The following is a 125,495-nucleotide window of genomic DNA, read 5'->3' on the forward strand; positions in this document are numbered from 1 at the left end:
AATGCCAGAAATTACAAAGCACACGGTCAATATGTGTCTTGTTTTTAATAATGTAGCTATGGTAATAACGGCTTTTTAACTTTCATACTTTAACAAAGCAGCGTGCCTTGTGTTTTCGGAGAATCCACTCCTTTACATGTGGACAGTGTTTCCCTACCGTGTATCAGGAGCACATGCTTTGTTTTACATCACTATCAGATCCAAGTAGCACTTCCTCCCTTGGTTTTTTATTGCAAAACTTACATTTTCCTATTCACAAGGACCATACATATGTATTCAGGGTTTTATTTCCTAGAAACATACCTCATGTATGCAATGATTTTCGGCTCTAAAATTTTGCATGTCAGGTTGTTCTTGAATGGACCATCAAGAAACAGTTTTTAAAATGGTCCCTGCTCAACAGCTGCATTAGCACACAACAAAATAACACATTAAAAACAAAGGCAAAGAAGTGTTTACTGTAGTGGATTATCTGTCTCAAGCACATTTCAGGTTCTGCAGACTGGTTTTCATAGCATACTGAAATGACTGGAAACCGATAACAAGCATATCAATGTACTGCACAAACAAACGTAAGCAAATTGTAGTCAGAAGTCTAAAACACGCAAAAGCAGCTACAATCCTTTAATTGCATCCATGTTCGTAAAGCTTTGAAGAACTTTTAGCTCTTCATTTGGGATTGGGTTGGCTTGAGATGGCTTACAGGCTGGCCCATTTAGTCTTGTGGGCTGTCACCTCTAACTGGAGTGCTATTGATCTGATGAGGTGTACGGACTCGCCTCAGTGCTCTCCACAGATTGGCACGCTCGTCTCGGCCGGCCAACCATGTCACCGCTGGGCCTGTGCTGCCAGAGAAAGGAGGGATGGGGCAGGAGAGCATGTGTCTTCTCCTCATGTTATGTGCATGTCAGTCCAGACCTTTGCTTCTTGGTTTCTCCGTTTCTTTTCTGGTGCTGTCTGTGGTTCCCTGTCGTCCAATTTTGCTTGTCCCAACGATGCATGACGGAGACAAGACAGCTGATCCTCTGTCTCTTCTCTTTAACAGGCTTTACCCTGCATATTGTATGTCAATAAAAAAAATTCTAACTCAATTTATCATCTTTTTCCCTTTCAGCTTTCAAACGAGGTCATAGATGGATCATTAAATGTTTTATTGTTTAGATTTCTTCAAGTCAATGTACATTTTTCTACCACAATTTCACCAGATATTAATTGTTAACGTTTAATATATATTGAATATGATGTCTGAACAAGCTCTGCTGTCTTATCAGGCAGGTTATTGATCTCACACTTTTCCTAAACAAACAGCTAGTCAGATTTTGGTCGATCTGAATTACATCAGATGATCAAAGGTCAAAGTCATTGTGTACAGTATTGAATTGTACCTCTGTTTGATGCATAATGAGCGAGCTAATGAAGCAGCATGGTCTGAGTGTTAGTGTTAGTGCTGGCCTGTTTGAAGGCTGATAATTTATTCTGCATTATTTATAAACATATAGACATTTATAGACATTTTTAATCTTATTGCTCAGATTAATCAGAGTTTGTCGCAGGTATGTTCACATCACTATTAACAATAATCAGCAGCTAAGGCCCTTTCTCTGGATTATGGTGATAGTTTGTCTAGATTCAGAATTTTGGCACTTTACTTTTAATAGTAATTTTAAGGCTTATGAGTATTTTGGAAGTTGTCCATCTGTAAAGAAAAAACTGAATATGCTTCACAGGACTTATAGCATTAAGGTTAAAAGTTTTGTTCAGTCAGATTTTACTTAAATTTGAAAACAATAACCTCAGTTGTTGTCTAACCTTGCTCACTTTTCTGTTTTTTCTATTGTGCTTTCTCTCTGTGTATGTTTGTGCACGTTCATGTTCAGAAGCTGATGGTATGAGCGGCGGGGAAGATTCCTTCAACGTCAACGACCCAGACGAGGGTTTCTCCTCCGGGGCGTCTAACAGCAGCCAGCCCAGCGGCACCAAGGCGGGCGGCGGCGTGGGGCAGAGGGGTGGCAGCCTGAACAGCAGCAGCAGCAGCATCAAGAAAGCCATCACGGCTCGGCTGTCTCGGGACAAGGAGAGAGAGCGGGAGAGGGAACGGGAGAGGGAGCGAGAGAGGGAGGCGGAAAAACAGGCAGATTTGTCAGCGGATCACCAGGCTGTTGTGAGGAGGCATCACCAGAGGCAGCAGTCGCCTCCAGCCAGCATCAACTTGGATGCCATCCAGCTGAGCCCCATAAAGAAGCACCTGAGCTTCCCTGCGGGGCCCATGCTGGTGCGGACGGGCAGCACCTCCTCCAGCAAGTCCTTTGACTGCATGAATTTCAACCTGAACGGAGGCGACGACGAGCAAGAGGAGGCGGCGGGGGGCTCTGACAAGGAAGGAGGGCTTCCAGCAGGCAGCTCCCATCGCCACTCCACCATTAGCCTGAAGGAGGAGCACCTCATTAGGCCAGAGGACGCCCAGGACCTCCTGTCTCCTGGAGCTCCTCTCACCAAGCAGTCTCGCTCACCCAGCTTCAACATGCAGATCATATCACAGGTCTAATGTGCAGTATAGGGCATGGTAGACACACACACACACACACACACACACACACACACACAATACCTGTTCATAACATACATCCTCGTGCAGTTTTTCTCTGCAACTCTTTACAACCCTACTATGACAACTTCTGTCTACTTATCTGTGTGTGTGTGTGTGTGTGTGTGTGTGTGTGTGTGTGTGTGTGTGTGTGTGTGTGCGCGCGCGCAGGAACACATCTTCAGATCTCAAGAGTTGTGTCTCCACCCTTTTAACATCCATTAAACTTATAATCATGACCTGCAGTCGTTGCTGGTGGGTTTTAACATTACTGAAAATGCAACAAGAGAAAAGTAGTAAATGACGACTGCCCGCTGCTGTGACTACAGTCAAGTGTAAAAGAGTCCAGCACGTCACTGCATCCTCCCAAGTCTGACCAAGCTGAGCATTCCACACAGAAACTCTCCTCAAAAGAGGAAACGTTGAGAGAACACTTGTAAGGATGCCACGCTAGCTGTAGGGGATATGTGATGTTTCCGATATTTTTTGAGTTCCTGACTGAATCAGTCAAAAATGAATCAGCAATAACACTTAGAGTCGCTCATGTGGAGAAGAGTAGGGATTATTGCTCTTTCTCTTCATTCCTTCCCTTTCATTCCCGGGCTCACGTGCAATCATTCTTGCTGATTATCTTCCTTGTTAATTGCTTTTTTGTAAATTAGGCATAAATGGTTTTATGAATAAAATTTCTTTAATTTTTTTTATCACAATCCAAAGAAGGTAGCATCAAGTCAAACCCAAGTGAATATCTAGTTTTCAGCCCATGACCTTCATTTTATTCTGTAATTATAATATTCTGATTTGATCTGTAAAATCAGACTTTTAAGATTGTTGTAAAAACCAAACTGGAATGTGGTTATGGTTTGTCTTGCCCCAAGCTTTTAAATGGACAAATCTGAAGAAATCACTACTGTGTAGCTACAAGAGGAATTCATCTTGTGACTTGATTTAAAATCTGAAGCTTGTGGAAGAACTTGATTAAAAGGTTAAATGTAGACAGTGCAGGTTTGGGTCTGCAGCTAAAGGCAATGACTGTATTTTGTATTGGATTGTTATTATGGTTCAAACCATTCAATGGGTCCTTCCATCTGAAAGCACTTGTTGGTGTGTTTGTCAGTCTGTGTTGAGGCTGTGGCTTGTGTGTGCTGTCATTTCTGAGTCAGTGAATTACTTCCCTCTGGGGGCTTGTACTAGTCACTGCGCATCAGCATTCACCATGACGATTGTCGCGTGTTTTGTGCTCTGATTGGATGCTCATGAAACATTTTGTTCTACCTCATTGTGTTCACCTGCCACTCAGACACCTGTCTCCCAATCAGACGCAAATTCCCCCATTAGGTTTGAAACTGGAGCACTTGACCAGTTGGGGGATTAGATAGTGTGGACCAAAGTGGTTTCACACTGCAACTGTAATGACACGGTGTGTGTTCATGTGAGGAGTTGTGACTGAATATCTCGGCCTTGCATTTCAGTTCAGTCACATCATGCACAAAACCTAGCTGCAAAACAAGAACACGACTGTCTTCAGGTTTTCGTATTTTCTTTCGTATATCAAACAACCACATTGGGATTAACCTGATTTATTTAAATTATCCAGAAATGTCCAGCTTATCTTTTTTTTTTTTTAAAAGGATTTTTGAAGTGCAATTTTTTTTATCCTCATGTGCATGGAGTTGGATCTTGTCTGCTGTTAAATGCCTGCATCTGCGCACAGTGCTAGCTAGCCTTCTGTAGTGCTCCCTGCCCAGGCTGAGTGATTTGAACATGGCATGCTTGTCTGCATGTTTAGTGCCCTGCGAAGCAATGCTGTTTCAGATGTGTGAAACAGCCAGCGAGCCAAACCCAAGTCTCGTCCTTGTCTTTGCCAGATGTGCCAATACACATCCTCTACTTAAGGAATTTCTTTTTTTGCTTGGGTGTCTTAAGTTAAAATGCCTATTTTTTCTGTTAACTGCTCTTATTTTAAAGTTAAGGGACAAAAAAAAAGGGATGTTTGGACGTATGGCTCAACGTGCCCTTTGATGCAGCTTCACCTTTTCTGCCATGAATTTTCTTTTCACTCATCACACTTGTGTGTGTGACGCACTGTACTCTCACAATCATTACTAAGCTTTGCTGTTCACATGTAAAAGCAGTATATTAAGCGTCTGTGTACTGTAGATGTCAGCTGTTGTATTGCATTTTCCATGTCTTGCTCACGTGCTTGTTTAAAACGAGGATGAATGATTATATATACCAGATGTATATAAAAGTCAGTTCAGTCTGCAGTGAAAATCCCACACGCTCATGCTCCCACTGTGCTGGAAACCTTCACAGCTGCTGCTCCTGGTCCTGAGTGAGTCCTGTGTGCGCTTTAGCCTTAAACATTTCAGGCCAAAAAGCCTCGATCGTCGGCTCTTTGGCCCCATGTGCTCCTCCTCCTCCTCCTGCTGGACTGTGGAAGAAGAAGAGAGGCGTGCAGCTACAGTTCACACTCTCACCTGGTCTGTCTGCTGTCATCCTTGTGCTGTGTGGCTCACAACGAGCAGTGTTCCCATTTGCTGTATTTTGCTGTGAGTTGAGTGGCACCTTTTTTGCTGTTTTTCAAACTGGTGACGCGTTCATGTCATTAATACGAGTGCCCCTGACCAAGGTTACCAGCAGCCATGTTGGAACTGTATGTTGACTTAGGATAGACGAATATCCCTCAGTGTCTGGTGTTATTTGCATGTGATCAGGGCAGGAAATGAACACCAGCCGGTGAATGTTGATAAAACCTGACTGTGGCTGGAAATTTTATGTGCCATCTATAAATAATAGTACAAGAAGCAGAATAATAAGCCCAGAAATCCACATATAAAGGTCCATTTCAAAAAGTCTCATCTAGGTGGTTAAAAAATGTCTGGTTAAATTTGTATTTGGTCAGCCACTGCTGCTGGTGGACAAAGTTCATTTCCTGTCCTGCATGTGATAACTGTGGGCTTTGTTTTCATGCAGTATAATGCACTTTAATCCATCCACCTCTCTCCTCAAGATAGTTATTGAAATTATATATATAGATGTGCAAATGTGTATACACTCAATGCAGGGTTTTAGTCTCTTTAAAGTAGTACTTCTATGTGATGTCACATCCAACACAATGCTATTTTTGTTAAAGTCTAAGGGTACAGCTATTTATTTATTTTTTTCTTTTCAAAACCAAAAAAAGTTACGAGGTCTGGAAGGTCTCAGGAGTTTATCAAAAAGCCGCATTTTAAAAATGGCAGCACCAAAATTTCTGTTCTTGAAGTCAGAATTTATTCTATGCAACATTTCTTCCCCTTTTTTTTGTTTTTGGTGTACCGGCTTTCATTGATCCTTGTTGGGTGGGATGGGGCAGATGCATTTAAGCTGATTTTTAAGGTGCAAGTCTCAACACTGTCCCCATTCAGCGATTCTGTTTATACACCCGGTTGTGGTGCTACAGAGCGAAGGACCTCTCTTCATGTGGGTGAAATAAGAGGACCATCTATTTATCATCTGCCTGCCCTCACCGAGAGAAAGCCACACCTGGACTTTTGGTGCATGTCAAGCCCTTCTGTCAGTTTGCTGCTCTGTGGCTCAAGACGTCAGTTGGTATATGATAGATTATCTAATGAATCTAATCTAGATGCTTCGAGGGAAGCTGCTGGACGATGTGATAACACTGTACTATTGATGTTGTATAAATGGTGAGAAAGACTTATTTTAAATCTTGTAAATAAAAAAATGTACAAAGGTGAAAGCAAGATAAATATAAAAAACTGTCTGATATGTAGAGAAATTAATCTGTATATTGTTGAATAAATATTGTGCCGTAAGGGATATTTACTCTTGTCTGCTTTGTATGAAAATGGTTCAATATGATCTAGAACTGCTCTCAGTCAACATATATCCACAGTACAGTATAGTTTTACCAAACTACTATTTTATTACTGTATGTGACTAATCCATGGTGGCATATTTGTTTAAAGAAAATTACAAGGGTGGATAGAGTCACTCTACTTGAAAACAACACAAACAGCAGCGCCAAAGTTTTCTCAATTTTTCTAACTTTATATTTCTATACAATTTGAAAAATGCAACCTTATAGCAGCTGACGATGCAATAAATGTTGATTGACATGATACAGTTACTGAACACTTACTGGCATCATTCATTAGGGGTGTGTTTTTAAAATGTTTGTTATGGTTGGAGCCAGTTAGAGCTGAATGATAAAAATTTACATTTTTTAAGCACAACTGCTAAACATTGTCTGGTTCCAGCTTCTCAGATGTGAGGATTTGCTTCTTTGTCTAATGAGATGATTAACTGAATATCTTTAGATTTTTGATCAGACAAAACAATTAATTTGTAGACGTCACCTTGGGTTTCCAGGATATTATGATGGGCATTTTTTTATTATTTTTTGGACATTTCATAGACCAAACAATTCATCAGGAGAATAATCCACAGATTCATTGATAATGAAAATAATAGTTAATTGCAACCCTAGCAATAATATTGGGATGTGATAATAGAATAAGAAGCATGAAATTACACACCACAGAATTCATATTTGATCAGTTAAATGTTACACCAAAGGTTTTGTAATTATGCTTCTGTAAACTGGGCTTATGTTTTGATCAAACATTATTTCGATTTACCAAGATTTGTCACTCAGACATTTATTTCTTCTTGACAACGTGTTACTATTTGCCACACTCCAGTTCAATACCACAAGTTATTGCAATGAGATGTAAAATCTGAGAAAAGTAGACTGAAATACTTAATTGCAGAAATACCTATACAGCTGGTTCTAAGCTTGTGATCAGTGGTGATGTGCTGACATCTAGTGGTGGTAATTAAGAACAACAGTCAACATTCAGCAGGTAAATAAATCACTTGAACCTGAAAATGACGTAATGCTTCCCAGTAAAAAGAAATATTCATATCCCATATTTGTCTGCAGTGATTCACTACTTTATCTGCGGTCTGCTGAATGCTGGTTACTTCCACAAAAAAGTCATTAATTTGAATTATTTACATGATTAGATTTGAATTTCCTTTCCATTATGTCAGTTGATTGGTGTATTTTGCTACACACTGATTTGAGCTCAAACCCCTGAAAGGTGAACTTTGCCCTCACACACATCCCATTAACAAACTCTGCTGCAGCTCACTTCCTACTGTACACCTCTGACCCCTTTAACTACACATACTCCAGCTTTTACAGCAGGCAGTTAACTTAATAGAGGCAATCATCATCAATGAAGACCTATGCACTTGTTTTGCTCAAAAGTAACTACATAGATTTACCAAGAAGCCGCATTACCAAGATATTCTTTTGTAGTAGAGAAATCATGTTGAAGAGGACGCAGCTTTTTTACTTTTAAAGCCACGTCATGAACTCCATAGATGCATAAGTAAAAATTTAAACCATTGTTTTACACCTGAAAGGCTGCCAGTGAATAAAAACCATGCTTACAGGTGTTGCAGATTTCTCTAAAATTACATCCTCAGAATGGTTGACAAAACAATTTTATCACAAGGTTCATGTAGCAGTTGATTTTTTAATCTCAATTCCTAATCCAGCATGGACGAGATGCAAGTGCTCAGAAAATTGGAAATTTGAACATCTAACAATTACATGGCAATTTGACAAACTCCATCTCCTGATGAAGATCGCGTGATACGATTGAAAGCGCAAGATCAGCTACTAAATGGACATTATGGTGAGATTGTTTTGTTTTTTTGGTTTCTAAGGTCAAGAATGAACTCAGAAAAAATCGAACAAGTAGTGTTAACACACTATAAAAATATTTCATTGCAACTTATATCCTGCATTTAAAATTTTAGTTATGGAGACTGGCCCCGCCATCAGCGTTATGTTGTTATGTTCTTGGATCATTATTGTTGATACGTTCATATGTCTGTGGTCCTTTAATGTTGTCAAGTTGGAGCTAATTTTAACTACTTCTTCTACTGTCTGGTACTTCCATAATAACCTGGGTGTCCTTCTGGACTCTACCCACCTCATTCCAGTCACACATCCAATCCACCAATCACCAAGTCTGCTTTCTACCCCCTCAAAAACATCTCTAGACTCTGGCCACCACTCACAGACTCTGTGGCAGAGACCTTCATCCATGCCTTCATCTTCACCTCTTGTCTGGATTATTGCAATGGAGTCCTGTCTGGGGTACCCAGCAAACCCCTGGACAGGCTCCAGTATGTGCAGAACTCAGCAGCCAAGGTTCTCACCTGCCTCCATATGTGTAAAGCGTCTTTGGGTCCCCTGAAAGGCGCTATAAAAATCCAAGCTATTATTATTATTATTATTATTAAACTCAAAAAATTGTGAAGTATGTATTTGCTACTGAGAGCCAATCAGATCTCCATTCAGTAACAAGATCCCTAGTTGAATACTCTGGAGGTGTCACCTGGCAACAGGTGCTGTAACGCCTGGTGAAGGACATGAAACATAGCACTTCCACATGCCTGAAAGTGTATGTTTTTCATGCTAGACACCAGGAACGACTTCATGTTGTTGCTGTCGTTTATCCAATTGAAAGGAGGATCTGAAAGTAGCAAGATGGGTAATGTTAACTTTGACAAATCATACTTTAAATGTTGATTTTTTTCTTAATGTTTGCAAAATGAGTGAGCTTTCTTCTCTTCCACCTGGGCTCTGAAAACACTGACTGAAATGCATAAAAGTACATGTATGAAACACTCTCAAACCGGTGAATTAAACTGGTGTGTCCTTCTATGTGTTAAGCTCACATTTTTAAATATATATCACAATCCTTTGGTTTGGTGATCATGTGAGCCCTGACATGTGAGTTTCAAGGTTAATATTGTTTTGAGAGGGTGGAGCCATTTAACAGTGCAACATAAAAAGGTAATTACAGCCTCTCTGTCCAGTTGCGATCATGAAGGATTTATTACCATGACTGAATCAACAGGTTAGTGTGGATTTTAAATATGTGGTATTGTAGGTATAGTATTTTATAAAAAATCCATTTGTTGGAGTTGAGAGTTTCTTGCTATTCCAGAGGCCTCAGTGGAGGAACAGATCACATGTCAGCAAGATAAAGGCAATCAGAATAATAACAACCCAGGCTCTGCAGGCTCTTTTATAGATTAGGAGTCTGTAACTGACAACATGCACACTTTGCCTCTTGTCTCTTCAGACTTCCTCCACAAGAAGCACAGGGTTCTTCTTCCAAGAGGTTTTCAACTGATGTTAAACTTTTTTTTTTTACTTCCTCAGAAATGCTGCCTAAATTTGAGGGCAAGGTTCACCCCCAGCAAATGATCGAACAGCTGCAGCAGAACAATCTTCATCTAAATCAAGGGATTTCTTGTTTTAAAAAGGTGAGCGTTCGCCTGTCACATGTTTTTACTTGTGTTCAAACAACTGGCTTTGTTATTAATTGTACATAGGTGTTACATAGGTTGGCTACAAAAAATATTCTCCTTGCTGTAATATGAATGCACGAAAGCAAAAGACAAAATAAACTCAGTTCTATTATCAAGATATTTGTGGAGAATATGAAAGCTGGTGCATTGCATGATGTAATGTCATAAAACCATTTTGTGGGAAAGATATGACCTGCATTTCATTTTGCATTAAGAAATCTTCAAAAGCACATCACGTTTTTGATATTTTCAGTGGAAGAAGTATTCAAATCATGTGCTTAAGAAAAAGTAGTATTAACACACTATAAAAATATTTCATCACATGTAAAAGTCCTGCATTTAAAATTTTAAAATGTTAGAAGTATTATACTTATTACGGAGAACGCCCCCGTCAGTGTTATGTTATTATATTATTGGATCATTATCGTTGATACGTTCATATGTCTGTGGTCCTTCAATGTTGTAGTTGTCAAGGCGGAGCTAATTTTAACTACTTCTTATACTGTTTGGTACTTCCACAATAATGCATCATATTTTATAAACCGATCACATGTTTTGTATGTAAACTCTTAATCTGAAAAGTAACCATAGCAGTTAAATAAATATGGAGTAGAAGTATAAAGTACCATAAAATGGAAAAGACAAAATTCTACTTAAGCAAAGTACTTAAGTGAATGTACTTAATCACTTTCCACTGGATACTTTTGTTAATTTGTGAAAAACCTCAACTACATCCTTTTCTTACAAGTACAAGAAATTGTTTTGATTTTATGTGATAAATCATTTACCAACTACACTATGTATCTTTTTTTTTAAATGGTGGATTGTTCATATTCCTGTTTTGGAATTTATTTAGCATGTAAGTAATGCAATTATCTATTGATCCAGAACTGGCATCCAACTACTTTCTGTCCGATAGCTGGAAGCTTTAGTCGGGTTTCAGCAGTCTGCTCAGCTCTGACATCACTGATGCAGTGTTGAGTGCAAGCCAGCACCCACAGCACTGACTGCAGAGGCTCCGCTCTCCTGCCATGCTGTCAGCTCTCAGCCTGAGGCAGATCTGTGCACCGTAGCCCCCCCACCTTGCCTACAGGATGGGGGAAGCTCTGGCGATCAGCGCAGTCAGACCCTCTAAGCACCTTTATCTCTCCCCTTCTTTCCAGCGCTGCACCTTTGTTGCTTGGATCAGGGAGAGCATCCACAAGAGGGAATGTTGCTTCTTTGAAAAAGATGTCAGGTAGGTTAAGCTGCTCTGTACTGTGTTGGTTTGGTGATGAACTGACCTTGTAGTTGCTGATGCTGCACAATAATACAGAGATGCTGTAGCATCTGCCCTCTGTTGTGTTGATGTGAGAGGAGGCATCGCCCTCACAATAATTAAATCCATTAGTTGTTTCCAGTAGCTGTCTCTTTCCTCATACTGTCCACTGAGAAATTACATCTTCCCTATGTGTGATTTAACAGCCTTGTTTTATCTTGATATCTCTGTGGTACATGGAAACATCACAAGTATTAGCTTTTGTTTCTCCACTAGAGAGGATGTATGCAAGTGTGGATACTCAAAGACCGATCATGTGGATGAAGCCATCAAGCCAGAGAACTTCACAGGCGAGTCCTGGGACAGATACAAACATATCCGCGAAGTGCCCACTGATGCTTTTGGAGACGTCAGTTTTGGTGGTTTGGGACAGAAGACGGGCAAGGTGAAACCGCCCTTTCTCTCCGCTATAATAACATTACTTGAGTGCATGTAAATGTGTGCCTGCATGTCTTTATCCTCGCCTTTACGTCTGTTTTTGTATGTGTGTCCATTCTCAGTATGCACGAGTGTCCACAGACACCAGCTCTGAGATCCTGTACCAGTTACTTACTGAACAGTGGAAACTTTCCCCTCCCAACCTGCTGATCTCAGTGACCGGAGGAGCCAAGAACTTCTATCTGAAGGCTCGTCTCAAGAACATGTTCCACAGAGGTCTTATCAAAGTGGCCCAGACAACAGGTCAGAGATTTATGTGTGAGATGTCAAGGTGTACCAATGATTAGCCAGAGAGTCTGTGAATGTGTTTTTATGAGTACATATGTAGTTATGGAGTGTGGGCGTCTGCCATCTCTGCCACCTCCACTCTGTTTGCTTCACCTCAATTCAGATTCATGCAGTCAAAAGTTTTGTGGCATGCAGTCAAATACACTGTGTACTATATGCTTCAAAGGTCCATTCCTTAGGCCTGAGCCATTTAAAGTTCTCTGCTTCCTCATTTACTGCTTACTAATCTTACTAACTGTGTCCCATTTTATGCTGCATAACTGGATTAAAGTATGTAGTGTGTTCACATGTGTACTCAAAGACGCCAGCAAAGATGCCAGCTATCAAGCTACTCACAGCTAGAAAAAAATCTAAGTAATTGTAGTTGGTAGTAAGGCAGTGCCAGAAAGCTATCTCTTAGTTGAGTTTAATTGGCAGTAGCTTTCAGAAGTCACTGCCAGTTTCATTGACATATGACAGCAGTTCACTATAAAGATGAACATATTCTGTATGGTAGTACGCACTGTAAAGTATGTGGTCCATGTCTACATACTTTTGGCTGTTTTTCTTGGTTTTGGTTTGGCCTCATTAAGGGAACTCTTAACGCTACAACATACAAGGATATTTTAGACACTAGTGTGCTTTCAGATTTGTGCCAAATGTTTTCTGTTTTAAAATGGCAATGCTCCCATGCACACAACAAGGTTCATAATGCATTTTTTCTCAGTTTGTTGAAAAAGAACTTGACTGGCCTGCGCAGAGCCCTAACCTCAACCCCATCCAACACCATTGAAATTAATCAGAACGCTGATTGCGAGCTAGGCCTTATCACCCAACATAAATGGCTCAAGCTCACTAGTGCTCTTATGGCTAAATGGGAGCAAATCCCTGCAGCCAGCTTCCAAATCCTTGTGCAAAGCCTTCCCAAAAGAGTGAGGGCTGTTATAGCAGCATATTAAAGGAATAGTTCGATATTTTGGGAAATACGCTTATTCACTTTCCTGCCGATAGTTAGATGAGAAGATTTATACCACTCTCATATGTGTCCATTAAATATGATGCTACAGCAGGCCCCCAGTTAGCTTAGCTTAGCATAAAGACTGGAAGCAGGGGGAAACATCTAGCCTGGCAAAATCTGTCTACCAGCACCTCTAAAGCTCTCTGATTAACATGTCATATGTTATTTGTGTAATCAGTACAAAAATCGAAATGTATAAAAAACAGATTGAGGTTTTATCTGGGTTGTGTGTTGAACTATATATTGGTAAGGAGAAGTGACTTCCTGGAGTCTTCTCATCACTGTGAGGTTGCCAGGCAACCAGCGGAGACTCCAGATTTAAGAAAATCTGATTTCCGAAAATTTCTAACTATTCCTTTAATGCCCATGGTTTTTGAATGCCATGCTCAACTATCAGTATACTGTACATATACTATATGGCCAAAAGTATGTGGACATATAGTGTATGTACAGTATGTAGTATTGAATTGGGAAATATGCTGTGTTCTACACAGGTGCGTGGATCATCACCGGTGGTACGCACACAGGTGTGATGAAGCATGTAGGGCAGGCTGTGAGGGACTACACCCTGAGCAGCTCCATGCAGAACCAAGTCGTGGCTATTGGAGTAGCAACGTGGGGAGTAATTCATAACAGGGACACTTTGGTGCATTCAGAGGTACGATAAACACTTTACACATGTGGCTTGTCTCTTTCTTGTGGCAAGATTCGTCACCTGCATACAGTAGCATACGTCTTCTTCTGCCTTCATTTCTCTCCTCCTCCTCTTTGTCCGCAGGGTTGTTTCCCAGCCCATTATTTGATGGACATCAAGGGCCAGGGCCGACTCTCCTGCCTTGATAACAACCATACCCACTTCCTGCTGGTGGACGATGGGACTCAGGGACACTACGGTGTGGAGATTGAACTGCGTAGCCGTCTGGAGAAATGCATCTCCGGAAAGTGTCTTGGAAACAAAGGTTAAAAAGAGTTGATGCAGTGTCTAAAAAAGCAGCAAGCCTTTACAGATAACATCTCAAATCTGATTCTTTTTACCTGTCCTGCTTTTAATATTGATTGTTTGTTGTCTAACCTCCAGAGAATGGCGTGACCATCCCTGTGGTCTGTGTGGTTTTGGATGGAGGACCAGGCACTCTAAATGTGAGTCATCAGAATCAGTTTTCTGTCTCTCTCTCTCTCTGTGCCTCTGTCTTGTCTGACTGTCTTGTGTTTCTCCTCTCAGACCATCTATAATGCCATGCTGAATGGTACACCATGTGTGATCTTGGAGGGCTCTGGGAGAATAGCAGATGTGATCGCTCAGGTGGCAGGACTGCCAATGACCCAGGTCACTATCACCCTCATCCACCAGTTAATGAAAAAATTATTTGGCCAAGAGTATAAAAACTTTCCCGACATCAGCATCATAGAATGGACCAAGAAGGTATGTGAACATACTGACAACCTCAACAATTATAGACCGATTTCCAAGCTACCTTTTCTTTCTTGCAAACAAGACAAGTCAACAGCCATGCTAGCAGCTCTGTGCTTTACTTAGTCACAGCTGTGCTTTGAGCTTAATGCTCACATCAGCATGCTAACATGCTCACAATGACAATGTTAACATGCTGATGTTTAGCACATCCACATGTTTACAAAGGTAGAGTGTTTCCCTTTATCATAAATGTAAGTTTTTCAAGAGTAAAACAATAGACCATCACACCAGAGTTTTAGACTTGGTCTGTTAATGGATTTTCAAAACTTGGCTACGGTATGTCTTGCTTTAAATAAGCAAAAGATAGGCAAATATAATGTCAACTTCTATTTTATGCTGACGATACTCCCGATTTTACTGCCTTGACGAGATAGAGTGCTCGATGTCTAACAATTACCTGCAACTCAACGACTAGAAGTCAAAGGTCATATTATTTGGTCATCCCAGCTCCTTTCCGCTCATCTATAAAAAAAGTTAAACCTATGGCTAGAAATCTGGGAGCTACTCAGCTCTGATATCAAGAAGGTTGTACAGTCCTTCTTTCTCCACTTAAAAACATATCCAAAGATAGATCTTTTCTATCATCTGCTGACCTGGAGAAAGTTATTCATGCTGCTTTGACGTGAAACCCTGCACATTGTGTCTGTTTTCTGTGCCAGATTCAGGACATCATCAGGATGTCTCACTTGCTGACAGTATTCAGAGTAAGCGAGGACAATCACAATCAGGATGTGGATGTGGCTATTCTTCAAGCACTACTCAAAGGTAGGGATTTGGTTTTCACACTGATGCTGTATGATGACGGAAAGGTTGTGCCCAGTGACTGGACTATGGTATCAAATGTGCAGAGATTGAAAACCAACACAGATATTCTTGCAGATATTTTCACCTTAACGATTGCTTTTCTATACAGAGAGACATTGATAGCCACATTTAATTCCAATGCATCTTGTATTCTTCCTCATGCTGGTCTTAAGAAAAACTGATGAAACCCATTTAGTTCAACTTACAGCACATTGTTATAAAAGTATACTGAGCCAAAGTGCACCAAACAACAGTCATTAACAATGCAATTAAAATGCATTTCCAAGCAGTCGTCCTGCTTGCTTAGTGAGGACATCCACATCTTTTTTCGTCTGTGGCCACAAAGTTCATAGTAGCATCTTTGTTTTTGAGTAAAGCTTTGCTACTTGATCATGCAGTGTAACCCCAGGTTATGTCATGTTACAGAATGTAAAGTGCTGAAACAATTAGTTAATTTATCAGTTTGTTGATCGAGAGAAAATTAACAGACTTAGTTGCGTCAATATACAGTAAAAAGTGCCTTGATTGAGGAGCATGGGTGATCTGTTGTTTAGAGAGCCTGTCTTGAAAGGTTTCATCTCTCCAGCAGTCTGTTGACTCAATGTAAACAGAATGTGTTAAGAGTGTCACATAAATTGTCTCACTATAAATTCTCCACTCAGCTTCGAGGACCAGCGAGTCACTGGGAATCGAGTGCTGGAAGAGGCAGCTGGAGCTGGCTATAGCCTGGAACCGAGTGGACATAGCTGAGACTGAGATCTTCACTGAGGAGAGCCAGTGGAAGGTGTGTTTGCCTGATATGCAACATACAGTAACACCAACACCAGCAGCAATCTGTGTCAGATGCAGGATTGACAAACGTTGCAACCCATCTTGTCTTTATTAAGATAAGACTGGGGAAAACATGGAAAATTATCCTATGATTTCTCCTCCAAGAAAATAGAAAAACATTTGAGTGGTGAAAATTTCTACATGGAAATTTCATCCAATACCAGTATACAGGCTATATACAGGCTTTTAAAACATAAAACCTTGTATCATAAAACTTTTTATTATATGAGGGGCAGAGGACAATTCATAAAAGACTGTCTTTCTCTCCACACTGCTATCCAAGTCAGTTTACATCATTGTCTTATTGAGCAATCCTCCTAGAGAAGTGTGTTGCCCTGTGAAATTGTTGTTTCATTTTGACTTTAAAGAAACGCATTAATGTCAGCCAAAGGGTTGTTTAGCAATATGTCTAAATGAAAGAGCACCTGACATAAGATGCTCATTGCGCTCTTGTTCTACTGGCTTGTTCCCATGTAGTCCAGTGACCTCCACTGGGCCATGTTCTCAGCCCTGGTTGGCAACAAGCCTCAGTTTGTGAGTCTGCTGCTGGAGAATGGTGTGAGTCTGAAGGATTTCCTGCAGGACGTGGAAACTCTGTGCAAGCTCTACAAACAGATGCCCGGCTGCTTCTTTCTCCGCAAGCTGGCCAAGCGGGTCCATAGATCTTGCTGCAGCGGCAAGCGAGCATTCACCCGCAGGGTTCGAGTTCCCTCAGGGCAAGGCGAAATGATTACCATGACCCACGTATCTGATGAAGTGCGCCACCTGCTGGGCAGTTTCACCCAGCCTCTCTACCCTCCCTCCCCCACTACAAACCATTTCAACATGGCTATGGAGGATACATCTATATCAGTGAGTCTGTTTATCCATCATGTACTGTACGACTCAGGGTTGTGGCATTTAAGACGCTGAGTTCATGTCCTCTGTATTTATTCTGGGAACTGGGGATTTTATTACCCTGGGAGGATTTACATTTTATTATTTAAAAACTAACACAAGACTACTTGTAGGCCAACAAATAAATAAAGGGAGAAAGGATTCAGTATTTTCCCACCAGAATTGTGGACAGGGCGTTTCGACCTTCATGTTGGAAAATAAAATTTACAGGGACTATAATTGAACAGTTAGCTAAAAAAAAATAAATATAAACCATGCAATTAATGCAGCACATTCCTTCACTTTTCCTCTAGCTTTCTAAAAGTGAGGCAGGTTCCCCAGCTCCACTCAGGGAGGACAATGCTGAAGCACAGAGAGACCCAGGCAGAGACCTTTTCCTTTGGGCTGTCGTCCAGAATAATAAGGAGCTGGCTGAAATTGCATGGGAGCAGGTATACACTTACGTACACTTACATATAGACAAAGGTTGAAAATAGTCGTTTGTGTGTTGTGCTTATATGGCCTTGCATCTTTCTGTATCTGTATGTGCATAGTGTAGAGACTGCATGTCGGCTGCTCTGGCTGCCAGTAAGATCCTGAAGAAAATGGCAGAGGAAGGAAGTGATGCAGACGAGGCAGAGGAAATGCAAGAGCTCGCCAATCACTATGAGAAACACGCCATTGGTATAATACCACAGACATAATGAGTGGCTTTACTGGTATAAAATATAGGGATTTTACAAGGTTAGCATTTGTCTTCATTGTGTGTGTGTCCCAGGTGTGTTCAGTGAGTGCCACAACAGTGACGAAGGACGGGCTCAGAAGTTGTTAGTTCGTGCGTCACCGTTTTGGGGAAGGACGACGTGCCTGAGGCTGGCACTGGAGGCTGATGCTAAAAGCTTTGTAGCTCAGTCAGGTGTTCAGGTAGAGCAGACTTTCAGATTTATCTTTAGGGACTTTTCTTGAGACTGCCATCTGTTTGCACTGTAATGTAGAACATTCACTGCACGCCCACAAACTGTGTTGAATACAAAACTTTTTGGAGTAGAAGAAGTAGAATAACTGTGATCAGTGACTTTAACTTGATGAATAAGAATTTCATGTTGATGAGTATTTAATCTCAACAACATTAATTGCTGCAGGGTTCAGTATGACTGAAAATATGTCTGTCTTCAAGGTTCTTCTGACACAGATCTGGTGTGGTGAGCTTTCAGTGGTCAACCCTGTATGGAGAGTCCTGATCTGCATGGTCTTCTTCCCACTTATCTTCACTGGCTTTCTCGTTTTCAGGTTAGTCCTGTCAGTTGTAAAAAATAAAATAAAAATAAGTCACTCCCGGATTTAAAGGCCTTTCACAAGATAATAATAATAATAAAACTTTGTTTTTAGAGCACTTATCAAAAGTACAAAGTGCTTCACAGAGAGAGAAATAAAATACCACAGTGAATGATAAAATATAAAATAAATTTAATACATAAAATACATAAAAACAATAAAATAAACATACAGCTCAGATAAGATCAGGATATGCTTTCCGATAAAAATGCGTTTTGAGAAGAGACCTAAAAGAAGACACTGACTCAGACAACCAAATTTCTTCGGGCAAGTTTTTCAAGAGCCTCGGGGCCCTGGTGGCAAAAGCTCTGTCCCCCTTAGTTTTCATCCTGGACTCAGAAATAGACAGAAGACCCCTACCCAAAGATCTCAAACTACGTGAAGGTTCATAAAGGATTAAAAGGTCTAAAATATAGTCTGGAGCCAGGCCATGAAGAGCCTTAAAAATAATCAATAAGATCTTAAAATCAATCCTAAAACAAACAGGGAGCCAATGTAAAGAGGCTAAAACAGGTGTGATGTGGTCGTACTTCTTGGCCCTGGTTAATAGCCTAGCAGCTGAGTTTTGTACAGTCTGCAGTCATGTCAAGTTTTTTGATTAAGACAAGTGAACAGGCTGTTACAATAATCGAGGTGTGAGGAGAAAAAACAGGACACCAAGATTTCTTGCAACAGGCTTGATATGTTGTGACAGGTTACCACTAGATGGCAGTATTTGTTTAGTGATGTTTTGGGGCCCAATAACAAGGATTTCATATTTATTTGAGTTGAGCTGAAGAAAAACTATTGACATCCAGTTGTTTATGTCAGACAGGCAGTCCTGCAAAGAACTCTGCATACTAAGGTCAGTGGGCTTGACAGGGAGGTACAACTGTGTGTCATCTGGATAACAATGAAAAGAAATACCATGTCTGCGGATGACATCACCCAAGGGAAGCATATATAAGAAGAACAGTATTGGTCCCAGAATTGAACCTTGAGACACACCGTAGTTGATATGGGAAAGGGATGACATGTGGTTATTAATGGTGACACAGAATTTCCTATTGGACAAATATGATGATAACCAGTCTAGTGCAGTGCCTCAATCTATCTAAAAGAATGCCATGATCAAATGTGTCAAAGGCAGCACTTAAGTCCAACAGCACAAGAATTGAACACATGCCTGCGTCTGCATTCATTAAAAGGTCATAAGTGACTTTGAGATGGGCTATCTCAGTGCTGTGGTGCTGACAAAAGCCAGATTTTAACTTTTCAAAAGTATTATTGTTTTCCACAGCAGCAAGAAACTGCTTAGATACAAGTTTTTCGAGAATCTTCGAAATAAAAGGCAGTTTGGAGATTGGACGATAGTTGTCCAGGAGGGTAGGATCAAGCCTAGGTTATTTTAGGACTGGCTGGATACAAGCAGTTTTAAAGTAATCTGGGACGCAGCCAGTAGACAGTGAGCTGTTAAAAATAATTAGCAAATGGGGCGCAATACAATCCATAACTTCCAATAAAAACCTAGTAGGGATTTTGTCCAGAGGGCTGGAGGACACTCTCATAAGAGACATGATGTCTGTTAGCTCAGGCAGAGTAACAGCAGAAAAATTGCTCAAAGAATCCCTGAGCAGGTGATCCACATCTAAAAAGGCAGGGTTGGGGGTGATACCATATCTTATTAACTCCACCTTTCCAGCAAAGTGCAAAAGTTACTTTTCACAATCACAATTCACAAAGCATCACAATCAGCAGAGGCACAAGGAGAGGCTGGGTTAACTAACTGATCCACAATCTTAAATAGGAATCAGGGCTTGTGCTGATGGGAAGAAATAAGTGCAGAGAAATGGCATGTCACTGCGTTTAGCAATCTCTAATAACATTAGAGTTTTCATTATGCAAGATACTGTGTTGAGATTGGTACAGGAAAACCACACTGGACATAGAGTGATGAATAAATTAAGAGATGTGTCACATGAAAAAGAAATAACGGCAAAATTATTGAATGCAGCAAAGAGAAGTCATTACAAATGCCAAACACAGACAAAATTAACTTGTTAAATTGAACCTTCACATGTTAAATTGAACCAATGAAGTGGAACAGCAGTCAGAAATTGATACTGACAGGGAAAGGAGGCACTCCCCACAACTAAACTACCTCAATATGACCACATTGATTCAGCACATGTGTCTGCATGGTGTGACTTGGTCTGACAAAAATGGCAGCGCCGCCATTTGTACACCACTTGTTTCTAAAGCCAATGCACAAGGATGAGAACTTGGTATCAGAAGCACAAACCCTGGAACCCTGAGCATCGAAGAAAAGCAATACTCTGATAAAGCTGTCATTCACCATTTTCTCTTGAATTCAGATCCAAGATTACATTCGGAAAAAGAACATAATATGAAGTCTCTTTCCAACAGTTGTGAAAATGTAAGAGCAGCTATCTTATCGAAGTCAGTCTGGCCAATGATTGTTCTGCATGGTTATACAACAGCCAAGATATCTAAAAGCCTCATAGTGTTCCCATATTAACCTAAGATAAGAATGCCACCATGGATACTGAATACAATTTACAGTGGCTTTATGATAGTTGGATGAAGTCAAATGCTTTTTAAGACTTTATTCACAAGAATAATCATATTAGTGTCATAAAGGAGTCTCGGGACTGCATAGTCCATGTCCCCCGTCCTTCATCTTCCAAAAAAACTGGAGGCATTCCTTCTTGAGAAACAGTCTGGAAATTTTTACTTCACTTAGTTTAGGACTGTATATGACAGCATGTCAAGGAGTTCTGAAGCTGTTCTGCATTAGAGTCAACATACCTATTACCTCTGCTGAATAAAATGTAAGGTGTTTCTATGTACTGACAGTAATACAAGTAATAACATTAATTTTAGATTCATACATTTAATGTAATGTAGCAGTGGTTTGTGCCCCTCTGCCACAGAAAACACACATGTATTTGTATTTATTTGACACCACCTGGTGGCAGCAAGACATCTTTTACTGTTTTCTTTGCTAACCATAACTGATTCTTGTTCTTTGTCATTTATGACGCATTGTTAAAAGCAGTTTATAATGTGTAGGGTTTTATAAGTTAACATATCTGAATTTATTAACATATTTGTGCTGCTGCTTGTACTACATCTACAGTGATGTTCAAAAGTGTTATTGTTTCTTAATGAATTATAATTCTCCCTAGACGCGATGAAGTCATCCATAGAGAAACTGAGAAGAATGAGGAGATCCAGACTGTGGAGAAAGTGACAGGAAGTTCACTTCGAACAAATTCTCGTGGCCCGTAAGTAGACAGTTGCCTCTTAATACATTGCAAAAGGAATGACCCTATTTAATTCGGAGGTCACTGTTGTCAGTTAAGGGAAAGCAAAAAATAAGTGTCTCACGTGTCACTTCAGAAAAATAACTAGTTAAACATGAAAACATCAAGTTGTCTCTGACCCCAGTGACCTTTCTGTCCACACTGACTTCACCAGCCTGCAGCACCTGAAGCCTTTGGGTAGCTGGTCCAGACTGGTTTGCCTGTACAGCTCTCCGCAGGTCAAGTTTTACTGGAATATCGTGTCTTACTTCGCCTTCCTCTTCCTGTTTGCTGTGGTGCTGATGATCGACTTCCAGCCCACGCCCTCTGCCGGGGAGGTGCTGCTTTACATCTGGCTGCTCTCTCTGGTGTGTGAGGAGGTCAGACAGGTGAGAGAGCGCAGCTGGGACACACACATGTACAAATGTTGAAGGATAAATCAACATATACTGAGGTCTGAAGACTGACCCGTCAATGATGGTTCTCTCATCATAGCATAATAACGCCATAGTTTATTGACAGTCTCAAGCAAATTTGCAAACATATCTAATAAGCAGAGCAGCTTTGGAGATTAAAATGATTGTATTAGTTGAGTAAAACCTCAGTAGGTCAAGGAAAGATCCACTGGAGAACAAAATGGTGAACTTGAATAGACTTTTTTCAACATAGACAGCGGCCCTGTTTATCCTTACAGACTCATAGACTTTTAAAAGTGTTTCTGATCACTATGTGAGGCTTTAGGGTTGTCCTGGTGTGCTTGAGGACTCTCTCACAGACTTTTGGAGCGTCTTCTCTTCTGTGTTTGTAGGCATACAGCTAGCTAAACACACTTCCAGTAAATGTTGAATACCGATTGTTGGCCTTTGAAGTTTTTTCTAGAATAATTTGTAAAACTGAAAGTATCCAGTATTGGATGAAATACAACAAATTCAATGATAGTGATCACAAATCAGAAAAAAAAGATATACACTGTATTACACAGTAGTACAGTCACATAAAAACAGGATTCACAAAAGTTTATTAGTGACTAGTTAATTGTTCAATTAGTAATATTGTCCCTTATGCCAGGAAGTATCAAGAATTAGCTACATTACGTCCCCATACTAAGTACAACACACTAATTAATCTAATACACATATACATAGATTCCACAAGAGATAATGAAATTATTTTTCTTCTTCTTATTTCTATTGCAAAAAAGCAACAATAAGTGGCCATATCTTCTTCTTTTGTTTGTGACGTGAAGTTTAGCAGGCTGTTGAACCAGCTTACCTAGCTGATATCTAAGAATGGATAGACTGCCAGTTTTTCAAGGTATAGCAAAACTACTAGGCCTCATAATCGTAGCTTCCTCCTCTCTCACTCCTTATTTATTTCATTCACTGTACCAGGCTTCATGTTCAATGTTTCTTAGTTAGAACAACTTTGGTTATTGGGCTCCACCTGAGGTTTTACTCAACCAAGGTTATTCGCCTTATTCTAAGAAATATTTATATATTAACTGCCAATTTTAATTTGTTTTTTTGAATGTCAGCTGCTTCATGATCCTGATGGCTTTGGGTTTCGTAAAAAAGCCAAGAAGTACATCAACGACCTGTGGAATATTTTAGATGTACTGTCCACCCTCCTTTTTATTGTTGGCCTTGCATGTAGGTAAGTTTCCATGTTCCCAGACAATCACTTTGGGCCATGAAAGTGCTCTCCACCCTGTGGGTTATCTACAAATCGCCAAGTTTTTCTATTTCAGGCTGACAACTGAGCTGTTCTATGCGGGTAAAATCTTCCTCTGCATCGACTTTGTGGTCTTCTGCCTCCGTCTCATGGCCATCTTCACTATCAGTAGAACCCTGGGACCCAAAATCATCATAGTCAAGAGGATGGTGAGACGGCTACATACAAATATAATGAATGCTGAACTGATGTAATGCGTGAGCAACAGCAGAGCACAAAATGCTACGCTCCAAAAGACCTTTTATCTAATATAAAAAGAGGCTTCTGCCTCACTGGGCCTCCATCAGGTGTCTGCAGATGAGATGTGCCCTTTGTGTTAAATAAAAGGTGGTTTCAAACAAAGTGTTGCACCTGGTCTGTTTGTTACAACAGGGCAACCTTTTAAATACTGAAACATGTCATCATGGATGTGATGCACCACAGAGCGCTACAGGAAGTCATTCCTGCCTGTGGCCATCAAACTCTTTAACTCCTCCCTCTAAGTGTCAGTCTATATGACCCTAAGTCACTAAACTGGACATTGGACCATTACCAGCACTGCAATACTTGAAATAATTGTGCAATATTCTCTGTTTAATACTCCGGTGCAATATACTCTGTTTTCAGTTTAATTTATTGATATTTATTCATACTTCTATTACTGCTGTGCATTATCCACCATCTCATAATCATCTTAATAAGCTACACTTAACTTGGCAGTACATGCACTATTACTTACAACTTATATTATTACATTGTATTATTATACCGCACATACTTATCATCAACTGGTAAGTCCACTTTGTACATTACACTTACTTTAATTTTATACTTATATCCACTTTGTACTTAATTTATCTGACCTGTATTATAGTGTATTATATTTTTTGCTTAGTACTTCTATTCCTGTGTGCATTGACATGATAGTGAGTAGCTGTAACAAAAGAGTTTCCCCTCGGGGATCATCCAACTTTCTGAAAAGTCTCCACTGGTTGCAGTATTCAGATGTGTCCACATTTTTCAGTGTGGCTGATGTCTGTCGTTTGTCCTTCAGATGATGGATATGTTCTTCTTCATGTTCCTGCTGAGTATCTGGGTGGTGGCGTACGGTGTGGCCAAACAAGGCATCCTCATCCACAATGACAATCGGCTGGACTGGATTCTCCGCGGGGCAGTTTATGAGCCGTACCTCATCATATTTGGGAATTTCCCCACAAATATTGATAGTGAGTGGAGATGGAAAATAGTATTACTTTCTTTGTAGTTGAAACACTGTAGTTCTGTCAAGTGAAAAATTACGTAAAATAATATAGTTATTTATTTGTGTATATGTGAATCTAGTTTTGCTGATTTTTACACACATTTTTTTGTTTCAGTATTTCAGGGACACATTCTTCACCCTTTTGACATTTAAGAGGCTCAGACCTGGTTATTTAATTAAGTTATTACCATTAAGAAAACAATGTCTTTGCCCTCTGCAGATGCTGGATTTGACATAAACTCCTGCAGCATGACTGGCACCAATCCTCTGAAGCCCAAGTGTCCTGTGCTGAATGAAAACCAAACACCAGCCTTCCCCGAGTGGCTCACCATCATCATGCTTTGTGTTTACCTGCTCTTTGCCAACATACTGCTGCTCAACCTGCTCATAGCTATCTTCAAGTGAGTTCTTCTCAACGTCTTTGTGTCTTAATTCAGTCCTAATTTTAGTAGTGTGAGCTTTTCTCTGCAACGTGCTGTTCTTGCAAGTCCTGCAACTAGTTTCGATGATGATCGTAGAAAAGGTTTCAGTCGTAGTCATCTGGACACTGTTTTCAGAATCAAGACGTTTCAGCTCCCATCCGGAAGTCATTCTCAATTGTGAAAATGGTCTGAGAACTCAGAAATTTAAGTTAATCTGTGTTGCTTAGGCCCTGCCCTCAGGGAGGAGTCTTCCTGAGTGTCTTGTTTAGATGATGATGTTTTCACCACTTTATAATCAGTGTTCCCTTGTCATCCTATGTCTCTCTTTGTGTTCCTGCACAGCTATACGTTCCAGGAAGTTCAGGACAACACAGACAGAATATGGAAGTTTCAAAGATACGAGCTAATTAACGAGTACCACAGTCGCCCTGCTGCCCCTCCTCCTTTAATCATCTTCAGCCATCTTTACCTCTTCCTCAGGAACATGGTGCTGTGCAGGCCCCCCATCATATGCAAAGAGTTTAGTAAGTATTGAATGATTTATTTCTGCATATGCTGAAAGACTAGATATTTAGACTTCATGGTTATAAGCTGCAGACTTCCTCTCTGGTTTTAGCTGAAAAACCTTTACCTTTCATACAATGACATTCGTACTGATTTTAGATGACAGTAGTGCATTTATGAACCAGATTACTGTCTTCATAGTCAAGTCCTTGAAGAAAAAAATGTTGTATTCCCAGATCTACTTTGGCAAAACAAGCATTTTTTTTTCATTTGAGAGCTATGATTGTGTTTACAATGGGGTTACAATTTCGCCCCCCATATACATCCACCTGTTATCACAACAACTAAACCATCTCCATGATAGTGATGGGAATTACGGCTCTTTGAAGGGAGCCGGATCTTATAGCTCCATTCAGACCGGCTCATCGTTCTTCTTTCTTTTTTTTTTAGGGGCGGGGGTTACTAGGTTTATCAGTTGTTAATATCGTGTTACCTACGTATGGAATTTTGGTCGTTTATGAGGGGACGTAGTACCTCCCGACTCTGTTCAAAGATAGTCTTTCGGTTCTGATGTTATTCCGTCTTCATCTTTCTTTGTCCTTTCACCCTCTTCACAGTCGATGCTGTGACTGATTTTGGTATGATGGTTACAGACAGCTCAGTCTGTTTTTGGTGTTCATACCCCAGTCCAGTTTTCTTTAGGGTGCACCAGAGATTTTAACATATTGAAATGTCCCCTTTCTGGTTTAACTCAATCCCAATTTGTCTGTAACGGAAGTTGTTGTGACAATGTGCATATGCATATGTACAGTATTAGGTATGGTAATGAAAAAAAGCATGTGACACTGTGTTTCAGAGAACAAGCTTCTTCAGATAGAGGAAGAGGAGCTGTTGTCCTGGGAGGCCTTGATGAAGGACAGATACCTGCTGTCCACACAGCAGCAGCAGACCCAGAGCATGGAGCGACGCATCCTGGACACGGCCCAAAAGTAAAATCTCACAGGAATGTTTCCCAGAATAGCTGCGTAGAAATCCTCTAGGGTACTGCTCTCTATGTGAGACATCTCATCACACCTTACATATATTTTAGTTGTGAGCAGTTCAACCAAATTGTTTAATTTGAACTTTTTGAGACCTGTAGGGACACAACTATCCAGTATTTTACAACAAGAAAAAATTACAAAAGAAATTTGAAATGAACATCATTTTTTACTACTATGCGATTATGTTGTCGATCGTAGAGAAAAACCTACAGTGAATTACCACCCACCTCTGCAGTTTCCCTGAGCTCTATGGAGCTTTTGAGTGTCTTTCAGCTCACTGTTTTGGTTTTACCACCGGCAGCTTTAATATTTTGGTTCCCCTTGCACCGCAGTCTTCAGTGTCGTTTCCAGCCAGAGCAAAAATCAGTTAATGCAGGTTTAAAGGAATACTTTGATGTTTTGGGCAATACGCTTATTTGCTTTCTTGCCAAGAGTTAGATGAGAAGATTGATACCACTTTAGTGCCTGTTCGTTAAATATGAAGGTAGAGCTTGGAGATAGTTAACATAACATAAAGACTAAAACAGGGAGTTTGTTACTTTTGAACAGAGCCACGCTAGCTCTTTCCCCCTGCTTCCAGTCTTTGTGCTAAGCTAAGCTAAGCTAAGTGGCTGGAGGCTTTAGCTTAATATTTAACGGACCGACATGAAAGTGGTATCAATTTTCTCATCTCAAGATTTCACAAACTTTTAAAACTATTCCTTTAATGCAGCAACATAGTCTATGTTTTTAAGGTTTGATGAGGCCCTAATTCTACTTTGACTAAATATATAGAGTATATAACATTAAACAGTGTAGGAGTGATATTCAAATAAATACCAGACACCTATCGTGTTCTTGTTTGTCTCCTGAGGGTTGGCACCATAGCCGATCGGCTGGAGAGGGAAGAGGAGACGAGCTCTGCTGACACGATCAAAAGACTGGCTCGACTAGAGGAGCAGGTTGTGACCTGATTTTTGGTTATCACTAATGTTGCACCTGTGTCCGTAACATTTCACATTATGCTGTGGGAGCAAGGCACGATGCAGAAAAGAGATGACACACTTCTTGATGTACCCACGTGTGGTTGTTGAATTTTATTTCCAGATGTCTCCGGTGGAAAATCGGTCATCTTCAACGTTGTATAAGCAGTCATCAAAAGTATTTGACCCACTTTTATTTTGTCTCATCAGGTCGTCCAGTCAGCCAAAGCCCTGCAGTGGATTGTGGACAGTCTGAAATCTCAGGAATTTGCAGCAAAAGGAGCACCATCACTGTGTCAGCAACCAACTTCCTCATTCATTATTATTGTTAATTTACATCATTTTGCAAATATATTCCTATATTCATATACTCCTCTCGTTTGCATTCTTCCATGCAGCATTAACTTCAACAGACGAGTCCCACGACACTTTGAGAAATACGTCAGAGAAAGAGGATGTGTCCCACGTGAACGCTCGTCAATTTCACTACCCAAACAGCAAAGTCACACGCTTCCCAGTGCCTGAGGAGATGGTGCCATGGAAGGTATTTCGCATAAATGTCCACCACAAAATTACCAACTGCTGGTCCTCAGAACATCACTGCCAAAAAAAGATGTTTTGGGTTTATTGGATCCAGGTGGTTTTCATGTCCTCTTTTTTTCAGGTCAACTTCAGCTCATACATGCCGTCTTATTACGCATCTGAAGACGGTGGGGACCATGTGGATGGGTATGATTTTAAAGAGAAGACCATACATAAAATTTGGTTCCTATTAGGCATCGTGTATGTGGATATATTTGCAGCTAAGACAAGTCATTATCGGTGTTTTTGTCAAGATAACAAAATATTTTCCTATTTAAAACAAAGAATCATAAAACCATCTCAAATCAAATATAAAAATGTATGTGAAATATTTTTTAACTTAAATGAATAACTAACCTTTCTGACCTAACCCTGGGTCCACTCTCTGATTACAAGGCAGCCTTCTTATCTCTTACATTTAATTTATTCTTTCTTCTTGCAGATCAGAATCAGAAGCTTTAGATAATTACAGGTATGATACTAGATAAGATACACAAGGCATCAAATAGCACTTACATTAACCTTACAAGCATGTCTTGATGTCTGATGTTTATCTTATCTGTCATTAGAAACCCAAAAGGGAGGACGGGCATCACGGGACGAGGTGCACTAAGCCACCTTGGTCCAAATCTGAATGTAGACCTTGTGCTTACACGGTAGGTCATCTCATGTCCTTACGGTGCTTTTAAAAAGGTTGTTTGGATTGCATGGCATGATCTAAGACTTTTTAAAAAATGGATTTTTAGCTGGCAGGACAGCAAGAGATCTGTTTTGGAGTACCTGGCAGTTTGGGACGAGAGCCAAGGAAACATGGCTTTACCTGGGGTGAGTCTCGCTGTTTGATCACTTCAGGTGATTTTTACTTTTTTGAGCTGCTCAAATTAAAATGTACAGTCCTGTTGTGATTTTGAAACTTGCAGGGACCCGTCCAATCTGCTGACAACTTGCCAGTGACTCTTAAGAGAACCATGGGGAAGAAGCTGTATGAAAAATTAAATGCAAAAGTATCAAAGGGAACAAAGGTAGGTCTGTTCAACACTTTGGTTTGCCTTTGTAGCATAGAGCTTGAATGTTCCTGGAGGGGCAGTCTGGTTTACAGACAGCGGTCAGATGAATAATAATTACAAAAAGTACAGCAGTGAATAAAAAGTAATTTCAAAGAACTTCACTCAAGAACTTTGAGTGGGGCATTACCAGGAGCCCTTTATCTGATGACCTGAGAAGCCTTGTGGACCTGTATGGGAATCAAAAATAGCCCCAAGCTTTATGGAAACCAACTTTGAATTTGTAGCTGGGGAACCTAAACTCTTGCCAGTTTATTAGGAACACGTAGCTAAAAGTAATGCAGTGTAATATAACAGTCCTGCAATAAATTATACCTTCCTGAAGGTTATAATGTTTTAGAGAGGTGCTGATTCAACTTTATGGTCGTTATGGAGGCTGCAGTTTGTGCTGTTGTTGAACTGTATTGCATTATACAGAGAGGTGTTTCTATTAGTTAGCCTAACCTTATTGACATAAATGGGGTGGACAATGGCAAGAAGACCTCCAGACATCTGATCACACCAAAATCTTGAGGCTCTTATCAGCTTTAATTAGTCAGTGCCTTGCTCAAGGACAATTTACAGGACACACTGGCTGTTGTGACGGATCAAACCTGTAATCCACTGTTGTTGATTTGAATACTGTTTAAGAATGAAATGAATAATAATTCATGCTTTTCTTGACCCTGACATTGAGGAACCTTTTGATTCTGACCTGCAGTTGCTTTGTTACTGTGTTTTAGGTGTTTGAGGGTTATGTAGATGACTGCAGGAACACAGATAATGCCTGGGTGGAAACCACCGTCCTAAACATTCACCTGGAAAGGACGAGCCGGACGATGGAAGATATCAACAATATGGTGAGAACATTATTACTGTATTGTTTTAAAATACATAGAGCATACAGTATTTTACAATTACATGAAGAACTTGACTGATGGGCTATTTGTTTCCTGTGCATTTGGGTGATATTTGGGGATGAAAATCTACAGTGAATATATAATTGCTTATTATTGTTTTGTGATGATCTGCTTCTTAGGTGGTGAGCAGCCATGGCGCTCTACAGTGGCAGAAGGTGAGTGGCAATACCAGACTTGGCTCGAACCAAAGAGACTCTCTGCGGAAGGTCGCTGAGCTGCACAACAGGAAGTTCTGATGTTGACACTGCTGTAGCTGTAAACGTGCCTCCCTGTCCACAGGTTTTCTTCTGACTGTTCATATGGTCTTTTTTTAAGGCTCACATATTCTGCTGCACTGAAAGCACTTGTGAAAAAAGACAAGACACTATAAAGCCATAATGTATGCTGCTGTGGATTATTTTTCAGCTATTTGCACAAATGTCATAGGCCAGTAAACTAAGTGTTTCGCCTGCACACTGTGCTGTACACTTCATACATGTGTTAGCATTCATATGTGTTCACTGAAATAAAGTCCAAAGTAACTAATTTACTCAAATACGGTACAATTTTGAGGTAGCTGTACTTTACTGGAGTATTTCCATTTTATGCCACTTCATACTTCATCACTACATTTCAGAGGCAAATATTGTACTTTTTACTTCGCTACATTTATCTGACAGCACAGTTTGTAGTTACTTTTTTCATGCAAAACATACAAATGCAAATCATTATCAGTTATCAACAGAAATCATGAAATGTGACGTTCACAAAACATACAAAGGCAAATAATCATCTTACTGTATATAAAATGATGACACTTACAAGGTAATGCATCAATAATAACACAATAATGTGACTTACAGTATATAATAATATCATCTTCTGAAAGGGACCGTACTGCATAATAAGGATGTGATATATTTTGCTGATAATACTTTTGTACTTTTATTTGAATGCAGGAGTTACTTTATTGCTAGTGAAACTACTTTGAATTTATGGTAGGCCACTGCTGCTGTAATTGAAGTAAAGGTTCTTCTGAGTACTTCTTCCACCACTGAAATACTTTATCTGCTCAATTTTCCTGTATGTCAAGGTATCTGTGTATGTTGCAGTTTATTTCACATGTGACCTTTACATATTCAATCACTCATGGCCTTCATAATTATTAAAAAAGCTACCAAAATTGAATTATCTCGACTACTTTTGGTGTTGAATAGAAATGTGTTGTCTCGCATCATTATGCAGAGAAGTTAAACTGAAACTGAACTCTGGGATTTATCCCAACACAGTGAACTCGTGCATATACGTTTGTTGTCTGTTCAAATTTTCGACACTGTTTTTGTGCACCTGCCAGGCATGCAGCCAGTAGAGCAGCTTCTGAGGGCGCTCATTGCTTCAGCCAGAGGTAGCCAGACAGTGCAGTATGGGTTTCACACCCTCCTCATTCCGCTGTTGGTTTTTCCTTCTTCAGATGAATCAATTATTTATTCGCAAGAAAATCAGAAGTCATGCTCTTACTCTGAAAATATACAGAGCGGTGACTTTAATGTGTAGTCGAAAAGTGTCAATGTGAACTGATTGCAAAGTGCCTTTTGACTATTGACTCAAGAATGAAGCCATGTAACTGCAGTCTGTTCTAACATCCCTGAATTTATTGTTATATTTGTCCCGTAAGTCTGGGGGCGCAGCGCCATTGAAAACATACAGAAGCTATTTTTAACTACAGCGTCAGAGAGCAGAAAAACGAAGAGCTCTCACTCTGCTCGTATTTCACGATACCACAAACGGCGCCACAAAGCGCAGCTTAGAGTCTCTGTGAATCACTGCTGTGTTCTGTTGTTGTGGACCAAATGTTGTACAAATATTTTGTTAACATCCAGTGCTGTCAAATTATTATTAGGTTAGTTATGTACATCAACTAGATTTGCCAAGATTATATTTAATCAAATGTGAAAAAGCAAATTTGTACCAAGTAATGTTGTTTACTTGTGGAGAAACATCTATGCATTTTGTCCCAGAGACTGCACACTAATTAAAAAAACAAGTGATTGTTAAAAGCACATAAGAATACAAGATGAGACATATATATATACTGTAGCATGTCTATGGGCAGCATAAACAAAATCAAAAGAGAAACAATTTGATACAGCACCAGGAATCTCTCAATTCTCTATTATATACTAATACTATAAAGTATACACTATGTACTTGTATATTGCATTATTTTGGTAGTAAGAAATTAATGTATTTTACCATTTTTACTTGAAATGACAACATTAAACAGTGCCAGTGGACTCCACTCCCAGTTTTAAATCTGGAAACCTGACAAATAGCAAACAATAGTGATTTACTACTAATTACTGATTTAGATTTTTTATTTTTGTCTTTAGAGTTGTCCCTGGAGCTGTCACACCATCCATCCACAATTTTATTTTTTTCTGCTCTAGTCAACTTTTGTTTCTGTTGTGCTTTGTCGAATGGTTCATGCCACTGAACAATCAGTTTTAATGTGGCATGCTGGCATTTGAAGGAATTGTACATTTTGTCAATTTTCCACTGTGAACAGAACACACACACAATGTGGTCAGAAGCTTGCTCCTGCACAGTGACTAGAAAATAAGCATTGGTTTGGATATATGAATTGCAACTGCCTGTTATTACAATAAAGGCCAGTGGTAGTCTATGTTATGTATGCATTAGGGAAATCAAGCGGAGTCTAGTTTATTTACAGTAGATGTCACCCAAAATCACAAGTTTGTCTCAGAGGGTGAAACAACCACTATGACATATACACCCTTTATCCTTATATCCTAGATTTGCATAACTAAAAAACAAAACAAACAAATTACCAAGTCTTTTAGAGGGGCAGTGTGTCCATGCTTGCACATGGTGCATATTCCTGAATAAAGTTGTGTTTAATACCAAAACAACCTGAGATACAGAAAATATGAGGTAGGTAGTGTGAATCACGCAGAGACGTACTGACACACACGTACAGTCTGCTGTGTGCACTTAATGGGAACATCCCCAACATCAAAAGGTTAAAACAGCCATGATAAGGTGTTAAGAGACCGCCCAACCTGCAGTAAAGGCCAGTCATTCCTCATAGGTTAAGCTACTACAGCTCCCTTGAGTCTTAGACGCACGTGCACTTTCAAAGTCTCATGGGAGGTGTAGTTGAATGCCAACTAAGTAATCATTCTGGTCCCTTTTTAAACTGATGTGATGCTACAATTTTACTAGCATGTACACATACCTAATGGCAGTGGTGGAATAAGTATTGAGATCTTTTACTCAAGTAAAAATAGTAATAAACCACAGTATAAAATACTCCATTACAAGTAAAAGCCCTGCATTCAAGTACAAACACAGAAGTAGGCTATTAGCATCAAAATTTACTTTAAGTATCAAAAGTACAAGTACTCCTTACTCAGTGTTAAAGATATTCTATATAAATGATTAGAATATTATTATTGATGCATTTGTGTAAGCTGCATTTCAATGTTGTGGAGGTAGAGCTAATTTTAACTACTTAATGCACTTGTTGTTTAATTCATAAGAACACATCGTATTTTTTAAACTGATCATATGTTTTACATGTAAAGTCTTGACATGAACAGTAACTAGTAACTAAAGCTGTCAGATAAATGTAGGTAAGTTAAAAGTACAATATTTGCTTCTGAAATGTAGTGGAGTAGAAAATGTAAATGGAAAGAAAAGTACAAGTATCTCAAAGTTGTACTGAAGCACAGCACTTGAGTAAATGTACTTAGTACATTCCAGCACTGCCCAATGGACAGAAAAATTATTTCAGCTTGACATTTGATGAAACACACTAGCTACTAGCTTGGCGAGAGGGCGGCAGCTACTTCTGCACTACGCCACATTTTATTTTCTGAGCGGAAGCTGAGCGACTTTTTCAGCTGCTTATCGAGTAATCGCTTTAATAGACGATCTTTGATGACGTGACCGCTGGGTTACAGGTGTACGAGTGTCCGGAAGTGACGTGGGGCGCTCACAAGACTACACCATTGGATTGGACAATAAATAGATGGACCGAGAGGGTCAGCGGTCGGACATATCTGAGGGATTCAACGGAGCAAAGCGGTAATATTCTCAATTTTTATATGACTTTTATCGAAAAACGCAGCGTTATAGTGAAATTAAAACCTCCACATTTGACTATTTTGACGAGGAACGATTTTGTTTGATTGTGGGGTGAGGCTAAATGTGCTGACTGGGGCAGCTGTGGGAGCTGCGGTCTACATGCATTAACACGACGACGGTGGACTGTTACTGTTTATACAGTTTATAAATGAATGTTCAGCCACACATCAACACCTATTGCTCTCCGGTGTCAACAGAGACAGACTGCACCACTAGTTTGAATCACTAGGAGTCAAGCAGCAGATGAAAAGTGTTTTAAAGTGTGATAGCCTATAGAGGTATTAAAAAGAGTTATTTTCCTCCTTCATTATGTAACCAAGTGGACAGTTATGTTGAATACTGAACTCTTTCCTAGTATGCTTGAATCAGGAGAATGAGGAAATTATAGGCTGCTGTCTGCTGTTGCAGGAGAGGAGGCTAAATTATAGTGGGTGGTGAAGAAGTGTTTGTTTTTGAGTAAGATGTTCCTCAGAATGTACTTTTGTGTAGTATTTTTGACTACGTGGCTAAAACAAAAGAGTAAAAAAAAAGATCCTGCCTGTGACAGGTTGGCTCTGATTTAATATTTTTAGGTCTCCAGTAGACAATGTCTTTTTTTATTGAGGATAGTATGTGGTGTATAGACTCAGTTGCCAGTTTATGTTACACCTATCTTAAACCAATGCAGTCTAAAACGACAACATTGCAATAAATCATTAATGTTCAGTTTTCGTTTTAATAGTTTTAGATTATAGAAACTTCATGGTCATTTTTTAGGCTGTAGTTTGCTCATAATGAGATATGTTTCTAATTTTTTGTCATTATATCAATGAGGGGGGACTAAATTAGACACACCTCTCAGTATAATGCAATGCAATACCATTCAACTGCATTACACACCAGAAATTGGACAAAGTCATTGTTTACAAATTGCAAGGAAGTCTCAAGTCTTGCTTTAAGTCCTGAGTCAGATCCTAATCCAAGGCCTAAATCCCAGTCCTAAACAATGCACCCTTCAACAAATGTAATGCTATTAAACATTTTTAAATGGAGCAATAGTCTTGTAAAATAATGATAGTCGTGTAAAAATTGTAGTTATTACATTCAAATAAACTTATAACATTAAAAGCAAAATGATCAGGTGTGCCTTATGTTATTCCTGTGACAATTATTTGCAATTTCTGAGCCACATGCCGTCCAGTTTCTTTTTGTTGTTGTTGTTGTTGTTGTTGTACATCCGAGGGATCATCTTTTTTCTGTCTGCTGGTCTGCACTGACGAACGAACCTTTCCCTCCAATTCCCAACTCAGATGATTTGCTAAACACCTTTTTATAACTTGAATTTAATCTTAAAGTCAAGGAAAGAAAAAAGAAAAAAAGGCTGAAATCTAAGTGAAGTCACAAGTCGACGGGTGTTTTTGGATTTTGTTAAGTCGAGTCTAAAGTCACCTGATGTGTGACTCTAGTCCACACACCTGTCACAAACTGCAGCCTCCTAAATATCCAAACAGTTGAACACCTCTCCTTAACAGTTTCAACAAAAACTGAACATTATTACCTTCATGAAGGCAGGGTTTATTGCAGGACTGTTTTATTACACTGCATTAGTTTTAGCTAGGTGTACCTAATAAACTGGCGATGTATGATTGTATGTCCTCTGGCAGATGTAGGACTGGCAACATCTCACCCTGCATCGTCTCTGTGAGCAGTGTAGCAGCTCTCAGCTGCCAGCTGACACAAATCCGAGACGATCATTCATCCGTCTTTCATGAAGACTTGATGTCACAATGGTTTTATCGTTCGGCTGCTTGTCTTTTCTGTCCCACACACTTTTGACAGTCAGCGGTGGAAAGCGTTACATGTGTGAGCGATGGATGCTGTGTACTGTCACGGCAGCAGCATTGTTTTTCCACCCCTCATTGTGCTGAGTGGGACATTTCCAGTAAAGTGTCCACGTGTGTCACTAATGGCTTTGCATCTCTTGTAACTGCTGCCTGTCTGTGGTGCAGTTACAGGTCACTCATGGCACTAATCAACCAAATGTAGTCCCCCACTAACAGCGTGTTGAAGGCTACACCTCTCAGGTGTTCTTAACTATGGCACAAAGACACCCAACACCAGGTTTACAGCAAATGTGAGCAACTACAAATGTCGGCCAGATTTGCCTTTTTTTAAGCTTTAAAAAAAAAGTTAGATACCAAGAACTCTTTAAATAAAGAGAGTATTGACATTAAACCAAAGCTCTGCCACCAACAAAGAATGGGCAGATTGTTTTTCTTTTCAACAACCTACATTAGTGAAGGCGTGACTCTTAATATAAGCGGAAACAACAACATCCGTTTCATTTCCCGAGACATTACAAAGAGGTGAAGTCCTGGAATTTCCTCACCTACTGCATTTCATTAGCAGCAAATATAATATGACTATTGCTTAAAGCATGAGGCAGGGGATATTCTATGAAGAGCCAAAACAACTAATTCAGTCATTAGTTGATTGATAGAAAATTCATTGGTAACGATTTTGATAATTGATTAATCAAGAAAAAATGTCAAATATTGTCTGGTTCCAGCTTCTCAGTTGCTGCTTTTCTGTGTTTTGTATTAGTATATTATCTTTGGGTTTTTGACTGTTGGCCAGACCAAACAAAACATTTGAAGACATCACATTGGACTCTCACAACCTGTGATGGTCACAAGTTCTGAGAGTCCAAAATCACTTCTTCTTCTTTTTTTTTTTTTTTTTTTTTACATTTTATTGACTAAACGGTTAATCCATTAATAGAAACAAAATTTGATAGATTATTCGATATTGACAATAATTGTTAGTTGCAGCTTAAATCCGAGACTGAAAATAGTCCCAAGCAAATGCACTATTACTCCTGTCTAACGTTTTATAAAACCTACAGTGCCCAGTTGTTTACTCAGCCTTTTTTGTTTTTTAAATGAAACTATATATTTTTGTTGTGATGTGAGTTTATTCTTGACCTTGGAAAGTAGCAGACAAAACAATCTCATCACAAAGTCCATTTCTGTTCTGGAGCTTTCAATCAGTTCACTCAACCTTCATCTTAACACTAAGGACTTCTCTTCCATTTTATCTTAAAAACATCCTAAATTTTTTACCCAAATATTTACGCCTTCAGTAGAAATAATGGGCTTGGGCATGAGTGTCACCGACAGGATAGAGAAGTGTATTGAAAGATGTATTAACACATTTTTTTGTTGACAATAAGAAAATATAGAATACCTCTTGCCTTATCCTTTTTTTAAGTGGCTCAACGCTCAAATCCCCTCTTCTTGTAGAAGTGTGTCACCCTGGTGATGCTGTTGCATAGCAACATGGTGTTTTTCCAGGTGTCAAGAGTACCTGCACATCTGAGCTATCGAGTGCCACGTCGAGCAGAGCGTCAGCAGAGGAGGGGGGGGCATAGAGACAGGAAGCTGTATTTATGTAATTGACATGTGTAGCAACATCAGCTGTGTAGCCTTGCAGCTGGTCTGATCTCTCTAATCCCAGCCCCGGAGACTCGGCTTGTTTGTTTTGGGTCACATTTATATAGCGGTGGCTCCAGTCAGTGTCATGTCCCATCAGGCTTAATGAATAAGCTCCAGTGTATCTGAAAATTAAAGAAATAAAATCCCAAATCTGTAAATACACTGCAGACACACAGCAGCTGACAGAAAGAGGAGGTCATATTATACAGAGAAATATTAGCTTTTTCTGGGTGAATAAATGTTTAAAAAGGGAAGTTAAAGGGCAACGAGAATGCTGAGCTTTCAAGTTTCATCAGGACACCATCAAGCACATCATGTTTAATTAGGACTCACACAAAGGGCAACCATTTGCTGCTTACTGCCATTAGAAACTGAGTACAATTAGCTGATAATTAGCCACCATCAGTAATCAATACAAACTCACATTATTAGACTGTAAACCATTAATCAAACCAATAACTAACCACAGTCAACGTCGGACTAACACACTAACCCTAACCCTAGTGGTGACAAAACATTAAAAATATAGGCTACATACAGTATTAGCAGTTTGAATTAAACTAACGCTCCCTGCACGCTCTGGGGAAAACATTACCCATTACCCAACACAGCAAATCAAACTACAACAAATGGATCATGAAATAAAGCTGTTTGTCTCAGTGCATTATTAAGTGTCTCTCTCTCAGGTTTATTAAAAAAATTAAATAAATTGTGTTTCAGGTGTGTGTGGGTTACAATGATGAATGCCTAACAGCTGTTAAAAATAGACATTGCATAAGTTTATGTGCTGAATGTTCACATCGCGTGCAGCATGGCCATTGAAGGGCAGTTTAGTGGAAAAAGCCAAACAACAAACATTGGGCTAAAGGAGGGGCATAAACATGAATGTCTTCCTCTCCTCCCTCAGGCCCTCTCCTCCTTTCCTTCCTTCTGACTGACATTTCTGTAATGACACTGTCTGAGCTCCACAGGCCCCACCTCCATCCCATCCCAGCTTGTCACACCGAGAGCCCGCCTGGCACGCCTCACATCTGTATCAGACCACTAAATGCCAATAACGACAACTCAGCTTGATTAAGAAAGTAGGCATCTTCCATCTTCTGCTCTGTTGGCTCTCGTGGAGATAGAGTTGTCGTTTGCCAAAGGGTTTATTGGACAAAGGGTTTATGAGACACACTGGCAGGCGCTGTGCTGGTCAGCCTGTTTGAGGATTGGGATTCTGTTGAGAAGTGGGTTAAGCCCCACATTGCTTTATATTTGGGCAGGGGTATTACACTTGTGACTGTGAGGGGGATAGATTAACTCAGCATCGTTGAACCCTACGTGTGCCTGGGCTTTGCTGCTAATATTATGCTGGCTTTACTTCCTGTAGCAATGGTGGGTGAATTTTGGAGATCGGTCTGCGTCTGCTGGTTATGTGTTAGTTCACAGTAATATTTAGAAAAATTATACATTTATCTGCAACTTTAAAGTTTTAAATGTGGCCAAACACTGTGAAAAACCTTTACAGGAGACCCAGTTTACATGAGGAAGTTTTGATTAAAATGCAGTTAACATGGATTGTTTTCCATACAAACATCCTCAATGTTTTTTGTGTGCGTGCGTGCTTTGGTTTGTGTGCATGTATGCATGTACTGTATTCACGCCATTCAGTGCCGCTGCTAGCCATTTTGGTGCCCTAAGCATAATTCCTTTATTATTCGCCCGCGCGAACAACCGGAACGGACCATCCGGGGCGGGGGCACTAGACTACAGCAATTATTACATATCTTTCTTGTTCCCCCTTTTTTGTTACATATACATAGCTAAAATGTGCCTAATATTTCTATAGGCTAATGAAATAATACCGGCATTTAAAAAAAAAAATTTCATTAGGCTATTTTTGGTGCCCCCTCAGCACTTGGTGCCCTACGCACAGTGCGTGATGCGCGTGGTGGGAGCAGCGGCGCTGACGCCATTGCACATGGCTTTAAATGTACTTCTCTCTTGTGATGTGTCTGCTAGCTGAGCTTCTATAATTACCACAGCCTGCAGCGCCTCATGGAGAGCATATTAACACACACGAGTGGAAGAGCAAGAACCAGAGCACATGCACAAGTCATACAGGGTCTGTGTGTGCATGTGTGTGTGTGTGTGTGTGTGTGTGTGTGTGTGTGTGTAGTTGCTTGAATGTGTTTACAGTATCTCAGACCTGTGATGAGTGCATCTGTAGAATCATTTATGAATAGAAAGGATGCACTGTTACTCATAGATCATAGTATAATGCGTTCTTATACATCCATCCTGGATATCGCCACTGATTTTCCTGGTTATGATTTCCGATCGATTCCATATCGATTTGGTTAGGGACCAAACCAAATTGGTTAGGGACATTTCAGTAACAATACCGATGTTGCTTGGATATGAAAGAGATTCTCAGAGAACTAATGCTGTAAATTGTAAATACCTTCTAACCTGGTGCCTTATTAAAAGTATTAATGTTTACATTAAGAATTTACCCTTTAAATCACCTATAACAGAGCTGATATTTCCATTCAGATGCCCCAGTGTTTCCCCAACTGTTGTAAATAAATATATAGATATTGAGAAAAACAACTTGACATTTAAGGTTGAAATAATGTCCCTTAATCATATACAGTTCAAGTATTGTATTTCTAAATGTTGTGGTGTTATTTCCGTGTTTAAAAGATAGATTGTTTGACTGCTTGTTAGTCAGTCAAGTGAGCCTGGGAACCTGTATACCTGAATGGCAGATTGTACATCCCAGCCTCATACATAGAAAAAATATGGGTAAACACCACTTTCTGACCTGGTTGGGTTTTGTGGTTTGTTTGTTTTTTTTCTTCTCTTTTCAGCTATCTAGCTAATGTCAGTATGCTTGTCATAGAAACAAAACCCATGCACAGCGTTTTTCTCTCTAACCGCACAAGCACTTCACTCCAGTGGCCTGCTAGCGCTTCTCTGCCAGGAAAAAAAACGCTATAGCCTATGGACACAAAGATCAATCTCTCGATTGGATAATTCAAATGATTGATTTGAATTGGAAAATCGAATTGTATTAATTAATTAATTAATTAATTTGTTTTTAACCCAGCCCTAGTATCCATGAGTAATGCTTGTCTAATGTAATAGGGATAATTTCCCTAAATCAATGTGTGTGTGTGTATAGATGCATGTATGTGGTTTATTTAAAGTGGTCATATTATGCTTTTCCCCTTTCCTTTATTGTGTTATATATTTGTGCATGTAAAAAGCCCAAAGTCCACCCCAAAAGGAGTTACCCTCTCCCACAGAAAACACTGCTCCTGAACTGCCTGAAAGCAACTTGATTGTAGTCCAGCCTTTACTTTCGTAACTTATCTACATCACTATGTAACACGTTATAATGCACACCTAGCGGCTAGTGTGGCACGCCCTTAGACCAAGCTACTTAGAGTGGAGGCCGGAAGAGTTCAGTTTGTGGTATCGCCATGTCTAGGAGACGCTGTATTTGTCAGTGCAAGGAGAAATTTCTTTTGTATTGTCTTCCTAAAGACAATGACTTGAAGAGTCAAAGTTTTTTTTAACACTACTCCTTAGTTGTGGATTCTATTTAAAATAAACAAGGCAACCTTTACTGAGTGTTCAAGTGTGGAGTTGTAGATTGTAGCAAACCCAGCTAAAGTTGAAACGTTGTACCAGGTGTTAAAGCTAGTTTGCTAACATTCAAATGGTTTTGCTAATCCCCTGTAGGCCCATTTTTACCTGAAATTGTGTTGAAATATGGCGATGGGTTGTGTATTTCAAGATATGGAACAATGCTGTTGTGTGGATGTGGATTTATGAGTAACTTATACCAGCTGCTATGTTACGGTCGCAGTCAAATGTAGGCCTCTGCTAACTCTGTAGCCAACGTTATTGTGTTCAGATGGTTTTGCTCATCAGCTTTTTGCCCACAAGTATGTAAAACTGTATTTAAAAGATGCCGATTGCTTTTCAATCATAAGATGTAGAACAGTGTTTCAAGTGTGGAGGTGAATTTATGATTACAAGCTGTTATGTCGGTAATCCACTTACTAACTTGCTATTTGGCTTGGTTGATAACACCCCTGGTGTCTTTCTACTGGCTCTGAGCTGCCGACAATAGTTCGGCTGGATCCCAGCAGAAGATGAATAAAACCTGATGAATGAAAGTACATCTGCAACGGCTGTTTAAGTTGCTTTATTACGAGGAGGCCGTTGTCATAACCAACAGTGTATTTAGTCCCTAGTTACACAACCAGGGCTGTATTTGTCTTGCAAAAGGATATGTGCATGTGTGTCCATTTGTTTACATGCTATGGGTGTTCTGCTGATTTCACTGGGATAACAATGTTAGCATTGCAGATACTGGGTCTTTTGATGTGTCTTACTTTATGTCTAGTTACTGGTTGAACCGGCTTTGTTTTGGATTGTACTACCTTGCTTGTCAGGACCCGCCCTACTCTGCTTCTGATTGGCTAGAAGCCCTTACCTAGGTACTGCGCATGTGCAACTCCCAGCAAAGATCGAATGGAAGTGAGATGCCTCACTTGATAGATAAACCGGAGTGTTCAAGACACAGGGTGACAAGAGGTACTGCAGTAATGTGCAGTATGAGAAAAATAAATATATTTTTTCAAAAATATTTTTGAAAATTAAACCACGTAAACCTATTCTGGTACAACTCCAAAATAAAATGATGAACTGAAAATGGGCATAATATGACCACTTTAAAGTTATTTATCAAGCAAAATTGTCGGCCTTCCGAGCCTTCTCAAATCTGATCTTCTCTGTTTTATACACCTTTTTAAATTGAATATCTTTGGGATTTGACTGTTGATCCAACAGAACAAGTAATTTTAAGATGGCTATTTTCTGCATTTTTTTAACATCTTATAGACTAAACGATTAATCAATTAATTGAAATAATTGCTAGTTTAATGGATACTGAAAATAATTGTTAGTTGCACACAAACACAACAAACATTTTACCATTTTATTTCTTAAAAGTGGGTTGTTGGTGATTTGGTAATATATTGTTTTTAAACCATACAATTCATGAAGGCAAGTGTGCATTCTGTGAGACGTTTGGTTTAAGGTTGTAGCTGCACCCAGCAGCAAAAATAAGCAATTTTTAAATATTCCCAACCACTGAGTGAAAATCTACTGTAACAGAAATACAGCTCCAAAAAAATTATTTAATTTTACATTAGATTAGATTTAGATTTAAATTTTTCAGATAATCAAGCAGCTGTATACAGTGCATACTTTATGTACAGTGTGTGCTCTGCCCTGCAGTCAACTCTTGCCTCTGTACAGCTGTAACCTAACATATTCATCTAACCTCTCAACCCAGCGAGCAGCAGCTGCAGCACCATACACCCCCAGGTACATGGTTGTAATCTCAGGCAGACCACCACTGCCTGCCACCCGCTGCAGCCCCACACTCTTTCTTATATCCTCCATCCAGGGATGTGGAAGTAGGAGGTGTAGTGTATGTGAACATGACATCCCAGCGTGGGTTCTTTTCCTCCCACTTCTGTACTTCTCTTTAGTGAAATAATTAGAAGCTGGAGAGGCCTTCATGACATTTTGTGTTATCTAAGTCTGGCTCTGCACGCAATCCCACAAATCATGCTCAGGATTACCAGGTGCATACAGTTGGGAAGGAGGACAGCACAGCCAGGCTTTCAGTCTGCTGCTCCTCATCTGTTTGCTCCTGCAGTCTACGCTGCACTCCTGATGATAAAGAGGGAACCAGGATAGATGGATTGTTGTGGTGCGGGCAGAATCCTCCGGGAGTGTTGAACAGTCATTGTTATGTAATTTTCTCTCAGCGCGGATTGGTCAGGCTGTGGGTTGTTGGTGGGCTCAGCACGGTAATCTCACAAGCATTATCTGTCTCTCAGAATCAGTGGTTGTGTCCAGGACTCACTCATCCATGCCTACTTTTGTAAAAACCAACCAATCAGCCTGTTTCTATCATCCATCTTAGGCAAACAGGTTTGCTCTTATGCATGCGTAAGTCAACACACTCAGGACCAGTCTATTCTCATCTGACTTCCTCCCTCCAATTACTCCTTATCCAACGGCCGACCAGCTGGATCTGGGCTGCGTGATTTATAGGATTGCAGTTGGTACCAAAAAAGCATTTGGTTGTGTTGAAACAGTGCTAACTATACACTGTCACACCACCTAAAGATGTTTGTACAGTAAAAATATAAATGTACGTAAGTTTTGTAAGACATCTTGTAGGGAACACCAGCCCAGAGGAATAAATAAATAAGCAAAATAAAGCTCATTTATACTGCCCTACAGAGGGAGAGAGCAGTAACTACAGAAAAGATGAAGACCAAAAAAAAAGGACTTAAAGTTCTCCTCTGTCTATTTAGGCTGATTACTGTATTTTACCCCCAATACATAATACCTAAATCAGCACTCTATCTTTGGACAGTCTTCAGGGAACGTGAGGGGAAAACAGTTTTCACAAAATATGTTACTTTTGCTTTGTATCTACCATTTTAATAATTACTTTGAAATCAATATGATCAATTATTTAATACGTGTAATACGTGTAAATGTGTGATTTTAAATCATCTTAACCACTCCATAATCTGAGATGCCAGGTAATGTTACTCTGCTAAGCTAACATTAGGTTAGCTATCTTTTAGCACGACTACTTTAGCTTATTGCTTATTTGTCTGATTGCCCTTATTTATGTGGGCTAACAAATGAAATTACCATTTCCTAAGAATTAATATTTGTAAATTACAGGAAATGGCTTGGGAAAAAAGCCTGTGGCTATCTCTCCAGTTAGTTTTAGCTAATGTTAACGTGATAACCTACTGTAACCTACTGCATTTTGGCTTTGCAGGGCAGTGTAGTACTGTATTATTTTGAAGATACAGTATAGCTGAGCATGTAATAAGGATATATCGTCATTACCAGGTCACTGCCATGAGTGTGAACAAACATGTCCTGTCTTTTACTGCATGAAAGTGAACATAGATTGAGAAATGAATCTTAGTTTGATTCAGTTTTCTAACCGAGCAAAATCTCCCTTCTAGAAGTATCTGGTCTGTCTCAGAGTACGTTTACTCAAGTACTGTACTTGAGCACAATTTTAAGCTCTTTAGGACTAAGTATGGTTTTGAAAGTTTTCTAAACTAATGTTGATACCTGAGTTTCAGTACCAATACCAAGACAGTTATTTTGCAGTACCTTGCTTTGATCAATGTAAACATGCTTATCTACAAAACTCTTTTTTTTTCCATTTAAAAAAAGACACCAAAATTCTCAAATGTTAAATTTTGTCTAAGCACAAGCAGTTGTACAAGGACTTTGCCTACATAAAATAGTCTATAACTGTCAACTTTTTAGATTCAAATCAGGAGTTTTGTGATCACAGAATAAATACAAAACACAACGAATCTGACCAGACATTCATTGCCAGCTTTCGGCACTTAGCAGATTTTGATAAGCGGTGCTAAGAAAACGTTACGGCTAACCCTAATCCTTAAGAGTTTTAGCAAGTGAGTATAAAAGGTCCCCAAATTGGAGATACATGTACAAGGTTTTCACAGAATATCAATGTTGGCAGGCAAAAATAAAATATGTTTAAATTTAAAGAATAAATTAACTTCATAAGATTTATTTATTATTTTATGTTTAAAACAAAAACTGTTACATGAAAAATTAAAAAAAAACCTAATATGTGTCCAAAAAAGAAGAACATATAATCCTTAATCTGTACAAGGATTTCATCTGACATGAAAGTGAACTATACTTTTCTTCATTGTGATTAATTTTATCTTTGATACTGGTTTTATACATGTTTACTTTAGTGACATTCTGAATCACTAGTATTGGAGAGGTTTTGGTGGTGACATTGCTAGATTTGATCAGGCCTACTTCTTCCACCAGTGCTTTTATCATAATTTCATGGGACACGGTATGATAGCCAAACACCTGAACCTCCATGGAAGTCTTTTTTATTTGTCGGTAATCATAGATGTGTGTGTTGGCCAGCGTGTCTTTACCTGGCCGCTGCATGCGATGGCAGATTGTAAAGGTAAACCACTGTAAGCTGTGATGGTGCTTTTTCTCTTATTAATGCGGGGGACACAGGAGCTGTCAGTGCTGTTGTTCCACTGCTGGTGAAATAGTAATGAGTGTGTATAACGGAGCTGAGCCAGTGTGGTTTACAGCTCTGTTGCACTTGGATGGCAAAGCCAGGGCACATGCAGCACTGATGGCTGTACAGCATGTCTGTGTGCTGGTGATGGAGACAGACAGACGTAAGACCAAAGAGGAGGCCAACAGAAGTGGGGATAGAATTCTGTATAACCAGGCCAGAAACACACTGACGAGGGAGATCAAAGTAGCTTCACTGAGAAGTTGAAAAACAGGTTTTCAGCCAACGACCATGCATCAGTGTCGAGAGGCCTGAAGGTAATAACCAGCTACAGGAAACCATCCCCCCACACTGTGGAGAATCACCAACTGTCTGATGACCTGGATGTGTTTTACTGTAGGTTTGACATGCCCACATTCACACCCCTCACCAGCTCCAACATCAAACCACCTACACGCCTACCAGGCAAACAGGACAGTGGCTGATGCAGTCAACATGGGATCCTGCAACACCTCGACTCTTTAGGGACATATGCTAGGATCCTGTTTGTGGACTTTAGCTCGGCATTCAACACCATCATCCCAGACACCAAACTCACCCAGATCACTGTCCCAGCCCCCACCTGTCAGTGGATCACAAACTTCCTGACAGACTAAAGGCAGCAGGTGAGCCTGGGGAACATCACATCCAGCACCTGGACAATCAGCACTGGTGCCCCCCAGGGATGTGCGCTCTCCCCACTGCTCTTCTCCCTCTACACCAACGACTGCACCTCAGGAGACCCGTCCATCACACTCCTGAAGTTTGCAGACGGCACAACAGTCGTCCGCCTCATCCAGGACGGTGAACAGCTGGCCCTCTGGTGCGGTCAGAACAACCTGGAGTTGAACACTCAAAACTGTGGAGATGACAGTGGACTTCAGGAGAAGCAACCAACACTGCCCCCTATCACCATAACCAACATGGTGTCATGGAAGCCTTCAGGTTTCTGGGATCCACAATTAGTTGTCAGGGACAGGGTTATATTAGAGTTACATTGAAAGGGTGAAAAGATGGGTTCATTGTTTATTAACTTTCCAGGAATGTATTTCATAAACTACTTAGCAACTTTCCATGAACACACCGCTTTGACTCCACTACGTCTGCTCAGCTGTGCACACAGCACTCTAATACATGTGCTGCACGGTGCTGAGAGTATTGTAGCCATAGCGATGGTCCACATTTCCCAGCATGCACTGCTTAGTGCTGAAAGCAGTTTAAGTTAGCTGCCTTATGTTCCAAAATGCAAATGTTACTTTTTGTTAGCATGTGTAATGTAATTTTACTATTATGTTGCAAGTTCTTGAGAGCTGCTTCTTCTCTCTCATTTTACACTGCTTGCCACTGTAGGGACAGTGCACACTGCTGGATAAACTTCGTAGTGACACTAATATATTAACACAAGCCTTTCTTTCTGCCTAATATACTGGAAAGAAAACTAGTTTTATTTCGGCTCATTTCGGATAACATATACGCCAATAACGATATATCCGTGATAGGCCAATATTGGCTGATAATATTGGCTGACCAATAAATCGGTCGGGTTCTAGAAAATGGTAATCCCCCCCCTTCATCTTAACTGCTTTGATACGAACATCATTTATTAGCAGATAAACCCAAAGCCAGTTTCTACCTGAGGAAGCTGTAATCAAAGTAGAAAATGAATGAGCTCAGATTTCAGCTACCTTGTTTCTCGCTCTCCTAAGTAATTTGAAACTTTTAATTAAAGTTAAATGAATTAAAAATTGAAGGATGGAGGAAATCCAATGAGAGGATGATATAAAATTTTAAAATTAAAGCCATGGACGTGGCTCACTATAACTTCTGTGGGTTTTTGATGTGGTAATAAATAGCTGTTTTATGTTGGCTTATGATATTCATGCATTATTTGTTAGATAAATAGATAGTCCTCACAAATCAGCGCTGCTTTGATGAGTTTAAAGTAAATGCGTGTGTTGAAAGTGTGTTGAAACCACTACCACTAGGGTAGCGTTTTAATAAAATTAACTACATATTTAAAATACTGGAAAGCCTCTTTAACTTCAGACTAAGTAGCTAATTTTTAAACTAACAATTACAATACTGCTAATGAAAACACTACAACAGACTGATAAATATATAATGTTATATCCCTGCAAATATTAGAACAGAGAGGCTTTGCGGCACATAAACATGTCATGATTTTGTGATGACACAGGTAACCATTTGTTTTGGGCATGTAGAGGGAAATTTGTGTAGTTTGAGACATTTTACCTCATTTGGGTCTCTTTTTATATGATATTCGTGCACAGAAAAGTATTAATAGCCAATGTGGTCTTATCAAAATGAAAGCCGATGTGTTAAAGATGTCTTCATAATATGTCCTGTGCTTTTATTTTTTTTCAAAACTTGTGTGGAGTTGTGGTTAAAGTGGTTTTACAGAAGTACAGAGCATCCTTTGGCCATGTCTCATGAAGTCCTTCAACTGTATCATCACGACTTTAAAAGTCTTTCATTTCTGTTTAAGTATACTTAGTTGGGGCGTGTTTCGTAATACAATGTGGCTTTGCTTGTTTCCACATAAGCACAGGCTTGTGATCTGCTGACCTTAGGAATTTCGGCCATAGAGCAGAGCTAAATTTTCTCGATAAGCAAACAGGTCAGGTATTTGAAATTCATGCTCTTATGGATATCTAAAGTCTCTCTCTCTCTCTCTCTCTCTCTCTCTCTCTCTCTCTCTCTCTCTCTCTCTCTCTCTCTCTCTCTCTCTCTCTCTCTGCTCCAATGTTTAACTAGAGCTGTATATTTGGGAATTCCCGTGCTGTGTTGTGTATGCAGTGTACACATTTACAGGAGTGTGTCTTCAGCAACATGGCAAGAATAAGAATTTCAAACTCTTGTTGTCTTCAGGGCCAGAAGAATGCTTGACATTTTGTTAAATTTGGACTTTGCATCACAAAGGTGTCATTTTAACATATTCCAACAATCAACTAACACACTCAGCATTCCCTAATGTCAGCCCCATTAGAGCCAGCATCCTCGGCCATCTGCACCATGACTCATTTGACTGTCATTTCACGCCATTTATAGGCCGTGTTTGGAAGTCTCCCCCTCAGCCTCGCCTTGGGATACCAGACCTCCTCCTCTGGCAGTGTCCCCTGCTGGGGTGTGGCTTGAGGATGGAGATTGGACAATGCTGCTCTAATCTCCCATCCCCCCACCCACCCTCCATGCATCATTACATTCCTAACCCCCCCCCCCACACACACACACACACACCCACACCCACACACACCCATCATCATCCTCCGCAGAGGTTTGGGCCTGTAACAAGAGGATGGGGTGGAGCATCTGTTCCCCAAGCCTTTCCTTTCACCCGCAGGCCCTCCGTCTCAATCAGTCTCTTTTGATACACCCCCTCTGGTTGCAGTCAGTCTCAATCTCTGCCATTACCACTCACAAACACACATACATACACTACAGACACTTTCTTAATGTCCCCCTGAAAATGTTGTTAGCGCTCCAGTTGTGCATTGTGGACTCAATGTATCATCTTCATCGGCCTGAACAGAGATTAACATGCCTGCTCTGTGTGTGCAGGTGAGAAGCAAGACGGAGCCAAACCTGAGCCCAGATCCCACTCAGCAAACCTGTGAGATGCTCAGAAACCGCCTGACAGGTCAGTTCGTGTATATGCATGCATACAGAAGCATCCACACAAATGTACTGAGAAGTTCAATGGCAGAATAAAGTGATTTTACTTCAGCACATTCAGGGGTGTGAGAGACATTAAATGACCTTTTGGGGAGAGAAAAGAACGGTTCTTCTGCCGTTCTGTCTCTGACCTTTTGATCCTGAGCTTTCGTATTCCTCCCAATTATGGACTCGGTCATGGTTTGATTTGAGTGCCCCGCATCATGAGAAACTTGGCAAATTGGTCAAATTCAGCCAATATCAGTACTTACAGTCACGTATAAACACGGAGAACACATATGCTCAAATGTGGTATTCATGCTCTGTGGGAACATCGAATGTAGAATACTTATTTGCTTACCAAGTGAGTAGTGCAGAGCATTTACACCCTGTGGTGAAAATGTAGGTTAATAATAACTTGATGACTACAATCACATATCCAGTGTTTATTTGACTGCAGGAGCAGGTCTAGGCTGTGTGTGTGTGAGGGGCTGGATGTAACTTCGGTTAACTCAAGATTTTAAATAACAATTTATATGACAAATAATTTTTACAAAGAAGGTCTTGGGTTCCATTGTTTTATGTATTATAAGTTGTAAATAATGGCTTTATTAATAGGTAATAAGTCATTTACTAATAAGTTATAAGTCATAAATGACAATTTTTTTGCCACTTTTGACACTAGTGTCGTCCTAGAAGAGGATGCATAGGACCTAGACATAGTATGAACCCAAAAGTTGTTCTAATGAATGGCTTTGGTTCCAGCCTCTCAGTTGTGAGGATTCGCTGCATTTCTGTCATATGTGATAGTAAACTGAATATCTTTGGGTTTTAGTCTGTTGGTTGGAGATGTCACCATTGCGTGTAACAGGCATTTTTCATGTTATTTTCTGACATTATATAGAATGATTTATTGATTAATTATATAAAATGATTAGCACATAGTTGCAGCCATAATTGTATTGAAGTTTACATACACACATGAAATGTTTTGTCACAAGTGGATAGCCCATGCCAGAATATAGGATATAGTGTGCCATCACATGTGGGATGTTGAGACAATTGGCACGGAGAGAAGTGATTGCTGATTTTGTACAAAGGGATTTTCTCTTGTGCAGAATCAGTCTGCCCTACTTACAGAGACACCACCGCAGCCCAACCTGCTGTTCCCAGCTGGTGCTGCTTTGAAATACATCCCCCCTCCTCCTCTTCATCTCTCTTTGCTTCTCCTCTCTGAGTCTGTGCAGAAGGCTAACCCCCCCGCTCTTTGAGCCGCGTCCTCTCTGCGTCAGACAGCTCCATTCATGAAAAGTGTGACGTGAGCAGGTCTTCAGCGACCGGGTGACGCTGCCGGCCACCCACTCACAGCCCAGGTGCTGCGGGAGTTAGAGGAATGCCTGTCATTCACCAGCCTCTGTCTCTCTCTTCCCCTGCTTTTTCTTGATGTTTTTCTCCACCGTGACCGTCAGTTCAGTCTTTCTCCCCTGACTTTTTTTTTGTTTTGTTTTTTTGTCTTTCCATCCCTGCCTCGGAGCTTAGAGAGGACCATGAATCTGAGCTCTGTCTGCTGTGAGTAATCTGCTGATGCTGTGTCTTTGCCGTACATCTGAGTGGAAGCGGTGTAATGTTGACGTACATCTTCTGCTTGTACAGTATATTTGGTGTTTTCTCTGATTGTACGTGTGTATGTCTGCAATGAGACATTCCGTGTGTGTGTGTGTGTGTGTGTGCTGTTTGTATGTGGATCAGCTGTTAGTGTTTGTTCAGTAGCAATGCTGCAGAAGTGTGTTGAGCGGCCGTGCGTTGGTGCGTGCAGGAGCTATTTTAGGCTCAGCGGTGATGCTGCTGCTGTTTTTTGATGCAGTACTTCTCTGTGCCCTCTGAAGGACAGGTTGAGATGTAGGTAAAGGTATAGACCAACAGAACCACCTCCTGATCTAGCAGCCAAAAGGTTCTCTGATGCATTATAACGCTGATGGTCAGAGATGACAGACTTTTCTGGGACACGTGTATTGCGCACAGCACCATTTATTTCAGTATGTGCACATTCACTTTCTTTTTCCAGTGTTTCATTTTGTCTTAGTTAACTCTGCCTCTCTGTTTGTCCATGTTCCCTTGCCTGCTTCACCTCCTCTGACTTTTCTCTCCCCCACTTTACATCTTCATCCATCTCTTTATTCACTCAGCTTGGCAGCAGGAAAGCTCTGCGTGTGCCCACCTCTGTCCTCTGCTACTAAGCATGTTTATATAACTGCACTGGATGAGTAGCCGTCAGCCAGGCTTTAGAGGAGGAGGGGTGAAGGAGCTCCATCCATCCATCCATCCATCCATCCAGAGCATTTAAAATAATGGCTGCATATTCAGCTCCATGAGGAGTTTGCCATTTGGATTTTTTTTCTCTAGAGTGTCAGACTTCAGCTGCTTGGGGTAGAGGATTTAATATTAAAACATAGATGAAGTGCATGTTGTGTGTGTGTGTGTGTGTGTGTGTGTGTTTTTATTTATTTATTTATTTATTTTAAAGGCAAGCAGGGATAGTATGAACCCATGAGCTAATAGAAGCACTAATGTGTATTGATTTCCTGGCTTTCTGCTGTGGCAGAGTATGTCTTTAGGCAGAAGAAAGAACATGTAGTACAACACCCACTTCCTCTTGTTAAACTAACATGCTCCATTTATTTATTTATTTTTGCTTTGTAGCTGTTTGTATTTTCATATTGCAGCCATTAAAATGGTGTCAGTCGCAGCCAGTCTCCTGCAATATGTGTGTTTGTCTGTGTCACTTTTTGTGTGTCTGTCTCTCTCCTCGGCCCCTGTTGTTGGCGGGCCACGCAGGCCGTCCCTATTAAAAGAGCACAAGGGGGATTGTTGTGGCAGCAGCTGCTCTGGTGTGCAGTGTTGAGTTTGTGTGTGTGCTGCTGTCTCCTGGCCGTGCAGGGCAGACAGGCCCAGTTCACATGGAGCCGGCTCCTCTTGTGTCCTTTGTTGTCGCTCTGGGAGTCTTTCCCATTGGAGCGTGGTCGGTACAGTATCATGCCGCAAGCAGCCACAGCAGCAGCAGAAAAGCAGTTTCTCTTTCTCCTTTTTGTCTGTCTCATTCATTTTTTTCTCTGCTCTCACTCTTTTCAGTTTCCAGCCATAAAAATGTTCCTCTCCCTCTCATCTCCCTCATTCATATCCCTACATGTCCTTTTCTGTCTCCCTAATCTGCTTTTCTTCCTCTACTTTCTCTGAGCCATTCTTTCCCTCCGCTGTCTCCTTGGCCCCACCGTCCCTTTCTGTCTGTTTGCATTCATCATGTATCCGGATGGATCTGGTTAGTATTCATAAATAGAACTCTGTAAAGCTTTATCGTTAAGCATCATCAAGAACAAAGAGTCTGCTTGAGTCTATTGAGCTTTTCAAAGCAGAATATGCAGGATAGTTGCCGATTTTTTTAGGAGATCTGTGTGTCCTGGTTGCAGTGCTGGCTGTAGCCTCACTGAGAGGCTGGGAGAATGAAGCTGGAGGGAGAGTGTGTGACGTGTCGATGGCGCACACTCTTTTCTTCAGTTATTTATTTTCTCCAATTCTAGCTGGTACCGGCTGAGGCTATTTGAGGCACAAGGTGTGTGTGTGTGTGTGTGTGTGTGTGTGCTAATGATTCACAGCCATGTTAACCCTGTTTCTGAATTTTAGTGCATTCCTCTAGAACGTGTTGGTGAGATGGGTTCAGCAAGTATGAATTTGGTTTAACAAACTAGGAAACCACACAGTCAGACATTGAGGTTTTGGACTTTAGAAGAAGAGGCACAGGTGTAGCTGTTTTGTTTTTACACACTCTTTCATCCTCCTATCAGTCAACTCTCTCTGGCAGATTCATTCATCCACCTGACCGCCCTCCTCCTCTCCCTGAGAAATCCAGTCTTCACAACAAACCAGGTGTATTACAGATGATCCCACCTGGTACTTTCCCTGTGGCTTCAGGTAGGCAGGCAGGGATTATTGTTCTGTGGCCTTCAGTCCCCTCCAGTCACTGCCAGGTATTTAAATCAGCCCAGGTGAGTCACCAGAGGGAATCAGAATATGAAGAAAGAGGTATTATAGGGAAATGTCAGCCATGTGACTGCAGATGCCTGAACGCTGTGCCAGAATGTGTTTATTTTCCTCTCCACTGCTGTGCCCGCACCAGAAGATTATTACTTTCACCCACCTACAGCAGGCTGTCCAATCCCCTCTGGCAGGACTGCCATGGTAGCGAGGGGAAAGCTGATTTAGACATCGGCCCACACCCCGACAATCAAATCAGGGCTGGACGGCTCTGTTGAGTCAAATTTCCTGAGGGCTCTGTATTTAAACATGTTATAATATGTTATAATTTTGTCTGCCTCAATGGCAATCAAGAAATCTGTGATGAGCAGTATGTTTCCAGATTTCTGTTTTTATAACATTGTTGACTTGCATGATAAACACCAGCCATGAAAGTCCATAGTCTGTATTGACTAGAGATCAGATCAGTTACCAGAGTTCAGCTGTTCAACTGTGACCCAGAAAAACAGACGGTCACATGTGTAGTTGAGACCATAGAGACTCCAGAGCTACTATGAGACCCTTGTATTTGTCCAGTCTCATACTCTTTTCTGTTATTGGTTACTTGAGGTGGAGATGAGTACTCACTATCCATTTTTTGCTATGTTTGTTTCCGGAGAGGAGGTCAGGAGGGATAGAAACAGTTTGGAGCAGGTATTTATCTTTCCTTCCAGCAATGAGCTCTCCAGCATGGGGCGATGGAGCAGACCAGTCTGCCGGATCTGGACAGTATCTGTGAAAAGATTTGACCCTGGCTCACTGTATTTCAGTCATACGTCTCTGTATGCCTGAGATTTGCACCCATCTACTTATAAGGTAAAGAGCTATAACATGTTTTTTGTTGTTCAGAAAAAGACCACTATATTCTGATAAATGAAAAATACTCTTTTGGATGGCTTACCCACTCCTCCCTTTAAAAAACAATAGTGAAGCCCGCTATATTGTTCTGTAAAACAACAAGCAATTGCTCTTCTTGTGTGAGTGTTGGATGAGAGTGAGTGTGACTGGTAGCAGAAGGTCAGGATGGATGCTGTGTTGACATGGTAACGTGTGAATGATGAGGTGGGATAGGAGCTAAATTGGTTCTTTGTTGGTGGTGCAGCTGTCACCTAAAGGGAGGTTCTCCCTATGGGGCCCAGCAGGGCTTCCCTTAATGAGGAGCAGAGTGATGGAGGCACAGATGACACTGCTACTGTTGTGGGAGTGTGAGCATGAATGCGATGTGCACCTCTGTATATGTTAAAGGTCTATCTGTTGCTACACTAATATGTTGTGGAAGGGCCAGTTGCTGTTATAAAGGTACAGTACATTGAAACACAATTCTAAACAACCATTTTGCTGTTTGTTGAGTGGCACAAAAAACTCCCCAGTGGATTGCTGGGAGTGGTGGGATTATTGGATCCTGCCAGACACGCCCCAGGCGTGTGTGTGTGTGTGTGTGTGTGTGTGTGTGTGTGTGTGTGTGTGTGTGTGTGTGTGTGTGTGTGTGTGTGTGTGTGTGTGTGTGTGTGTGTGTGTGTGTGTGTGTGTGTGTGTGTGTGTGTGTGTGTGTGGGGTGCGCGCGCGAGCACGTGTGTTCTCTAAACCTGATCCCCCTGCACCACCAGCTGCTGTGTACACGCACACAAATGTGCACGCGCTCACTCATATAAAGTGTGGTAGCAGTAACAACACCGGTGAGTGCTTTCTCTGCTAATACTGCTCCACATCTATAAGTGTGTTCATCTACTAAAGATGTACTTACCATGATGCAGTGTTCTATGGTCACCTTTTAGAGAGGCAAGAAATGACAGGAAGTTTGTAGGGGATATATGGAGGGGGAGGGCTGTATAAGGTCTGTGTTTATACAAGCTTGTCTCTAGAGCCCTGTAGAGGGATTAAAGGATCAGCCCCTGATAATTTCTCTCTCTCTCCCTCTTTCTTTGTTGTATGCATTCTGCTGAGCATCTGCATTGTTTTCTTCTCTGAAGTAATATCTACTTGATGCAACCATATTACACAATTATTTATTTATTTTTAACATCAGAGAAACGGTCAGTGTGTCTTTTGCCCAGTCACGGTCACTTTCGGAAAGTCCTGTAAATAAATGACTGTAAATGAAACCCTGGGCCCATCTTGACATTATTCATGGGATTCTATGCACATAGAGATCTTCCATTAGAGATTAATGGGAGAGAGCAAGAGGTCCGTTTCCTATTCTTGGTGTCAGATATAGAAGCATAGACTCGGTCCTGATTCAGCCTGTTTAGGAAAGAGATTGGGCAGAGAGAGTACAAATTGGTGAAACTTATTGTTGAAAGGCATCAGACTGCTTGGTAGTCATAATTTAGGTGAAATAATTGTTCAGTTTTAGCTGGATTATAAGGGTTACTGTGTTGCACTCACACGTGTGCGTTTTTGTCTAGCCGACCACATCCACCCACTGTGGCCCACGTCAGAAGCCCAGCTCTGAGAATCGTCCGTGGGGTGGAATTACAGCACGGGCCTCTACTCGCACAGCTCGATTGTCTCTGCTGTGGAAGGGACGGATTTATTGGATACCTGAGAGAGCATTCTCTCCTTCCCCTGCACTCTCAGCAACCTGCTTAGAGACAGCCCTGCATTATATATGAGCTTCTGGCAGCCACTACACTCTCACAGCGCTCAGGTTACCCCCCAGTAGATACAGTACAGATGCATTCGCACCAACATGTAAGCGGCATCTGTGTGGACCAACGGACTAGGACGTGTACCATGTAACTGTGAGCATCTCTACTTTGAGTCCTGTCAGGAACTTTTAATGCCCCTTTCTCTTTCCCCATCTTTTCTGTTCTTCATTTTATTGTCAAGTATCCAAAAACCCAAAACGATTTTATAAAAACTTGCATGTTGGGAACTGAAATTCAGGCATGTTGACGTAACCTTGCAGCATTTCAGCAGTGCAGTTACCTGCATCAGAGGGATCAAAGCTTTATTGTACTTTGACCTATTCCAAGAGGAGGAGCTGTGCATTCATGCCAGTGTTCCCCGCAGAGGGCAACATAAACGAAGTGTGTTTTGATTGGACTTCATGACTGTCCTCTCTACCCTTCAGGAAACTTCCACGTAACACAGAGCCAGCTCACTGCTCTGCCTCTCTGTCTCCTGGACTTTGATCTTCTGTTCCCAACTGTACACACTGTACAGCCTCTCACTATCTCCCTCTCTCTTTGTCCCTCACTTTTTACTTTCTTCAGCCCCCTCAAACATGATTGGATTTCTAAGGGCATGTCATTTTCAAAGCAATTGATTCACTGCTTTGTGCCGCGTTTTTTGCCAAGACTGTGGACCTTCTGTTTGTCTGAAAACATTGTGTGCTACAGTTGCAACAAACATACACCATCCTGGTGTCAAATACTCACTAGAGCACCAAATGTGTATTAATCCACATCTGAAAATAGTCCCCAACATATGCCCTGTTTACTCTTGTTAGAATAACATTTGCTAAAATCTACAGTGCCCAGCTGTTTTAAGAAATTACTGAGCCTTTTTAAAAATATAGCCTATATTTGTGACAGGTTTTTAAGATATCGACACACTGAGACATAGATTTGGTCTTTTAAATGAGATTTGTAAGGAAATTACAGAATAATGCCAACTTTACTACATTTTCCGTCTTGTGTTATTCAATTAACTTCTACATGTTGTTTCCTCTGCTGTTTATACACTGCAAATTGGCGATGATTTTTAACTACTAATGGTATTACGCAGTGAGACTTTGTACTACGTTACTGACAGTATTATCCTTAAGCATGGGAGTTGATTCTTGCCCTCTGGCTCAGTATGCATGCTAAAATTATCTCAACCCAAGGTCCATTTATTAGCTTTGTCTGAACTTTCAGCAGCCTCTCACAGTCTTTATCAGCAACTGTAGTTGGACCGCTTGTTATCACATGATCGAAGTTCCACACTTAAGTCACATGACACCTGATGCCATTTCATTCACTGATGAAGACTGTGGACAGTGTAGACAACTAGGTTTGGGCAATATGACAACATGTACTTTAAGATGATTTAGATTTATTGGAGATTTTGCCATGTCGTGGAAGCTACTCAATTGATATCTCTGGATGTATTTGGCCATTGCGGGCAAAGCTGCAAATCAAAGAACAGATCTTATTAATGGCAATATTGGATTTTTATACTATATCACAATATATTGTGATATAAAATTAAATATACCGTTATGGAGGATTTTACCCATATCACCTGCTCCTAATGATAACATGTTGCTTAATGACTTCTGTGTTAAGAAGTTTAGGAAAGTTGTGTCCCTTCCTTGACCCTGGTTCAATAGCGTCTTGTGTAACACTAGCAGGCAGGTTAAGATGGTATAGATTTTCTCCTGGTGCTTGAGTGACTGAAGAAAACTAGTAAGTTTGCCTATGGTGGCTGGCCTTGCTGGTTAAGCAGTGAGAATGGACTGTGTGTGCCAGATGTTTTGCTCTCAGCATTCCTAATACACAGCAAGACTTTTAATCCCTTCTATACTGTTACTGCTTCATAGAGAACATAGTAAAGCCCCCGGTTGTGTGTGTGTGTGATTGGTTTAGTCCCTCTGTTTCCCAGAAATTTCCCAGAATTGCATTATTTTTATCTCCTCTGCAATGTCTTTTCATTCAGCAACAGTGTCTCTTCTGCACAGATTTAAAGCCTGTCTGATATTTCTGACCTCTTCCACCCTGCAGTGTTTGCACTCCATAGTTAAAAATAATCATCATTAATGTAAGCTCTCTCAATCCCAGATCTATGAGAGGAAATGAGAGGATTGCATTTCTCTTTGTGGAAGTAATAGGGCCCCATGGCAACAGTTATAATCATGTTTATGTTGTATCAGAGGTGTCTACAATCATCCAGATGGATTTAACTCCTTTATTTTAATCTGCATTTCATTTTCCATGTACTTTATAATTTTAGCTAACCTGTCTCTCTTTCTTGTTCTGTATCTATCTCCCCATTCTGCAGGTGATTTTCAGCAGTCAGACAAACCAGTGTGTTAGGACGCGCCCCACTCATCATCACTGGGTAGCCCATGCACATGCACGACACCATGGGTAGCTCCCCCGAGGTTCTCTCGTGGACGTCCTGCCCCAGTCTGCTGGTGGGCAAGCTGAAGGAGGAGCTCAAACTCACTGTGGTTGGCGACTCCATGAAGAAATCAAACTCGCCCAACTCCCAACCTCAGCCTCCTCAGGCCCCTCCATCCAATTTACCTCCTCAGATTATCACCGACCTGGCCCCGCCGACACACCTGCCCGTTCCCCTGCAGACGCTGCAGCCGCCCAGCCAGGACGAGGACTCGGTGCTGGGGGGTATAACTCCCCCAAACACAGCCTTGAGTGTGGACTCGACACGGAGCGAGGGTGGGCACTTTGACAACAGCGTGCTCCAGCTGCAGGAGCAGGACCACGAGGAAGCCGGATCGCCGGCCTCCTGTGAACATGGCGGGTGTGGCAGTGGGATGGAGGAGCAGATAGGAGAAGGGGACTGTCCCATGGACCACAGTGGAGAGGGGAGGCAGAGCCACCCCCACCACCCTGATGACATCAAGCTGCACTTCCACAGAGCGGGGCCCGGGTCGGGTGGCTTCTTAGAGGGGCTGTTTGGCTGTCTTCGGCCTGTGTGGAACATTATAGGGAAGACCTACTCGACAGAATACAAGCTACAACAGCAAGGTTAGTTCTGGGCTTTATCTTTCTGCATGGCATCAGTTGAGGAAACTAAATGCTCTGTGGGACGGTGTAGTCCCTCATTCGTCCAGGAGTGTTCTATCGTAGAAAAGGTTTCAGTCGTAGTCATCTGGACACTGTTTTCAGAATCAAGACGTTTCAGTGCAGTGAGGAAAACTGCAAAGAACGGTACATAGGCGAAACCAAACAGCCACTTCTCAGCACAGACGACACGCTAACTCAGGATTACAGAGCGCCGTGCACTTGCATTTAAAAGCTACAAACCACACATTTAAAGACAGCGAGGTGAAGATTCTTAGTAGAGAGAAGAGTTGGTTTGAACGGGGTGTCAAGGAAGCCATTTTTGTGAAGAAAGAGAACCCCTCTTTGATAGACTTTGGGCAGATTAAATCTCAGACCACCATTTCTGTTCAGAGTGTATTATCACCTTGGTCACGCCTATCACATGCTAATCAGGCACTTAACAGTGATGAAGTAGATGCAGCCAGAGAACAATAGGCCTGATTACTGATCACTGGGCCATCTTGAAATTATTAGGTCAGTTTCAGGTGAAACTAGCTATTAACAGATACTCAGGCAGATCCCCTCCTGAGGGCAGGGCTTATGTAACTCAGATTAGCTTAAATTTCCAGTTCCCGTCCAATTTTTTCACAATTGAGAATGACTTCCGGATGGGAGCCGAAACGTCTTGATTCTGAAAACAGTGTCCAGATGACTACGACTGAAACCTTTTCTACGATAAATGCTCTGTGTTTTAATTAAAATGTTCCTGTCCCTTTAAGGCTTCTGAGAAACAAACTTCAGATTCCCTTCCTGTTTCTCCTAATGTAGTCTGAAACTATAATTGAATAGCCACACCTAGCTTCACCATATTGTTGTTGTGGGTGAAGCTGTACAGCTGTCAATTTGAATTGAGGTCAAGGTTAAGGTAGACTCACCTTGCCGCAGGGCTGCCTGTACATGCTGGACACAGAGGCTGCAGGATACAAGTCGAGGTCAGACAGAACTGAGCTGGGTCTTGTGGTTGGTCAGCTAATGTCCAAATGAACTGGGCTGGAGGTTTCAGCAGCATAGATTCTCCTCTACGCTGGTTTCAAAACCACATAACGAGGATGGAACAGCATATGAGTCACTGTTTGAATATCTGAGACATTTATAGCAGTTGCCCACAGGGCTTTATTTTTAGGGTTTATTTTTGCTCAGTATGGCTAAAAAATATGAAATCTAGTGTTAAACATGCTGTGTGTGTTTCTGTGCTGTGCCATGAATTTGTAGCCCTTTGACACTACGTTCCCATGAGGATGGTTGTAGGAGACTTCAACTACATGACATTTATTTTGAAAGGGTTGTGACTTTGTTTTTTCCTCGAGATAGAATTTCACTTTTTAGAGGAATATTTCAACATTTTCACTTCCTTGAGTCTTGTTGTCACCGTGAGGTTGCCAGACATCCAGCGGAGACTGCGCCCAGCCAAGAAATAGTCCAGCACATAACCCCCCCCGTAAACTAAGCTTTAGAGGTACTGGTGGCTGGATTTTGTTGTCTTTGAATAGAGCCAGGCTAGCTGTTTCCGCCTATTTCCAGTCTGTGTGCATAGCTAAGCTAACCAGCTGTTTGCTGTAGCTTCATATTTACCGTAATGACAGGAGAGTGGTATCAATCTACTCATCAAACTCTCGGCAAGAACGCAAATAATTTTGGGGTATAAGGTTTCCCAAAATGTCCAACTATTCCTTTTTTAAAGAGCAAATGTGACAGCACAAAGAGTATAGATAGACAAAAACAACACTAAAGATCAGAATTAGATAATCATATACGCTTTTTATTTTGACAATATATAATTTACTTGTTTCCAGACATGTGGGAGGTTCCATTTGAGGAGATTTCAGAGTTGCAGTGGCTGGGCAGCGGTGCACAAGGAGCCGTCTTCTTGGGCAAGTTCCGCTCTGAGGAGGTGGCCATCAAGAAGGTGCGCGAGCAGAAGGAGACGGACATTAAACACCTGCGGAAACTCAAGCATCCAAATATCATCAGCTTCAAGTAAGTCTACAACCACTTGCCCTTGCATAATACCTGATGTTGTTGTTTTCAGCTGGTGGAGCTCTGATGGTGTCCAAATGTGCATGGTCAACAGGTATTGGGTTTATCATTGTCAGGATCCATTGGTCTATAAATGTGTTTCCTGTTTTGCCCAACTTAGGGGTGTGTGCACCCAGGCACCTTGTTACTGCATCATCATGGAGTACTGTGCCCAGGGCCAGCTGTATGAGGTGTTGAGGGCGGGGAGGAAAGTGACCCCCAGGATGCTGGTGGACTGGGCCTCAGGCATCGCCAGCGGCATGAACTACCTACACCTGCACAAGATCATCCACAGAGATCTCAAGTCTCCCAAGTGAGTTTCCTCTTTTCCTGGTATTGTAAGATGAGAATACAAATTTTGGATACTTCCTTCAATTAGATTTTTTCACCACTATGTATTCTACTACTAAGAAAATGATAGATCTTTCTTTAACCTCAAAAGACCATTGAGCAGGAGCCTCATTTACAGTAGAAATACAGTAAAATTAAATGAAAATGCTTCAATATGTAAAGCAGCAACGTTGATATTTCCTGCTGATCTACAGGAAAGTACATTATGTTTTCTTGTTTTGTCACTTTTATGCAGCAGCTTATCTGTAAAGCTCAGGAAAACAGCTCAGCAGCCTTGTTTAAGATTTCATGGCCCACAGCAATGAAAATTCATCTTTTCAGCTGTGAATATTCTGACATTAACTCAAAGGCCATTCTCAGAATTAATAAAAGCTAGTCGCCTTAATATAAGAATAAGACAGTGTCCTGTCTTATCCTGCTCATCCTGTCTCACCCTCTGTACACTGTGTAGCCCTGTTTCTCTAATCAATATCATCATGCTGCGGCAATGCCAAACACTGTATTAGTCAGCAGAATGATAGCAGGCTGAATGTGCTGGAAAGGTCAGTCTCATTCGGCTAATGGGGTGATTCAGATGCAGAAATGTGCTTCTGCAACAGCTGAGTCTTTTAGACTTGAAGATTGAGATGCTACAAAATAAACTCATATCCCTTTAAAGCCGTAGAATGTCACAGGAAAAACTTGCTGTTGGTCTGATGGTTTAAAACAGGTCATCTGACCTGGATTAATGTCAGTCTGACACTGCTCGGCTTTGATATGAAAGGGTGAACATGATTTTTTTTAATATAACTCTAGAATTACTGTACAGTTAATATAAATTATCATAGGACTAGTGTAAACTTGTATGAGATATTGTCTGTCTTTCTGGGTCCTCTTTATCAAACAGTCTGAGCTTGCTAACAAGTCTATGTGTTTTCCGTTTGTGTTTGTTTCAGTGTTTTGGTGACCCACAATGACACTGTGAAAATCTCAGACTTTGGAACATCCAAAGAGCTCAGTGACAAAAGCACAAAGATGTCATTTGCGGGTACGGTGGCCTGGATGGCCCCAGAAGTGATAAGAAATGAGCCTGTGTCTGAAAAAGTAGACATCTGGTGAGTACTAAAATGACACAAATTTAAAATAGTATATTATTTAAAAAAATACAGTAAAGTACATAAAAATACAGGTTATGTACAGTTCAAGCCTGAATTTGAGACAGGTGTATGCTAAATTTGAAAGATGTTTAACTGTTACGGTATATATCATAGATAAAAGTCTTAATATTTAAGAGTATTCTGTTGATGTTGCTGTTGAGACCCGACTCTCTTTACTTGTGTGCTGCAGGTCATTTGGAGTTGTGTTGTGGGAACTTCTGACTGGAGAGATTCCCTACAAAGACGTAGACTCCTCGGCCATCATTTGGGGTGTTGGCAGCAACAGTCTTCACCTTCCTGTCCCCTCCACCTGCCCGGATGGCTTCAAAATCCTCATGAAACAAACATGGTGAGTGTGGATCATGTATTCTGTTTAATAGCATCTTTCTCCACCATGTCTGTTCAAAATATTGCTTTTAAAAAGGTTTAGTGTTGCGTTTATACTTCAACATAAATGCTAACAATGCACCACAGAGGATTGCCCAAAAATTTCAAAAAGACCATTCTTACCGTTCTCATTTAATTGTATCTCCTCTCCACATTTTTTTTTTTTGCTGATTCCAGGCAAGGCAAGCCCAGGAATAGGCCTTCGTTTCGTCAGATCCTACTACACCTCGACATTGCCTCTGCTGATGTCCTAGGAGCTCCTCAGGAGACCTACTTCAAGTCTCAGGTCTGCACTATAACTACAAAACACAATAACCTTCACTTTGTACAAGTCACAGTGTTCTATACACTTCTTTTCTTAAGATAAGTTTGATTGGAACTTAAAATCAGTGTAGTGCTCAAGCCCTAGACAGTATTTACTTGTTCTAGATGATATTGTTCTCTTAGGTGCAGTGCTGAGTTTAAATCATCTGATAGTGTTTGCTTCGGTGAGTGGATTGTCAGTATTTTGACTGTGTCCATCCATATTACAGTCAGAATGGAGGGAGGAAGTGAAGAAACATTTTGAGAAGATCAAAAGTGAAGGCACCTGTATCCACAGGCTGGATGAGGAGCTGATCCGGCGCAGGCGGGATGAACTCAGGTGTGTAAGAAAAGAAAGCTAGAGGGAGACATGACCTCATTTACAGGAAAAGAAAGCAATAGTAAAAATGTTGCCTGTTCATGGCATGTATTCTTTCTGCCTGTCTGTAACAAGTAAACAAATGCTGTAGCGCCTCCATTTGGCTAACAGTTGTATAATAACAGTTAAAATGCATCAGAAAGATTTTGCATGATAGACCAACAGACAAACTACAGCCAGTCCATACTTTCTCCTGATTTCAAAATTACTTGTGTATTTTAACAGCAGTTTAATTACTTTTGCTTGGATTTATTACTTGGTGTGAACGATGTTGTTTTAAAAGCAGAAGTTGTTGGAAGTGAACATTTGTCTGCATTTCCTGTACACTTTCAGGCACGCTTTGGACATTCGAGAGCACTATGAGAGGAAACTGGAGAGAGCCAACAATCTCTACATGGAACTCAGTGCCATCATGTTGCAGCTGGAGGTCCGAGAGAAGGAACTAATGAAGTATGCAAATAAATCCTTTATCACAGTAGTCATCGCCCTGCTTTACTACTATCCTGCTCCTTTCTTCATTAGCAGGCCTTACTGGTTATCAGAATACCACTATTTCCTCTTTCTCAAAGGCATTTCCAGTAGCAAATATTTAAAATTATTACAATGGTCTGGCAAGACAACTGATAGTATATTCAGCTAGTGAGAAGAACAGAAAACAATAAGTAATTGTTTGTTTTAACTAGAACAATAGGGCATTTTTGGAGTCACATCACAAACCATTCATCATTCACCATTTTTTTTCACATTTCCGCCTAAGCTTCTCTGGAATTTATTTGTTTTTGCTCGAGAATGACTCAAACAAAAAAAGTCAAAGTTTTTCCTCCCTTGATTTGTTGCCAATTCCTTGACCTATTTTTTTCACCCGTAAGTTGTTGTGTGTGTTTCCAAAAAACAAAAACTGTTGTCACTTTAAGATAACCTGAATTGATTTTAAAGACATGTAAATAGAATTGTACAATTTACTTAATTCTGTCTTGTAAAATCATATCAGTCCAGAGTTTGGAATAATAAAAGTACACATCTCTATAGAACTGAATGTGAATGCTGTTCACCATCATATAACTCCAAAGTAATTCTGCCCTCCCTGCAGGAGAGAGCAGGCTGTGGAGAAGAAATATCCTGGGACCTACAAGCGCCACCTGGTCAGACCCATTGTCAGGTCTAACGCTGTAGAGAAACTCATCAAGAAGAAAGGAAGCATTTCCCACAAACCTGGGATGCCTCCTACTAAAAGGTCTGAAGTTTAGCAAATTGAACAGCTATCAGCTACTATACATCCATTAACGTTTAGTTTTATCTAGATGGGATTTACATTCATTTATCCATTAAATAAAAAATGTAAAAAAAGTGACAGTTCTCAGTAAATTAAGATGAATTACTATATGTTCTGGTAAAACCAGAAGTGTCATTAGAAGACATTGGACATACAGTGTAGGGGAGAATTTAGATACATAATGTTAATGTTCCCGAATGCATTTCTTTCAGGCCAGACTTGCTTCGTTCTGATGGCATCCCCAGCATCGACCCTCTCCCCTCGCCCTCTCCACTATCAGCCAGCCCAAAGGTCTCCACGCCTCCTGGCAAAGCCCGGTACCGAAGCAAGCCTCGTCACCGCCGCGCCAACAGTAAAGGAAGCCACAGCGAGTTCCCCGGGCTGCTGAAGCCTCTTGCTGGGGCATTAGAAGATACCCAGTCTCTTCACGAGCAGCAGTTCCTTCATCACCACCACCACCTACCAACTGAGGGGCCCTTCCTCCCCTTGAAGGGCCGTGAAGAGGCCGTCGTCAACTGTGCCAACAACCTACGCTACTTCGGCCCTGCCGCTGCCCTCCGTAGCCCTCAGACAGACCACCTGCAGCGCCGCGTTTCTGGCTCCAGCCCTGACCTCATATCTACTGCCGTGGATGCAGACGCACGACAGCGGACTTCATCCACCAGCTCCAATCCTGTCCCGGGTGCTGGTGCTGGGTCTTTGTGTCCCTGCTGCCAGGCTCACCCCTTCCCCGGCTGCCTACATTGTCAGGAGACCCCTCCTGCATCGAGCCACCCAGAGTTGCCCCACTACTCACTGCTCAACACCCAGGAAGGCACCCCATCTTCTTTAGGGGCTCCCAGCAAAGATCCAGCCTTGGATGGAGAGTCCACAAAGAAGGCTGAGCCACAGGAACAAGAGGCATCCAAACCCACTCACACCCTGCCCACTGCACTGCCCCGCACTCTCAGACCTCTCAGGAAGGTGAGTGCAGCTGGTTGCCTTACGTCACTGAGTCTGTAGTATGTGTTTGTGTTAAGGAAACTGTGAAAGATGATGGAATAACAGCTGTAATTGCTTCTCTTACAGGGTGGTGATGAGTCATCTGAAGAGGAAGAGGGGGAGGTTGATAGTGAAGTGGAGTTTCCAAGGAGACAGAGGTAAAATACAGTTGGTTATTTACAGACCATTCACCACATCATAACCAAAGTAATCATATGTAATATTGGCATGTCCCAAATACAGTGAACCAGGTTTAAACCAGTCTTAGAGGGAACTACTGGATGAACCAGCATCAATTCTTCTTCTTCTTTTTCTTCTGTGTCCTCACAGACCTCATCGCTGTATGAGCAGCTTCCAGTCCTACTCCACCTTCAGCTCAGAAAACTTGTCTGTGTCTGATGGAGAGGAGGGAAACACCAGCGACCACTCCCACAGCGGGCCCCTGGAGAGGCTGAGCGCCAGTCAGGAGGAACACCTGGATGAGCTGCTGTCGCACACACCAGACATCCCCATCGACATCTCCACCCAGTCAGACGGCCTCTCTGACAAGGAGTGCGCTGTCCGCAGGGTGAAGACCCAGATCTCACTGGGAAAACTGTGCTCCGACGAACACAGCTACGAGGTCAGCACCATGGATGTGTGTGGTCCCGTCATGTTAGCTCTGTATTTTTAGTTATGCTAGTCGTGTGGCACTAGGGATTTCAAAGTCTGTCTGTCAGTCGGTCACTTTGGTCCAGACTGAAATACCTCAACAACAATTGGATAGATTGCAAATTTGGTGCAGGGATTCATGGTTCTCAGAGGATGAATCCCCTGACTTTTCAAAACCATGATTTTACTTGCTGCATCAGGCTATTGCCTCCCACACCAAACAGAAAGATACATATTCATTTTTATTCATTCCAAAATTGGTAGATAGATGGCTTATATACAGTGGTGTGAAAAAGTGTTTGCCCCCTTCCTGATTTCTTAGGTCACTCCAAAGTCTTCATTTTGTTCTTCTTCAGCCATTCAGAGACCCCTCCTCTGAATGGCTGAAGAAGAACAAAATGAAGACTTTGGAGTGGCCTAGTCAAAGTCCTGACCTGAATCCTATTGAGATGCTGTGGCATGACCTTAAAAAGGCAGTTCATGCTCGAAAACCCTCCAATGTGGCTGAATTACAACAATTCTGCAAAGATGAGTGGGCCAAAATTCCTCCACAGCACTGTAAAAGACTCATTGCAAGTTATCGCAAATGCTTGATTGCAGTTGTTGCTGCTAAGGGTGGCCCAACCAGTTATTAGGTTTAAGGGGCAATCACTATTTCACACAGGCCCATGTAGGTTTAAATTTGTTTGATGATCGGAAACATTTAAGTGTGACAAACATGCAAAAAAATAAGAAATCAGGAAGGGGGCAAACACTTTTTCCCACCACTGTAGATATTATGTAGATTAATACCATTAATAACAAACATGCTCAATATGTCGGGCTATATTTTCCATCCGATGATGAGATGATAAAATCGATATTTGTGCTGATGTTTCTCCATCTATCTCTCTCACTTTTCTCCCAGAATCCGCTACAGTTTGGGGACTCCGACTGTGATACGTCAGAAGCAGAGTGCTCTGATGCCACCATTAGAAACAAAAAAGTCGGGGCTCCTTCCTCATGGTGAAGCCCGCCCCAGCGCTCAGTTCTGTTTTTGCCTGGAGGCCGTGTCCCACTCTGCCCTGCAGAAAACATAGCAATAAGAGGACAACATTGTAAACAAAGCTCCCTATAGCAAAGCCCCATGCAATCTCTCCCAGAACCCACTCCACCTCTAACCTTCCCTTCATAAAACCCAGTCTCCCTCATCTCTAGCACAGCATCCAGGCAACCATGGCAGGGATTCCCTTTTGAATGATAATGTACAGTAGATAGTGTAACATTTATAATTTATTTTTGTCTGAGTTTTGAAGGATAATTCAGGACATCTGTATGTTCTCTGATCTGAACAGAGAAAAAAACCCTGACATTTTGAAACTGAGCATGGGCTAACTGTGTGTTGGGGAGAGACTGAGACTGGACGAAGATGCATATGATGATTATGATGAGAAAGAAGATGTGTTGAAGTGCGGATGTATCAGAGGCTGAGGACTAGCAGTGTGGAGTTACATCACTGCGATTGTTGGTCTCTCAGGTGACTGACAGACAGGAGTGTCAACCAACAAGGACTCCCTCTTACTAATAAGACCAACCTGCTTTATCATGAGTTTACAGTGCAGATCCCCAGTACCCCTACTTCCGTCCCATCCCAACCAATGGTGAGTGGGGAACAGGGAGCTCATGAAAACAGTGTGAACACCAGCATGAACAACCGGACTCCCTCCCTCCCTAGAACCACCACACATGTGTCCAGTCATCAGGATCCCCGCTGAACTGTCCTAGCATGCCTGTGCAGCTCGCAAAATGCAATAGCTGCCAGAAGACTGCATGAAGTGGACAAGCTAGCAGAGCAACAGAGATGAAGATGCTAAGGAAAAGATAAAACAAACAAAAAAAGAGACTCTTCCTCTGTGACCCAGCTCATCCTTCTCGAAGACACGTCAACGTCATTGTCATCATCAATCAGATGTCATGACCAGAGTTGTTGAGGGAGTTATCTCTGTGTGTGTGTGTGTGTATGAGAACACAAAGCCCTTCCCTTTCCATTAGACATTACAGTTTCAAGTCTCATCTCAGGATTGTTCGAGGAGAAACTGGACTGGACCAATTATTGTATGTCGGAATATTCTTTGAGTGGCACATATAATGGACCATGCAGGATTATTATAAAAAATGTCTTACAGATAGCCGTGATGTTCAACCCTTTATTGCTGTAACAGACTTTAATGTTATGTAGACATGTAAGAGCGTTTTAGTTGCAATCCAGGTGCAGTATCCCATTTCTTGAAATCACTAGGTGCAGCGTCTCCCATGTACCATTTTCTAGCAGGGTAAATTTATACTGTCTAATAAGAAATGTCCAAACATGCTAATTGTTTTTCTGTGCTGTGGTGAATAAATAAACAGCAATAACGTAAGGTTGGCGCTCAGGTGAGAAAGAAGTTGCTTGCTCAGGATCCGAGGCGTCTAGCTGGCTAGACACAATACAGTGACTGTTGACTAGAGGAGAGCAGCAAGTGTCAAACAGCTTATTATAGATGCTATATTTTTAAATTGTCCCATTTTTATGAACTCGTCTTTCCGGGGGTTTGATGCTCAGGTTTTATGTTACCTATTGACTGCAGGAGCAGTATATCAACAGCCACAAGATGGCGACAGTTACAATGACTTACTTTTCCTTGTGTTATGTAAATGTCCTGGCACCATTCCTTTTTTTCTACCCGAAGTAATTTTTTTTATGTTTCCCATGACCATCCAAATCCTAGAATCCCAGCAATATACCTTTTTTTTGTTTGTCTTGTTGTCTTTGAAAAGGGATACTGCATCTGTGAGAGCTTAGTTTTTATCCCTGTTAAGAGTGTTTGTCATCCACCTTAATGACTTTTTGGTTGAAAAAATAGCCAGCCAGGGTTGAATTTAACGATAATGATGTCAAGATGTCAGCTCAAGTGTACACAGGCGGCTGAGATTCTAAATTAGGAATATAAGCCAGAGACAAGGCCACAGAGCAATTAAGCTGCTCTTGGTTTTCAACAACCTCATCTCAGTGTTAGTTACTCCTGTATATAAACATCTGTAAATGTAACGTAACCTGTTTTTGTCCTCTCTCTTTAACGTATATTGCACAGCTCTGACAGAGCCTCGAGCTTCTGTCGCTGACGACCAGCCGACTTGTTGAAAATAAGCAGGAAATTCTTTAATCTGTATTACATCAGTATTGAACACTGCAGGAGGATGTGTCATAAGAACTGTGTAGCACAAGGTGAATCTAAAACTGTACTGATGGATAAATTACCCATTTGCTTGAAAGCTTTGGAAAGGCTTACACCTGGTACTGGAAGCAGCTGCTGCCTTTCCTCGAGCCTCCTTCAACCTTCTTCACTCTGTTTACGTACGTGTGAAATAACCTAGTGTTTTGTAATGACTGGGTAATCCGATCAAGCTGTTAATAACATTATCTTTCTGGCATATATCCTGTGAAGTATGATTGTTGTAAAGTTTTAATTTAATTTTGATTCTTTTTTCTTTCTTTCTTTGTAGCTGGCCTACATGATTATTGAATTAATGTATTATGAATGACTGGTAAGGTGTTGTGTTCTTTATAATTTCAGGCAGCTTTAGAAATGTCATAACCTATGATTTCTCCTGAAAAGTGTTATTTAAAGGAAGCACAATGAATTGGTATGGGAAGAGGACAGTATTTGTATGGTGGAACAAAAGCAGGCATCTACTATCATTTTTGTCTTTGTGACCCTGCAGGGGACCATTCATCATTTATCACTGCAGATGAAGTATTGATTTTAACAGTCTTTACATCAGTAATTAGCAACATCAAGTGTTGCTAAAGCTTTTTGATCTCGACATGGCTATAAGGAATCACTTCTAGTACAACCAAAAGCCAGTCGGTGGACTGTCACAGCAGGGTAAATGAGACTTTATGTACTGAAGGCATGTGTGATGCCGATTTATGTACTTCTGCAAGGATCCCTTCCTCTCATTTTTAATCAAAATACCAGTTACTTACATTTGAATTTCTGTGAAATTGTCTCTAACTGTGGAGATCATGTTGCCTCGTCCCATGTATCAAACATCTGTTTCTTTGTTGCTCTCATTTCCAACCTCCCTTTCCTGTTGAATGGCATTACGATCAACCAATCCCGTCAGTTTCTTGTATTATCCAGTGCATACTGTGCAATGGGCATCTGGGAGAATAAAATCAGAGCAAACAACTGCATGGAATAAATGCTGATGTACTGTACCCAACACACTGGTCTGTCTCTTCTGTGACACAACAGGTTCTTGTTGATTTTCTTCTCATTAATTATGCCCATAATTTATATTAATTTTTATTTATATATATATATATATATATATATATATATATATATATATATATATATATATATATATATATATATATATATATATATATATATATATAATATAGCATATTTACAAGCTATAGTACCTGTAGTCCAAAGGTTTTATATAACACATAAACATCATTTGAAACATGGCCATATCCAGGATTTTAGAAGGAAGTGCTGAATGACCTTGCACAACTTCACTCCAATAAGAAATATAATTTTTACATTATATTTATTTATTTGACTGGTTAGTTATATTTTCTGTAAGTGTATCTTATCTATATAAAGTTTTGAATCAAAGGCTTCTCCAAACTGCCAGGAATTTGGTGGGGACCACTAAATCCCTTCATTTTAGTCACATTTAAAGATACTAAATGTAAAGAATACCAGAAGTAGACTTAAAAAACACTCTATTGATTTAGTTTTTTTTTCTTGCCAGTTTGAGTGTGCGCTAACTGGTACAGAATTTAAAATGAAAGAAATGACTGAAATAGGCAATATAAAATTAAAACCTTAATTAAGGGATTATTTTGCCCCTGCAGTCTTTATTCTAAATGCAGCCTAGTGTGTGTGTATACATATATATATATATATATATATATATATATATATATATATATATATAATGTGCGTCGATGCTGTGCTGTTCATTCTGGTATGATTATTTGCGCATAAAACCTGTTGGGATTAGTTCGTGTTGTACGTGCTGTTGTTTTACTTTCTTGCTGTGTAAACGTAAGGGCACGGCGGGCAGGCGGGGTTAATGTTGTAAAACGCGATGACGCTGAAGCAGAATTCTACCGGACGGTGCGGGGCCATAAAATGAACGCTGACTGTACTCCGCTCCTCGAGCTCTCCTGTGGACGGGGGCGGAGTCAAACCCTGAAGAGGTGTAACTGCTGTAAGGTTACTGAGGCTTTAACCTGCTGAAAACGAGGAAGCGACATCTGGATCAACTTGGACTTACCAAAGGAACCACTTTATTTTGCTAGTTAACAGACATTTCTTCATTTTGGCCCAGTTTCGTTGTTGTAAACTGAGGTTGTCGAAATGTCTTCGATGGACTTGGAGAAGCTGAAGATGACGGGAGCTGGTCGGGCCATGGCAGTGCTGACCAGCGGTGGAGATGCACAAGGTGACTTCGAAATCTCAGCCAAGTTAGCTTTATATTGCAGCTAGTAGCCTTTATGTGCATGTATGCTAGATATTAAGCTAGGTGTCTTCAACAAATGTTAACATAAGCAGGAAAAACAAGCCGTTTGTTTATGGAAAGTTGAGTGAAAACTAACTGACAATCTGATCCAACGGTTGGATAGTGTCAAAGGTCGTGTGTGGGCTGCATACATACAGCAAGACCTATAACGTTATTACATGTAACTCACAACGGTGGAAAGTACACTTGCTGTAGTACTGTAATTACGGACAATTTGAGGTACTTGTACTTTGCTTGAGTATTTCCATTTTCTGCTGCTTTATACTTCTCCACTACAATTCAGAGGCAAATATTGTACTTTTTACTCCGCTACATTTATTTGATAGCTTTTAGTTGCTTTGCAGAATCAGATTAATAAAACAAAATCTAATCAACAAATAAATTATGATGCATAGATTAAGATAAAATGAAACAAGACTTTCCCAGGGGAAAATTCACAGGCTGCCCCGCAGTAAGTATATACAGTGATTAAAATAAGCCCCACCTTTACCAGCTGCAACAATAAAGTGAGTAATTATAATCCAATAATAAAATACATTATTCTGAAATGGGCCATTCTGCATAATGAGTACTTTTACTTTTCGTGCTTTAAGTATATTTTGATGCTAATACTTTTGTACTTTTACTTAAGTACAACTTTGAATGCATGCCCTTTACTTGTAACAGAGTATTTCTACACTGTGGTATTGCTACTTTTACTTAAGTACAAGATCTGAGTACTTCCTCCGCCACTGGTGGAGGAAGTACTTATTATCTGTAGGTCAGTGTGAGGGTCTGTTTAAGTAATTCTTATCAACGACTGTGGTTACTGTCTCCACGGAGCGGGTGGCACCTTTGCCCAATAAGACATAATGAAGTCATATCCACCACAGTGTTTGATTTCCTCATGCAGGGTAATTGTGCAACAGGTTGTGAGAAGCAGAGGTGAATCTAATATTTTTGTGCAACTGTCCTTGACACAGGGATGAATGCTGCTGTCCGAGCTGTGACCAGAATGGGCATCTATGTGGGGGCCAAGGTCTATCTTATTTATGAGGTAAACAAGCTGTTTGACCCTATTAAACATACACATTGAGTTAGGTCTTTATTGTGCTTATCATTAACATGCAATTTGGAAATGACTATTACGTTTCAGGGATACCAGGGCCTGGTGGATGGGGGAGACAACATCAAACTGGCACACTGGCACAGTGTGACCAACATCATCCAACTGGTAGGTTCAAATATTATCATCAGTCACTGTTGACAGCACTGGTAAAGGTAGCTATAATATGCATTTTTCACAGCAGACACTGTGACTTGTCATACTAGGAAAAGCACAGGTGTTACAAATAACATTAACGATGACTCGTTCTCTTCAGGTGTCCCAGTAACAAGCTACGCTATAAGCACAACAGCAGAACCACCATTCATTTTATTATTTACACCTGTGCTTTTCTTTACTGTCACATTTCAAAATATCTGCTGTGAAAAAGGCCTATTGTTCCTTATTTGTATTATGATTTAGAATTGCTGTTGTTTCTTTCTGGTCTTAAATATCTCCCTCTATTTCTCTTTCCTTTTTATGGTTTTTTATTTCGTCCATCTCCTCTCATCTCCTCTCATCTCCTCTCTCCCTGCCTGTCTAATACTGGTTATAATCTGGTAAGGGGCCTTCTGCATGTGCTTTAAGCTTTATCAGTCTAAGAAGCAGCAAGTTGCACTATTCAAAAGAATATTATAAGCAGTCCAAATGTCCTTTTTGCATTGCTTGTCTTAAATTCATGCAGCAAATGTACTGAAGGGCAAATCTATTGTTTGTTTTTTATTATTGTGTTTAACTTATAGTAACCTGTATCCAGATATGTCTAGATTCTGTATAGCTCTGGTTCTTTTTTGTTTATGACGCCTTAATACAAAGCAGTGTCTACTTAGCATCCCGTGTCTCAGGGTTCATGGTTATGCATTTTGAGCAGTTCAAATGTTTAATTTTAATTATTTTTAAATAAACCTAATCTTATTTAGCAGAATATTGCTTTTTTTAATGTCTGACTAATAATTATCTCATAACCCCTTAGATTTATCTAAGGGGGTCAGAACTCACAAGTTGGGAACCACTGCTGTATAGGAGGTGGATTTGCATCACAAATATGTCTCAACTTGTGATCTGGCTCTGTTTCCAATCCCTGCTTGCATTTCATTTAATCTGAAACTTCCATCTCAGTGATTCGACGCATCTTAACAATACCACCAGGAGCCAGAGCAAAAAGAAAGGTTTCTGTCATTTAGTGTGACATTTTTCAGTGACAGATTACAATGTCCTGTTTGTCTTGATTTGGTTTGTGACTTGTTATATGACTGCAGGGTGGGACTGTGATAGGTAGCGCCCGATGCAAGGCCTTCACAACTCGTGAAGGCCGACTCGCCGCCGCCTTCAACCTGGTGAGGAAAGGCATCACCAACCTATGTGTGTGTGGTGGAGACGGCAGCCTCACTGGAGCCAACATCTTTCGCAGTGAGTGGAGCGGTCTGCTGGCGGAGCTCGTACAGAAAGGTAAAGTGCACTCAAGAAACCATTGTCTTGTCACTAAATCTTAAAAAATAAGTTTACCCTCATTATTTACTCATACTGCATATTGGAAACATTAGGCTAAATAACATTTAATTCTATTCCATTGTCCAGGGTATGGGATCAGCTTTGCATAATTTCATGTCAACACTGGTACTGTATATAGACAGTTAAAGAGTGGTATCATCCACAAAGTTACCATTTATATTCATGAATCATTCTCTAGCTTGTTCTTTATATGAACAAGCTAGAGAATATGATGATTATTTCCTTTTGCTTTGGTGTGTATAATAGGAAGCTGCTAGTGTGACATCGACAACAGTGTGTGCGTGTGCGTGTGCATGTGTGCTACTTCAGGAAGGATCACAGACACTCTGGCCAAGCAGTACAACCACCTGAACATCGTGGGGCTTGTGGGCTCCATCGACAACGACTTCTGCGGCAGCGACATGACCATCGGCGCTGACTCTGCGCTGCACCGCATCATGGAGATAATTGATGCTATCATGACCACTGCACAAAGGTCAGACACTGTGTGATATTGAACAGTGGCAGCACTGAAGCAGCTGGTGTTTCATCAGAGCAATTATTATGAGGTCGCTGACAAAAGTGATACTCATTTGTTAGTTATAGAATATGAAGATATAACATTTACTGGAGAAAATGTAAATGCTGTAGATATATTTCTAGCAGTAATAGATATATTGGTATCAGACTACAGCTGAAACGATTAGTTGATTAATTGATTCTCTGTTTCCAGCTTCTAAAATGTGAGGATTTGCTGCTTTTTCTTTGTCATATATGATAGCAAACTGTATCTTTGGGGTTTGGACTGTTCCCATTCCCACTCTCCCATTCACGCTTGTTTGCCATGATTTCTATGATCTTGCCCAGACTTGCCCTTGGATCTCGACATGTTGCTACTATTTGAAAAATTCTCTGTTTGTATGCTCACATAGTTGCTGCAAATGTTAATAAGCTTGTTTCAGTATAAATGTTGTGTACCTTCTACAGCCACCAGCGCACTTTTGTTCTGGAAGTCATGGGGCGACACTGTGGGTAAGTAACACTCTGACCCATTTTTCTATCCTTTATACACTGACACTGAATAAAACAAATTATTGCGCTATTGCTGTCTGCTATTATTCTAGATATCTGGCCTTGGTGTCAGCACTGGCATCTGGGGCAGACTGGCTTTTCATTCCAGAGGCTCCTCCCCATGAGGGTTGGCAGGACCTTATGTGTGCCCGTCTTGAGGGGGTAAGACACGAATAATAGTGAGGAAGACTATATATTAGCCCCAGGCACATACTTATATATGTATTTACAGGAGAGGTTAATCTGTTTTGAAGTAGGATAAATATAGACGTGCTCTTTGGTTTACAAGCATTTCAAGAATAGAGGAGGCTGAATTTCCTCTCTTAAACTACAGTACTGAGAAGCAGGATTGTGCTTACAGACTTACTGGTTAGTATGTATGTATCTCTTTACCTCCAGAGCCGCATAAATGGGTCAAGACTCAACATTATAATCATCGCAGAAGGAGCCATTGACATAAATGGCAAGGCCATCTCCTCAACTTACGTAAAAGATGTAAGTTCAACGATTTAAGGATGTGGGGATGATTGATGGCTGTCTATACTGTATGTAACAGCTGCCCAACAACCAAGAGGTAGTTTGATGTTGAAATATCATTCAAATGTTTAACAAGCAAAGGTTGAACTAGCAGAAAGCAGTTCAGTTCAGTGTTCAAATGTGCGTAGTAAATGAAAGATGAATGAAAGACACCTTTACTCCGTATCAACAGAGAATGCATTGTGACATTTATGTCAGTTTTGCTGATAATGTAACACAGGAGATACATATGAAGGATAGGTCGTTGTTTGTTGGTTGGCAAGCCTGAAACTATGATTTGTAAAATGCTTTAGAAGAGTTTCCTCTCAAATGTGTATAAAGGACTTTTCTTTCATTGTCTCTCTGTTGTGCATGCCTGCTAAATGACAAACCCCTAATACACTGAACTGCTTCCATGTCTGTTTGAAGCTGGTGGTGACGAGGCTGGGTTATGATACCAGAGTGACCGTACTCGGCCATGTTCAGCGAGGAGGAACTCCCTCAGCATTTGACAGAATACTGGTGAGTTGGACAACATACTGACTCTTTTTCCATACAAATGGTCTATTTCAGCAATCGTTTGAACATTTAATTGCATCAACTGCAGATCTAAAGAGCCGAAACGTAGAATATGCCTCTCATAGCCTTTTATATAAGAATGTTAATACGACCAGGGAAAATAGTTGTTGAAAAAATTGTTTCTGAATGGCTGGCAGGTGTCCATTAAAATCAATTATTACACCACAAAACTAATCATTGCTGAAAATCAGTGTGCAAGGTTAATTGCTGGTAATCATTGCGACAATTCTTGACAATTTTTACTGTGACAGTAAATTTTGACTGCCAAATCTGAACTAAGCCGAACTTACTGCAAAGAATGCATGACAATTTAATGCATTTCTCCCTTTACTTTTGTTGAGTGGCCATTGTACAGTATAAGTGGTGTAACACACAATAAGATGTCCTGATGTTGAACATAACAAACTCAGCAGATATTTATCAATATGGCAATACATTTCAAATTTAGCTGGCAGGCATATGAGAATCAGAAATGATTCTGGGGGAAATCTGACTTTTCCATACTTGACTCTTCCTACTTCAATACTTCCTACATATCCTCAGTAAACCTAAACATGGTCAAATCATCCTCCATATAACCAATACAAGACAATACTGATGAGTAGGAGGTGATACTAACCAAAATTCATTATCTATGCATTTAAATGCACATGCGTGGACTTGCTTGTGTTTTCAGAGCAGTAAGTTGGGTGTGGAGGCGGTGGTTGCCCTGATGGAGGCCTCTCCTGACACCCCAGCCTGTGCCATCGGCCTCTCAGGTAACCATGCTGTTCGTCTGCCTCTAATGGAGTGTGTGGAGATGGTGAGTCGCTCTCCTCTCTTCTGTAATTGATTTTAATGGACACACTCTCAAACAGTGGGAGGTTGCTGTATTTTTCATTATTTATCATTTGCAGACTAAGTTGGTGCAGACGGCCATGAATGAGAAAAGGTTTGATGAGGTTGTCCAACTGCGTGGAGGGTGAGAGCTGAGATTTCTTTCATGTATATTCATTTGCTATAATATAATGCAAAGCCTTGATGTATGTCAACAAATTTCCTTTGTTGTCCTTTACAAAATCCCTCATAAATGTATCATCCATTCATATTAATTTTATCATGCACACTATTTAATTTTGTTGTTTTTTATGTGCAAATAATAAACAAGACCAAGCTAAAAATAATGAATTTCTTGCAGGAGTTTTGAGAACAACTGGAACATCTACAAGCTTCTTGCCTTCGAGAAGCATGCCCAGTCTGAGGTAAGTTTCTCACTAACATGAACACACACGTGCACACATGGAAAAGAATCACCAATCTCTAATGTGCGTATTAATACTCATGTTCCCTCAGAGCAATTTCTCTTTGGCTATTCTGAATGTGGGAGCTCCGGCAGCAGGGATGAATGCAGCTGTGAGGTCTGCTGCGAGGTTAGCGCTCACTCAAGGACACAAGGTCTACGCTGTCCACGATGGCTTTCAAGGACTTGCCGACGGAGCGGTGAGGGCTTCTACCACTACATCTTTACCACACTGCAGTAGATTTTAGCCACAAATAACCTGCATGAGACTGAGAGGAAACTGTTCAGTACTGACTCCTTTCTGTTTGCAGGTTTTTGAGATGGAATGGCACAGTGTGGCGGGATGGACCGGCCAAGGGGGCTCACTGCTGGGCACAAAACGGTGAGCAACAGGACACTTTGATTTCTATAATATGAACATATTTAAGTAATCTTAAGAGTACTCCATGAGACAATATAATTTTGTCAACTGCCAGAGATTTTGCCATACCGTTTATACTGTGTTAGGGATCCCTGTCACATCCCTGGGTGTATTGGTCATTGAGGGCAATGTGGAAAATCAATCAGCAGGTCTGCATTACAGCAAAATTGGATTTTTATAATTTTTGCATTAATGTGATAAAGTACCTTGATTTGTCAGGTGTTTGATTTGCTATATTAGCCAAAACAGACATTTTTGTCTAATTATAACATCCATTAATATTTAAATTTAAATAATATTATTTAAATAAAATGTACATTTTATGAAAAATCAAGTATCACAATATACTTGATATATTGATAGTGTTGATATTTTAATAATCCTACCCTTTTAATATACCTAATTATCTATACTGTGATAGAGGATTTTTTTTCAATATTTTCCAGACCTAGCAGAGGCTAAAATATCCTGGCTTACTCACTAGTATGTGTCATCTTTCAAAAACACTGGATCTTACAGTTCCCATAATGTTCCCAGTATCGTCTTTTGTTAGACCTTCCCACCCACATCTTATAAATTCAAGGGCCCGGGTTTGTAGTGCAGATTTTCTGGTAAAAATATGTAGTCTCTGAGTCAAAGCTGAGAGACCAGAGTGATTTCACTTAGTAATTTCTCAGACTTGACACAACATCCTCCAAAGCCAAAGGAGAAATTATACAACTGTTCTCACAGGCTGTGATTTTTGATTTCTGTTTCATGTCCTATTTCAGAACACTTCCAAACAAACACATGGAGAAGATTGTGGAAACCATCACTAAGTTCAACATCTCAGCTCTGCTTGTAATTGGAGGGTTTGAGGTAGAGTGTCAGGCAAAGAACCAGAAATGAATTACTTGTATATTAATTTATAGTGTCAATGTTACATCAAAGAGGTTTTCAGTCTACCTCTTGGTGACTTTCAAAGGGGTACGAAGGTGTGCTGCAGCTGTTTGAAGCCCGGGGTCGCTATGATGAGCTCTGCATCCCCATGTGTGTAATCCCTGCTACCATCAGCAACAACGTCCCTGGAACCGACTTCAGCCTGGGAGCAGACACGGCTGTCAATGCTGCCATGGAGGTAATGCTGAGCAGATGGCAAATTAACAGTGCGACTTTGATGTTTCAGGATTAACATGAATGGAGACTGAACCAAACTGGAAAACATCACATCTAGTATGAGGTTCCGTATTACCGAGATACACTTTGAACACTGTATACTTAGTCAAAACAGGGGTGACAGTGAGTATTTAGAGCTTTAGTTTTTATCTTTAAACTTTGCGAAGACAGGCAGCAATTTAGTTCACCCCTGTACTTCTATATAAAGCACCACACCTGGAAAAAGTACATAAACACACTAACGGTGCTTTGTCCAAAACAATCCTTCTTGAGGAGCAACTTATTCTCTTTTCAAGCTGCTCCTTTCTGGTTTGTCTCTTGCTCTTTCTAGAGGCTGTATAGTGGGCTCCAAATCTGTATACAGTACAGTATAGGTGAGGGTTAATTAGGAATAAGTTAAAGTTGACTCTTTCTCCACTTCCAGGCCCACACCTTTGACCCTGCGTTCAATTGCCACTCTCTCCTTTCACATTTCGATTTCCTCTTCAGGGTTGCGACAAGATCAAGCAGTCTGCCAGCGGGACCAAGAGACGAGTGTTTGTGGTGGAGACTATGGGTGGATTCTGTGGCTATCTGGCAACCAGCACTGGTATAGCTGTGGGTGCTGACGCAGCCTACATCTTTGAAGACCCCTTCGACATCCACGACCTGAAGGTAAGACCAAAAGAAAATCCTCTGCTGTTTTTTTTTTTTTCTTTCCCTTTTGTCTATAATGTTCACAGCTTTCTCTCTCTTTAATTATCTGGCCTTTTGGTAGACCAATGTGGATCATTTAACTGAAAAGATGAAGAAGGACATCCAGCGGGGTCTAATACTGAGGTACAAAACACTCATTCATCTCCATACAATCATACATTCATACAGAGATTCTCATGCGATGCCAGCTGCAGAAGTTAATGGAAAAAAGTGTCATCTACGTTCCATCTGTTTTTGCTGCCCTCATGCTATCTGTTGTAGGCTTACTAAATGGTGTGCAAGTATGTACATATATCTCAATTTTTTTGAAACAAGACAGCTCTCTGAGGGATTTTAAGCTAAATGCTAACACCATGGTGACAATGCTAACATGCTGATGTTTGGTAGTTAACATTTATCAGGTTCACCACCTAGCGTGTTAGCATGTTAACATTTGCTAAACACAAAGTACAGCTGAGGCTGATAGGAATTATTTGTTTGCAGGTATTTAGTCATAAACCAAAGAATTGGACAAACTGCACATTTTGAGTTTGAGGATCATCAGACTCAGTAGGATATTTATCATCTGGGGAACATTATAGTTTGTAAAAAATGTCATGGGAATTGATCCAAAAGTGGTTGAGATATTTCAGTCTGGACCAAAGTGGCGGACCAACCGAGCGAAGGACATTGCTATCCTTAGAAAAAAATGCTAAAAATCTTAACCATTTGATTTTAACAAAACAAATTAAAAAGGACATACTGCACAGCATATTTGGATCATATCACACTGTATATATTTTAGTATAGGTTTAGTTTTTCCGTTGTTGTTGTTTTCTCTGTCAAAACAGGAATGAAAAATGCCATGAAAACTACACGACAGATTTCATCCATAGGCTGTATTCATCAGAGGGGAAGGGCATCTTTGACTGCAGAGTCAATGTGTTGGGACACCTTCAGCAGGTACGGAGCCACCATACAAGATCCATCAACTCTGGCAAAACACAGCTTTGAAACTTACTAATGATATCAATTACAGTGGCACATATACTGAGAAGAGACAGTCTTGCAACATATTTATACTCAGCTTGTGTGTTTGTGCTCTAGGGAGGGGCACCTTCTCCCTTTGATAGAAATTTTGGCACTAAGTTGGGTGTGAGGGCTGTGCAGTGGATTTCAGAGAGGTTGACTGAAAACTTCAGACAAGGTAGAGTTACTATATAAAGTCATAGTCGACGTAAATAAATTGCTCAGAAACCCAAAGTCAAACCACAGCGATGTAATGATTGCACTGTTTTCTCCCACCAGGCCGCGTGTTTGCCAACTCACCAGATACAGCGTGTGTGCTTGGCCTCAACAGGAAAGTCATCTCATTCAGCCCCGTCACTGAACTAAAGGCTGTGACTGATTTTGAGTAAGCAAATTCAGTTTTTGTCAAATAACAAGTGTTCATTATTAGTCACTGTTAATAATATGTGAATTATACCTTTTGTTTTTCAGGCACCGGATGCCCAAGGTCCAGTGGTGGTATAATCTTCGGCCGATGCTAAAAATGTTAGCCAAGTACCAAACCAGCTTCTGTGAATATGTCCCAGGAGAGATTGAACATGTGACTCGACGCTCCATCAGCATCGACTCTGGGTTCTAGGCTCTCTACAACTACAGTATACTCTCTGAACTTTTTGACCCTTATCTGTCCATCACACTTTAAGAATGGTTTTCAATCTGCTGCTATATATATTTACAGGACTCAAGACTTTTCAAAACCAGCATTGATCACAATCTGTCGTCAGTGTCATAGTAGCTACAGTATATTAAATAATATAAAAATGTACTTCAAGTATTCATTTATTGAATGAGGCATTCAATACAGAGCAGACTTTGCTATTCCTTGTGCCAAGCGAGCCTTTGTACAGTCAAATCACTGCGTAAAAAAACAACCAGGTGTGCCATGAAGCTAAAAACAGCAGATTGTATGTGGTGTGATATCAATGGTTTGCTTTTATAATCACATACATAAATAATCTGATCAAGAAGCTTAAGTAAAAGAAGTGAGTATATTCATATTGTAATAGGTTTCATTAGCTAAAAATGAGAGCTACTAAATTTTGGAGCCCCTCTATAATTTGCACAAAAATTAAAGTTGGAGAGCCCCAGTGGTTTGTTTGAGATAGTCTTCTGATACATGTTAAACTCATGTAATGACAGAATGTGACTCATGGGACCAGTGAGATGTAAATTTCCTTTGATTTATACACTGTATAGGACTGAAACACTGCTTCTGTCATTAATTAATACAAACAGCAAATCACAAAATATCAACACGCAGTTTATTACAATAAGCTTCACAACTACTGTACTTAAAATAGAGAAATCTGTAAAGAAATATGAATGTATTTGTTGTATTATTTTGATACTAATGCTATATCTTCAATAAAATGTTATTCAACAGTGATAATGTTAGAAATATGTTCATTGTGGTGTGAATAGCTATTGTAATAATATATTAATATATTAATTTAATTTAACCAATCATTAACCAATCATTTAACAGAACAAAAAAAAATTATATTAGAAACGTCCTACATGGCAAACTTTTTTTGACTATTGAGACTATTTGAAGTTTTATAATGGTGTTAAACCATGAAGGTTTAACACCATTATAAAAGGTATTTGTCATTTCCCCAACTATATGAAAACATTACAGAAGAAAATACATAACAAAGTAGTCTTACAAACAATAATTCAGCAATTCAGATGTTTTCAAACTCTCAAAAGTTGAATGAAAATGGAAAATCATCCCTGGTGTTATCTTTGTTAGTTGTCTGAGGGCTCTTTGAGGTAAAAGCAAACTGGAAGTCTTCATTTTGCTCTGGTTGGCCAAACAGGAACTCAGAGCCTGAAAAATAACATACATACCTGTAGTTTAAAGCAGGTAACAAACATCACAAAAATAGATTTGATACTTACAGCTTGAAGACTTTGATTCTTTGGTTTTCTGAAAAGAGATGAACACAGTTTGGTATTTTAGCTTTGGTATATTTGGTTCTAATATATGAAATAAAGAGGGGTTACAGTGAAAATGCAGTACCTTCTCATTGAAAAAAGAGCTGGTGAAAGCGAAAGATGAGTCCTGTAAAGAAACTTGGAGGTAATTCCAAAACTAAGAAACGTAATTTCTGTCAAATCACTTATTCGTTTTGCTCACTCCTCACCTCATCCTGCGATGAGCCGACGTCAAATCCAAATCCAGAGAAGCCCGGGGTGCTAGGATCAGAGTTCAGAGAGAACAGGAAAGCTGGAGATTTGGTATCAGAGGTACCTCGATGTGGGGAGCCGCCAGGGCTGAAGCTGAAACAGCAGCATGAAAACATAGTTCTTAGAAGCTGTCTGACAGTGATTCAAAGTGTTGGACAACTCAGACAAAGCCTTACTTAAATGGGAATGTTGGGGTTGAAGGCACAGCTGTCATTTTTGCCGGGGAGGACTGGGGATTAGTTTCTTGAAATGATGACTGAGGAAAAGCAGTGAGTCCCTTGTTGCGCTCTTCACTTGGTGCCTGCTCTTCCTCTATAGCTACTCTTTCCTCCATCTCCTCCTCCACTACCTCCTCTATGTCTGATACAGTGGACTGCTGTTCCTATGCAGAAATTCTGTTTCATTAGTAGGGTGGTATTTTTGTTATACAACTAGGATAGTTATTCTTGACATGACGTTGTAATCTGAAAGAGACCGTTGACTGTAAAGTAGTGGTAGGGGAGAGTGTAGCCAGACAACACAGGATGATAGTGTGTAAAATGTCTCTGGTATTGAGGAAGATGAAGAGGACAAAGGCAGAGCAGAGGACGAAGTGGTGGAAGTTGAAAAAGGAAGAATGTCGTGTAGTTTTCAGGGAGGAGCTGAGACAGACTCTGCTAATGTGATCAGGGAGACAGGTAGGAGGGTACTCGGTGTGTCATCTGGAAAGAGGAACGTGGACAAGGAGACTTGGTGGTGGAACGAGGAAGTGCAGGAGTGTATACAGAGAAAGAGGTTAGCTAAGAAGAAGTGGGACACTGAGAGGACTGAAGAGAGTAGACAAGAGTACAGGGAGATGCAGCATAAGGTGAAGGTAGAGGTGGCAAAGGCCAAACAAAGAGCATATGAGGACTTGTATGCTAGGTTGGACACTAAAGAGGGAGAGGTGGATTTGTACAGGTTGGCCAGACAAAGAGATAGAGATGGGAAGGATGTGCAGCAGGTTAGGGTGATTAAAGATAAGGATGGAAATATATTGACAGGTGCCAGGAGTGTGATGGGAAGATGGAAGGAGTACTTTGAAGAGTTGATGAATGAGGAAAATGAAAGGGAACGAAGAGTAGAAGATGTGACTGGTGGGGAGCAGGAAGTAGCAAAGATTAGCAAGAGTGAAGTGAGGAGGACGTTGAAGAGGATGAAGAGTGGAAAGGCAGTTGGTCCTGATGACATACCTGTGGAGGTATGGAAGTGTCTAGGAGAGGTGGCAGTAGAGTTCCTGACTAGTTTGTTTAACAAGATCTTGGAGAGTGAGATGATGCCAGAGGAATGGAGGAGAAGTGTACTGGTGCCAATTTTTAAGAACAAGGGAGATGTACCGAGCTGTGGCAACTACAGAGGAATAAAGCTGATGAGCCATACAATGAAGTTGTGGGAAAGAGTAGTGGAAGCTAGGCTAAGGGCAGAGGTGAGCATTTGTGAGCAGCAATATGGTTTCATGCCTAGAAAGAGTACAACAGATGCAGTATTTGCTTTGAGGATGCTGATGGAGAAGTACAGAGAAGGTCATAGGGAGTTGCATTGTGTCTTCGTAGATTTAGAGAAAGCGTATGACAGGGTGCCGAGAGAGGAGCTGTGGTATTATATGAGGAAGTCTGGAGTGGCAGAGAAGTATGTTAGAGTGGTGCAGGACATGTATGAGAGCTGTAAGACCATGGTGAGGTGTGCTGTAGGTGTGACAGAGGAGTTCAAGGTGGAGGTGGGTCTGCATCAAGGATCGGCTCTGAGCCCCTTCTTGTTTGCTCTGGTGATGGACGGGCTGACAGATGAGGTTAGACAGGAATCTCCATGGACTATGATGTTTGTGGATGACATTGTGATTTGTAGTGAGAGCAGGGAGCAGGTGGAGGAAAATCTAGAGAGATGGGGGTCTGCTCTGGAAAACAGAGGAATGAAGCTTAGCCGCAGTAAGACAGAATACATGTGTGTCAATGAGAGGGACCCAGGTGGAACGGTGAGGTTACAGGGAGCAGAGGTGAAGAAGGTGCAGGACTTTAAGTACTTAGGGTCAACGGTTCAGAGCAATGGAGACGGTGGAAAAGAGGTGAAGAGGCGAGTGCAAGCAGGTTGGAACGGGTGGAAAAAAGTGTCGGGTGTGTTGTGTGATAAATAAGTATCAGCAAGAATGAAAAGAAAGGTGTTCAAGACGGTGGTGAGACCAGCGATGTTGCACAGTTTAGAGACAGTGGCACTGAAGAAAAGACAAGAGGCAGAGCTGGAGGTAGCAGAGCTTAAGATGTTGAGGTTCTCTTTGGGAGTGACGAGGACGGACAGGATCAGGAATGAGTACATCAGAGGGACAGCTCGTGTTAGATGTTTCGGAGATAAAGTCAGAGAGGCCAGATTGAGGTGGTTTGGACATGTTCAGAGGAGAGACTGTGAGCATACTGGTAGAAGGACGCTGAGGTTGGAGCTGCCAGGCAGGAGGTCTAGAGAAAGACCAAAGAGGAGATTTATGGATGTAGTGAGAGAGGACATGAAGTTAATTGGTGTGAGTGAAGAGGATGCAGAGGACAGGGTTAGATGGAGGCACATGATTCGCTGTGGCGACCCCTGAAAGGGAACAGCCGAAAGGAAAAGAAGAAGAAGATAGTTATTCTTGACATATCCCACTTTTTAACCACCAATATGAATATTTAAATGTATTGCAGATGAAGAATCTTGCATATTTATTTCTTGCAACAAATAAGAATGTAACTTAGTTTTTGGTAAATTGGGATAAGTGGCCATTTTAAGGTCAGTCTGGGTATAGTAGAGTAACATTACCAAGACCTGGTCCTCTGGTCCAGTTTCCTGGTCCTGCTCCTCTGCGTGCATCACTTCTGGCCATCTTTGTTCTGAAGAAATAGTCTGCTGATGGGCTTTGATGTAACATAAACATCCAAACATGAAAAACATGCCACGTGGTGTGTAAAGTCCTGGCATTAACTGAAATACATATCAGACTTTCCTCTTCTTACCATCCAACTGTTGACATGACCACAGCTCATTGCTTGCTTCTTCTGGGGAAGGGCTGCAGGCGGTAGCATCCTGGACCTTGTTTTCCTCACGACTTTCTTCATCATTTCCCTCTACAGAAGTTTTATGACCATTCTGCAAGATCTGCTCAGGTTTATCAAAGTGGTTGGTTATAACAGGGCCAGCTTCACCTTTTACATTTTATAATTGCTAGAATTTCGACAACTTTACAGTGCTGTTAGTATTGATCGATGTATCCGAGTACCTTTGTCTGGTTGAGATTAAGAGAGGAGATGTCAATGGAAGAATGACTGTCCTCTGTCTGAGGATCTAATTGTTTCTCTGGTTCTGTTATGGGCTGCTGGCCAGAAACACTAGGAAGAAAAGACTCAATCAGAGTAAAACTGAACTTTGCTGGAGGCTATGCATCATTATTCTTTGTTATCTATATGATTTAATGAAAGTTACCTGTCTGGTAGTTTCTCAGGAGAAGAAGAACTGACTGGGGGACCTGGTCAGACAGAAATTAAATTAACTGTAAATATTTCAGCTCTACCAGAGCAAGTTGTGATGATATAAAAAGTTTATTACCAGTGAGATGGTCCAGCTCCTTCTGTTTCATTGTTATTCGATCATCACAAGCCTTGATCCTACACTCAATCTCCTCTTTTTCCGCCTGCAGCACGAGGAGCTTTTGAGCCAGAGGATTTTGGTAATAATATTCTTTATGCGAGTGGAATATCTTCTTATAGCTTGCAATTCTCTCTTCGTAAACTTCCCTTGTTGGGTTACAAATGAAGAACAATTCAGCTATTTATATCATTGCCCACAAAAATGTATTTAAACACAATTAAACACCACAGCTAACTGAACCCACATGTCACGGTTGTAGCTGGCTTTTCTGCTCTCCAGTTCTTCTTTCATTGTCTGCTCATACTGAAGAAGCAGGCTGTTAATCGCCTTCATGCTAAAGTTACATGGATGACAAGTAATATATGAATATCCATACTACACTGCACTGCTTATGTTAAGTTAAATGTAAAATTTGATTATGTATCACTTATCTTGATCCATCATGGTTTGGCCCATGTATTACCTACTCATCATACCTTTTAGCATTTTCTTTATTATGTATCACAGAGCTCTGCTTCACCCTGATTTCTAGCTCAAGTTTCTTTGTATTTCTGCGAACTGTTTCAATGTGAGACCTCCTCTCAGCAATGTCAGCTCTGCAAACTGTTGACAAGAATGGGAACACTTGATGGACACCATTTCACAACATAAAATCTATGGTACACTAACTGTTTGTTTGTTTGCCTGTCTTTCATAAAAATGTCTAATCGTATATAACTACTAGCTAGGTTAAGAAGAATAACTGGAGGACATAATGTTACCTTTAATTTGTTGGTTGATTGCATTCTTCTTTAGGGAAAGCTCCCGAGTTTGAAGAGCTATAAAATACAAACAAGAGTTAGTGTTATCTTTTTTGAAACTAACTATTATCTATGTTATTATTATCAGTAGTAGTAGTATTATTATTATTATTATGTTATTATTAGTATAAGTGTTATTGCCTCTTCACCTGAATTAGCTTAAGCTAGGTTAGTTTACAACACCAAAACTAGCTTGCTACTTCACCTTTAGCCTAGCAGCTAACGTTAGCTAAACCTTTACATTGTAAGCCAAGCAAACATCAAAAGAGAGCAAAACTACAACTGCTAACCTACAATAAACTCAATAACTGAACTCACCAAACTGAAAGAGGAGGCTGTCAATATTATCAAGTGAGTATTGGTCGTTCATTTTTACACCAGCCTAACGTTAGCGACGTGGCGGGCTGCTGCTGTTGACACAACGGTTCAAACGTTCATCCTTTCAACGTAAAAGAAAGGTCTTAATTATAATGAACTTGGGTGGAGGGACAAGGCTTCAACCTATTATTTAAATGAATAGAGCCACGATATAAGGGTTAGCTTTTAGTTAAATGTAAATTGGATGCACTGACAACAGTTTGAGAAGCCTGATATATTTCAGCAAACTCAGTTGTTCTGTAACGTTAACGTCTTAATTTAACTGTTAAGGGTTTGTCGGTTTAGCTGGAACTGATGTTAGCATAGTTAGCTTTGTACATTTGGCAGCTTTTTATATCAATGCTAATCATAGCAGGTGTTATGGTAATATTAAAAACGACCATGACTGTATAAAAAACCCTGAATGATAAACAATTTATTATGTTTTTTACGTGAAAGCTAGTGATTACTAAGCTAGCCTTAAGTTAACCCTAGCGCTGACTTTACACATTTCATATCTATGATTTTTTTTTTCATTTAACTATAGTTATATAAAACATATGACGCCAGGAGCCCATTCAAATAGTGCAATGTTGAGTAACATTTCAGGGCAAACAGGCTATGGTTCAACTGAAGAAATTCTGCATAAAATCGGAAAAATACACTTCATTGTATTACTTTTATAGTTTATTTTCATGTATTTATTTTATTTTTAGTTGACATATTGGTTATGTATCCCCATTTCGCATTCTCTGGGACAGATGTGCTTTTAATAGACAAAGGTGAATTGTTTTCCATCATTTTTCCTTGTTCACGTGACGACAGTGAGGGTCCTGGATAGGTGGGCGGGTTTAGTGCTATTCTGGAAATCATTTTGCGTAGCGCATCTGTATCGGCAAAAACACACCGCTGTGATGTGCGGGCTCCCGCAATGTGTCAGCCAAATACAGTGATAAATCCTCACACGCTATAGTTTATCTATCCGGTGTTCGTCCAAACTATTGAAGGTAAGATTGAATTTAAATTCTAGTACATGTTGTTCGCCGGCTGGCGTCTGGGGACAAAAGAGCGGACATGGGTGGGATTTAAATGGGAGGAGATCAGCTGTGTGAAGAATGGCTTGCATTGTCGATTTCACCCCCTCTTATCAAATGATGCATTCTTTTGGAAAATCACTACAGTCCGTCTATGAATTGTGTAGATTTTTTGTCAGTAAAGGGGATAGGATGATGGTAATACACTGAACTCGTAGCCCATCTGAGAGTATTGTTACGCTGTCATGCAAACGAGAGACATTAACCCCCCCCCCCTTTTATTTTTCAAAACAGATCTAGCATGCTTTGTTTGTCATCCATCTAGAGCAATTTGGTCTCCGTCTGTTTGGATGCCTAATGCCATTCGATCAATGATAATGTGACATTTGGTAGATTTTATCAGTCATCATCACAGAAAAGGCAACTGTGCAGAATCTAGGCCAGGATCACTGTATATAGAGGATTACTTTATTGTGACTTTAAAAAAGCAAACCTGTTTTTTAATAGCACTTTCTGTTTGTGTGTGTGCTTTCATCACTTATCGTTCAGCTGGAAATCTTCCTTAGATTGAAAACTTAAACAGAATGGGTGTACACAGTTTGTGCTGCTAACGACTGCACTATTAGTCTCCATATATAACCCATCAAAAAGTAGCCTAAGAGTCAGAGAGTTTACTGGATCAGGTGAGAGCATGGCACAGGTAGAGGAGCCTCAAACTGAAGGAGAGGGCAGCCCCCAGATGATCTCCTTAAGGTCAGACGTATCAGGGAACCATGTGGACGATGGAGAAGTGGGACCCTCCATAAGGAGGAAGAGGAGGAAGAAGAAAGACCCGCGTCCAGAGTCTATTATTGTCTACCGCTCTGAAATGGAGAGGGCCCCTGGAGAGGACCAAGGCGGTGAGGAGGGAGCAGAGAGGAGCGCAGAGGAGGGAGCTAAATTCCTCTGCACACCTACAGGCGAAGGTGAGAGGAGTGTCAGAATGTCTCATTTTAACAGTTCAGTCATGTGTTCTACTTATACCATGCAATTATATTTTTCTTTTTGAGCTGCTGCTGTTCCGTCTCATAGGACAAGAGGATACATAATGAAGCAAACCTTACTTTTTGTTGTTTGTCATATAGGTAACTGTCTTATGTTGTATTATCTCTCAACAGGGGGAGGCTGGAGCCTTCCTCCAGACAGCCGCTACGTGACCCTGACAGGCACCATCACCCGAGGAAAGAAGAAGGGTCAGGTGGTGGACATTCACCTTACTTTGACAGAGAAGGAACTCAGGGATCTGGCTAAGTCAAGGGAACGTCTTGATGCAGAGTGTGAGGCAGGGGAAGGCTCTAAACGGACCTGCAGCTTAGGTGTGTGCCAGGGACCCCATGTCGTCCTGTGGAGCATCTCCTGTGCCCCTGTGGTTTTCCTCCTCTCCTTCATCACCTCCTTCTACTACGGCACTCTCACTTGGTACAATGTCTTCCTGGTGTACAATGAGGAGCGGACGTTCTGGCACAAGATTACAATATGCCCCTTCCTCATCATCTTCTACCCCATGCTCATCATGCCCATGGCGCTGTCTCTGGCTCTGTACTCCGCTGTGGTGCAGGTGTCCTGGGCCTTCAGCGAGTGGTGGCAGGCTGTGAGAGACCTGGAGAAAGGCTTCTGCGGCTGGGCCTGTGGGAAGCTGGGACTGGAGGACTGTTCCCCCTATAGCATAGTAGAGCTGCTTGACTCTGATACTGTTTCTGGCACTCTGCAGAGCAAGGCCCCCAGTGAACTCGCCCAGACATCATCAGTGTGAAGTATGGGAAGTTAACTTATCAATCAACTTATCAATCACTGCCTGAATTGTCCTGAAATGCTGAACTATTATCCAGATCTCTATAAATTATTCCTCTGAACCTTGGAGTGGTAATTTTGGCTCCACTAACTGAATCCTACTCAAAGACCTTTTGATACATGTGGGTGCCTCCTATAGTAAAGTTTAGATACACTGGCTGTGGACACTGACACACACATTGTTGAAGGAAGTCAAACCAAGTTTCACTTTGTCTGTAAATATCTGTAATTAAATGTATGTGATCACTGTGCTGTGCACGGACACAAAAAACAGCATTCATTTCAAAAGGCAACGCTGTTTTGTATGTGAAGTCATCTTAATCACTCAGTGAAGTTGTATTTGAAGCAAGGCTGGATTACCAACTGGAGAAAGTGGGCAACTGCCCCAAGGGCCCCAGATACAGGTTAATTGTGTGTCAATTACTTTGAGGAAATTAGCTTAATTACTAATTTTAATGGGAATATGCACCATTGAGCATAACATTGACTAAAACAATAAGCACCGTAAGATCGACAATGTCTTGTCAGCAAGGGGTTCTGTGTCAGCATCAGGTTTTTAAAGGATAAAGCTGGCTTCACTTTATATTTTTCTTATTGTCAACAAATTATGAAAAGACCAAAACCAACAGTGTGTTAGTCTGTCTCATAAAATTCTGACCTCCCTATCCTGTCTGTGGCACTCAACCCCAAACCCGATGGTTCCTGCTGAAGACGTAAATCTTTGAAAAATAGGAGGAGTTAACAGGAGTAAATAGTACATCTGTGGGGACTATTTTCAGTTGCGGATTAACACATTTATTACATTTGGTGCTACAGTGACTATTTTTCAACATGTATCTGGGATTGACTTAAAATAAACTCAAGTGTATGTGTTCATGGTAATGAAGGAACATGTCACCATGGAATAAGTTACTTCAGGCTTTGGATACATAGGAAATACTTGTTAGAAGGGTTAATCCAGTGTTGATTTTGGTCTTTTCATAGGTTTTGTTGACAATAAGAAAAATATAGAATATTAGCCTTTAATATCTGTATTGTATTTGCTATTGTGTTTACATGGTGCATATTCCTAAAAGGATTTGTGTTTTATCAAGAAGTAGTCTAGGCTAATTATAATTAAGCTGCCATGTGTAGTCTGCTGTGTGCTCTGTACTTGATGTGTGTACATGTAGGTGACAGAGTACATGAACAATGTACAGAGAGAGGGAGGGTTCAATATGGGCCCATAGCTCATTTTTGCCCCAGGGCCCCCTAGCAGGTTAATCCAGCCATGATGTGAAGCCATAGCCTTTGGTGAATTTCTGTTTTATCATTGTCACGTAAGACATGTTTAATGCACCATCAACACAGATGTTTGTGATCTTACTCTCTAAATCTCTGCTTGTGTTGTCTTTGCATTTTTGGTCCACACACGAGTAAAATGATGTTCTCTGTCATTTTCCACCTGGGCACTCCTGTTACATTTCCATACAGTCGTATTTTTAATGTTGATTTAATTTATTTTGAATATTTAAGTCTAGTACACTGCCTGAAATTGTTGTAGCTAGGTGTTTTATACTCTGGCACTTTGAAGTAAATGTATTGCAAACAGCTTTCATTAATGACTGAAATACATAGCGGATGGGGTTGGTGTTTTATATTTTTGTTGATTCAAATGTTTATGATTAGACGTAATTCAGTTTTATTTTCATACAGGTAAGGAAATGGATCAATGATGGTGGATTGAGTCTGTATTCCACATTACATGTTGTGAAACCACAGGATGCAAAGTAAAGAATCATACAAATGAAAATACAGTGTTAAATCATTACATCGCAACTATGTGTTCATTTTACATCTATATTGTGGAAGAGAAAACAGCATCTTGTTTCGTGTTATTAAAGAGCAATGCACAGCAGGTCACTGTTCTCTGTGTGGTTTATAATATCTCTTAGAAAAACACGTCAGCATATATCCCTGCACGGTGCACACAGATGCAGATGGCTCTCTGGGGTCTGGGTGCGTTGAGATCTGATTATTGGCACCCTGGTGTTACATCCGGGTGCTCACTGAAGAAAATCCATATGCCCCAATGCAAAATATAGTACGTTAGAGAAAAGCACTGTCAGGACCAACACACATTCACCAACTTGTACTGGCGTGTTTTACTGTCTGATTTTGTTAAACTAATGTTAAAAAATTTAAGGTTAAAACACTGAACACAGTGTTTATGGGTTAAAACCACACAAATGAGGCAGGGCCATGGCTACTGAATGAGTGAGGACAGTGAGGTCATGTTCTCAGTCATTTTTCTGGAAATTTGAGGGTTTTAGTATGTCCCCAAAATAATTGTATTCCCAGCAGTGTGGAGAAGATTTTGAAACAGCCTTTAGACCTTTATGTGGGGAAATAAAACATATATAAAATACAATTAAAATGAATAAATAGAATGCGATAAATCAAATGAATTAAAATTGCATTTTGGGGGGAGTGGACTTATAATCTGTTTATTTCTATATGTATTCATTCATTTAACTTTTATTATTATTTATTGTGTATTTATTGATACACATCGATATATTGATGCATTTATAATTATAATAATTATAATAATATGACCTCAATATTTCTGAAACCCTGGCTACAAGCCGTGAAATGAGCACAGACCACGCAGCCATAATTTCCCTGTGCACAGTGCCGTATAAACGCTGGAGGGCGTTTGACCTACTTCTGATTGTTGTATTTCATTTCACTGACTCCTCTCAAGCTCAAGAACACCACGAATGACATTATCACAGCTTGATACAGGTCCAGTATGTTTCGTTAAACAGTTATATATCCTAACGTACGGTGAGCAACAACCAACAGTAATGGATCGTGTGAAGCTCGCTAAGATAACTGCGGAATTATCGCTGTAAACAGGAACTTCTTTCTTGTTCCTGCCCTTCACTGTTTCTTTCCGGAGCCATAACAGAGTGACACGCAGTCTTAGAAAGAGGGAAAAAGAAAATGGCAGGTGCTAAAGTAAGTCATTATTTCTTACATTTCTTAAAGAAATGAATTTCGCTTGTGTTATAGTTGGGTTAGCTATTGTTTGTTGTTTTAAATGGGCGGTTTCCAAACGTTAGAAACAAATTGTTCTCTTTCATTGAGCTTTAGACGTTAGCGACATGTTTGGACATGATACTGAAGCAAACGTTATTGAATTTACACAAAACTCAGTATGTATTGGTTTTAACAACGGGAGAACTTTTGGGTACTTTATAATAATAATAATAATAATAATAATAACAATATCTTTTGAAATATTAAAATGCTTTCTTGTTTGTACTCAAAGCTCAGTCAACCCTAATGTGTTGATTAAAACAAATCTCCTTAAAACCTGAAATGCATTTTTTGTTTTCTGTAGTCAGCATTGGTATTGTGTATGGATGTTGGGTTCTCCATGTCCAACTCTGCCCCGGATGAAGAGCCCTCCTTTGAACTTGCTAAAAAAGTCATCCAGAAGTTTGTCCAGCGCCAGGTAAACTTCTACCACACATTTACCCCCCATAAAAGAAGAAACAAACAAAATCTACTTGGAGGATGTCTATCATCTTTGACATACATTTGAAAATGCCTTTTGTCTTTTTTAACAGGTTTTTGCAGAGACCAAGGATGAACTGGCTTTAGTTCTGTTTGGCACAGACTCCACCAAGAACTCACTGGACCAAGATGGCCAGTACCAGAACATCACTGTGCATCGCCACCTCATGGTGCCTGATTTTGAGCTTCTGGAGGAAATAGAGAATCAGATCCATCCAGAGAGTCAGCAGGCTGATTGTATCCTTTTGCTTGATGTTTGTTATCAGCTAACTTTGCAGGTATATAGGTTTTAAGGCTACATCTAATGATACCTTTCATTTTACAGTGGAAGAATTGGTACAAATAATAATTTTCATTCTCAGATAACATATTGTTCAGTGTTTTGAGATGACTTTTATCAGGCCAACCTTAAAGGTGGGGTATGGGGTATAATCTAATACGCGTCTTTTTGTCAAATTCAGCAAACATCTCCTCACAGTCCGCTAGCTGTCCGTTCAGTGTGTGCGCTAAAATAAAACTCTGGTTTGTACACAGCCCTGGATCTGTAAATGGGAAGCAAACAAAGTGGCTCGGACCGAGCAACACAACACTATTCCAGCCATGATTTGTGTGTCAGATAACGTTAAATGACTTTCCCCATAGACATTCCGCTCACTTTCCAGTTTGCCAAGATATGCTGTTGTTGTGATGTTAGCTATAGTAGCAGGAGAGTTGTGAGTATCGCTGCCTGGAGCTGGTTTGCTGGCTCTGGGAAACCGTCTCGTCCTCTCTGGCTGCTTCACAACATCAACTGTAGTGACGGTTTGCTAACCCACAACCTAGCAAATGTTCGTCACATTACTTGCTGTGTCGTTGTTCGCTCTAAATCATGGTATTGGATTTCTCCAGAATCTCATACCCCACCTTCAAGGTGCTTCTTATTTTATTGGATTTTTATGTGATTTAAGTACCTTGTTTTTTCATGTATTTCATTTTCTGGATACGCCAAAACAACAAGACAACAGACATTTCTGTTTGGATATTTTAACCATTAACAATTTCTTAATTGTTTTCCCGGAAAAGGCATTATATGACAGTATATTGAAATTTTGATATAAATTCACATATATTGTGATAGAGGAGGATGCTACATAAATTCCAGGGCTTTCTTTTCACACTCATTTGTAATAACCCAGGAAACCCCCTCAATAAACCTTTTCCACTGCAGACATTTGTACTTGTCATAGCAGGAAAAGCACAGGTGTAATTAACAACGTCAATGATGGCCCTGGGACTAGAATGCAGCCATCATCAAAAGCACTGGTGTACTTTTCCTGCTATGATAAGTCAAATATCTGCTGTGAAAATGGTCTATAAGGATTTATTCCTGAAAATCAGAATCCACGTTCCCTAACCAAATGTGATGTTTCTTGTGTTTTTGTAGAAGGCCTCAAAAACTCAGGTTGGGGATATCCCAAACTATCCCAATCCCAAACACAGTTGCTACTGTAAAATAACTATAAGCCAAATGCCTAAAACATTCAGGCTCTAACTATATCAAACAGACCAAAGAAAGTTACTCTTCTTGTTTGTGAAGCTATAAGCAACAAATGTTTAGGATTTTTACTCTCTTAACAACTAAAATTAAATATTTGTAAAATTGTAAATGATCAGTTTTAGGTTGACTGACTCATTGTTTAATTGACAAATTATTTCAGAACTAATAGCTATGATTAGATCCCCTCAAATGATGTCTAGTGTATTGGATTTAATTGTCTGAAGTGGGCTTTCCTGTGTTTACATGTTTTTATCACTATGTGCTTTTAATGTACAACAAAGCAGACCATTCTGTGATAGTTGTGAGGTAAAGACCAACTCTTTGACTCTTTTATTCATGGGTCAGATCCTGTTTGCGTACAGATGATGTGTGAGAATCTGTTAGCTCCTTAAATCCTGTTCAACAGGGCTAGATGCTCTTGTTGTCTGCATGGATCTCCTTCAGACAGAAACAAAGTAAGAAGCTGCCTGTATCTCATACATAATTCTCACTCTTCACAGAAAAATACAAACTGTTCATGCATTTTAATGTTAAGTCTGCTGATGAGATTATTGTTTTTTTCAATAATGTGACATTTTGTTTGGGGTTTCTTTTCAGGGGGAAGAAGTATGATCGTCTCATCATTGCCCTCCTGACTGACCTCAACGCTCAGGCCAGCCCAGAGCAGCTCGACGTTATTAGTGAAAACCTGAAACAAGCTGGCATCACCCTGCAGTTTTTGTAAGGTTCAGTCAGACAAAATACAAGAATGAAAGAAATGGCAGCCTTTTTAAATGACAACAGCTGTGAATGAGAGTTTGCTTAGGACACTAAAACATCCAGGACCACCACTGTGTAGCATCAAAATCAGGCTAATTGTGGGAGATATTTTATTTAGCTAATAATTGGTATTTTAATGAAAATTGGTTCATTTATAGGTTTAAAACGGAATTTTAGTATATATACAAACATACGCACTCTTATTGATTCTCCTAATACCGTCAGTTATTAGAAGTCACTCTGGATTAAACAGGCATTCAGATCAAACCTTCAGTGTTAAATGGGCCTATTGTAAAGTTCATTGAGTGTAGTTTCATGGCATCTACTTGTACCTATATATCCTTCCTTCCACAAATTTGCTACTCTAAACTTTTCAGTTTGCCTTTCCCTGTGGAGGATGATGAAGAGGGTGGAGGAGATGCGGACAGAAGAGGCCCCAGTCACCCGGGCACAGGTAAAGGTCTGTCCAGGGAACAGAAGAATGGCCTGGACATGGTGAAACACGTCATGCTGAGCCTGGATGAGGAAGACGGCCTGGATGAAATTTACTCCTTCAGGTTGGAGGGCTCTCATTAAACACTGGATATTTCTCACATCTCACTTCTTTACATATGTTTTTTTATCACAGGGTTCTTTCTACATTTAAAAGTAGTGAATCCCCTAAGCGGATGATGTCATATGATTTGGCTTTCCCTGTGCTTCACTCCTGCTGTAGGAATGCAATCGAACAGCTGTGTATGTTCAAGCGTATCGAGAGGAGACCCATGGCCTGGCCCTGTCAGCTGACCATTGGCAACTCTCTGCCCATCCGTATTGTTGGATACAAAGCAGTGAGTTTACTGTAAAGTGCACTGGATGAATTTATACTACATGCTTATTACACAGCTTTATTGAAGGACGAAAGTTTTGTCACGTCTGAAAAATTAAGTGCTGTTCAGCATGTAATCATGACGATTTGTTCTTTTTCTTTAATCTGATCAATTAGTGACACCTTGTGGCAAAAATGTATTGTACTCATTGGTTAGTGTTGGAGAATTTTAATCAGATGTTTGTCATGTTTCATTTGTTTACTTACAATAAAATGATAAAATACAAATAAAAATTTTGATGAAAATTTTTGATTATAATACCCTGCATACCAGTATGTATCTTTTAACTTAAAGTTATATTGCATAGTAGTGTTGCACTTATTACCTGAGTGTTGTAAATTTGTAGCAGTTATGTGTGTTTTGCTCATTCACTTACTGGGCATGGGAAAGGAATCCTTCAAATGACTTCAAAAACTACTGCGTCATGTAAATACACAGATGACAGCAGTGAAGCCAAAGGTTTTCTCACCCACAAATACTACTCACCATGTATTCCAGGTGACAGAAGAGAGACTGAAGAAATCGTGGATTACGGTTGATGCTCAAACCACCCAGAGAGACGACGTGAAGAGAGAGACTGTCTACTGTCTGGATGATGACAATGAGACAGAGGTGCAGAAGGACGATACCATCCAAGGTGAAAAAGTTGAATGTCCAAGGTGAATGTTGTTGTACTTATTACTTAATAACACTCTAAAACACAATCACTTCTTTTTTTTCTTTTAACAGGTTTTCGTTATGGAAGTGACATTGTTCCCTTCTCCAAAGTAGATCAAGACCAGATGAAATACAAGCACGATGGGAAGTGCTTTGCTGTTCTTGGCTTCACCAAACAGAACATGGTATTGTACTTTAAATGCTAGTGTGATGAACGTGGTATCTAAAAAGTATTCAAGTAAAACACATCTCAGATAATGTAAACCTAAAACTTTTAGACTTAGCTGGTTGCTTTATTTACCTACTGTTTCTTTTTACCTTCCGCCTGTAGGTACGTCGGCATCAGTTCATGGGGAGTCAAGTCGTCAAGATGTTTCCTGGCAAGGACGATGAGGTGAGAATGGAGACAACTGCTACATTGCTGGTAACTACATGTTGATACTGACCTGTTTCTACTGTTCTGTCTGAGCAGCATGCAGGAGTTGCGCTGTCCGCTCTCATCCGAGCGCTAGATGAGCTCCAAATGGTGGCCATTGTACGGTACGCCTATGACCGGCGTAGCAACCCTCAAGTAGGGGCAGCCTTCCCGTGCATCAAGCGGGACTATGAGGTGAGATCACAGACTCCTAAACATGCTGTTTTCAAGTATATTCACTCAATCTGTGTCAAACAGCACAGAGCTAATTGTGTGTCTCTCACCCTCAATAGTGTCTGATTTACGTCCAGCTGCCCTTCATGGAAGACTTTCATGGAAGACAGTTTACGTTTCCTTCTCTTAAGAATAACAAACGGTTCACTCCATCAGGTACAGTTTCTGCATGTCAAGCTTATTCAAAGTTTTGATGTCAGTTCTTTTTAGATACAAAACTCCTCACAGAACTGACTTGAACTCGCACATTGATGTTTAACTGACTACAGATTCTCCACAAGAGGGAGCTTTCTGATCATTATCACATCAGCAGCTACAGTATTTAGACCTGCAGGCATTAACATGACATTGTTGCCCCCTTCAAGTGCAAAGGAAAAGCTGCTGCAATTTTAACACATTTACATTTGCAGTTCTTAGCTGCCACTGCTCTTACTTATCTAGTTTTATATGTGGCACAGGTTCAGAACTGCAAGTCTGATACTGGCTGGCACTGCAGCTCTACAGTTGGATAATAAAGAAGATATAATAATGAGAAAAATAAGTTGGAAGACTTCACTGAGAGATGGAGGAATGGACTTGAATGGACCGTTGTGTGTTGTGTGATTTCTCTAGACACCCAGCTGTCAGCTGTGGACTCTCTCATTGACTCCATGATGTTGGTAGAAGAGGATGATAATGCAGAAACAAAGGACATTTTCAAGGTCCACCACATTCCCAACCCTCACTTCCAGAGGCACTTCCAGGTACTGCAGTCCAGTTTGTATTTAAGAGATACAGCACTCCTATTACTTATTTATTCTGAGATGAGGCAGATGGCAAGGTTTTGAAGGAGACGGGGGTGTCATTGTCAGTTCAGTGACATTACAAAAAAAAACCTTTCATTTGTCTGACTAGAGCTTCACCAGCTAGAGGCTGTTGATATTCAACCAGGATTGCTTCTTCCTGTCACCGTCTGTCTCACCTTCCCTACCCAACCTTTCTTTCAGTGTCTGCATCATCGGGCAGTGAGCCCCGGCACCCCTCTTCCCCCCATGGAGCCATGGCTGAAGGCTGCTCTTGAGCGCCCTGATGTCATTACTGAACGTTGCCAAGCTCCACTGGAGGAGATAAAGAGGAAGTTTCCTCTCACAGAAGTGGAGAAGAAAAAGAAGCTGAAGACTAGTGCTCAGATATTTGGCAAAGAGTAAGTTAGATTCAGTGTGGTGGAGGGCCTTTGAACGTTACAGACAGGGCTGCTAGTCATGTAGTGAAAAGTGTCAAAATAGTTATGTAGAAGATTGTATAAAAGCATTTGGAATGTAATTTATTTATTTTAACTCTTACAGTAATGTTTTTTAAGTGTCTGTGGTATGTGTGTATGGAGGTTTTACTGGCTATAAAAATAATAGTTTTTTAATTTTCAGAATTCTAACGGACCCCCTTTGCCATTTACAGCTCAGAAGAGCCAGATGCCAGGAAGGCAAAAGGAGATGAAGAAGAGGAGGAATATAACCTGGCTGGCATTGCCGAAGGCTCTGTTACTTCGGTGAGAATCAGGGGAGCTGGATGACATAATAATCCTAGAGCGATAACCACTTTCTATAAAAATCAGCTATTCCAAATAAAGTACTTCACCACTTGTTTGAACAGGCATACTTTAAAATTTCCATTTCACTTCAGTCCTCACTAATTTTAAACACTTAACCAGGTGGGAAGCGTGGATCCAGCCCGAGACTTCCATACTCTAATCAAGCAGAAGAGTCTTCCATTTGGAGAGGGTGAGATCCAGTTTTTCTGGCGAGCTGGCCTGATAAACATTTCTTCTGGTTGCGTTATAAACCATCATGACTCATGTTCAGCCCTGGTAATTGTGTTTATCTTTTTGTTTGGTTGTGGTGACCCCCATGTCCTTCCCAGTCTGTCAGCAACTGACTCACAGGATAGAGCAGTTGCTTAGCAACAAGAACACGCACTACTACATGAAAAGCATCACCTGTATCCAGGCTTTTAGAGAGCAGTCCGTTAAGGTAAATAAACATTTGCTATCTTCCATTTGGGAAATGCATGATGATGTGGGGGTTTCTGTTTTGGCTTTGCTATGGAGATTATGAGTCAATTTAGAAGGTTACAATGAGTCTGTTTCATTTCTCGCGACTTGAACCGAGGCCAGTTCTGGTGTGAGTATGTGCTTATGTGTCTGTATGTAGATGTGAGCTTTTATGAGACTCATAAATGGATTGTGAATGTTTCATATCTTTTGTAATTCAGCTGGGGAATGCCGATCTGTACAACAGCTACCTCCAGTCCCTGAAAAGAAGCATCCCAAACAGAGGGCTGGAGGTCTTCTGGGACCTGCTTGTTCAAGGTATGATAAGCCTCTTTACTCAGGGCTGCAGGATTTCTCTCAAATCATTCCTCCCTTGAGATGAGATGAAATTACCATATAATTTCTTGAGTGCAAAATGGGAGCTGATTGATGCTTAAAAATGCGCTGCGGCCTGAATCATAAGTCTGCTAAAGGAGTTCAGTGTTTGTGGGCTTAATTGTTGCTGTTTGATTGACAGATGCAATAACTCTGATCAGCAAGGATGAGGTTGAAGGAAGCACCGTATCTAAAATCGAAGCTAATCAGGTGACTTAATGAAAACTTCCCCATTTAAACCAGTGTTAGCTGTTGAGGAGAGAGCAACTGTTATATATATTTGAAATGAAGGTGATCTTGTGACTCTAGTCCTACTGACTGAAGCCTATCCTGTCCAGTTTCTGGTTGCTGAGGAGAAGAAAGAGGAGGCGGCCGCCCCACCAGCTGAAGATACTGGAGATGTTGATGACTTGGTAAGTGTTTCTGTGTTGTTGTTTTTGTGACAGTCAAAAGGTTTTAAATATTTAAATGATGTGTCTCCAAACTAATGTTAAAGCCATTTCCTGTATATCTGCAGGATGTGCCTCAGTGTGCGTGTATGATGATGTGCCTGGCCTATTGAGACCTTTCATATAAACTCTCCAGTCTTACATGTTTTTTTTACATGTTTTTTTCTCTTCCTGTGCAGCTGGACATGATGTAATAAGGGAGGCAGTGGGAGAGTCTGCAGTGGACATGCAGAGAAACGAAAAGAATGCAATCATTCAGCCCAGCCAGACCAAACCAATTCAGCCGTCCATTGTTCCGCCTCCCACTTGGAGACCCCTAATTCTTGTAAATGGTGATACTGAGTAACTGCATACATACCGCACAGAACAATGACTTTGACCTAACTGATTTTTACACCAGTACTGTATAAAAGACAACTATTTTCTTTAGAATTCACAAAAACTATTGCAAGTACTGTATGTCGAGGGCTTTAGATGTGTTTTGTCTGAAATGTCTTAAATGTCAAAATTACTGTAATTTTAGGTAAAGTTGGATACAGTGAGTGCTTTAAGTCTCAAGATTTATGTGCACTAGAAACCCCTTGTGACTTTACAGAAGACAGCATTGCCTTGTCCAATGAACTGCAGGTTTATTATCTTAAATCAGTAAAGCTTAATGGTTGATGAAGAATGCTCGACTTGTACTATGTTTTTGCATATAACAAAATATTGAGGATGAATACAGTTTTCCTGACAAATGAAGTAAAGCACAATGCTGTGACGTCATTTGCAAATTGTACAGTGCATAGTAGAATCATAGTTAACCTGTATTTAAAATGCTTGATTAACAGCAGTAGCACCAGTATAATCTTCACGTCCACATGGTCTCTCTTTAACATACCCACTGGATGAAACGGTCAAACAAACTGGACCGGGACAGACCAGAGAAGTCTTTTCCTTTAAAGATGGCGTCCTGGTCACCCATGGCCAGCTTCGTTAGGACTTCTTGGTCAACGTCATTTCCTGTGGCTATCACTGTGGAGACGACCTGTGCCCCGCGCATGGCACTAACCGCCTCCTCCAGGTTGATGCTTTCAGTGATGCCATCTGTGATGAAAACAAATGAAACCTCTGCATTGCGTCTCGTCTGGCGAGCATTTCCTTTACCCAAGACGTTGTCGATGGTGTGGATGATGGCAGGCCCCACGCTTGAAGAAGAGTCCATATAAGGCAAGCGTGCTATGCCATCAGCGATGACGGCAGGGTCGTGTGTGAGAGGGAAGGCCACGTGATTCTCGTTCTCCTTGCCGAACTCCATCAGTGCCAAGCGGGCTCGCATACGATCGTTCTTGCTGCGGGCCAGTCCCAGTCTGTCTGCCACCTTCTGCACAAACTCACGGACATGCCGGAAGTTGTCCACCCCGAGGCGCTCTGAGCCATCTAGTAGAAATACCAAATCCACTGGCCGCTGGACACACGGAGCAACATCAGGTTCTGTAATGAAAGAAAACAAATCTCTCACTGAGCTGCACTCCAGTAAAACATCGAACAAATAATCTAGCCGTGAAGAACACCTACCACTTTTACAAGGGAGATCAGGGCACACAATCACCGGCTCTGGAAGGGACATCAAATGGACATGGGTTAGACAAATGGTCAGAAGGACCGGTATTGCCATCCTGCTGTGTGTACCGGTTAAGGCTTACCGGGACAGAGCACGGTCTCCATCGTTTCTATGAAATCGTCAGCCACCAAGTCAATGTAACGCTTCATCGGGGTGACACGTTCCTTCTTGCCACATGCGATCGACCCCAGGATCTCATCATCCTGTTCCTTTTTAAACATATCACCAACCCCAATGGCATTCACCACCACATTGTCGTCGTCGCAAAGGTACTTGAGCAGATCCTCATCGTCGCGCGGGTCAAAGCGGCCATCTGTGATCACCACCACAGACACTTTGGCTCGGGCTCGCTTGCTGTCCCTGATGAGGTTATCATAGGCGAACTTGAGGGCTGAGGGTGTGAAGGTGCCCCCAGCAATCCACTGCAGTTTCTTCACTGCCGTTTTAAAAGCAGACATGGAGTTTATGTTCGGGTCATCGAGACGAATGGCCTCAAAGGTCCCGTTGTGACTGAATTGTACAACTCCAACTCTTGTGCCTAGAAGAGGCAGACATGTCAATTTGTGCATTTCCAAATTTGTGAGTTCAGTTATTAAGGTTAAGGCTGGCATTACTCTATTCTATTCTATCTTTATAAGTTATTACTGTCAACAAATCTCACAAAAATACCAAAACCAAAAATGTGTTAGTCTGTTTCTCATGTTTGTAAAATGGGAAACAAATTTATGGTTTAATTTTTGTTTAGCAAATGTTACTCAAACAGATGTATGTTGGGGACTTCTTTCAATCATGCATTAATACACACATGGTGCTGTTGTGAGTATTTACGGTAGCAGCATGCTGTATGTGGAATTAACTCAAGTGAACTACAGTTTCTTTGTAATGAAGGAACATGTCACCCAGTGCAATGGTGTGGCTCATTTATGTGTTTTCCATTGTTTTTAGACAACAATGGAGGTCCTATATTCTCTCTGGGCTACACAGGTTATACTTTATAGTAGCATTAATTAATTGTTGGTTTTGGTCTTTTCTAGAAAGAAAAGAAAAATATAGAATATTGCCAACCTTATCCTTTAAATGTTTAGTTAGAGGTGCTTTTCAGAAATTAATGTTGTGTTGTTGTGTTTTGGCTTTGTGTTCACATCAGTGTGAATGTGAATTGACACTGTTTACAGTATGATGTTGAAATATTAACTGGTAACACTTGATGGCTGAAAATATGCAACACTGACGGTCACTTCAGTCACAGTGTTAATGAAGACTGCAGCACCAACATGAGGTCCTATCCAAATATTTTTGGCTCTAACTGTAATCTCAATGTTGGATTAAGTGATTCACTCTTTGGAAATGGTTAATCTTTTATGGCAACCTCTGCTTCTTGTCACTTGAAACCGTGTCTGCAAAAGGATTTGTTGGGAGGTCTGTGCTGTGTTTTTGCTCGACTGTACCAGTTGGTGACGCAGGGTCATTGGCCATAGATCCAAGCCTGTTGATGGTGTTGATAACAAAGTTCTTCTCCAGGGTGAAATTCGTCAGCCCAACACTCTCTGAGCTATCAATTACAAATACAATGTCCAGAGCGCCACAGCGCTTCTCACAGTCTGAGACAAAAGACAAGAACAGGATCAGTATGCTGAGAGAAACTAAACAATGAAGGTGTGTTTGGTCAGTGATTATATTTTCTCACCACAACAACCACACGTCTCCCTGATGTACGTCATGACATTACAGTCCTGCAGTGACACGTATGTAGGTTAGAAGTAATACAACCAAGAAATATAATTAATATAGTATTTTCAAAACTGTAATGCCTTTTAAAGTCTACTCACAGTGAGCCCAGGATCGCCCACTGGTCCCGGGTCCCCCTGCATGCACGCACACACACACAAAGAGAGAGCTATGATGCAATTGGATCTCAAATTTGCATGTATGGTCAAGTCATTATTGAGTGGTTGTGCTGTTGCTCACAGCAGATCCAGGGTCTCCTTTGGGTCCTCTCTCTCCTGGCTCACCCAGCTGACCTGGTTCCCCCTGCAGCAGAAAACATTTTTCAGTGGAAGTGACTCGTGTTTCTGCATAATATTGCTCTTGGACGTCATATTTTTCTTATTGGTGTCTGCCTCTGATGAATCCCAAGAGTACATAAATGTTTCTTATTATGTGGAGGACTTTAGCAGAACGTTCCAAAATGTGTTTTCAATGTCTTTTATTGTGTGTTTTACGAGGCATTTCTTTAGAACTAAGCATGTGGGCGCACGACTCCGCAAAACATCTTAAGCTGTGCAATTACACAGCTGTTATTAAGTGTTAATGATGGTTTAAATATCTGACATCGAGAAACATCACACCTCACTGGTCCGGCTGGTGTCACATGATCTCTTGGGACTGTCGGTGTGTGTCCAAATAAGAAACGTATGCATGTTTTGTTTACTATGCTGTCTTTTCTCACTGTCACTCACTGAAGAATACATTCTAAAGGGTCATTTCATCCAAATTACAAAAAGACCATGCATTGCAGATATTTTCAGTTGCATCAGCTGAGATTTTGAGACTGAATCTCTTAAGATTTCTGCCTCAATCCCAGTACAACAGAGGTGAATGAAACTTCCTTTGTGTTGGACAAAGCACTTAAAATTTACATAAAAAAAAATATATCACCAACAAAATCTCTTTCCAGAAACAATGTCCTGATTACTCGGGACAATCCACAGACCTGCCTGTGAAGAGTTTTCTTTGGAACTACTTTCTACTGAAGAAAGAGTCCCAGTGAAAAGTGGTCACAGTGAGGTCTGTGCATTATCCTGAGTACCTGGAACATGTTTTTGGAAAGACGCGTTGCTGTTGCACTTTGAAAAGTAATTATTCAATGCTGTAAGTACCGAATTCTGTTCAATTAACTTGTATTGGAGTGGTGGCAGAAATCTCAGACACATATCTCAAAACTTGGGCACATAAAATGAAAGCTATCTGCACGGCTAGATACCATTCATGGTAAGTTGAAACATCAACATCAACATCAAGTTTTGTTAATCTACATGTCCCCTGGTCAAAACGCTTCCACTTAAAACATTTTGTTATTAATCTTACGGGCTCTCCTAGTAGTCCTTTATCTCCAGGTTCTCCTTTGGCGCCACATTCACCTCTGCCCCCTCTGGATCCTCTTCTGCCTGGATCACCTTTGTCTCCCTGGAAAGATCAGAGTTACTTTAGACTCAAGTATTCAAGATATGCAAGAATTTTGTGAGGTAAACGGAAAACCATACAGTGGATCCTCTCGGTCCAGGATAGCTGAAACCTGGTCTTCCAGTGTCACCCTTTAGAAGAAAAAATTAACATCACAAAATGTTATAATATTTTACATGATGCCATGATGAAAGTGATGAACAGAAAAGTTTTACCCACCTTTGGTCCAGGGATCCCAGAGTCTCCCCTTGGTCCAGGATCTCCAGGATTTCCCATGGTGCCCTGCAACCACAGAAGCAACTTAAGTGAAAGTTGTCTCATCTACCATGTATTTCACACAAATACCTTCTTAAGAATCCACTCAAAACACGATGAGTGTTTAGTGTTGATAATTATGATGTTATAAACGACACACATTTCCTCCGGGGCCCCCTGGTTCTCCTGGCTGGCCCCTTGGTCCTGGTAGCCCTTGGTCTCCCTGGAATAGAGAGGAAGTAACAGAGAAAACATCAGTACTGGAAATCACCTTCACTCCAGCCCACATGCACAGAATTACTCATGCTGTTGTGAATTTGGCAATGCATAGTACTGAACACATTTTTTTTTAAAAAAAGGCTTATTTTCTCTTTTGCAGAACAATTTCCCTAGAAATGTGTGTTTATGATAACAGGCTATTTTGGCAGGACACCTGGTACATGAGGGCAAAACTCCAGTATTGGAGGTCTAAGGAAGGACTTGCTGAGTTCTTAGGAAGCTGCTGAGTCACCCCTCTGCCAAAATCCACCCACAGCAGGATCTCCTCACCTTTGAGCCCTTGAGTCCGTCTTCCCCGGGCCGACCTCTTCCTCCCTGTGGCCCTCGATCTCCCTCGAAAATAAATTAATGTGTCAGGATGCGCACTACACCATTAATCATCAACCAATGTATACAAAACACAAACAGTAAACTGAGAGGCGATAATTCTATTTCAGTGAAATATGTGATGAATTTTCCTGAGAATCTGGTTAGGAAATGTCCCATAGCAGAACAGAGCCAAATAATACTGGGCAAGGAAGTGTTTATGGTTGTTCTCTATAAAACCCAGCAGAACTTTTTGATTTCATGGTACTCGTCTGGTTCTCACGCTGTTGAAATCTCGTGTAAGGTCAACAGAAACCACTGCCATTTGTCAGCGTTTCACAATAAGTAGTTATTTGGCTTTCAGATCTCCAGCTCTGTGTCCATCATGTTCCTCTCCACATTACAGTAAATTGAGTCATATTTAAGATGAAATTCTGTAGTCTGGTATTTTCTGCAGCTTTGTCAGGTTGGTCTTAAAAAAGGCTGCAAACCTGCTCCAAAAACAAAACTGAAACTCTAAAAATTACACAATGAATGTTAAAGTGATTAAAGTATATGAAATAGCTTTCTATGAGTGCTGAACTTACCTTTTCTCCTTTTGGCCCAACAAGACCTTGTGCTCCCTTTGTTCCAAAGTCTCCTCTCCTTCCCTGTTAATATTTATTTTATAATAATTTATAACAAACTATGGCATATTCTCAAAATGCAAATATTTTTTTCAAATAAAAGTGTTTGAAATACCGCTTCGCCTTTTGGTCCAGGTGAGCCAGGAACCCCCTGCAAGAGATAATAGTTGTATTTCAGAGTCAGCTTTGTAACGGTAACTCACAGTAGTATATAAGAGACGTAATTATAGTGAAAATAAATTGAGTTCTGTACCAGAGGTCCCTTTTCTCCTGGTGGCCCTGGATTTCCAGGATTTCCTCTTTCACCCTAAGGAACAGAGATTCAGTTCTGTGATTTTTAAGTCAAGGAGAATTGTCATTTTCTGACAGTGTTTTCTGTTGTGTTTTAATTTAAAGTTTACCTTTGGTCCTTGATTACCGACAGGGCCAAGCGGACCCGGTTTTCCAGGGAGGCCTGGGTCACCCTGAACAAACAAACAAAGATACATGACTGAAGACTAATGCTCATTTGAAACATCTGTTTAAAAATTGTGAATACTGTACTATTTTTAGCCACAGTAGCGGTGCCACCACTTTGGTCCAGACATGAAATATCTCAACAGCTACTGAATGATTTGCTGTAAAATTTAGTTTTTGTACAGACATGGATATTCCCCAGAGGATGAATCCTAATGACTTTGGTGATCCTCTGACTTTTCCTCTAATGCCACCATGTGGTTGACATTTGTGGTTTTTAATGAAATGTCTCAACAATCTTTGGAAGTGAAATTTGGTTCAGACATTAATGTCCCCCTCAGGATGAATTGTGATAACTTTGAGGAGCCCTTCACTTTTCCTCTAGCGCCATCACCAGGACAAGATTTTAATTTGTCAAATACTTTGCTTTTTGACTAAATCCCTGTAAAACTAATTTCTGTCAGCTTCAGCTGTACTTTGTGTTTGGTGCTAATTAGTAAATGTTAGCCTGCACGCTAAGCTATGATAATGAATATAGTAAACATTACACCTGCATGTCATTGTTAGCACGTTAGCATGCTGATGTTAACATTTAGCTCAAAGCACTGCTGATCAGAAAGTACAGCATCATAGAGCTGCTAGCATGGCTGTAAACTCTTAGTCGTGTTTTTATCTGCCGATATGTTAAAGGGAAGAGAAATATCCTAGTTTTGATTTAATACAGACCTTTTCTCCGTTGTCACCAGGTAGCCCAGTGTCACCAACATCTCCATGGTAGCCATCTGGGCCCTTTTAGAGGCAAAAACAAAATGATTCAGTAGTTCAGTAGACTAATCTTTACAGCTATATGGCAGATGGATTGTAAAATGAATCAGCTACATGTGTTATTTCAGCTAATAAATATGATTAAATAAGATGGCTAGAATACAATTGGACATATTCATGATCTTACCAAAGATAAACCACATGTAATATTTGGAGGTAGCATCTATTATAGCTGCATGCCAGTGAATACCAGCACCTTGAAAGCAACATGTGAAAAATAATTTTGTATAACTACTAGACTTACCTTGTCACCTGGATCACCTTTGCAACCAGGAGCTCCAATTCGGCCAATTTTACCCTGCAGATTTCCCAGAGACAATGATATCATGTTAGCATACTGAACATATTAAGAGTCATGGCATACTGTACATTTCACTTTGTCATGTGAAGACTCGCCTTTTGGCCGTCGGTTCCATTCCTGCCAGGTACTCCTGCCACACCCTATAGTATTTGGACGTCAGTGAAGACAGGAAATTAACTCCAGTATGCAAACATCGACAGTACTGGATGCAGTAGGATGTAAAAAGAAAATATGTACGCAAGGATAACCGTTATTAAAATTAAAAAAAGTTATTCACCTTTGCACCACTTGCTCCGATTTCTCCCTGTCAAGGTACAGCAGAGCCATTAATCCCAACAGCATTTCATTCAATTTGACAGATAAAGAGAAAATAAAGATTTCTTTAAAGATTTTGGGAATGTAAAGATTTATCTCTCACCTTGTCACCTGTCAAACCAGTCGCTCCCTATATCAGAGCACAGAAGGATGTTATTGAGATAAAGAATGACAACTTAGTTAACTATGCAGCACACAAAATCATCAACCAGTGGGCCTCAGCAAACCTTTGGACCGGGTTGTCCTATTGGACCTTCAATGCCAGGATCCCCCTGTAATATGAGAAATTGTTTTCATATTACAATTATATTATTAATTAATTATATATATAATTATATATATCAGCATTAAAATGATACAATGTTGATTTACATTATTTCAAGGGCGGTAATGATGTAAATTTATACCTGTTTACCCTTTCCACCTTTTGGCCCATTATGACCTCTGTCTCCTTTTATACCCTAGAAATAAGCAGAAATATTGACGTTTCAACAAAACAATCTTTGGTACAGGCAGAAACACACATTGTTTCTATACTTTTGTTTTGATTTTGTGTTTCAGTACTCACTTTTGGACCTGGAGGCCCTCTTGGTCCGGGAATTCCAGGAGACTCATAGCATTTATGCTCATAACACTACAAGATCAAAGAGGAAAACAAAACAATATTAAATGTAGTATTACTTGAAAACAGATCAAAGCAGAAATGTATCCAAAACTCCTTTAATTGCTAGTCTTGCATAAACATACACATAGTAATTGCAAAGCATTTCTTACCTGTAAAAAGGCTTGATGTTTCTGCAAAGAAAAAACAACACTACGTGAAGTAGTGATAGTGATACTGCAATTTAAATCTGAATTCAAATATAAGCATTAAAGGTAAGAAAAGGATTTCGGATCACCATGGCTTTTATGATACGATCGATGGATTCAGTCTTTATTTTTGATCGCCCTTCATCAATCTCCACAGCTATGTAGTCATCGCGGTACAGTTCAGAGGGAGAGCTGGCTATCTCCCTCATCCCTAATTCATCGATGGTCCTGGATGCTGCCACTGAGAAAATATGGATCCCTTGCTCCCGGGCCTTCTCTGACATCGTCTTTATCCCTCCACATGGATTTCCTGTCACATGCCCATCAGTAATGAACACAGAGAAGAGGACGCTCCCTGTCCCTGCATAGTGCTGGGTCATTTGGTGGATCATGTTTTTGAGGGCGCAGTCGGTGTAGGTGCCTTTGCCCTTGTATTCAACCCCACTGAGGTTCCTGATGAAGTTCTCCCTGGTCGTGAACTGGCTGAAGACCCACTGCTCCTGGGAGAAGTTCTGGCCTCCTATGGACCAGGTGATCTGGATCAGGCCCTTGTACTCCTCATCAGCCAACTTCTGGACAAAGATTTTGGTGAACTCCTTAATTTTTTCCACCAGTGCCCCAGGTGGGGACTCCTGTAAGGCGATGGTCTCAGAGGTGTCGATGGTGAAAAACAGCTTTATGGGACAGTCAATTATCCCAGCTGGAGGAGAGAACATCGACAAATGTGTCAACATCTTTACTACTTTGTTGAGTTTCACTGGACAGATGGAGCATATTACATGCAGTGGTGGAAAGTCACTACAAGTAGTGCATTTACTTAAGTACTGTATTTAAGTACAATTTCGAGGTCCTTTATTTGAGTATTTTCTTTATTCTGCAACTCCACTGCATTTCAGAGGGAATTGTTCTTTTTACTTCACTACATTTATTCGAAAGCTTTAGTTACTTTACAAAATACTAATTAAGATTTCTTTTGCACACAAAAGGTATGAAGAGCTTGTAAAATATAATGCTGTGTTATAAATTAAAATACCCAACAGTACATACAAGTAGAGCTGAAATGATTAGTCGATTAATCGATAAGTTGATTGACAGAACATTAATCGGCAACTATTATATACATATACTGATAATTGTTTCAGTCACTTTTCATGCAAAAAATGTCAAATGTTTCATGGTTCCAGCTTCTCAAATGTGGGGATTTGCTGCTTATTCTTCTTAATAATTTTTATTTACTCTGAATAATTTTGAGGTATGAACTTTTATGCTGCTTATACATTGACGCATTAGTAATAATGATCTAATGATATAATAATATAACAGTCACAGGGGACACGTGTCTGTATTGAGTACTTTTAGTTTTAATACTTTAAGCACATTTTCCTGATTGTACTTACATCCTTTAACTTAAATACTTTACTTTGACTTGTATTGGAGTATTTTTACAGTGTGGTATCAGTACCTTTATTTCAGTAAAGGTAGATCTGAATACTTCTTTCACCACTGGCACTTAAGTACAGTTTTGTGGTACGTTTTCTTTACTTGAGTATTTTCATTTTATGCTACTTGATACTTCAACTCCACTACATTTTAGAGGGAAATATTGCACTTTTTATTCAACACAACTATTTTGTCCCAAAAGCTGTAGTTGCTGGTTACTTTTCAGATTAATATTTTTCATACAAAACAAATGATCAATTTATGAATTATGATGCACTGTTATAGATTAAACTACCAAAAAGTATTTAATGTAAGTATGCAATTAGAAGTAGCTCCACCATGACCAACTACTACCATTAAAGTACCACTTACATATTAATGCATCAATAACAATCATCCAATAGTATAATAACACTTATAAGGTCCGTTCTGCATAATGAGTACTTTTAGAGTACATTTTGTTGCCAATACATCTGTACTTTTACTTAATAATGGAGCATTTTTATAGTGTGGTATTTCCTAATACTTCTTCCATCACTAAAAAGGCCCCAATTCTTAAAAAATAACATCATTATCATATTCTATTGAGCAAGAAAGAAATGAATGAAACTCACTCCGACAACCTTCAGGTCTTGGTGTGGGCTGAGGTGGGAGTGGAGGTGGAGTCGGCCCTGGACTGTCACCTCGCCCAGGTATCGGCCTGGGTCCACGGGGGGACACATGTTGAGGGATTGCAGCTTGGAGCATGCAGAGAAAGATGAACCCTAAAATCATTGCCATTTGGAACTACAAAAAACAAGACAGAGAGGAATGAATAGGACAGTTTTAACTCACTTTAAATGCAGGAAATAGCTGTCAAACAAGTGAGTCTTCACAGAAGGCGTCTCCACAGAGCTTAGGAATGTTTATCGTTGTTTTAAACAATGTCAGTGAATAACCAGACTGTGTGGAAAAAGAGGACAATATTTAAATTATTGTAGCTGAAATGGAAAGTTTAGTTGTTGCATCCGACCTGTTTAGTCAAACTGAAATCCACGCTGGGGTTTTCCAAACAATTTCATGTCAATAACGATAAAACATAAAAAGATAAGATAGATAAGATTTTGTGTAAGGAAATCACCATCCAAAGAAGAGTTATACTGTTTGGTGCGAGCTGATAGGACAGTGATGTGCTGTAGGTGAGGATTACTTTGACTAAAAGCAGAAAATCCCTGCAACCCAACATCAACCATCAAAAAAAATTAACAAAACACAGATTAAATTGTTGGTTTAGTTTAACCCCAATCCACAGCAGGGGTTCCCAAAACAAAACAGAAGACAACAGATGGACAGTCGCTTTACTTTACTACATGTCAGAGGGAAATATTGTACTTTTTACTCCACCACATTTATTTGACAGCTTAGTTATTAACTATACAGTATTTCACAGATGAATATTTTACATTCAAAACACTTTTTTTTAAAAATTATGTATTGCAACACAATCTACAGAAGCCCTGAGAGGCAAGTAAAAAAAAATTCTGGTGATCCATGTTCAGTGTTTTATGTCATTATATATTATAGTTATTGATGCATTAATGTATAAACAGCATTTTAATGTTGTAGCTGGTCAAGTGGAGCCAACTTATCTACTTTATATACTCTTGGGTAGTTTAATACCGAAGTGAAAACAGGTGGAAAAAAAGTTTTGGCAGATGAAAATTTTTGTTTTGTCAGGATCAGGATTTTGTTGTTGTAATACTAATTTCGGCAACACAAGAGGCTGAAGTGCATCACTACCCCATGTTCTAAATAGGACTAAAAGCATTTATGTTTTCTTCCAGGTGAAGCGCTGATTATAATGCATTTCTAGCCAAAAGAAAGACATGACAGTAATGTTACATAACTTGCTAACACATAGTATCGCACATGTACCTTGTATTAAGAGTGCATGGAGAAATCAAAACTCACCTGGAAGAAAACATGAATACTTTTAGTCCTATTTAGAACACGGGGTAGTGTTGCACTTCAGCCTCTTGTGGTCGAAATTATTATTACAACAAACACAAAAATTTTTTCACCTGTTTTCACAAAGGAAAAAAAGTAACTTAGAAAGATTTCACCTGGCATTTTGCCCCACCTGTTTCACAGATAATTTTTTAAGGATCTTAGAAAGATTATCCTGCCAAAACCTTTTTTCACCTGTACTTAAGTCATAAACACAGGAGAGAAAACTATTTAGATCAGACTTAGAAAATGGATCACCAGAATTTTTTTTCTCACTTGCCTCTCAGGGCTTCCGTATCAAACTACCCTAGAGTATATAAAGTAGGCTCCACTCGACCAGCTACAACATTAAAATGCTGCATTATTTAATGCATCAATATAATGATATAAAACTCTGAACACGGCCATTCTGCATGATAAGAAGTCTATACATGTACATTTTGCTGCTAATACTTCGGTACTTTTACTCAAGGAACATTTTGAATGCAGTATCTCCCACAAAGTGTCCACATTAGGACCTTAATTTCACTCTCCTTACTTCAAGTTATTTTCTTCCAAAACCACATGTCAACTGTAAAGTCAAGTAGACCTACAAACAGAAGACTAATTGCTTGGTGTGTTGAGCTGCTTTACACACTAAACTGCACTAAACCACTAAAAGTTTAAATAAAGTGGACTCACCGCGGCAACGGGATGGAGAATGTAAAATCCAAGCTGCTACTTGAGACTGCCAGGAAATTCAAGCAATTTCCAGAAACAGTAAACTAGAGATACTCATCTCAATCGGAAAGTTCCCATATCAGCGAAGTCAGTCAGGGTCAGCGCTTGGTCTAGGATCCGCCCGTTTTTATCCTCAACTGACGCACGAGTGCGTCCGGGGACCGCACGCGCGCACGCGCACGCGCAATAGACATTTCATCGTCTGCTGTTTGACAAAGCAGCTGGAGTCAAGAAGGACAGCACAGTCTCCAAAACAGAAGATGCAATTCTGGAAAATAAAGTGCCTTTAAATAAACACAACATGCTGCAATAATCTATTTATCTACCTGATTTGACAGAATAAATGTGAGAGTCACAGACTGATTCTCTCCAAAGTGCAGCTTTACAAACACTTCAACTCCCCTGCTCCACATCCTTACATGGAGAGAGCTGTGCACACTCACAGTCTGTTTATGTTTCAAGACTATACAGCACCAGAGATGTCATGTTGGAATTTAACTGCTGCAACTATTCAAAAATTGCAGTTTAGGAAACGATTATTTGATTAATTGATTAGTCGATCAACAGAAAATTGCTCCTATTTAAAAAAATATCTCCTTCTTTTCCTTTCGGCTGTTCCCTTTCAGGGGTCGCCACAGCGAATCATGTGCCTCCATCTAACCCTGTCCTCTGCATCCTCTTCACTCACACCAATTAACTTCATGTCCTCTCTCACTACATCCATAAATCTCCTCTTTGGTCTTTCTCTAGACCTCCTGCCTGGCAGCTCCAACCTCAGCATCCTTCTACCAATATGTTCACAGTCTCTCCTCTGAACATGTCCAAACCACCTCAATCTGGCCTCTCTGACTTTATCTCCGAAACATCTAACACGAGCTGTCCCTCTGATGTACTCATTCCTGATCCTGTCCGTCCTCAACATCTTAAGCTCTGCTACCTCCAGCTCTGCCTCTTGTCTTTTCTTCAGTGCCACTGTCTCTAAACTGTGCTACATCGCTGGTCTCACCACCGTCTTGAACACCTTTCTTTTCATTCTTGCTGATACTTATTTATCACACAACACACCCAACACTTTTCTCCACCCGTTCCAACCTGCTTGCACTCGCCTCTTCACCTCTTTTCCACCGTCTCCATTGCTCTGAACCGTTGACCCTAAGTACTTAAAGTCCTGCACCTTCTTCACCTCTGCTCCCTGTAACCTCACCGTTCCACCTGGGTCCCTCTCATTGACACACATGTATTCTGTCTTACTGCGGCTAAGCTTCATTCCTCTGTTTTCCAGAGCAGACCTCCATCTCTCTAGATTTTCCTCCACCTGCTCCCTGCTCTCACTACAAATCACAATGTCATCCACAAACATCATAGTCCATGGAGATTCCTGTCTCACCTCATCTGTCAGCCTGTCCAGCACCAGAGCAAACAAGAAGGGGCTCAGAGCCGATCCTTGATGCAGACCCACCTCCACCTTGAACTCCTCTGTCACACCTACAGCACACCTCACCATGGTCTTACAGCTCTCATACATGTCCTGCACCACTCTAACATACTTCTCTGCCACTCCAGACTTCCTCATACAATACCACAGCTCCTCTCTCGGCACCCTGTCATACGCTTTCTCTAAATCTACGAAGACACAATGCAACTCCCTATGACCTTCTCTGTACTTCTCCATCAGCATCCTCAAAGCAAATACTGCATCTGTTGTACTCTTTCTAGGCATGAAACCATATTGCTGCTCACAAATGCTCACCTCTGCCCTTAGCCTAGCTTCCACTACTCTTTCCCACAACTTCATTGTATGGCTCATCAGCTTTATTCCTCTGTAGTTGCCACAGCTCGGTACATCTCTCTTGTTCTTAAAAATTGGCACCAGTACACTTCTCCTCCATTCCTCGGGCATCCTCTCACTCGCCAAGATCTTGTTAAACAAACTAGTCAGGAACTCTACTGCCACCTCTCCTAGACACTTCCATACCTCCACAGGTATGTCATCAGGACCAACTGCCTTTCCACTCTTCATCCTCTTCAACGTCCTCCTCACTTCACTCTTGCTAATCTTTGCTACTTCCTGCTCCCCACCAGTCACATCTTCTACTCTTCGTTCCCTTTCATTTTCCTCATTCATCAACTCTTCAAAGTACTCCTTCCATCTTCCCATCACACTCCTGGCACCTGTCAATATATTTCCATCCTTATCTTTAATCACCCTAACCTGCTGCACATCCTTAGCATCTCTATCTCTTTGTCTGGCCAACCTGTACAAATCCACCTCTCCCTCTTTAGTGTCCAACCTAGCATACAAGTCCTCATATGCTCTTTGTTTGGCCTTTGCCACCTCTACCTTCACCTTACGCTGCATCTCCCTGTACTCCTGTCTACTCTCTTCAGTCCTCTCAGTGTCCCACTTCTTCTTAGCTAACCTCTTTCACTGTATACACTCCTGAACTTTCTCGTTCCACCACCAAGTCTCCTTGTCCACTTTCCTCTTTCCAGATGACACACCGAGTACCCTCCTACCTGTCTCCTGATCACATTAGCTGTAGTGGTCCAGTCATCTGGGAGCACTTCCTGACCACCCAGAGTCTGTCTCAGCTCCTCCCTGAAAACTACACAACATTCTTCCTTTTTCAACTTCCACCACTTCGTCCTCTGCTCTGCCTTTGTCCTCTTCATCTTCCTCAATACCAGAGACATTTTACACACTATCATCCTGTGTTGTCTGGCTGCACTCTCCCCTACCACTACTTTACAGTCTCTGGTCTCTTTCAGATTACAACGCTACAAGATGTAGTCCACCTGAGTGCTTCTACCTCCGCTCTTATATGTCACCCTATGTTCCTGCCTCTTCTGGAAGAAAGTGTTCACTACAGCCATTTCCATCCTCTTTGCAAAGTCTACCACCATCTGTCCTTCTGCGTTCCTGTCCTGAAGACCAAACCTGCCCATCACATTCTCATCACCTCTGTTCCCTTCACCTACATGCCCATTGAAATCTGCACCAATCACCACTCTCTCACCTCTGGGGATGCTCTGCATCACTTCATCTAACTCACTCCAGAATTTCTCCTTCTCTTCTAACTCACATCCTACCTGTGGGGCATAACCACTCACAACATTGAACATCACCCCTTCAATTTCCAGCTTCAGACTCATCAACCTGTCAGATACTCTTTTCACCTCTAGAACATTCCTCACAAACACCTCTTTCAGGATAACTCCTACTCTGTTTCTCTTCCTATCTGACCCATGGTAGAACAACTTGAACCCTGCTCCTAAGCTTCTAGCCTTGCTACCTTTCCACCTGGTCTCCTGGACACACAGTATGTCCACCTTCCTTCTCTGCATCATGTCAATCAACTCTCTAGCCTTCCCTGTCATAGTCCCAACATTCAAAGTCCCTACTGTCAGTCCTACATTCTGTCTTCTTAGCTTTCCTCTTCTCTCTCTGCCTACGAACACACCTTCCTCCTCTCCTTCTTCGTCTTTGACCAACAGTAGTCCAATTTCCACCGGTACCCTGTAGGTCAACAGCACCGGTGGCGGTCGTTGTTAACCCGGGCCCTGACCGATCCGGTATGGAAGTCATTTTCACGATTCGCATTTTTAATTTGGCATGTGTTTTACGTCGGATGCCCTTCCTGACACAACCCTCTGCATTTATCCAGACTTGGGACTGGCACAAGAAGACACTGGCTTGTGCCCCCTTGTGGTTGCATTTCCTATTAAAAAAACAATAATAATAATAATAATAATATATATATATATATATATATATATAATAAAAAATATATATATATATTTTCCTATTTAAAAAATATATAATTGATATATCTGTTTAGTCATTTTAATTAACAATTGTGCACCTACCTTAGCCGTAGCAGTAAAATGGTACATACACATTGATGCAACAGTATTTACAATTCATTGATAGGATATATAATGAAATAATAAGGGCCATTTCTCTGCAAAATGAGTACTTTTACTTTTGATACTTTCAGTACATTTTGCTGTTAATACTTCTTTACTGTACTTACTAAGATTTTGAATGCAGGACTTTTACTTATAATGGAGTATTTTATTAATAGTTTTACTTTAAAGTGCCCTGTGGAGTTTTCTTGAGTTTCTTTACATTCAGAACATTACTCACCACTCACTCACTTTACATTTTTATTACTAACTTGTTAAGGTAACCCAAATTTAATGTAATCAAATTTGGTTTCACTCTTACTAAATCTGAATATTTGCTTAAAAAACCTACATAGGACCTCTGAATTTGATGACACTACAAGACATAAAATCAATTTTTCATTGTCTCTTGAAGGACGTTTTTCCTTTCAGACGCTGTACATAGATTATTACAGATGACCTGTCTGTTTTTTCATGCATCCGTGATTTTATTCGTTTATTTAATAAATCAAGGGCAGAGATGTGTCCTCTCTGCGGTAACTGTGGCGAGGTCACTCAGTGGTCCTGATGATTGAAACTTTATGCTTCATTTAACTTTAGTATTTAAAAGCAGGTGCAGATATGCTTTGGTGAAAATGTTATGTGAGGCACTTAACAGACTCTGGAGTGTATAACTTCACTATAAGTTTTCCCATAGCTGACCAAGAATTCCCACTATTAAAATGAATCAATTATGTTTTTATACTGGGATGCATTAAGCTGGGGTTGATCTAAAGAGGTCTATCAATGTAAAAAATGATTGTTAACATTTATTTAAAGCTTTGTATTACATGTTAAACATTAATTTTTGGATTATATTTGACTTTCAGGATTGAGTATTTAAAGGTAATTATGTTTAGCAGCTGACTTGTAAGTCCATGATGTTGGAGTTTTCCACCAGCACATGGCTGCACCAAAATAAGGCTGAAAAACTGAAAATGCTAATATATACAGTAAAATATCAGGAGCGAGGTAGCTGCAAGCTTAGAGACAAGGGCATGTAGAATAGATGACATGACCTTCTCGTAAACCATTTGTTGTTTATCTGGTTCCTTGATCGCGCACATTACTTTGGGGATGCAGCTACCCATACTTGGAAACACCAGATCTCGATCACCACTAAAACATGATCCTTTGATGCTCAAGTGAACGGTGAAATCTTCACTGTCAACAACAAAACAAATAAAGAAGAAACTTTGACAAAAATCTGATGACAAACATAAAGAAGGTGTGAAAAACAGGCTTTTGTCAGGAAGCAGGATTACTGACTAAAACTCTGTCAAATCTGGAAATGATATAATGGTAAAGCTGATCCTATGTTGTTTAAAATAGGTCCCAGTCATTCACAGTGCAAACAAAACAAGGCAGCCATGTTTAACAGGGGTGACATTTGGGAATGCTGCACTTTTAGGATCGGATATTTAGACATGTGCCCTAGTTTGAGAGAAGTATTTTAATCAGATCACACACTGTACTCTGACACTGTGTGACAGTCAGCAGGATTGCATTACTGTACAAGGCTGTTTGTTTATCAATGTTCAAAGGCAGCGAGCACAGGAAGTTCCTCATCAGGGGCTCAATTAGAGAAATGCAGTGATAATGAGTTGGTGATACTGCCATTGACCTGCTCACAGAGTGCATCCCCTGTTTGTAGAGCACCGGTTTGTGTGTGTGTATGTGTGTGTGTACTTGTACACCATAGTGAGGACCAGAACGAGACAGAGTGAGGACATTTTTGGAAAGTGAGGACAATTTGGCCGGTGTTTGAAGGTTGAGACTTGGTTTTAAGGGTTAGGGTAGAATTAGGTTTACGTTAGGGTTAAGCTTTTAGTTGTGATGCTTATGGTTAGGGTAAAGGGCTAGGGAATGCAATATGTCAATGAGGGTCCTTACAAGTATAGAAGTACAAGGATGTGTGTGTGTGTATAGGGTGGGTGTGCATTTCTGAAGAGATGCAGAGTGAGCCAGTGAATTTTGTTTTTACCTACTGGAAGGGCACCCTAAAAGGCACTTCATCACGTTTTCTTTCACATTGGGCCACTGTAGACATCACTTTATCACGTTTTATCTCCATAGATTCATCCAAGTTTTTTTCGAACATCAGAGTACCAGGGGCGATCACCCCACCAGTGACTTTCCACCACTAGTGATGTCTATACTGTACATCATGGTTTCACACAGACATGCTAAATCTATTACAGTGGCAGGGTGGTCTATATGCTCCACTGTCATCCCCCAACCAACAAGTGGCGGGTTTCATCTTTGCAACTGCCACGTATCACACGGAACTAAGACATTAAACTGCTACTTGTAGTTGTAATTGCATTATTGCAACTATACATCAGAGTATATAGCAATGTTGAAAGTGAATACTGAGAGTTGCCTGGGTTCAGACCTCTAAATCGCTACCCACATCCAAAATTTTGCCACTTTAGTGTGAGCATAAGCTGTTTGCACTCAGAGTAGCCACTGTTTTGCAAGTCCTCAAGAGCAGTACATCAATGAGCCACCAGGGGGAGAACACAAGCTTCAAAAACATGTCACTGAGAATCATTTTTATTACTGAAGATCAATTTTGACAAGTGAAGTACCTTTCATCTTTTCAATTGGTTCTGCACTTTCAAAAGTATTTTTCTACATGATGGAAGATACCAGATAAAGTACTGATTAGAAATAATGGGTGGTTTCAGATTTAAAGTCCCTGAATGATGTGGCAAGCTGGTGGTTAGTCTTGTCATGTCACAGCAAGAAGGTTCTGGGTGTGAATCTCAGCTCTAAACTTCCTGTTTAGAGTTTCCTCCTGTGTGTGTGTGTGTGTGTGTGTGTGTGTGTGTGTGTGTTTCCTCTGGGTGCTCTGGTTTCCTCCCACAGTCCAAAAACATGCAGATCAGTTGAACTGTAACCTCTAAATTGCCTGTATGTTTGTTTCTCTGTGATGTTTAAAGAATCCTTCATTAGGCTTCAGCAGCCCCAGATCCTGAACAGTTATAAGTGGGTGTAGAAAAAGGATGGATGTATGTCTCTGCATTCAAAAAGAAGAAGAAGAATCTGACCACAAGTGTAAAGGCTGCCTGCACCCAACATGATCACTGGCCATCAATGCTTCTAGCATCTCTATAATACCCGTCATTTCATCTCAGCTCTTCAAAATGCTCCTTTTCATTTTCAGAGGTAGGAGAAGTTGCAGGGAGCGAATGCGATGCTTTCTGCTAGTGTGATTCAGACTTCAGATGACCTGCTTGAATAACACATTAGCTGTATGCAATTTACCCTGTTTCAAAGGTTCAGTGTTCTATGTAGACTGCAAAAAATCCTTTTTGGGTCAATTTTCTGCAGATGAAAGCAACGCGTACAACGGTTTTATTACAATATACACCGACCAGGAAAAAGACAACCCTTCTGAATGAATTTTACACATTCAGGCTTTGCAAAGTGCCTCAATTTTTTGCTTCAACTGAAATATTAAAAGAAACATTAATAGAAATATTAAGAGCTTTAAAATTTGATGGAAAATCCGATTGATGAGCTTTTTGAAAGACTTCGTTCTTGTAATCCTTCAAGCTAAAATTTACAAAACCACCACAGTAGTTCTGCCTTGGTTCCAATTTTACTCTTATTTTATGCCAAAAATATAATTATTTCTGATTGGACAATAGTGTTGAGATTATCCAAAGATTGAATGAATCCTGAAAACTATGAATGGAAATGGCGCGGAAAAGCCCACCTTGCAGGGGTCGGTGTATTGTTTAAAAAGATGGTACACCAGAGTGCAGATAAATAGACATGCTCCATATTAATCCTGAAAGAGGACATTCAGGTAAGAAATTCCTATGCATTTGGTTGTTTTGTGAGTTGAGTGTTATCAAAGCTAGGTGTGTGTGCCTGTGAACCGTGAAGAGAACTGAGGCAAGCAGATTCATGGTGAACTCTGCAACCTCCCAGCTCCTTGCAAGTTCTATACAGCAGCTCCCACCCATTGATATCAGCATTTCATGGCTTAAATAATTCAGCAGAAAATCACAGCGCTACCTGAGTCTCTGCAGATACTGTACTCCTGGCATTTGATTATGATGAGGAATAGCAGAGTTGCAAAATAGCACATCCACCAGGTAATGTGGAGATTAATTAGAAAGAATACTGAAGGTTACACAGACAGGAGGTAATGCACTTCATGATTATGCTTTTTGACAGTGTGAACTATTTTGATTTCCTTCAATACAGCATTGAAATACTTTGTTAAACAAGTAAACAGTGTTATATTAATAAGACAAGGTTACAGTGTACTGCTGCATTGCAAAAACCTACAGGAATAAAAAATAAATGGCATGAAATTAAGTTCCAGCATCACTTAAATTAATGCAGATCATTCATATCAGATGTATTTTTAAGCTAATGATGTGTTTTAATGTAATGCATGTTGGAAAAGGCTCAAAGGCATCTGAGGCAGAGCTCTGGAAAAATGCTTCACACTATGATCAGCTTTGGCTTTTGCTTGTAATGGATAATATTAGCATCAAAATGTTTTTTTGAGGAGACAACATCCAAATGAGAAAATGTAGAATAATGCACAGTGTCTTCCCTGCACAGCATCACATTGTTGACATTGTGGGAAAAAATGGGTAACATCAATACATCTCCCCCCCTCTCCGCCCCCCACTATGAGCATGTTTCTACCCTCCCACAACATGCTTTAGAGATCTGGTGTCCCATGGGATAAAATTGATCTTTCATGGACATGAATCAAAAACTGTGAATAAATATCAAAGAGCATATCTGAATCTGAGAGCCAAGAGAAATCACTGGCTTTGTGGGCCAAATGTGAATATAAATATGTCTCTAATGGACTGCAAGTGACACCACTGCTTTGGAGCAGAAACGCGTTTTCATGCGTGGAGACAGTGGCAGAAGCAATTAAGCAAACTAGCTGATGACTGTCCTTAGTATCGTTTTTCTCCATTGTTCAGATGTATTGTTGGAAATACTGTAAAAGGCCACATTTTTGAGAATTTGTGGCAAACAACTGCGTGCGAAAAGATGGAAAATGCCTTCTTAAAACCAATACAATCAACAAAGTCACATAATGGTGTCGGAAACGAAAATTCAGAAGTGCTTATCAAAGACAGAGTACAAAGAAAAACCTTCTCTTTCAAAACATTGCATCAAACCTGCACTGATTTAGTAAAAAAGTGAAAATAAAGTTTACTAATTATTTTAGACTGCCTGTTTACTGCTTCGTATCTTTCCTTCCTACGTTATTTACATCAGGTCATAGATTTAATCCACACACTTCCTGTAATATTCTCTCTGATCAGACACCTTTAAGGGAAAATCTTTGTCTGACAAATTCAACACTGGCATCTCTGGCAATTTCTCACTTTCATAAATGTTAACTAGGTAGGAGATAGACATTTGATATTCTTCCATGGGATTAGAGTATCACCTAAACTGCAGCACTGTGTGTAATGGAGCCTCACACCATGTAATATGACAAAGGTGAACAACTTCATAAATGTTCCCACCTTACATTCAAAAGCTGCAGTTCCTACTATCTCTGCTTCTATTTTTTGACACACAGAACGTGTCCAACCTGGTGCGTCCCTTTACATGTGACTTGAAACTGATTATGGAGTCAAAAGTTTTGTACCGTTGCATATTTTCACACAGAAATAGATTTTTGTTCATTAGTAAACTGTGATTTCAATGTGATATTTGGGTGAAAAGTAAGGAACTGAGTGAAAAGAACCAGAAATCATTAAAAGTTAAGTGAATGTTTTTGAAGTTTTGATCACTGCATTTGCAGTTCTAGACCACAATGTCTGCAATGCATCTGGACAATAGAGAAAGGTTGCACTACATCATTTTAACATGCACGATTTTCTCATGAACTACTGCACTTACTTAAATGAACAAAATGCTAAATGTTTCCCATAATTGTCACTAGCG

General features: G+C 40.5%; 8 protein-coding genes across 28 annotated transcripts in view; 6 read left to right on the forward strand and 2 right to left on the reverse strand.

The window, feature by feature from the left end:
• The window catches only part of LOC122885374 (protein FAM126B-like), a 42,279-nt gene extending 35,873 nt beyond the window's left edge, over positions 1-6,406 (forward strand). For 4 of the 6 annotated variants that reach the window (XM_044216361.1, XM_044216360.1, XM_044216364.1 and 1 more), the window contains one exon: positions 1,878-6,406. In XM_044216361.1, coding sequence (XP_044072296.1) covers positions 1,878-2,545 — 668 coding nt within the window. In that variant the 3' untranslated portion in view covers positions 2,546-6,406. The remainder of the gene's footprint in view (positions 1-1,877) is intronic. The other 2 variants (XM_044216363.1, XM_044216365.1) reach the window with 1 other exon arrangement.
• Positions 6,407-9,140: 2,734 nt separating this feature from the next.
• trpm2 (transient receptor potential cation channel, subfamily M, member 2) lies at positions 9,141-31,265 on the forward strand. Of its 2 annotated transcripts, none has more exons than XM_044217696.1 (34): positions 9,141-9,159; positions 9,837-9,940; positions 11,149-11,222; positions 11,520-11,688; positions 11,804-11,984; positions 13,521-13,684; positions 13,805-13,985; positions 14,105-14,166; positions 14,249-14,449; positions 15,160-15,265; positions 15,967-16,088; positions 16,613-16,987; positions 17,326-17,463; positions 17,566-17,695; positions 17,790-17,935; positions 18,189-18,301; positions 21,535-21,633; positions 21,827-22,040; positions 23,186-23,304; positions 23,399-23,531; positions 24,416-24,587; positions 24,843-25,023; positions 25,387-25,568; positions 26,405-26,537; positions 27,445-27,532; positions 27,764-27,848; positions 27,952-28,097; positions 28,218-28,282; positions 28,578-28,607; positions 28,705-28,791; positions 28,882-28,960; positions 29,056-29,157; positions 29,922-30,038; positions 30,218-31,265. In XM_044217696.1, exons 1-34 carry the CDS (start codon positions 9,156-9,158, stop codon positions 30,332-30,334), a joined length of 4,419 nt encoding a protein of 1,472 aa, XP_044073631.1. In that variant the 5' UTR covers positions 9,141-9,155; the 3' UTR covers positions 30,335-31,265. The 2 variants fall into 2 exon arrangements, with proteins under 2 accessions (XP_044073631.1, XP_044073632.1); XM_044217697.1 differs by lacking the exon at positions 9,141-9,159 and adding an exon at positions 9,480-9,528.
• A 2,776-nt stretch (positions 31,266-34,041) lies between these two features.
• si:ch211-45c16.2 (mitogen-activated protein kinase kinase kinase 13) lies at positions 34,042-71,123 on the forward strand. Of its 3 annotated transcripts, XM_044216993.1 has the most exons (15): positions 34,042-34,184; positions 49,470-49,548; positions 58,614-59,323; positions 61,195-61,378; positions 61,539-61,730; positions 62,704-62,862; positions 63,095-63,253; positions 63,469-63,577; positions 63,825-63,934; positions 64,307-64,423; positions 65,064-65,207; positions 65,459-66,209; positions 66,315-66,385; positions 66,558-66,849; positions 67,786-71,123. In XM_044216993.1, the coding sequence occupies exons 3-15, from the start codon at positions 58,681-58,683 to the stop codon at positions 67,885-67,887; spliced, it is 3,033 nt and encodes a 1,010-aa protein (XP_044072928.1). In that variant the 5' UTR covers positions 34,042-34,184; positions 49,470-49,548; positions 58,614-58,680; the 3' UTR covers positions 67,888-71,123. The 3 variants fall into 3 exon arrangements, with proteins under 3 accessions (XP_044072928.1, XP_044072930.1, XP_044072929.1); XM_044216995.1 differs by lacking the exons at positions 34,042-34,184; positions 49,470-49,548 and adding an exon at positions 50,866-51,131; XM_044216994.1 differs by lacking the exons at positions 34,042-34,184; positions 49,470-49,548 and adding an exon at positions 54,106-54,446.
• Positions 71,124-72,091: 968 nt separating this feature from the next.
• pfkla (phosphofructokinase, liver a) lies at positions 72,092-83,166 on the forward strand. 2 transcript variants are annotated; one of them, XM_044218097.1, is made up of 22 exons: positions 72,092-72,362; positions 73,403-73,476; positions 73,576-73,653; positions 74,784-74,973; positions 75,346-75,511; positions 76,003-76,047; positions 76,140-76,248; positions 76,486-76,581; positions 77,032-77,124; positions 77,858-77,983; positions 78,078-78,142; positions 78,359-78,422; positions 78,514-78,660; positions 78,772-78,842; positions 79,652-79,739; positions 79,846-79,998; positions 80,526-80,690; positions 80,794-80,855; positions 81,563-81,674; positions 81,819-81,918; positions 82,020-82,125; positions 82,212-83,166. In XM_044218097.1, exons 1-22 carry the CDS (start codon positions 72,278-72,280, stop codon positions 82,357-82,359), a joined length of 2,343 nt encoding a protein of 780 aa, XP_044074032.1. In that variant the 5' UTR covers positions 72,092-72,277; the 3' UTR covers positions 82,360-83,166. The 2 variants fall into 2 exon arrangements, with proteins under 2 accessions (XP_044074032.1, XP_044074033.1); XM_044218098.1 differs by lacking the exons at positions 72,092-72,362; positions 73,403-73,476; positions 73,576-73,653 and having other exon boundaries at positions 74,836-74,973; positions 75,283-75,511.
• A 141-nt stretch (positions 83,167-83,307) lies between these two features.
• LOC122886136 (protein SIX6OS1) lies at positions 83,308-89,118 on the reverse strand. 8 transcript variants are annotated; one of them, XM_044218103.1, is made up of 15 exons: positions 88,969-88,987; positions 88,715-88,835; positions 88,358-88,414; positions 88,073-88,199; positions 87,841-87,930; positions 87,555-87,742; positions 87,432-87,474; positions 87,229-87,337; positions 86,966-87,107; positions 86,772-86,866; positions 84,146-84,351; positions 83,927-84,062; positions 83,803-83,844; positions 83,682-83,709; positions 83,308-83,610 (listed from the first exon to the last, which is right to left on the reverse strand). In XM_044218103.1, the coding sequence occupies exons 2-15, from the start codon at positions 88,764-88,766 to the stop codon at positions 83,483-83,485; spliced, it is 1,443 nt and encodes a 480-aa protein (XP_044074038.1). In that variant the 5' UTR covers positions 88,767-88,835; positions 88,969-88,987; the 3' UTR covers positions 83,308-83,482. The 8 variants fall into 8 exon arrangements, with proteins under 8 accessions (XP_044074038.1, XP_044074045.1, XP_044074044.1 ...); XM_044218110.1 differs by having other exon boundaries at positions 84,146-84,345; positions 86,778-86,842; positions 88,715-89,118; XM_044218109.1 differs by having other exon boundaries at positions 86,778-86,842; positions 88,715-89,117.
• A 446-nt stretch (positions 89,119-89,564) lies between these two features.
• Positions 89,565-93,514, forward strand: tmem169b (transmembrane protein 169b). Its single transcript, XM_044218111.1, has 3 exons — positions 89,565-89,760; positions 90,337-90,752; positions 90,945-93,514. The coding sequence occupies exons 2-3, from the start codon at positions 90,479-90,481 to the stop codon at positions 91,577-91,579; spliced, it is 909 nt and encodes a 302-aa protein (XP_044074046.1). The 5' UTR covers positions 89,565-89,760; positions 90,337-90,478; the 3' UTR covers positions 91,580-93,514.
• An 811-nt stretch (positions 93,515-94,325) lies between these two features.
• xrcc5 (X-ray repair complementing defective repair in Chinese hamster cells 5) lies at positions 94,326-103,172 on the forward strand. 4 transcript variants are annotated; one of them, XM_044218100.1, is made up of 21 exons: positions 94,326-94,620; positions 95,006-95,119; positions 95,235-95,418; positions 97,125-97,173; positions 97,316-97,438; positions 97,855-98,034; positions 98,193-98,307; positions 98,845-98,983; positions 99,076-99,188; positions 99,335-99,397; positions 99,476-99,613; positions 99,712-99,808; positions 100,265-100,395; positions 100,639-100,835; positions 101,087-101,177; positions 101,340-101,409; positions 101,549-101,658; positions 101,900-101,996; positions 102,196-102,263; positions 102,392-102,466; positions 102,682-103,172. In XM_044218100.1, exons 1-21 carry the CDS (start codon positions 94,606-94,608, stop codon positions 102,694-102,696), a joined length of 2,184 nt encoding a protein of 727 aa, XP_044074035.1. In that variant the 5' UTR covers positions 94,326-94,605; the 3' UTR covers positions 102,697-103,172. The 4 variants fall into 4 exon arrangements, 3 of the variants coding, with proteins under 3 accessions (XP_044074035.1, XP_044074036.1, XP_044074034.1); XM_044218099.1 differs by lacking the exon at positions 94,326-94,620 and adding an exon at positions 94,670-94,817; XR_006380264.1 differs by lacking the exons at positions 94,326-94,620; positions 102,196-102,263 and adding an exon at positions 94,668-94,817 and having other exon boundaries at positions 102,682-102,823.
• Positions 103,115-115,882, reverse strand: LOC122886132 (collagen alpha-2(VI) chain-like). Of its 2 annotated transcripts, none has more exons than XM_044218096.1 (28): positions 115,569-115,882; positions 113,525-113,687; positions 111,551-112,161; positions 111,426-111,446; positions 111,220-111,285; positions 111,059-111,112; positions 110,879-110,923; positions 110,755-110,781; positions 110,614-110,640; positions 110,432-110,476; positions 110,280-110,333; positions 109,937-109,999; positions 109,156-109,218; positions 109,008-109,061; positions 108,870-108,905; positions 108,716-108,778; positions 108,093-108,155; positions 107,704-107,766; positions 107,508-107,570; positions 107,369-107,419; positions 107,193-107,291; positions 106,074-106,136; positions 105,935-105,970; positions 105,793-105,838; positions 105,554-105,706; positions 104,188-104,643; positions 104,060-104,098; positions 103,115-103,975 (listed from the first exon to the last, which is right to left on the reverse strand). In XM_044218096.1, exons 2-28 carry the CDS (start codon positions 113,679-113,681, stop codon positions 103,374-103,376), a joined length of 3,120 nt encoding a protein of 1,039 aa, XP_044074031.1. In that variant the 5' UTR covers positions 113,682-113,687; positions 115,569-115,882; the 3' UTR covers positions 103,115-103,373. The 2 variants fall into 2 exon arrangements, with proteins under 2 accessions (XP_044074031.1, XP_044074030.1); XM_044218095.1 differs by having other exon boundaries at positions 113,516-113,687; positions 115,569-115,879.
• Between the last annotated feature and the right edge of the window lie 9,613 nt (positions 115,883-125,495).

The sequence above is a fragment of the Siniperca chuatsi genome, linkage group LG12 (assembly GCF_020085105.1).
Source record: "Siniperca chuatsi isolate FFG_IHB_CAS linkage group LG12, ASM2008510v1, whole genome shotgun sequence".
Lineage (NCBI taxonomy): Eukaryota > Metazoa > Chordata > Actinopteri > Centrarchiformes > Sinipercidae > Siniperca > Siniperca chuatsi.

What these genes read in the sequence shown, in the direction of transcription:
- xrcc5 (XM_044218099.1), top strand. Translation starts at nt 94,767, where the DNA reads ATGTTTGGACATGATACTGAAGCAAACGTTATTGAATTTACACAAAAC. An exon ending in TTCCTGGCAAGGACGATGAG is followed by an intron (nt 99,398 to 99,475) that starts GTGAGAATGGAG and finishes CTGTCTGAGCAG; the next exon opens with CATGCAGGAGTTGCGCTGTC. An exon ending in TTAGAGAGCAGTCCGTTAAG is followed by an intron (nt 101,659 to 101,899) that starts GTAAATAAACAT and finishes TTTGTAATTCAG; the next exon opens with CTGGGGAATGCCGATCTGTA.
- trpm2 (XM_044217697.1), top strand. An exon ending in GAGGACCAGGCACTCTAAAT is followed by an intron (nt 14,167 to 14,248) that starts GTGAGTCATCAG and finishes TTCTCCTCTCAG; the next exon opens with ACCATCTATAATGCCATGCT. An exon ending in TAGCTCAGTCAGGTGTTCAG is followed by an intron (nt 17,936 to 18,188) that starts GTAGAGCAGACT and finishes TCTGTCTTCAAG; the next exon opens with GTTCTTCTGACACAGATCTG.
- si:ch211-45c16.2 (XM_044216993.1), top strand. Translation starts at nt 58,681, where the DNA reads ATGCACATGCACGACACCATGGGTAGCTCCCCCGAGGTTCTCTCGTGG. An exon ending in ATACAAGCTACAACAGCAAG is followed by an intron (nt 59,324 to 61,194) that starts GTTAGTTCTGGG and finishes ACTTGTTTCCAG; the next exon opens with ACATGTGGGAGGTTCCATTT. An exon ending in ATCCTCATGAAACAAACATG is followed by an intron (nt 63,254 to 63,468) that starts GTGAGTGTGGAT and finishes TGCTGATTCCAG; the next exon opens with GCAAGGCAAGCCCAGGAATA.
- tmem169b (XM_044218111.1), top strand. Translation starts at nt 90,479, where the DNA reads ATGGCACAGGTAGAGGAGCCTCAAACTGAAGGAGAGGGCAGCCCCCAG. An exon ending in CTGCACACCTACAGGCGAAG is followed by an intron (nt 90,753 to 90,944) that starts GTGAGAGGAGTG and finishes ATCTCTCAACAG; the next exon opens with GGGGAGGCTGGAGCCTTCCT.
- LOC122886132 (XM_044218095.1), bottom strand. Translation starts at nt 113,681, where the DNA reads ATGGCAATGATTTTAGGGTTCATCTTTCTCTGCATGCTCCAAGCTGCA. An exon ending in ATCGTATCATAAAAGCCATG is followed by an intron (nt 111,447 to 111,550) that starts GTGATCCGAAAT and finishes TTTTCTTTGCAG; the next exon opens with AAACATCAAGCCTTTTTACA. An exon ending in GAGGGCCTCCAGGTCCAAAA is followed by an intron (nt 111,113 to 111,219) that starts GTGAGTACTGAA and finishes GCTTATTTCTAG; the next exon opens with GGTATAAAAGGAGACAGAGG.
- LOC122886136 (XM_044218103.1), bottom strand. Translation starts at nt 88,766, where the DNA reads ATGAACGACCAATACTCACTTGATAATATTGACAGCCTCCTCTTTCAG. An exon ending in GTCATGTCAACAGTTGGATG is followed by an intron (nt 86,867 to 86,965) that starts GTAAGAAGAGGA and finishes GTTACATCAAAG; the next exon opens with CCCATCAGCAGACTATTTCT. An exon ending in ACCCCAACATTCCCATTTAA is followed by an intron (nt 84,063 to 84,145) that starts GTAAGGCTTTGT and finishes CTGCTGTTTCAG; the next exon opens with CTTCAGCCCTGGCGGCTCCC.
- pfkla (XM_044218097.1), top strand. Translation starts at nt 72,278, where the DNA reads ATGTCTTCGATGGACTTGGAGAAGCTGAAGATGACGGGAGCTGGTCGG. An exon ending in CAGCATTTGACAGAATACTG is followed by an intron (nt 77,125 to 77,857) that starts GTGAGTTGGACA and finishes TTGTGTTTTCAG; the next exon opens with AGCAGTAAGTTGGGTGTGGA. An exon ending in GTTGTCCAACTGCGTGGAGG is followed by an intron (nt 78,143 to 78,358) that starts GTGAGAGCTGAG and finishes AATTTCTTGCAG; the next exon opens with GAGTTTTGAGAACAACTGGA.